Source organism: Amphibalanus amphitrite, unplaced genomic scaffold (assembly GCF_019059575.1).
Source record: "Amphibalanus amphitrite isolate SeventyFive unplaced genomic scaffold, NRLGWU_Aamphi_draft 000654F_arrow, whole genome shotgun sequence".
NCBI lineage: Eukaryota > Metazoa > Arthropoda > Thecostraca > Balanomorpha > Balanidae > Amphibalanus > Amphibalanus amphitrite.
The window spans coordinates 58,124-165,821 of record NW_024882148.1 but is presented as its reverse complement, the minus strand read 5'-3'; the positions used below and the strand labels follow the sequence as shown (position 1 = coordinate 165,821).

Genomic DNA, 107,698 nt, shown 5'->3' with positions numbered 1-107,698 from the left:
GGCAAGCCTTTGAGCCCCAAAAGTATGTGTGGGGTCTTAGAGGCAGGTAGACCCCTGGGGTGTGCACGGGGTCCCAGGAGCTCGCGTGTGAGCCCTAATATTCGGCTGGCGGCTTCTAGAACCAGCATGGGGATTCTTAGAAGCCGCTTAGACCCACATTTCATGGGTCATGAGTCCCAAGAGTCGATATAGGGGTCATAAAAGCCGGTGTAGGGCACATGGCCCCATAAGTTCCGACATTGAGACTCTCAGAGGCCGGCGACGGGGCACCAAGAGCAGATAAAGTGCCTCAACAAGTCGACATGGGGCCTGAGAATCAGTGTGGAACTCCAGGAGCCTGCGTGAGCTCTCGGAGACCTTCGTATTTCGTAAGGTCCACAAAGGTCGTTGGGTCCTCTGAATCTGAACTCTGCGGGGCCCTCAGAGGCAAGCATGTCTCCTGGCACCTGCCTGCGTTGAGTTGAGACCCTCCGAGGCCGTCGTAGGCAAGGCCCTAACGTAGGGTTCTTCAGAGGCCAGCGTTGGCCCTTGAAGCCTTCGTTAGGCCCTAGAAGCCGTCAAGAGGGCCCTCAGAGGTCAGCATGGCCCCTGGAGCCTGCCTGCGTCGAGGCCCTCAGAGCCTCGACGCAGGCAGTCGTGGGGCCATCAGACGTCGTGGGGCCATCAGACGCCAGTGTGGGCCTTTGGAGCTTGCGTTGGGTCTTAGAGACCATCGTGGGGGTCTCGTCAGGGCCTTCAGCCCCTCAGGGACCGTCCTGGGGTCCTCAGAAGTTGTTGTGAGGGCCCTTAGAAGCCCTCGAAAGGATCATCAGAGGTCGTCATGAGGGTCCTTGGCCATATTGAGGATCTTTATGGGCCCTCAGATACCTTTGCAGGGCTCTCAGAGGCATTGGTAAGACCGCTAGAGGCCATCGTTGTTAGGGCCCTCAATAGACCGTTGCAGGGCCCTCAGATGCCAGCATAGCCCCTGCAGCCTGGTTGTGTTGGGGCCCTCAGAGGCCGTCGCTGGACCGTCTGAAGCCAGATGGGCCCTCAGACTTGAGTTGGGTCTAGGGCCGTCACGAGGGCCCTCAGAGACCGCTGTAGAGGCCCTCAGAGGCCAGTGGGGCCCCTGGAGTCCTGTGGGACGCTCAGCGGTCGTCATGAGGGCCCTTAGTGGTCGTTATAGGGCCCCAGGGGACAGAGTTCGTCGTGAGCAGTGTCCCAAAATCATATTTTTGCTTGGGTGTCAGAGGGGAAAATTGCTGACCAAAAAAAGATGAGAGTGAAAAATTGTCTGTCAGGTAAGGCCCAAAAAGAGTGGGAAAATGATCAAAAACATTAATCTATCTACAATTGTGACGGATGCAAAACAACCATTCGCGCAATTGCTCCTCGGTGGAATTGGGAGTAGAAAATTGGGCTTGAAAACTGGAGGTGAGAGTGGAAAATGATTTTCATTTGGATGTCGTTTCCCACCCACATCTACACATTTTTGGACACTGGTCGTGAGAGCCCTCAGAGATCATCGTAAGGGCCCTCAGAGGCCGTCATAGGGGCCCTCAGAGGCCAGCGTGGCCCCTGGAGTCTCCTTGGGGCCCTGGAGTCTCTGTGGGACCCTCAGCGGTCGTCATGAGGGCCCTTAGTGGCCATTGTAGGCAGGGTTGTATACGACTCAATCAATAGCAATCAATTCAATCACGACAATTTTGGGAAACCAATCAAATCAATCAAGTCAGAGCAGTTTTCGGGAATTGATTCAATCGACTCAAACGCGACAATGAAAGGAATCAATCAACTCAATCAAACGACTCAAACCAACACATACATTAGGTTTTTTGCCCCACCAACTTGGAAAAGTGTCCATAGCAGTCTGGTGTACCTACCTACCTACCTTCCTACCTACCCACAGAAGAAACATAAAAATATTGTCATTAAAAATTATAAATTGTCATGCCATTCAAAGTTTCTATGGAATAAGGATGGATACCTAGTGATGGACAGGTGGATCATGATATTGAGGTTCAATGGGTAGAATTGGAGCAGAAGTTTCATTTAATGGGTGCAGAATAACCCAGTAGTTGACTCGCCCCTTAACCCAAATCACCACCTTTCACCTAAAGGTTGTCAATTTAATTTTGGCCATATTCCAACTCCATTTACACTATATATCAGATATTCCGGTTGAAAGTTGGCTGCTCGGATTTTGGCAGTGTTCGTGATTTGGACAATTTACCCTACACCACGTCTATTTTAATGGATAATATACATCAATAACATATTAACCATAGGGAAATAGAAATAAATATCTTACCTGCATGTGACGGTTTCAGTTAGACAGAGACTGACGGGCAGCCTGAAAAATCTTTCCACACAATGTGCATTTGAAGCGTGGGATGTTGTCAGATTGGGAAGGAAGAGATTTGAAGTATTTAGCGGTCCACGACTCTGGACGTGGCATGTCAATGTTAGGTATGTACCTATGTGAAGAATTCAAAACATTTAATTGCAATACAATTTGAAACTGTTAGGACTGGGGGATAAGGATGAGGATTAAAAATATATTTAAAAGAAAATGGAGAGGACAGGGACTCTGGAACCACAGGATAAGATAAGGACAAAGGAAGTAGGAACAAAGAAAATTAAAACGCGAAAACGGCACGGTGCGACTGTGAATAAAAGAAAACGTTTTGCCTGTATTTAGGGCCTTGGTTTTGCCAATAAGTATGCTAAGCTTTTATAAATCCTTATTCTACGTGTTTTGATTTTTTGTAAGATGACGTCATTGATTATCATGTACTATGGTAGATCATCATAAAATAAATCGGTTGTACAACACCAATTTCGTTTTAATTATTATTTCATTTGAAATAAAACCACTTAATAATATTCGGTAAAATATTTTAAGGAAAATGAAATATATTAAATATGTTATGCTTAGGCTCTCAGGAGAAAAGGATCAACAAACGTTCTGCTGCAATTTAAACAATGCAGCAAATTAGCTATTAATTCGTATACGTAAACGTAATTAGCGAGACGAAAACGGCGCTTTTGTTTCAGTTATTTTTGTAGGGGTTTCAGATATTTATAGAGTTCAGTGGGTTGTTTCTGAGGAGATGTGGAGATGTGAATTATTAATTAATCACACTTTATTAGTATATAGGGCCTTGCACTTTATCATCTGCATTAAAAAAAAACGTTTCCTGCTGAGTGCAGAAAGGTAGGTAGGTGCATCGCCAGGTTCTATCACCAGGATTGGAGCAGTTATGAGTTATTGCAGTTGAAAGTCAAAGTTGGCTGTTCATGTTTAGGCCCTGTTCTTTATTTGGCCATCTACCCCATATTGCAGTTGTGATGACAATTGACAAGCAGTTTTCAGTGTAGTTTTGTGATCTTTGATGTCATCAGTTGGTGTCATTATTTTTCATCAACTAAAACTTATTTGAACTTTCCATTCAATCGACTCAATCATACGAGTCACTCTAATTTTCGGGAATCAAATCAGTCAACCAGTCGCTAAAGTCCCCGCAGGGGGCTGACCGTGGTCAGAGCTGCTGCTTAGCCGGGGTCATCTGGCTCCGGCTGTGCGGCGGCTGTGACTTCGGCCAGTAAGGGGAGTAGCGCCCCCTCGGCCCCAGCTTGACGCGCGTTTGACCTGGACTTGCCTTGCTTACTGGATGGATTGTCTGCAGGATTGGCCCCGCAGGGGGTTGGCAGTGGCCCGGGTCGCTGTTGGTCTGGGTTCCTTGGGCCCTCGCCCCGCGGCGGCTCTGGCCTCGGCCAGCAAGGGGAGTAGCGCCCCCTCGGCCCCAGCTTGACCTGTGCTTGCTTACGACTTGCTTTGATCGCTGGATGGACAGATGGTACGGCCCGACTTTTCTTGGTTTTCGTGGTTTTGTTTCTCTTGAGCGGTCTTTGTTTGCTTTTGCTTTGCTTCTCACCGGATGTCCGCGTTTCGTTCGATCACAGCCTTCTGATTCCTTTCCTACCCCTTTTTCGTTGTTTTTGCACCCGCAGGAACACAGCCGAGTTGGGCTAGTGTAAGGGGAGTGGCGTCCCCTCGGGTACCAGCCGGTTTTACTAGGCTAGGCGAGCCGACCCGTACCCCAGGACAACGGGATCCTGGAGGTTGAGCCCCCCACCGTGCGGAGCCAGTCGCGGTGGCTGGGCAACACGCCTCTTTGGCCCTGAGTTCTGTAAGGGCGGGACACTCAGTGGGGCGCCGCACTTGAGGAGCCATTCCCAGTCGTGATGCCGCCGGGGGTGGTGTCGGAGAGGTGTCGCCGGCGGGGTTCGGGCACTTGTGCTCGTCCTCCGTCGGTGGGACTGATCTGTCGCTGCCCCTGGCGGTGACTCGGCGAGGCGTCAAGGGAGGAGGCGGTATCCGACCGTGGGGGGTGGTGAGTCTCTCTCTCCCCCGCGGAAGGTGCCGCCAAGTCCCGTACAGTCAGCTCGGCCGTCCTAGGCCTTGTAGCGGCGCCGTTGCGGAGCGTCGGCGGCCGAGCTGGCGGAGACCAAGAGACTCACATGGATAACCAGACCAACCCCTCCTCCCCCTCTCTCACCAATCCCTCGGCTTCGGCCGATTCTCGCCCGCCGACCTCGGCCGACGGGCGAACGGTGCACGATCCAAGACCGAAAAATCCAAAAATCCTCATCTTCCGGAGCGCCGACAGGGAGCTGAGCTCCTTGACGCCCTTCCAGCGGAAGGATGGCTGCGACCGGTTTGGTTCGATCGTTCGTTGTGACCGGATGCGTGATGGCGCGCTGGAGGTCGAATTCAGGAAAAGCGAGGAGGCGGCGAAAGCGTTGGACGCTACTCGCTTCGTATTCTCGGAGGGACGGGCATCCGGCCGGAGGCTCGTCTCTATCCCGCTTACAGTGGAGCCCCACCGCTCTAAGAACTCCTCGCGAGGGGTCATTAACTGTTTCGACCTGAGGGGAGTGAGCGACGAGGACATTGCGGACGGGCTCGCCGATTTCGGCGTGACAGCGGCTCGCCGCATCATGACGAAGAGAGGCACGGTCTCGACCAACAACATCATTCTGACGTTTGACTCCACTGACTTGCCGAGTGAGATTCGTGTGGGCTACGTGAAGGTTCGTGTGCGGCCTTTCGTCCCAGCGCCCATGCGCTGCTTCCGCTGCCAACGTTTCGGCCACACAAAGGACAACTGCCGAGGAAGACCCACGTGCTCCAAGTGTGCTTCGCAGGACCACACTGACGAAACCTGTGTCTCGGAGACCCCCCGATGCGTCAACTGCGGAGAGGGGCAGACGCCGCACTCCGCGTATGATAGGTCTTGCCCTGCATACGTCAAGGAGAAAGAGATCATGACCATCAAGGCTACCAGAAATCTGTCTTTCAAAGAGGCCCGGGAGGTGTACAACCAGAGTCACCCGAAGACCTCGTATGCCCAGAAGGTGAGAGTCACAAACTCTACCGAAGCCTCCCAGATGAGTGTAGCACAGCTCGTGCAGCTTCTCAAACGATTCGGCCTCACCGTCGTAGCCACTGGTGACTCAGCGGACACCACGGCGCCTCGTGCGCCGCCGAGCAACACAGAGCAGGCTGCTCAGGAGTCAGTGTGGGGTCCACCCAGTCCCGCTCCAGCCGCGAACGGTGATGGAGACGGCTGGGCTGTCGTCCAGCGCCGACAGGGTGGTCGGCGCCCCCCGGCGCAGGGTAAGGCGCCACCCACCCCGCCCCGCCCCCGACCGCCCACGGCGGTGCAGGAGGCGCTGCGGCGGGGGGAGGAGGAGAGGAAGGCACGCGAGGCGAGGAGGGCTCGCCTCGTCCAGAAGGCCCTCGAGGCTAAGGAAGCCTCGTCTGCCGACTCCGCCTCCGGGAGTGCCAATGCGGCTGTTGCCGCTGACACCCCGGAGACACCTGAGGCGGGGACTCGGCCCATCATGGGTCCCCCGCCGCCTCCTCCACCTCCTCAGCGGCGGCCACCACCGCCGCTGCCAGAGACGCCTGTGTCGAGGACACAGGCCGCCGCCTCGACATCCCCGTCGGGGCGGCAACAGCCCTCCGCGGCTCCAGGGCGCCTCGCCAAGCGGCAGACGCCCCCGAGCTGGTCACCTTCGGAGGGCGACGCCCCCCGGTCGAAAAGGCCCCAGCCGGGGCCGGGCCCGAGCCATGCCCGATCTGCCTCTGCCGAAGGGAGGCTTCACCGAGAGGGCTCAGGGCACCCCCGTATCCGCTACGGGGGTAGCGCCTCCTCGGAGTTAGAGGACCTAGTCTAGTCTTTCAGTCTAGTCATTTCCTCTTTTATCCTTTTATCTTTTTCGCGCAATTGCGCTTTTTTACCAGGTGCATTTCTCTCGGTGCTTTTTACCTTTTTTGTGGTCAGTCAGGTATCTGTGTGCGCCTTTGCCTCATGTTATACGCGCCCTTTTTGCGCCTTTTTAACCACGCCTTTTATTCTACAGTGGAACTGTAGAGGCCTCCGGGCCAACTACCAGGACCTACAGTCTCTTATCCGTTGGCGCACACCCCTTGTTTTAGGTCTCCAGGAGACCAAGCTAGCGCCAAACGTTACCTTTGCCATCAAGGGTTACTCTGTTTTTAGAAGAGACTTAGACACTCCGACCATTGCCCATGGAGGTGTACTTTTGGCAGTGCACCACAGTGTGCCCGCACGTCAGGTTCCGCTGCAGACTCCTCTGCAGGCGGTAGCCGCTAGAGTTGATTTCAACCACCGGGAGCTGACAGTTTGTTCTTTATACCTTCCACCAGCTATAGCGCTCCCGGTGGTTGAGCTGCATCGACTTGTCGATGAGCTTCCACCTCCGGTCCTGGTAGTCGGCGATTTTAATGCCCATAGCCTGGCGTGGGGATGCGACACGACTGGCACTCGTGGTCGACTTTTAGAATCTTTTATCCGCGATGAGGCGCTGTGTATTTTAAATACAGGACAGCGCACCCATTTTACAACACCCTCCGGTCAAACATCGGCTCTGGACCTGAGCTTAGTCAGTCCGCGGCTAGCTCAGCTTTTTACCTGGTCCGTCCATGACGACCCACTCGGGAGCGACCACTTCCCAGTGTGGCTGGAGCACCAGGAGTCCCCAGTGTCAGGCAACCGTCCACCCAGGTGGAATGTTCGGAAGGCCGACTGGGGCGAATTCCAGGCCGCCGTAGAGGCCACGGTTTTATCCAGAGCCGACGCCTCTGTGATGTCTACAGAGGATATTACATGTTTACTCATTGACTCCGCAAACGGGTGCATACCCAAGACGTCGAGTCAGCCTCGTCGTCCTCCGGTCCCGTGGTGGACCAAGGAATGCGGAGATGCGATTCGTGCCAGGAAGCGCGCTTTTAGAAAGTTTGACCGGAGCAGTACTACTGAGAACCTCATCGCTTTTAAGAAAGCGCGGGCTTTTGCCCGTCGCGTTTTAAAAGAGGCAAAGGCTGTTTCATGGCGCACGTACGTGAGTTCCTTAAACCGTTTTACTCCTACGACCCAGATATGGGCACGCATGAAGCGCATTGAAGGCCGGTTCAGCTCTGTTCCGCTTCCGGTTTTAAGAGTGAACAACACGGACATATCCCACCCTTTAGACGTCGCAGAGACGATAGGCCGTGCACTCTATCAGCGCTGCCGAGGAGAGCCGTCCTCACGACCTGCACCAGCCGCCGTGGACTTCAGCACAGCTGAAAATTTGGTGTACAACGAGCCTTTCTCTATGGCTGAGCTCACGTCTGCCATCAGCTCGTTGCGCAGCGTCTCAGAAGGTCCGGATGCTGTCCACAACGACATGCTCCGTCATCTCCCGGCGGTTGCCCTCGAGGCGCTGCTAGCAACTTTCAATTCGCTTTGGGAGACTGGCACTTTCCCTGAGACCTGGCGGGAAGCCACTATCATTCCTATCTTGAAGGCTGGCAGGTCGGGACATGACCCTCTCCACTATCGGCCCATCTCTCTCACATCATCGCTTTCAAAGCTGATGGAGAAGATGGTCAATGTGCGTCTTAGCTGGTTTCTGGAACATCACGGTGTTTTTACAAACGCCCAGTGCGGTTTTAGAAAGCACCGCAGCCCTGTTGACCACATTTTAGCCCTCGACACCGACATACGCACCTGTTTTACTGAAAAGAAGCACCTTGGAGCACTGTTCTTTGATATTGAGGCGGCCTATGATACAGTGTTACGACACAGAATACTTTCCAAAGTACACAAGTACGGCATACGCGGCCGGATGGGCCTCTTTATCAAGAACTTTTTATCGGGTCGTCGGTTCGAAGTCCGAGTTGGCAGTAGTCTTTCGAGCAGTTTTACTCAAGAGAACGGAGTTCCCCAAGGCGGAGTTCTCAGTGTGGCGCTGTTCGCTGTGGCGATCAATGATATTGGCGACAAACTTGCACCATCCATCGGCAGATCGCTATTTGTCGATGATTTCGCGATCTGGTTTTCTGCCACGACCGCCCGTCACGTTGCCAGACAGTTGCAGCTCGCTGTAACCCGTCTAGAGAGGTGGAGCGACGACAATGGCCTTCGTTTTTCAACAACGAAGACCGTCGCTATGCACTTTTGCCGCCGCCGCTGCGACGACTTAGCCTTGGGAATCAAGCTCCGTGGACAGGTGATTCCTACTCGGCCGGTGGCAAAGTTTCTTGGAATATTTTTTGACAGTCGTTTGACGTATAGAGAACATTTTAGAATGCTTCGGGAACGATGTTTTAAATCCCTGAACGTTTTAAAATGTGTCGCCCGCACATCTTATGGTGCGGACCGCAGGACGCTCCTTCTTTTATATCGGTCGATCGTCCGATCGAAACTGGATTACGCATGCTTTGTTTACGACTCTGCCAGCGAATCCAGTAAAAAGGCTCTTGACTCCGTGCACCACGCGGCGCTACGTGTTGCCACAGGTGCATTCCGCACGTCGCCCAAGAGCAGCCTCCTCGCCGAGGCACACGAACCGCCACTATCTCTCCGCCGTCAGATGCTGGGGATGAGGTACGCACTGAAACTCCGCCAGTTCCCAGGACATCCGACGTATCCGTACGTCTTTTCTCCTGATTTTAATGGTCTTGACAGAGTGCGACAATCGGTCTCCTTCGGATTGCGCATAAAAGAGCTCTTTTCTACAGTCAACATAGAGTTCCGTGAAGTGCGACGTACGTGGGGTACGCCCTCTCCGCCATGGAAATACGCTCCAGCGCAAGTAGACCTCACGCTCTCTGAGGTCAAGAAGGACGACCTGCCGCCATGTGTGCAACGAGCACGGGCATTGGAACACATTGCGTCATACGACGGTTTTATCTCGGTGTTTACAGACGGCTCGAAAACGGAGGACGGCGTCGGCTGCGCTTTCGTGGCTGGTCGCGACACGCGCACTTTTTCATTGCCTTCCTCTGCCTCCGTTTTCTCATCCGAGCTCGTTGCAATCGAGAAGGCGTTGTGTTTTATCGAGGTGTCTGACAACTTGTCTTACCTCATTTTATCGGATTCTCTCAGCAGCCTGCTGGCTATACGGAGGTTCAACCCAGACAATCCGATAGTCCAAGACATTTTATCTCGGCTCACGTCGGTGGAGCAGTCAGGCAAAACTATTAAGTTTTGCTGGATTCCAAGCCATGTGGGTATAACTGGCAATGAGCTCGCCGACGCGGCCGCGAGACGCGCGGCCGCGGCTCCATGCCTTCGGCGTTTGCCCCTGCCGGCTCGTGATTTTTACCCAGCCATCCAAACCTTCACGATGTCAAGCTGGCAGGCGGAGTGGCATCTCCAAGGATCTGGGAAGCTGCGGAGCGTGAAGCCTACCTTGGAGCCCTGGCAGTCTTGCTTCCAAAGCAACAGGCACCAGGAAGTGGCCCTCTGCAGATTACGTATTGGTCATACGTACGCGACTCATGGCTATCTCATCCGTGGAGAGGAACAACCCACATGCAGTCGGTGTGCCGTGCCTCTCACTGTCTCTCACGTGCTTTTATCTTGTCCTCTCGCTGAACCGAACCGGACACGCTACCTCGGGCGCATCGCTCCGGGTACCACTATCCGCCGCTTACTGGGTGACGAGTCACCCTGGGTTTTATCCGGCAACATCTTTTCTTTTATCCGTTCGATCAACTTCCAAGTGATTTACTCGACCTGACCCCAATCCAACTAGCCCTCTCTAGTCTTTTCATCTAGTCAGTTGTCTAGGACGACACTTTTGCGCTGTCTTATCTTACCTTGCTATTTTATATCGAGTCTTACTTTCTAGTCTTAGTATCTAGAAGGTTCTTTCTTGTGGCACACTTGTTTTATTAGTACGACGTTATGGGCGCAAAATGACCTTAGCAGTCGGCGCGCCCTAAAGCCCCAATCAACAAACAAACCAGTCGCTAAAGTCAAACGAGTCAGTCAACCAGTCATCTCGAAAAGTCAATCGACTCAATCCAATCAACTCAAAATACGCGTTGAAACAAATCAATCAATTCAATCGACTTGATTGGTATACAACCCTGATTGTAGGGCTCCAGGGGACAAAGGTCGTCGTGGGAGCCCTCAGAGATCGTCATAAAAGGGCCGTCTGAGGCCGTCGTGGGGGCCCTCAGATGCCGGGTGGAGCACCAAACGCGACTCGGGACACTTCTAGCCGGTATGGGTGCCCCAAAGACTACTGTGGGGCGCTCCTGACCATAATTGGACATCCCGGATGATTCCACATCAGTGTTCGTTTCCCGACCCGATCACTGGTTTTCAGGAGAAAATGTATTGGATGGTGCGACGGGCCCCTTGTACGAATTTTGGGGGTGCAAAAAGATATGTTTGCACCACCATGTTTTTCGATGGGGGTGCAGCTGCACCCCCTGCACCCCCTATTCCGCCGCCACTGTATTATAAGCGTTACCAGCCATCGCTTACAAATTACAAATTTCTATCAATGGAACGGAACAGCAGCGGGCCGCTTTGAATTGTTGACACATTCTATAAACCGACTTGCAACAGAAAAACAAAATAAAGTACCGATGAACGTGGGAGACAATCTCTCTCTCTCTCTCTCTCTCTCTCTGTCTCTCTCTCTCTCTCTCTCTCTCTCTCTCTCTCTCTCTCTCTCTCTTTCTCTCTCTCTCTCTCTCTCTCTCTCTCTCTCTCTCTCTCTCTCTCTCTCTCTCTCTCTCTCTCTTTATTTAATTGAATAATTAGGTAATCTTAATTCTTATCAAAATAGCAGCAATAATCAGGCGGATCCAGCGGAAGAGGGGCATTTGGGGCAAATGACCCCCCCCCCATTCAGCGCCCGAAATCAACGAAAATTTGCGGTTTTTCGATAAGTTAACGAAAACTAAACAACTTTTATGAGGAAAAGTTTGTTTTAAACTGCAAAATTGCGTAAGGAATCGAAATCCAATAAGTTTTTTGTTTTTTTTTTTATTTGATAAAACTATTTTTGGGGTATGCCTCCCCGCGCAGCGTCCAAGATCACCTTTCTGGATACAGCAATGGCACCAATATAATTATCATGCTAGCCGTTTTCACGACGGGCTATCCGGCGAATGCACCTAATTTGACCAAATCTGCACCTAATCTCTTTTACAGCGAATATCTTCATTTTATGAATTTATTTCAGTGTTTTAATCGATGATACTCTCTGATAATATGACAAAGCAGGCATACACGCAATTAGCGCAACCCTAGCTGACAGCTACCAAGAGATACAGTGAACCTAATTTGACCAAAGCTGCACCTAATCTGCACCAAATGTGCACCAGATGGCCGTCGTGAAAACGGCTACTATCAACTTCTTTAAATGCCTAAATGAGACAAGTGCATAAGGTAGAGTTACTTTCTGTGAATATGCATTCACGAATGATTGTGTAAAAATGAACAGGAAGCACAAAAATGATCAGCAAGGAGTAGCTTCAACTAGCGGGCGCTCGTCCACCATTCCCAAGCTGATAATTTTAAACTGTGTAACACGTTTTGTGTAGTATGTAACTCACTGACTATACTCGTAGAAGCGTATCACACAGCCCAATGCAGTTGCAGTTGGGAAAAAAGCATATTTAACTTTGCATAATACAGCATTTGCACGACCATACCAATAAGCCTCGTCACTCCCGTCTTAGTTTTATGTGGCAGCACCTGTTACTTGATGACTCACGGGTCGTCCATTTAAGTGGCTTTTAAATGTCATTGTTTGTAATGAAGAGTCCGTACAATGTTGTAAGACCACAATAACCTCTGCAATTTAAGCTTAGTATTTCCAGTGAGCTCAGGTTAAAGTAAGTGGTCCTGCTCCCCTCACGTCTCTTTTTGCCTCTTTGCTGAAGCACTCAACGAAAAGGGGGAAGCCGCGCATCCTTTGGTGGGTCGCTCGGCTGTGAAATGGATCCGTTTGCGGCGGCACGCGGCGGGGGGGGGGGGACAGACAGGAACGGGAGCAGACAGGGGAGCGGGACAAGGGGAGGGGGTAAACAGGGGAAGGGGTGCTTTCCCTTTTCAACCATCGGTGGACAAATTGGGAATCTTTTCTGACAATCGGTGGACATGGAAGCATAGGTGGACCTGTCAGGTCCACCTAAAATAAACGGTGCCAGAGGCGTTATCAGGGGACACAACTTCATTTAACGCGTCATTTTGCATACGTGGACCTCAAATTATGTCCACCAAAACAATTTCAGATACCACCTTCACTTTTTTGGCGAAAGTTAGTTCCGAACGTCACCACCACGTGGCGATAGCGTCGCGAAATGGCAGTCAGCTGTTGCGCGCGGGCTGTGGCATTTTCTTGCTGGAGAGGAAATTGAAGGTGTCTGCGTTCTGCTGTGTGGCTTGTGTCGTGGCTTGTGTCCTGTTTGTTTTAATATTCAAGACACAAAAAGCAACCGATATAAAGAAAAGGAGGAGAGAGGCAGCTAAGGAGGTAAGTAAGGATGCATGCATGCTGTACATAATTGCGTGTGACCTTTATAGGCCCCTGCTACGCTACAAAGTGCCTACCTATACATGCATAGTTCTAAACAATAACATTTATAACTACATTATACATGCATAAGTACCTGGGTAGTCACCTGCATTCGCAGATAGCAAACATCATGGCTCCGTGATAATTTGTTCGGTGGCTCCGCTTTAGTTCCCCTTTTCAGACTTGTCTAAGATTATAACAATTGTATAGTGCAAAATGTAATGGCTATATCTTGAAAAGCACAAGCGCCATTGCCCATTTTTGGAAGGACCTCTACGAAGTGGCAATGTGAAAATGCGAATAAAAATGTAGTTCCTGTGGGACTTGAAGTTTCCCCCCTCCCTCTAATGCGGCTACAATTCATCATGTTTGCTTTTCTTTTAATTGTAGATGAAAAGGAATCAAATAGGTTTAAGTTCTGAAATGCTTTATGTTTATGTTTTGAAAATCGATTTAATGGGTAGTAAACTTTCCCTTTTTCATCGGTGGACAAATTGAGCATCTTTTCGGTAATAGGTGGACGTTAAAACATAGGTGGACCAAACGTGGACCTTCCAAGTTTACTTCAAATAAAAGATACCCCTTCCCCTAATGTGCCTGCAATTCATAATGTTTCCTTTTCTTTCAGTTGGTGATAAAATGAAATCAAATAATTTTGAAGTTTTGAAAATCAATTTCATAGATAGTAGCAATTTGTCGCCCTTTTTAAACATCTGCATGGACAAATTGAGCGTCTTTTCCGTTAAACGGTGGACGTTAGAACCAGTGGCGGTCGCAGGGGGGGGGGGCATCAGGGCCATGCCCCCCCCCCCAAAGGCAAATCAGGGGGGCCATCATATCATTTGCCCCCCCCCAAACAACCGATGGGCCCCCATGGCCGTATGGGGCCCTGGCCCGTATTCGATTGTCACGAGGCTCGAGAAACCCACGCCAGCCATTAACAGCTCCCATACCAGTCTTTGAGGGTCCTACACTGACCTCTGAGGGCCCTTCAGTGGCGGTCAAGCGTCCACATTGACCGCTGAGGACCCACATTGACCTCTGAGGGCCCTCCACTGGCCTTTGAGGGCCCTAAACCGGCCTCAGGGGCCCAACCGGCCTCTGGTGGCCTCATTTCTGTCTCTCGAGTCCCAAGAATAACCTTTAAGTGTCTCTGAGGGCCCCGCACTGGATTCTGAAGACCCGATGTCGGCCTCTGAGAGCCCGCATCGGCCTCTGGGGCCATCTTGGCCGTTGAGGGCCCTCCGCTGGTCTCTGGGGTCCAACGCCGGCCCATGCCGGCCTTTTAGGGCCCCACACTGACCTCTAAGTGCCCCATGCTGGTCTCTAAGGACCCACATTAGCCTCTAAGGGCCCCCCGCACTGGATTCTGAAGACCCAATGCCGGCAGCTCAGGGCCCGCATCGGCGTCTGAGGGCCCATCTTGGCCTTTGAGGGCCCTCCGCTGGCATCTGGGGTCCAACGCCGGCCCATACCGGTCTTTTAGGGCCCCACATTGACCTGAGGGCCCCATGCTGGCCTGAAAGGACACACATTAGCCTCTATGGGCCCCGCACTGGATTCTGAAGACCCGATGCCGGCCTCTAAGGGTTCGCATCGGACTCTGAGGGCCCATCTTGGCCTTTGAGGGCCCTCTGCTGGCCTCTGGGGTCCAACGCCGGCCAATGCCAGTCTTTTAGGGTCCCATTCTGACCTTTGAGGGCCCCATGCTGGCCTGTAAAGGCCCACATTAGCCTCTGATGGCCCCCGCACTGGAATCTGAAGACCCGATGCCGGCCTCTAAGGGTCAGCATCGGCTTCTGAGGGCCCATATTGGCCTTTGAGGGCCTTCTGTTAGCCTCTGGAGACCAGCGCCGGCCCATGCCGATCTTTTAGGGCCCCACACTGACTTCTGAGGGCCCGTGCTGTCATGTAAGGACCCACCTTAGCCTCTGAGGGCCCCGCACGGGCTTCTGAAGACCTGATGTCGGCCTCTAAGGGCCCGCATCGGCCTCTGAGGGCCCATCTTTGCCTTTGAGGGTCCTCTACTGGCCTCTGGGGTCCAACGCCGGCCCATGTCGATCTTTTATGGCCCCACGCTAACCTCTGAGGGCTCCATGCTGGCCTGTAAAGACCCACATTAGATTAGCCTTTGAGTGCCTGCCCAATTCGATCTCTGATGGTCTCAAACTGCCCTTTGGAGGCCCTGTACTGGTCTCTGAGGGCCCTAAACTGGCCCCTAAGGACCCAAACCAGCCTCTAAAGGTCCCACACCGGCCTCTGATGGTCCCATTTCTGTCTCTGGGACCCAAACTGACCCTTATGTGCCTCTGAGGGCCCCGTACTGGCTTCTGAAGGATCGATGCCGGTTTCTGAGGACCCATAACGGTCTTTAAGTGCCTCATACCGTCACCTGAGGCCCCACACTAGCCTCTGAGGGGGCCCAAAACTGGCCTATGAGGTCTCTACACCGGCCACTGATGGCCCTATTATGTTCTCTGGGGGCTCAAGCCTTACCTTTGGACGTCACGCACTTGCTTTTGAAGGCCCACATCAGCCTCTGGGGCCCTACCTGGGGCCTTTGAGGCCCTTCGCTGACCCTTGGATCCAACGCCGGCCTCTGGGGGTCTGACACCGTACTATAAGGGCCCCATTGCAGCCTCTAGGCGATAGGTATCGCTGAAGCGCTATCGATGGGCCGAAGTAAGTGTAGGAACCATGGGTGCAGTGGGCGCAGTTGCACCAACAATAATTCTGCATAGGGTGCAGACAATGTATTCTGCATCCACAATAATCTGGAACAAACCCCCTTTTCTCAGCAACACTACTTTCCATGCAGCACGACAAATTTAGGATATTTTGCCCACTATCCATCTTTCGAAGCATTTGCTACTGTAATGGTCTTCAAAACTTACATTTGTGCTCAAGTACATAAAAAACAAAAATGAAACGGAACACGTGTGATTGAACAGTGAACAGATACCGATGACCCACTGTCAAAAGTTTTAGCACGATGATCTCAGAAAATGGCAAAGTTAGCCGTCTTTACTTTTGCGGTAGTCCATTCACATTTGCGTGAGTTATTGGCATTATCAATGCTTTAAAATGCACTTATCGGTACCTTTTCGACATGGAACATCCTCAAAGCTCGCAATGAGCCTCCGCTCGGGTGCCGCTCCCTACCCCCCCCCCCCCCCGCCCCCCCCCCCCGCTTCACCGGCCATGGCCTGGATTTCTGCACCCGTGCACCACGCCCGTGGGCCCCTTCTAGCACCGGGCCCCCCGGGTCAGCGCAGGGGCCCCTTTGCCAAGTTGGCCCCCCCCAAACTCCAAGTCTGCGATCGCCCCTGGTTAGAACATAGGTGGACCTAACGTGGACCTTCCAAGTCCACTTCAAATAAAAGATACCTATGATGCTTTGTGAGGACGTACCGTTTCTTACTCCGGAGCGTTGCATAATAGCCTGGGGGAGGAGGGGAGGAGTACGTTCATGCCCCCATGCTACTAATGGGGCGGTTAGGAGTACGTCATAGATAAAGCTAAAGGCCGATCGGATAATATCAGGGCGTAACCAGAATTTCCTCAAGGGGTGGGGGCAAACTTACAGGGGCTCAAGGTAACCCCTTTAAAATCCAAAAAGTCAGCGTATTTCATCCACTATTTTTGGAAGGGGCCTAAAAAATTGAAAAATGTGTATTTAAAAAAAAAATGTTAGAATTGAGGGGGCAATCAGTCCATGGGCCCCTGCTAGATAGGCCCACAAATAAATAGCTTCACAGAGTCGCTCAGCCGGTTCTGAAGGCGGACTGAGGAGTGAGGGCCCCGTAGGTCGGATGAGTGTCCTTCAGACCGTCAAAGGCCCCCGCAGCCCATGAGAGCCTCGTAAGCCGTCTGAGGGTCATGTAAACCGTCTAAGTGCCACTCAGACTGACAAAAGCCCCCCTTGCAATTGCAGAAGGCACTGTCGGACCGACGGAGGGCCCTCTCAGACAAAGTAAGGGCCCGTTCGGGTCATTTGAGGGTCTCCTCAAACCACTAGGGGCCCCTCGGATCGACCGTGGATCCGATCTGAGATGACCCCAAACCGACACGTGGTCACACCAACAGTCGGAAACCAACGGATCAAAAGAGGGCCCCTCAAGTGAACAGAGGGCTCTCTCAGGTCGATCGAGGGCCCCATAGACCGGCAGGGGCCATCAAAGCAGCGGACGGTCTCTCCCAGGTCAGGAGAGGGCCCCTGAGACTAACAGAGGCCCCTCATATCGATAGAGGACCTCCTCAGGTGGGGAAAGCCCCTCCAGTTGATACAGGCCCCTCGGATGAAGAAAAGGCCCATCAGGCCATCGAGTGTCCCTCAGACCGACAGAGGGCCCTCTCGGTCCAAAAAGGCTCCTAACGCAACTAACGGTTTATTTAACAGAGGGTCCGTCAGATGTTCTACAATAAAATATGCATATTATTTACACCTTGATTTTGTGTACATACCGTTAGACCCATCCCATCAACCTGGGGGCCATCAGAGGCACATAATGGTCAGTCTTGGGTCCCAGACACAGAAAGAAATGGGACCATCAGAGGCCGGTGTGGGACCTTAAGATGCCGGTTTGGGCCCTCAGAGGCCAATTTAGGGCCCTCAGAGCCCAGTACAGGGCCTTCAAAGGGCAATTTGAGACCATCAGAGGCCGACTTGGGCCCTTAACTAGGAGAATTATGTGGGTACCTAGTCCTACAGGCCAGCATGGGGCCCTCAAAGGTCAGTGTGGGGCCCTAAAAGACTGGCATGGGCCAGCGTTGGACCCAGAGTCCAACAGAGGGCCCTCAAAGGCCAAGATAGGTCCTCAGGCCAATGCGGGCCCTTAGAAGCCGGCACCGGGTCTTCAGAAGTCGGGGCCCTCAGAGGCACCTAAGTGGAACCCAAGAAACAGAAATGAGGCCAACATAGGCCAGTTTGAGGCCCTCAGACGCCGGTTGGGGCCCCCTGAGGCTGGTTTAGGGGCCCTCAAAGGCCACTGGAGGGCCCTCAGATCGATGTGGTGAATGTGGGCGCCTTACCGCTACTGAAGGGCCCTCAGAGGTCAGTATAGGACCCCAAAGACCGGGATGGGAGCTGTTAATAGCTGGCGTGGGTTCCTTGAGCCTCGTGACAATCGAAGAAGGGTCACGGCCCCGGGGGCCCATCAGTTTCTTTGGGGGGGGGGGGTGCAGATGATATGATGGCCCGCCCTGATTTGCCTTTGGAGGGGCAATGAACCTGACCCCCTCCCCCGCAGCGACCGCCACTGAGTAGGTAACTAATGACGGTTCAATTTTGCACCATCGCATAGTTTGTTTTCATATTTCATTCTACTTACGCTATTTCATTATGCCCTTTACCGTACTTTTGACAATGCAATGGGGCCCTTTTGGGCTCAAGGGTGACCATTGCCCCTGTGCCCCCCCCCCTTGGCTACGCCCCTGAATACTATTTAGCAGCAAATACTTTACGTTCTCTCTCTCTCTCTTTCTTTCTTTCTTTCTTTCTTTCTTTCTTTCTCTCTCTCTCTCTCTCTCTCTCTCTCTCTCTCTCTCTCTCTCTGTCTCTCTCTCTCTCTCTCTCTCTCTCTCTCTCTCTCTCTCTCTCTCTCTCTCTCTCTCTCTCTCTCTCTCTCTCTCTCTCTCTCTCTCCACACTGGTAACCAACTGTTTTTTTTTCAGAATATGAGGAGGACTATAGTGACGTTCGACCGCCTGCTGTACTTTGGTCCACACTGTGCGGAACTCCGCCGCAAAGTCAGGCCCAGGGTAGTCCAGCTCAGGAAGTTGACAGGACGCTCGTGGGGTCTGGAGGAGCGGCAACTAAGGACGGTAGCAAAGGTTACGTCAGGAGGGGGGGGGGGGCGCTCTGCAGCCGCCTGGCTGCCGTCGATCCCCCCCCCCCCAGCACACGTGGAGCTCATAGCAAGAGAGTTGCGCGCCGCGGCCCGTGCTGTGGGATGGCACCGAGGGATCGAGAGAGGTGGAACTGGCTGCGCTCTCAGCGGCGGGGGCCCGAGACGTCCAGTGGAGGCCCGCCTTCATCACTCCCTGCCGCCGTGGACCGACAGCACTCGGATTCTACCTGGACCTCGGTCCGCGGGCCAGCCGCGTGGCACCTTAGAGACCCGCCGTGCCGTGGCGGAGGAGCGCATTCGAGAGCTCCCACCCGAGGCCGTATGGGTCTGGTCGGACGGCTCGGCGGAGGGTGGCGTGGAGAACTTCAGCATGGCGGCGCGCTGCTGGCGGCTCTGGAGGCGGCCGCCGAGCTGCCGGGCTGCAGAGGAGTGCCTGTAGTCGCCTGTCTTGACTCGAAGGCGGCTCTGCTGCTCCTGGCGCTGCGGCCCAGGCTTCGATACTGGGCGCTAGGCTGTGAACCCAGCTCCAGCGCGTGACGGCCGACGGCAGCACGGTTACGCTGCAATGGGTCCCGGCCCACTCTGGACTCGCCGGTAATGAAAGAGCGGACGCCCTGGCCAAGGAGGCCGCCGCTGTGCTCCAGCAGTCAACCCCGGTTGATGTCCGCACCCTCACGCGGGTTGTCCCGCGGTCCACCAGGAGGAAGTGGCGGGCGGATTGGCCAGCCGACTGGTACCGCACCGTCATGGGGGGCCGCGCCCCCGCCCCGGTCCGGACCGCCACCAGGGAGGAGGCCGTCGACTTACATTACCTCCACCGGATTGGACGAAGATCATCGCCTGAGTGCGCCCAATGCAAAGACAAAGAGTGTCCAGCGGGCCGCTGACTGGTCTGCTCTGAAGCAGCGGACACCCCGGCGCACGTGCTGCTGGTGTGCCCGTGCCTGTACGGCCCCCGGCTCCGTGCGCTGGGCAACATAATCGGCGCGGCCCACGACGTCCGCCGCGACGATGTGGTGGCGGCCTTGGCCGCTGGCTACATGGACCACAAGAGCTGATTACCGACTACGCTACCGCTCCGTCGGTAGCCGGGGGGAAACACAACAACAACAACAGCTGGTTGATGAGTTGAGAGCATTGACAGACCCAGTGTCTCCACTTTGGTTGATGCGGGACCTTTAGAGTTCTGGTAAACTCAAACAAGTCGTAGATCCGCGGCATGTGGGTCTTTTGTTTTGTTCCTGTGTTTCATGCTATTGAAATAAATGGCTGACGTTCACTTCAGGGTTTATATTTGCACACACAAAAAGTCGTTTGTTATTTTAACCCTGGCACTTGACGGGGGGGGGGACTGAACCTTCCGCAGTTTTTCGCGAACAACTCGCGCAAAACGCGGCAGATCACCACGAAACCTTTGACCTGCAGTACCCTACACCATATAAAGTTCACTCAGGGTCAAGGTCACACAAGGTCTGGCTTCATAGGGGCAGGTTACTAGTTTTCTGAGCATATTTGAGGTCAATTTAATAGTTGTTATCAACTTCTTTGCGAGTTTGAGCATCAAGGTGATTATTTAGAGCAAAATGGTTGCCAGAAAACCCGCCATGTGTCAAGGTTATCCGAGGTCATTTGAGATAACTGATCTAGAATGATCTTAGATTGCCGTTTTTCGCTTAAGGTCAAGTTTAGGGCAATTTTTATTGTCCTAACTCAGTTTGACCATGATTTACCCGTTTTTATTGGCTTATAACGTCCGCAAGAGCTCCGTCTCCAGTGACTAAGATTGGCTCGGCTTCGAATGTTTGACCTGACCTCTGAGGTCACCGGTTCACCTAAGACCCTAACATTGGGTACCATTAGTTTTCTGTCCCATTGTGGGCTGCATGCTTGTTTTTTTTTCTGTGAAGCTCTAGGTCCATCAGGGACATAATGGTTGGGGGGGGGTCCAACGCTTCCCCTCTTACACGTCAAGTGCTGTAAAAAGCCGCACACCGGCTAATGTCCACACTACAGTCCATCCTTGACCTGAACACACTCACCACTGCGAAGGACTGTAGCATTACCACCAGTGATCAGTTTTCCGGTAGGCCTAGGACGACACCCTCGCTGAGGCGCACTCAAGACACCGAACGGGGTGAGCCCCAATAGTGGTGCGACTAGAAGGAGAGCTGCGTAGTATAATACACAGCACTCGCAGTTGCGGTATTCAGCATTTATATAGTGGTCAATATACACGCATGATACTTAGGTATCCCTTTAAAGTATAAATTATAAATGCATGTAAGTATTTGTGATACAGTGCAAGGAGCACCAGCTTAAAAACCGTAACACGTGGCACGTGAAGAGCAGGGGGCGTCGAAAATAGGCCTCTTACTATACCAAGGTAACGGCTGGGCCGATCGCCATTAAACTTGACATGCATCTACTGAGAGACCCGAGAGTTAACGGTTTGGCAATAGTCTGGATAGGGATAAATCCGCACGTGCAACGTGCACACAATACACATCCTGGTACCTTCCCTTTTCAAGCATAGGTGGACAAATTGGGAATCTTTTCTGACAATCGGTGGACCTGGAAGCATAGGTGGACCTGTCAGGTCCACCTAAAATAAAATGTACCTCGTTGCTGAGATAAGAAAATAAAAGTTTTCGGATGTGTATTGTGTGCACGTTGCATGTGCGGAGTTATCCCTATCCGGACTATTGCCAAACCGTTAGCTCTTGGGTCACTTCCAGGTGATGCATGTCACGTTTTTTTGACGATCGGCCCATCCGCTGCCTTGATATAGTTAGAGATTTATTTTATGAATATTATCGATACGGGCGTATCCCAGAACGCCTGTGTTGATAATATTCATGGTAAGAGAGATGAAGCTATCCAGCAAAGGAAACTACCATGGCAATCGGTGGCACGGCTGCTGAAATATAAAATCCCGGCCTGCCGCTCATACAACAATTCCCCCCCCCCCCCCATAAGATAACGAGGAACGAACGGTTGCGACAGCACGTATTCATATTAACAAGTCCACTTATATTATGTATAGCTCAACAAAAGGTGTCCATCCAAGAGACAATCGTTTCCTTGAAATTACGTCCACTGAAAATTGTCTGAAGACCACAGATATGTGTCCCCCCAAATGTCTGGTTCAGTCCTTGAAATGTCCACCTATAGCGATTTGGATACCATTTTTTAAACGCTTATATTTTCTGAAGCATTGCACCGATAGAAGAGGTCAAAACAATATTGGTAGATGTGGCTCAAGTCTATCACCAGGCAAGATTTCAAGGCCGTAGCTCAAGCCATTAAGAAGTCCACCAAAACACAACTAGATGAAATGTCCACCGATGCTTGTTTTGGGAACTGGAACATATAAACGGCCGACCGACTAGACTGCCGAGTGGCACAGAACGATTATTGTGTACATGTTACGGCCCGTTTTAAAACCCGGCCTGTATTAATGCTGCCCGGCCCCTATTAATACTGACCGGAGGTCCGGCCCGTATTAATGCGGGCCGGTCAGCATTAATGCGGGCTGCCTTGCCGGTCGGTATTAATGCGGCCGATTTAGGTGGGCAGTATCAATGCTGCCCACCTTTTAGTGAAAAAAAAATCAGTTTGCTTCAAAATCAATTACATTAGCTATGAATGCATGCCCATATTGATGGTGGCTTACTGATAAAAGTTGAACGCCCTATGTGAACATTCGCCAGTCACGCCTCGAATCCACAACCATTCCATACAATTCCGGAACTAGTACCCCGAGACTAGCGAATCAAGATCGAAAGGCTGCGAATAGGACGAGCAGTTGTAACTAATGCTCGCGAATGATATAGAACAAAGCGTGCTCGATAAAATCGATGTTATTATACATGATCAAAACAGTTCAAAATATCATGTAGAGAAAACAAACGAAGACATTTCATGATTCCGTAAAGACAACTAGCGGACCAGCGGTATTCAACTAGATGTTGAATAGGAGAATATGAGCAGATCTAACACCTCACCCAAGGTCACCTCAGGGGGTGACCTTGGGTCACTGCAGGCCTACGGAGCATTTGCCAAGACATAAAATAGGACTAATTACAGGACTGTAGTTAGTCCGTAACAGAAATAGGACTGTAGTTGGCTAGTTTTGATATGGCCCACGTCTTGATATGGCCGCGAGGAAAAAAGTGGCCTGTATTAATACTGCCCGGCCCGTATTAATGCCTACCGCCAGGCAGTCCGCATTAATGCTGACCGGGGGCCGTATTAATACGGGCCAGGCCTCCGGCCGGGCAGTATTAATACGGACCGGGTTTTCAAACGGGCCGTAACATACATACTGCGTAGACTGCAGATGGCCATGACAGCGACAGGAAGGGGAGAGGGGGAGGTAGGGAGAGAGGATGAAGAGGAAGAGTAATGGGAGATTATGAGGAAAAGAAGAGGGACAAGAGACATGAAAAAGGTAAGGAAATAGAAAGAGCGACTGGCGACAATGTGATAGATAGGGGAATGTCTTTATTTACCTCAGAGGAAACGAGGGTAGGAAGTTATTGAGAGGAAGCAGAGAGAAGGGGTAGAGAGAGAAAGAGCGAGAGAGAGAGAGAGAGAGAGAGAGAGAGAGAGAGAGAGAGAGAGAGAGAGAGAGAGAGAGAGAGAGAGAGAGAGAGAGAGAGAGAGAGAGAGGAAAAAGTGGCACCACAGCCCACCGATCTGAAATAAAAACACACATGTTGACTTACCATAAATTAGGTACCTATCTGTGACAAACACCAGAGATATAGGAGCAGCAGTTGTGGGCCACCGACAAGGGGAGAGTGTCCCAATCAGAGGTGGGCGCCAGTTCCACTTACCCAATAGGGCCGCCAACGTTCAATCCCCAGCAACGTTCAACGGAATCACTAGCACAGCAATGACAGTAGCGGCTCCGTACAAAAACAACCATTCACACAGAAGGCGAGAAGTCATCACGTGATCAAAGACAGATCCGATTTTTGTCCCCCTCCCAGTCCCGGTGTTGGCGTGCGTGTACAGCGCTCCTTTCTTCGCCTCCTCCCCGTCCAACTTATCGATGAAGTTGCCGTAGCTTCCAGCCATTAGTGCTCACGCGATGGGTTGCCGCGCGGCTCTGATTGCTCTGCTCGCCGTTTTTGCAGATAACCGCGATGTCCGTGGGGCGGTGAATTCGACGACAATGGCATCTGCAGCAGCGCTAGTTAGCGCCGCCAATGGTATTTCCTGCGTCTTGTTCGTTACGGTGGTATAGCACGGTCTATTGACTGGAGCGACCGCAGATCGGTCATCTGTGATTCCACCTAAATACGTGAGTGGGAATAGAGTAGGGGTGGGGGCCGTATGGCTGTGAGGGTGTTCGGTAGGCGTGATGGGCTGTCAGAAGTGTGGGAAAAAGGGTCGGAGGGTCGCTATGCTGGTGATAGGATGTGAAGGGTGTGAATTCAGCGTGCACGCGCTGACGGTACGTCCTGCGTGCATGTGCGTGCGTGCGAACGCGAGTCCTGCGTGCGTGCACAAATTTAAGCTGTGAAATAGCGAAGTGTGTATGTGGGTGGGGGTGGGGGGTCGTGCTCGGCCCGTGTGTCCCGAGGAATCGCATCCCGGGTGTATGCCGGACCCGGTGTACGGTGTCGGGGTGTGAGGGTGAGACGGAACGAGTGGCCCTCCCGCGCTGATAGCGTCGCTTCGGGTGGTTTATGACTGTTGAAAGGCGATAAACGCACTCGAAACGTGCAATTAGGATTACTGAAAATAAGCGCCGACCGTTTTTCCTCACGGTTTGTTCACGTACAAATCATACCAGGAGTAATTGACGTCGGCTCCTATTGTGTGCTTTCATGACTCAAGGTAGAATTTAATGAGGAGGTCAAGAATTTCGACTAAAAACAGAGGCCCGGAGGTCGTTGCCACCATATCTCTAGGCACCATGCGGTAACGCTCGAGAAACCTTCAATGCTGGCTAACCCATTGGTGGCAGCATGATAGGCGGACGAAAATGCCTTCCAAATTGCCGCAATTTAGTTTTATGATCCCTATCTAAGGTGTAAGTTTAATGCCTGTTGATGAAAGAGCTCTTTAATCATATTGCTTTTCCATACCTACATCTTCTTGCTTCAAGACTTCAAGACTTTGAAAGAGGCTCTTGAAATGCAGTTACATCATGCATAGAGATCATGATCTCTATGTATATCACATCATGCATTTTGTGGTCTGTGCAGTAGAGCCAGCTACGTTATAGCTTCACTGCAGCTGACTTTCTGTCATCTACATATACTGACGGGGCCGGTCAAGTCGCGGGCTACAAACAGCCGAAGGTACCGTGGATCATCGTTCGTAGGTCGACGGTCCCAGCATTTCGAACCTTCCAGCGGCACGGGAGAGGAAGGTGCCCGGTCGAATGAGCGGCGTTTTTGCCGCCAGAGTGGCACCTCATTGTTTCCGATTCGATTCGGGACATATAGCCCACCGTTACGTTTAGCGCTTACTGAAGGGGAAGGGGGGAGTGTTATAAAGGCGAGTGGTCAAAAGATGTCAACGGCCGAAATCGCCTCTGGCGGCAGGCCGACTACCACAAAGAAGAAGAAGAAGAGATGTCAATCAACCGTGGCTCAGCGTTATTTGTCGTTTGGTACGATTTTATGTTTGAAAACAATCGTTTAGCTAATAAACAGGTATAATCAGCTAAGCATGTCCGGTCTAAGTAAGTTAGATAACTGGCAAAACTACACAAACAAAAGAATAAAAACAAAAATGGTATGCGGGCACCGCACACCAATCATCTGCTGCAGGATAGCTGTGTCATTTTGTAATATGAATGCCCCTGTTTGAGTACCTAATGTTATCAGTTAAGTGTCTTCAAAATACCTGTGTTTATGCAGCGTCAGGCGTCAAGAAAATATGATCTATATCCTGTGAGATGAAACAGGATTCATGATGAGCATACAAAAGGGCAATGTCAAATGTAAGTACCTAATGTTTTACATCTTAATTTCATCGGTGCTGATTAGACGCCATTCAAAGTGAGACTTACGGTCACCATTGAGCGTAATGAATTAGCGTCCTTTATCCTTGTAATTGCTAACAATTGAAGCATAACTGCTTATCGCTTGCAACCTATTACAACTCCCATCATGAGCCAGATGTCGAGGAATGCCGTAGATTAATCTATCTAAAGCAAAAAGGTTCAATGTAAGGTCCCATCGCGATCTTTGCTGGTCATCGAACTTGTTTCGTTTTTACTTCCGTGTCGCCGCCACTTTGTGACTCACTTACTACAATCAGTCACTGCAACTGAATGCTTATTAGTAGCCCTACCTTGGTAAATGGCGAAAAATTGTTCATCCGACCACCACATAGGTGAAAAATCTCTGTGATTAAAAAGTAAATATCTTCTAATGGCGGCATCAACCATTTCTTTCGTTTCTCTCGATAACTGTCTTCAAAACCTAAGTGGTGATAAAAATCAATAACAGCCCTTGATTAATAGCCATGGGTAAGTCATATGCCCGACGGTCGGATCATTATCCCAGGCGCTGGAATGGCCAGATTACAGATTTTATTGTTAGCATTCCAGCTGTATGGGCAACTTTATTTTCAGCCTCTCCGTTTCTCAGCCCAGATTTGTCCAGCTGGTCGATCCTACTCAGTGTCGAATAGGTGCAGACTGTCGGTGCCACCGATGGAGTCAGAGGCGGATCCAGCTCAGAGTTTTTTTTTTGGGGGGGGGGGGCAAACCATAACAATTTATCGATTCTTTCCATGCATCGTCCATAGGCGTAATGTTAAAATCATGCCGTTTGGGGGGGGGCAAATGCCCATTTTGCCCCCCCCCCTGGATCCGCCACTGGATGGAGTTTCAATATGAGCTGTGCAGTACATTCCTGCCCGTCCGTATGCTGCAATGCCAATGCCGCGTTCCGCGATACACATCCCGTGCGGCGTCACCGTATATGCAGATCATGGCAAGGCCCTGCCATGCCACAGTCAGAGCCCTGGCTGTCTGGTGTCCAATGCCGCCCTATAACCTACCCGTGCTGTATAGACGGTGCAGTCTCGATGCAGTCACGGCGCAGTGTCACCCCGTCGACCCGGTCGGTCGCAGTATCTGCGTGACTGTCGTCAGTCGGCACGCCGCCGGCCCCGCCCGCGGCAGTCCGACGCGCCACCGGCGGCCGGTGCGCCGTTTTTACAGAACAGTAATGAGTCGAACCGGGGTGCCGCCGGCCGGGCCCGGGTCACCCAGGGGGTCAGAGGGGGCGCCCAGGGGCCAGGGGGTCAGCCGCCGTCAGATGAGGTCGGCGCCCGCTGCAGCGTCAGCTGATGGCGGCGCCCAGTGGAGAGGGTGATGACGCACCACCCTTCCGGGGTTTGTTGACCGCGCGCCCCAGCCATTCGCCGGCGTAAGGCTCGTTCAATCGGCCCGGCTCACTCGCGGCCTAATCCGTGGCCGCAGACGATAAAAACCTGGTTAGTATACAGCAGTGTATGGCTGAATCGAGAGCGGCACTGTGGCTCTGAGACTCAGTACACTCTGTACGCTAGAGGTGGATAATTATGAGCCTTCCTCAGCCTGGTGCCGCCATGAATACAAATTGGCGTCCCGCCGTGCCGGGATGCTAGATCAGAACCTCTGCCAGGACATGGGGGGAAGACGACCTTGCTGTCTGCAAGCGAACTGGGCGCTGGGTGCAGTCTTAAAACATTAAACAATACCAGTCTCTGCACTGTTTGAGCACAGAGTCGGTTCCTTTTGACCACTTAAGGACCCTGTTTTACGGCACGCTACCATGAGCGACTTATAGCGACTACTAGCGCGATTGGCGCTTCCGGTTTCTAAAGAGACACCAACGAATATGCATATTTTAAATGCATACTTCGTTACTTATAAGAGGCAGGGAGGAAAGGCAAAGAACATAGCCTTCCAAACTGAATCATTTTAAAACTTCTTATCCAACCCCGCCGATCGCTTCATAGTTGCCATGGCATCGCGACTCGCGAGGCACGGCGACTGCACCGGAACACAGGACAACAGCTCAAAGATTGCAACGGAGCACCACGCAGTAGCACCAGTGAGAAGTGATAAGGGAAAACAGTCTTTATTTTACGGTCGTCAAATTAGATGTAAGTGAATCATAATCTATAAATCCTGTAATCTATAATAATCTATATATAAATCTATAAATTAATAAATCCTGGCTCGGATTGGCTGCCTAGATTATAGAAAATTAATCATGGCAAAATTAGGGCATACAGTCCAAGACAGCTTGCTCAATCCAAGACAGAGGATTTATCAGACCTGTCACGTCTTTTCACCGTTTCGAACGTTGGCCCGGCAGAGATCATCGTGGGCTCTAAAGTCGAAAGACGTTTGCGACAATTGACGGCTTTCATGCGATGCTTGTTAAGCGCACACGCTCCCTTTTTCTGCGAGGCTCTTACTGCGGGGCTCAATAAGACCATACCATTGGTTCTTGAGATAACAGTGGGGGGGGGGGGTCGGTTTTTCGTGGGTACTGGGAAATAGCCAAGGCGGTGCCGGGATAATTAGGGGAAAAGAAATTGGCGAGTGGTCTCACCAACAGGGCTTCCGAATCTTTTGAAGCATAAGTTCAGGAGGCATGCTTCGGCAGCTGTAAGAAAAGCCACTCAAATGTTAGCGGTGATACGACGCTCCTTCGTGCTTCTCGATCAGCAAACAGTGCCACTGTTATACAAATGTATTTGATGCGCGCGACTAACAGTGGCGCGCAGCAAAGCCTTTCTCTGCCCGCGGGCGCAAACTGTAGCCTGTAGCGACACCTACCGCACGACGTGAGCACCACCGGCCCTCAGGCCTCAGTGAGCGCCCGCAGTGCCACGTGACAATATGTGTTCTGTGTGCTTTCGGAATTCCTTTGCGTCTGGTGTGCACCAACAGTGCGGTGAGCCGCTTTTCAATTACAGGCGAGTCCTTCCCGTGACGGGAATATACCTAGTGCCTATTCTCACGGCCCGGTGCGGCCGTCTCGTTGTACTGCGTCCCCGTCTCCGGCGGCGCGTCAGTGCGGCCGGTTGGTGACCCCTGCACGCCTGACTCCGCTCGCTAACGGCACAGCCGCTGACAGTAGTTTTTTCGCGGTTTTTCTATCTTCCCGTGGCACTGTGCGGCAGTTTCGCTTCGGGCTGCGGCGCTGTCCGCGACTACGCTCGACTCCCGTGGGCGGCCTGAGCTAATCGTTTTGCTTAGACCACTAATCCGCGGCCATCTCTGTCCCTTTGTCCGGCGCGTCCCCCTACCGGGCCGCTTCCCCTCCCTCGCTCCCTCCCCACCCCGGGGGTGGGGATGGTCGTACCGATACGCGCCGCCAGGCGGCGGCACCGACCGGACAGGGTGCCGGCGACGTGGCCGCGAGCGTCGGCGGTCTGCTGCGCTGCGCGGCGCGACTCGGGATGCTGGAGCCGCAGCCGCAGTCTCCGTATCTCGCCGGCGCGCCTGGGCGCACGTAGACTTATAGCACCCTGGCGCCCGGGCGCATACAGTTTCGTCAGCTAGGCTCGTGCCGGTGGCTTTTTCATGTTCAAGGGGCGGGGTTTCACGTGCATATATTGCCAGTCCAGGCTGTCTTCAATTTTTTTCTGACTTTTACAGATTCCTAAACCGTGACCTGGATCGCAGTGATTTCTCGTGGCTTTTTCAGACCGGACAGTATGTTTTTCGCAAATTGGTCTGTTTCGACCAAATATACTCTACGTACTCCTCACTTCTTGTCACCAGTGTGCTTTCATCCAAAGTACCCATGGACCATGTGTCATATGTTGTGCATGTTTTTATACTTCCGGCTATGTTCCTGCCTGGTTGATCTGACCTTGCCCCCACTACAGGGATCTAACATTCATGTCGCATTTCATACGTAATTGTGCGCGGTCGTCACCGAGTTCATGACGCGAGACGCCCCATGCGAGACACTACAGTCCAGGCTACCAACAGCCCAATTTTGGGCATGTTGCCAACACTGCTTCGACGCTGTTTTCCGGAGTCCGAGGTGACCCTGCGTGCCTCGTGTCCTACACCCGTTTTCTTGGACGACGTCACGCTCATTTATTTTCCACAATGAAATGGTGTCGCCAGGGGTAGCCAGTAAGAGTTGGTAGCATTAGGCTAAATGGGCGCTCAAAAACTACCACCCCATATGGCTCCTATGGGGTAAATGTCAGGAATACATAGACCCGTATCCACCAGTCATGTCTTTGCAAGCGCAGCGGGACGGAGAAATGTATTTGATGCGCGCGACTAACAGTGGCGCGCAGCAAAGCCTTTCTCTGCCCGCGGGCGCAAACTGTAGCCTGTAGCGACACCTACCGCACGACGTGAGCACCACCGGCCCTCAGGCCTCAGTGAGCGCCCGCAGTGCCACGTGACAATATGTGTTCTGTCCACCGCCACCCCGCCGCCGCCTGTCTCGTTTATCTTGTAGCACTGTGAACGTGCTCCCGGCTATGTATATTGTTACCCTGATGTGTACCTCACGGGGGCGTTACCCTCACCCAAAGAGCATGACTTGGGGTAAATGTCAGGAATACATAGACCCGTATCCACCAGTCATGTCTTTGCAAGCGCAGCGGGACGGAGAAATGCCTAGTGAGACCTCATTTGGAGTACGGTAACCTTGTATGCAGGGCCCGAACAACAGAGCTGACCAGAAACTCGTTGAAAGAGTTCAACGTAGAGCCACTCGGCTGGTAGCAAGTCTCCGTCAACTGCCCTACGAAGACCGACTTAGAACTCTGAATTGCCGTCTCTATACTACAGGCGAAGAAGAGGCGACATGATAGCGACCTACCAGATCTTCCATGGCGGCATAGATGTGGATCCAAACAGTTTATTCACTCTCGCTACCGACGCTTCTACGCGATGTCACCAGCTCAACCTGTTCAAGATCCGGAAAGCCCCAGCTTCAAGCAGAGTCAGGAGGTCAGCTTTTGCCATTCGTGTGGTGAACGACTGGAATGGAATTGGACTGCCGGCCGAGGTTGTAGGCTCTCCTTCGCTGAACGTAGGCAGCCTATTCAAAAGCCGTCTGAATGCCCACTCGGGGCTCCGCTTCAGTATCATCTGGTGCCTGACACCGACTTAGTCGAGTCAGAACGGAACACATGAGTTCGATGAGAGCGGGACCTCCAGGCTTTACTGCCTTTACCTATACATAACCCGACCACCACAAGGAATCTTGACTTCAAGGTACAGGTCTCGCGGCGGGTTTTGCACCTAGAAAATTTAGTGTACCTACTTCAGGCTATATCCACGTCGTCTTAAGCTTTTAAGTGTTGAAGATGCGATCGACTTGTCTTGTCACAAGCCGGCCATGATCGTGTAAAATGGCTTCATCGTAGATCTATTAGTTTCTGAGATATAACCGGAAATGTTAAAGTGCAACTACCGCTTAATCTCGCGAGAGCCGTACCTAAGGTAAGGTAAGTTAAAATTTCAAATGGACAATGGTTAGGTACTACTTACTGGAGTCTGGAATATCCATATTTTTGTTTCGATCGGTTCGGTTGTTGCTGACTGCTAAGTTCAAGTTTTAAAACCCTCGCCGGTACAGGCCATTTTGCGTCCTTCGACGGCACAAGGGTTGGTACGGGGACCCGCAGTTGCTACTGTACACGAACCCCAACTCTAGCCGTCTGTCCTGCCCAGTAACAACCGATAACATTGATATCGACTGCCGGTCCCTGAACAAGAGCAGCTGAGGTTTTCTGTGAGTGCCCTCTGACAGCTTATCGTTGTTCCCTGTGAGTGTGCTGGGACAATTTACTCAGGGTCGCTGTACGGTAGCAACTGTGGGTCCCCGTACGACCCCCCCCCCCTCGCGTTTGGCCCCCGATTGAGCTAGAGCTTCGCGGAAAAAACGAGCGTGTTGCCCGACACGAGAGGAAGCCGATGATACCCAATTTTAAGGTCCTAGGTCATCGGGTGACCTTCCAGGTCAGGTCAATGACCGGAAAACCGAGAAAATCGGGACCTGTTAGAAAGTCGTAAAGTGTGGCTGCTATGTGGTTTTCCGGGGTGCTGATCATGAATATCGTGTTAGTTTTGATCAGAGTTTTTAAGCATTTAGACCAGGTCGGGTCAGGTCAGGTCAGGTCAACCGGTAGGGGTTGTGACGGGTATTCGTAATACGTGTCAACCGCCTCTGACAGCTTCGTAACATGTTACGAAGGCACCAAAACTACTTCGTAAATGTTCAAATGGTTGCTAAATTCGAATTCAGCTCCAAAAACTAGCCTAGAAACATGTAAAACTCGAAAAAGTAAACCGAGGTCACCCGAGGTCACCAAAGGTCAATGACCTGACCTGACCTTCAGGTGACCTTGACACCCACCCTAATGTATGGGAGCAACATCAAATCACATGTTTGAACGTTTGAAACCACGAAAAGCTTGCAAACGCGCGGCTAATGCGAGCCGACATACACCGAATCGCGATTTCGGCCAAACATGGTCACGGAAAAGAGGTCACAGGTCAAAGGTCACTGGGGTCAGGGTCATGAAATTTTCAGGAAACGTGTAAAATTAATCAATGCGAGGGTACTGAAAGTTCCGTCGCGATCGGCCGCTTTTTACGCGAGTTATTCGCGAAAAACCTTAGGGGGGTTGCATAAACCCCCCCCTCCTGTGCCGGCGAGGGCTAGGATACGGTACGTACTACGTAGATCATAGATGATTCTTCATTCTTTACGATGACTGATAGCTTTACTTGGCTGTGGCTGTAGTAGAGGTAAGAGGCGAAAAGTGAAGGCGGAAAGTGAAGGTATTTTAGAAATATGGTAGCAATAGGAGGGCTTCCAGATGTGACGGTTACGGCGTAGCAATGACAAAGATTCTTTTCAAACTGTTGAGTTTTTTTGTTGTTTTTTCCGTACTGTTTTTGTGTATTTTCTCTGACAGGCTGATATTTCATAAGTCTTTTATATACCGCGTATTTCATAAGTGTTTCATAAGTGGTAAGTCATGTGTCTGGTTTTTATAGTATTGCTGTATTCATTTGATAGCAGTGTCCAAGGCTATATAAACCGCAGTGTCCCAAAATGTGTTCCCCTTGCTTATAGATGGGAAATGAGATCTAATCAAAGTCATTAGGTACATCCCACCGCTAAAGTAATGTAGGGTTTTACCAATCTCAACGGCTGGCTTTGACTGGCGATTTTTTAATGCGGAGTGATCGAAAAGAAGATGTCAATACCTCAAGTTGCAGCTGCAAGGGTGACGATACATATAAGCTACATTCAAAGTTTCACTGTAGTCTGGCTAATCGTTTCTAAGCTTCAGAAGCAGAACATACCCATGACTGAAACCCCACATTACAGCCTAACGGTCTCTGAGTGTATGGAACTTAACGAAATGCCATACAAAGAATCAGTTTGGTGTATAGTGAAGCCAACAAGGGCAGTCAGGATCCTTGTCGGCTTATGTTACAGAAGTCCGGCAAGTACATTTGACAACAATGAGAGACTGATTGACCTTATTGGGCGTGCTAGAAGGTTTCAAGCTTCAAGTATACTACTGATGGGGGATTTTAACTATGGGCAAATAGATTGGGAAGCAGGACTAGTAAGGGGGCCGGATGACTCTGATGCTGCTATGTTTTATGAATCGGTCCAGGATCTATTGCTGTTCCAGCATGTAAGTTTCCCGACAAGATTTAGAGAGGGTTGTACCCCATCACAGCTGGACTTGGTGTTTAGTACTGAAGAACTTATGATAGACAACTTGGAGGCAAGCAGTCCAGTGGGAAAGAGTGATCATGTAGTGTTATCATGGTTATTCAGGTATGGCAATGATAGTGATGGGGAGAGAAGAAGTGAACAGACAAAGTTCAACTACAGGAAAGGGAACTATACCAACATGTCTGCAGCACTCAGACAAGTTAACTGGGACGACATCTTGTTGGACATGGATACAGAAGGAACCTGGAATTGCATCAAGAGGAAACTCAAGAGGATGATTGAGGAACATGTTCCAAAGATGAAGACAGGAAGAACTAAGAAGTGCAAAGCGCCATGGTGGCACAAGGGCCTAGAGAGAGAAGTCAAGAAGAAACATAAAGCTTGGAAGGAATATGTGGAGACGAAGAGCACAGAGTATTGGAGGAGTTTTGTACAGCAGAGAAATAAGACGACAAGTAAGATAAGAAAAGCAAGAAGGGACTATGAGAACAGAATTACAAGCAGTCTTAAACAAGCGCCAAAGAAGCTGTATTCCTACATCAGGACACAGCAGAGGGTGAGAGCAGCTGTCGGACCACTCAAGGACAACAGAGGCCAGTTGACGGAGACAGATGAAGAAGCAGCAGAGGTCCTGCAATCATTCTTTAAGTCAGTGTTTACTGAGGAAAGAGGAGGTGACATCCCAGAGTTCCCGGATCGTCTGGACAGTGACCAAGTAATGACCGACATCGATGTAACAGAAGAGCAAGTGCTCAAGGAACTGCGAAACCTGAACCCAAACAAGGCCCCAGGCCCAGATGAAGTGCCCAGCGCAGTGCTCAGGGCATGTGCGGACCAGTTAGCCAAGCCTCTGTGCCTGCTATTCAGGAAGTCGATGGAGAGTGGACAATTACCCATGGACTGGAAGAAGGCAATCATCTCACCCATCTTTAAGAAAGGAGCAAGGTGTGATGCGAGTAATTACCGACCAGTCAGCCTCACTTCACAGGTGTGCAAAGTCATGGAGAGGATACTGAAGCGACACATTGTTGAGCACTTGGAGCAGCACAATATCATCAGTGAGCATCAGCATGGATTTTTACAGAAGAGGTCGTGTCAAACCAATTTGTTGCAGTCATTCGAGGAGTGGACGGAGATATTGGATGGGGGTAAGGGACTGGATGTCGTATACCTAGATTACAAGAAGGCATTCGACACCGTACCGCATAAGAGACTATCGCAAGCTAAGTGCCTATGGTCTGAAGGGTAGAGTATTGAGGTGGCTGATAGACTTTCTACATGCACGGCAGCAGCAGGTGAAGGTTGGTAGTAGCCACTCAAGTTGGGCCCACGTCTCAAGCGGCGTCCCACAGGGCTCGGTTTTGGGACCGGTCATGTTTCTGCTTTTTGTCAATGAGATTCCCGAACTACTACATAGCAGAGTGAAGATGTTCGCTGACGATATGAAAATGTACGGGGCAGTCACCAGCACCAACGACACACAGGCACTCCAACAAGACATGGACACACTCTCGCACTGGTCACAGACATGGCTGATGAAGTTCAACATATCCAAATGTAAAGTGATGCATTGCGGCACAGGAAATCCTCGAAGAGTGTACCATATGACACAGGACGGAACCTCGGAGTCGCTAGAAGAGACCTGCAAAGAGAGAGACCTGGGAGTGATTGTGGAAAATACATTGAAGCCGACACTACACTGCAAGATGGCAGCCAGCAGAGGCATGTCAGCCCTGAAGCAGCTCAAGGCGACCTTCCGCACAATAAGCAGGAGAAACTTCAAGCCACTCTACAACGCTTTTGTCCGACCCCACATCGAGTACTGTGCCCAAGCGGTTGGACCGTACATGGCGCAAAACTTCAAAGCGTTGGAGAAAGTTCAGAGAAGGGCGACAAAGATGGTGAAGGGGATGAAGAACGTACCATACAAGCAGAGACTCATCAATCTTGGTATGACAAGTGTAGAACAGCGCCTACGGAGAGGAGACCTTATCGAGACCTATAAGATATTGACGGGGAAGACGAAGCTGAAGCCGGAGCACTTCTTCCAGCAGAGCCAGGAGGGGAGAACCAGAGGACACTGCCTCAAGCTGACCAAGAAACGAGTGACCCACCATGCAAGGATGATGTTCTTTTCTCAACGTGTGGTGTCCCCCTGGAATGCTCTGCCAGAGGAAGTTATATCGGCACTGACTACGAACAGTTTCAAAAACCGGTTGGACCAACACTGTGCCACAAGGAATCCTCACTGAGTCATTTCTGACCTTATCCGGATGTGGGCCCTGAATAGACCCGGTCTACCCAAGCCCACTAGTAAAACCTAAACCTAAACCTAAACATTACTTCTGTTGTGGACTGTACCTATGACTCACCTCAATAATCAATTTATGTGTAACTTTTAGCTTTTAGTTCTCTGGTCATAAAATATGCTCTATTTTCCTGTTCTAGGTGGACTGCTAGATCATCATGTTCAGTGGCAATCAGCAGCCATTTCAGCCTGGCACTGCAGCTGGGCCTCAGACGCAGATAGAGCTCTCTGTGGCATGCAGGTGAGGATTCATCAATTGATCTTGGGCCAGACTGCAGTACAAGGTTACAGTCAACTACCCCTACAAGCCAGGGTGGTTAGTTTACAATACCTAGTTCACACTATGACTACCTAAACTGGAAAACATTACAATGCCACATGACAATGGACACACACTAGCACAATTTGTATTTTATATCACAGACTAAAAAAAACTCACTTTTGATGAGAAGACTGTTAGATGCTTAGACTGCAAAACATTCCAGTTATTCTCTGGCTGACCACATTGTGTCCTCCTCAGATGCATCATTGTCATGGGCAGTATTGTACCAGCTAAGCAGACCAGTAGGACACCATATTAGCACCCATGCCATGGGGCATGGCATGGCTCCATTCAAAATCTGCACAGTTTATCACCTGAGTAGTAAAATGCAATAATTGGACCTTAAATAAGTCATGCCTTGCATTCTGGTTGGTGGTGGATGAGATGGTTTTGTTCATATTCTCTGATGTTATTATCTATCTATGAAATGTGTTTGAAATAACCACCTAACTTTTATTAATGTCTAAATGTTAGCCTTTTTCTGACTTGCTAGGTGCTTATTGCAAAATCAATTAGAAATCTTTGAAGTTGCCTAGTTGATAAATGATTTTATATTCATTTTATTGATGGGAATTAAAACAGCTTAAATCAAATTTCCTGGTTAAATCCATGCTTACTTCCAATTGGTGACCTGTATAGCAGTTACGCTGGCCTATTTCCAACAATCTCATCCATTTTCTTTGTGTTAGCAATAAGTTCCCAGTGAGATGGCACATTTCTTTTCAGCTGTTAAAGGGACTATCCCACCTTTACCATGGGGTTTGAGTTGAGATAGCCAAGTTTGCGGCGAGGTTCAGAAACCACTATCTATCTAGGTTGCAACCCCCGCGGCCTCTTGGTGTTGAAGAAATTCGTTCCCTTCATTTGAAAATGGGCCTTGTACAAGGCCCTATCTTCAACATGGAGCGACCGTTAGTGTGACGTCACCTCGTTTAGTCATTCTGATTTAAATGGGTTTGTTCGTTGAAAAATCGCTAAAAACTTGGTCTGAACTTTGTTGTGGTGCCTACAGAGTAAAAAGAATCAGCTTTATGACAGTAATGTGGCCTGGGGAAGGAGGTAATTTTGGGCTGTGACGTCACATATTTGAATGTTTGTGTTTGGAATATGGGAAGACTAAGATGTTAAATGAAAAATAAATGCCAGAACCGTGTTCCTGGTCATCCAATCTATAAAGTCGGGCACAATTTAACTGGTTTTAACAACATTTTTGAAGGTGGGATAGTCCCTTTAACTGTTAAATAATAACTTTATAAATAACTGTTAATAAATAATCATACTGGGGTATACAGACACAGGTTCTGACATGTTCTGACTCCTGATGATCTGTTTTCAGTGGCCTGTCAGACAGAGACCTGTCATCCAAGTCGGACCCATGCTGTGTGCTATACATCTGTGAGGGAGCAGCTGGGGCATTTGTGGAACTGGGGCGCACAGAGGTGGTCAAGAATAGCCTCAATCCTGTGTTTGCCACCAAGTTCCAAATCAACTACAAGTTTGAGGAAAAACAGGTAAGTATTAGCTCTTGTCAGGCTTCCCAAACACATTGGAACTTGAGTAAGCTAACAAATTTGCCTTTTTTGTTTAATTATCCTGTTCATAGCATTGTTTGAGGCTCTCCAGCCCTATCGTGTGCCGTTTTTTGACCTCCTCCGGTGCCCTTGCCTCAGCTGCTGCGGTTCGCCGTGCTCGACTGGGACGTCAGCGTCGCCTCAGTCTCGCGGCAGGACGCACTGGGCGAGCTGCAGTGCTCGGTCGGAGAGGTGGTGGCTTCACTCGGCGGAAAGGTATTGACGACGACCGTCACAGGCTCGATGAGGGTCGTCTTGACGACGATGTGACGCAACGCTGGGCAAAGGGTTTTGTTAATCCAGTTAAATGTCTTTTACTGACAGCACGTTACTTCTGGTAACATTTAATCGCACAGTATGCATGGCGTCTCACAAAGTTATTTGCATTGCTTGCCAGTATTTAAAGCTTCGTTTAAGGAATAAAGGAATCTGACGGTGTGTTGTGCTCTATACGGGCAAGACTTGTCGGCGGTGTCGCACCGTTCCACGTTTCAATTGCAGTGTTTCTTTCAGTTCCAGCGGCGTCTGTCGGGCGGCCGCGGCCTGCTGCTGGTCACCGCCGAGGAGGTCTCCGCCTGTCGCCAAGTGCTCACTCTCTCCCTGAGCGCCCGCAACCTGGACAAGAAGGACACATTCGGCAAGAGTGACCCGTTCCTGGAGCTCAGTCGGGTGAACGCCGACGGCTCGACTACACTGACACACCGCACGGAGGTGGTCAAGAACAGCCTGTCGGCCGACTGGCGGCCGGTGACGGTGCCGCTGGGCTCCCTCTGCGCCGGCGACCTGCGGCGGCTCGTGCTCCTCCGCTGCTTCGACTGGGATAACGACGGTACGCACGACGAGATTGGATCTTGTACCGTGCCCGTGGAGCAGCTCCTCGAGCCCGGCTGTCAGCTGAAGCTGGTCAATGAAAAGAAGAGGGCCAAGAAGAAGAAGTACACCGACTCGGGCACTCTGCTGGTGAATTCTGCTCGCATCGCGCAGCAGGTGCGAACGACGAGCGGAGGGAGGGGCGGGTGGTCGCCTGGTGGGGTCATAGGGAAAGGCACACTCTTCATCAATGGTCTTCATTTTCATCTTCATGCTACCCGCGGGACGAGAGGCACGACGCCCTCCCTCAGTCCTGTGGGGCACGTTCTCGCCGATTTCGTTAACTTTATTATGTAATCAGTCGGTAGCAGCTCCCAGTACACATCCCGCCTGTTCTTAAAGACTTTGATGAGGGTGGCACCCGTTTGCGATTGACGTTGTGCTAACCTCTTTTGTGCGGCACATAGCCTGGGACCTGTTGTCGTTTTCTTATCTCCAAGTCGTATTGCGCTTGTACTTTTTGCCACTTCCCGGTATTGATGATTGCCATCATACCATTTCCCATGCGATTTAACAGATTGTTTAAGATCCTGTTTTTGTTAAAGATTCTGTTTTTAGTCGACTTCCTGAGTTGTCTGTCGAATCACTTTCTTCTCGGCGTATTCCTCGGGGATTTAGTTCTGTTTCTGTTCCCATCAATCCATCCTCTGTTCCGCTCACTCTCAGGTGACGTTTCTGGACTACATCCAGTCGGGCACTCAGCTGCACTTCACGGTGGCCGTAGACTTCACGGCGTCCAACGGGTATCCGACCGACCCGCGCTCCCTGCACTACCGAGACCCACGCGGTGGAGATAACCAGTACATGACGGCTATCAGAGCCGTGGGCAGCATCATACAGGACTACGACACCGGTGAGAGCCGTGGGCAACATCATACAGGACTACGACACCGGTGAGATGGCGGGGCAGTATCATACAGGACTACGACACCGATGAGATGGAGGGGCAGTGTCATACATAACTACGGCAGTGGTGGAATTTCGAGGCAGTTTCATACAGGACTACGACACCGATGAGATACGGGTGCAGCATCATACAGGTTTAGGACATCTGTGAAACATGGGGCAGCATCATACGGGACTACGATAGCCGGAAGATATCGGGGCATTATCACCTAAAGTTCGTGACCAGAATGTCTTACATTCGGCTGAGTGATTGATTATCTGCACTTAGGTGGTTTTTTACGTGTACCGTAACGATTGAAGTTATGTGAAGAACCAGTGTCACTCGTACTAGATTTTGACAAATTACAGTGTTTACCATCTTTAACCAGCTTCCTAGGCTACAGTCTTTTGTAGAACGCGAATATTGTATAAGTCTGTGTACTATATTGAAGCATTACCACAGGCATAGGCCCGAGGGTTTATCTACGGTCCTTCAGCACACTTGGTGCGCATTTATTCCGTCCGAAAGTATGTCGAAACGGTCCGCTTCCTCCCCTATCAGACCCTCAGACGCCGTCCTTCTGACCCGTTTCTCTGTGCGTCTGCAGATAAGCAGTTTCCGTGTCTGGGGTTCGGCGGACGCGTGCCGCCGGACGGTCGCGTGTCACACGAGTTCTTCCTGAACGGCCACCCGAGCAACCCGTACTGCCAGGGCGTGGACGGCATTCTGCAGGCCTACTACCACTCGCTGAACACAGGTATAGGGAGTTACACTGTATTCACAGTACACTGTAATATGTACTACCACTCGCTGAACACAGGTATACAGCTGTTCTACCACTCACTGAACACAGGTATACCATTCTACCATTTTCTGAACTCAGGTATAATCTTCTACCACTCTCTGAACACAGGTATGCTATTCTACCACTCGCTGAACAAAGGTTTATCATTCTACCACTCTCTGAACTCAGGTATAATGTTCTACCACCCGTTGAAAACATGTATACCATTCGCTGCACACATGCATACCACTCGCTGGAATTATAGCCATACTACCACTTTGAACGCAGATTTACCTTTATTGATCGATATGACGACCGAAATAGCGACATCTGCTTCATGTATCACCACGTGACTTTCGTTACTGAGTACAACTGTTACGATCTCACGTGACTTTCGTTACAGTACTACTGTTACGATCCCACGTGCTGTATTACTATGCAGCTGTTACGATCCCACGCGTTTCGTTCCAGTGCAGCTGTACGGTCCCACAAATTTCGCGCCGGTAATCCGGCACGTGTCGCGTATCGCGGCCAGCTCCCCGCCGGACCGCGACTACTACGTGCTGCTCATCATCACTGACGGCATTATCACAGGTGGGTGGCGTCACAGGGCGGTGTCACGCGACTGACGAGAGAAATCAGTGGCGGTGTCACGTGTTCTATAGGCGTGATGTGACTGGGAATGTCTCGTTATAGTCAATGGTGGGAATATTTATGTGAGATTATCGACAGTGAATGCGCCAACAGTGCTGGACCTCAATTACAGTGCTCTTGGCTCTACCTGATTAGCCTTAGCCCTCTAAGTAATCTCCCAGGGACCTCTGATCGGCCCTCTGTCGTCTGCTGACCTCCGTCCGTCACTCCCGCAGATCGGCTGGACACGGTGGCGGCGCTGGTGGACGCGTCAGCGCTGCCCCTCTCCATTATCATAGTCGGCGTCGGCAGCGAGGACTTCTCTGCGATGGAGTACCTGGACTGTGACGGAGGACGACTGAGGGACGCCGCCGGCCGATCCGCCGCCAGAGACGTGGTCCAGTTTGTCGGTGAGACGCCGGGACGAAGTGGAGTGGCATGGGACACCTCGGGGCTCGGGACGAAAACGGGTGGAACTGAGAGGGATGGGACCAGTTGGGAAAGCTTGATGTGCTCAGCAGACACATCGCTCGTACTTTGCTTTCTCTAGCGTACCGATCATAGATTATACTCGTAACCCCGCCACCCCCATCATTGATCATAGTTAGCTTCAAAGCATGTCCGTCAAAAGGCCGTTTCAGTCCTGGCATCTCCAAACCTTTAATACCAGTAGCCAGAGTCCCACCCACTCCCCGGCTGACGGCGGTGCGTGGTTACAGAGCTGCTGCCGCTGCTGGGCCGGTACGGACTGGGCCCGGAGACCCAGGCCGGTCTAGCACGCGCCGTGCTCGCCGAGCTGCCGCGCCAGCTGGTGGAGTTCATGCAGAGCCACGGCGTCACCCCCAACGCTCCCGCTCCGCCCGCCGCCCAGCCGGTGCAATGAGGACTGCTGTCGACATACTGAGACTTCTGCCGGTGATTGAAGACTACCGCCGCTCCGCCCGCCCAGCCGGCGCATTGAGGACCGACACATTGGTACCACTGCCGGTGTATTGAGGACTGCCGGCATTCTGTAGACTAGGCACTGCCGCAGCTCCGCCCAGCCCAGCCAATTCGCTAAGTGGGCGAGGATAGAATATGCCGCTCCTTCTCTCTAATTCATCGGTGAGAATGCACCGGTGTATCAATCTGTCGGTAAGTTGTACTTTTAAGTTGGGCAGGACTTTGAGTTGAGTGTTCTGATGCAATGAATGACGAAAAGAAAATATTTTAATGAAAGCTGGTATAGTCATGATATTCTTATTGTGGGCATGATTATAGTCATACTGTCACCGAGGGCCAGTCAACTTTGCCAGACGAGGTTGATTCATTTTATAAACTGTTCAAGTTTGTTTGTTTAATTTTTTTTTGTGAGATGTTTACATGGAGAATGACATGTGGCCAATTTTCTGACTCCCCAGTGTTTGTGAGAGACTGGCCATCCACTTGTGAGCTCTTTAGTAGATGTCTGTTTAGCACTGATCTGTTCGCCAGATGTTTCGGTGTTACGATGAGCCGTTGTGTCGCTTCACGCTGCTTGTTCTTTCAGTTACCGTTAATGTATTTTACTGAACGAAACATTTAAGAATGCACTATGCGATCGATAGAATAGATTAAGTTGCAAGACCTCAAATGTGGTCTCTGAAGCCAAAGTGATTCAATGATTCAGATTATGTGATGCCAATCAAATGCAATGTGATTCTTGCAGGAGCTGCAAATCGATCGTACAAATTGTTACGAGCGAGCGAGCGCAGCGAGCGAAGTGAGTCTTTTCAATATAACGGAAAAATCTCAGTATGAGCGGCCCGGCCCGGCCCGGCCCGGCCCGGCCCGGCCTGTAACGCTTTTGAGAGGCTTATATCTCAGCAACCGCTGGACCGATTGGCCTGCGGTCTTTTTTGTTGGGTAGCCCCATCCCTTCTACCCCGTAATTGACTACTTTTGATACATCTCAGTGACCGTCGTGGCACGTGCCACGTGAAAAGTCAAGGGTGTTCAAGCTGTTTTGCAAAAGTAGTGATTTTGAGAGGCTCATATCTCGGCAGCCGCTTGGGCGATTGACTTGCGGTAATTTTTATAGGGTAGCAGCATCCCTTCTAGCCAAAATAGGATACTCTCGATGCATGTGGGTCACCCCCAGTGCACGTGCAAAATACAACAATAAGAGGTGCCAAATTTGTTCCCATTTCAGTAACTTGGTAATTACTGGGGCGATTTCGCTGAAACTTGGCATACAGGTAGGCACCCACCAGGCAATGCATTCCCATGTGTTGCGGTTAGGGTGCTACTGCACGTGCGCACGTGCAGGGGGCGTTTCCAGATCTCGAGAACGGCTGGGCCGATTACGCTCAAATTTGGTACACGGTTGGGGACCAGTTAGTAGGGTGCCGTGCAAAAGTCATTTTGGACCCCGTTTGCACGTGCGCACGTGCAGAATGCCGCTTCCAGATCTCAGGAACGGCTGGGCCGATTGCGTTCAAATTTGGCACACCGCTAGCGACCAGTTAGAAGGGTGCTTTGCGCAAGCCCGTTGGAAGCACCCTCTCGCCCTTCCGCACGTGCAGGGCTCACTATCTCGCTCGCTCGTTCTTCGCCCAAAAGGCGTTTTACTGGTATGTAGTTAGATTCCAATTAGATACCCCGATTGATTAGGTCATATAACGCAGTGCTGTTACGCCTCTGTGGTGAAGAAACTTGAAAGGTACTTTAATGTACGACAGCATTAGTCAAACGTGGCGAGTTAGTGCTAGCAAATTACTTAGGTAGTGCCAGTTGATGAGGCCTTTGCTGAAAAATGATACAATCATGGTGCCTTCCACTTTCAAACTGTGACTTGTAATTTAGCTAAGATCATAATATCCATATGTAGATGTACCGTTAGAAGTATTTTAGTCTTCATGGTTTGTTTGTAGTTTGTAACGGACGACTTCGAAGCCAATGAATGTGGTATTTATATGATTTCAGCATTTCCGTACAGGGCATTCCAATAGGATGTCCGTGCCTTCGCGTCGTTTGTTGCCGTTGTCTTGACTGTAACATCGCGTATATTGCCTACTGATCGGGCTCGGGTTCCGACGCTGTCTTGCCTGTTAGTGAAGAATGACTGATAGCTTATTGCATATTGTGATCATTGTACAACGTCTACATATGGTGATGAAAAGTGTGATTATTGCTTGTGCTGTCAGTTGTCAATGTGATTGAGGCTTGTGCCAACCAGTTATCAATGTGATTCAGGCTTGTAGTTGTGCCAATTAGTTATCGATGTGATTCGGGCTTGTGCGAAGCAGTTAGCATTGTGATTTAGGCTTGCCATGCCTTCCGTGTTATAGGAATGTTTATCTTGAAAGGGAATGCACAATACATCTGATGCAACTTTTAACTTACAATGAACAGCATCAGCTATGGTGATTACAGTGATGCGTTACATCATACATTGGATGAAATGAAAAAAGGTCTGGACTGTACATATGCTGCTAAGTTAAGGCCTGGCTACACTATGCGTTTTCTGCGTGCGTTTTTGCGGGTTTGCGTGTTTTGCGTGATATCGTTCTAGAAAAATAACGATATTACGGTTTTGTGATGTTTTTTATATTAAATTTTAGTTAAAATCAGAATTATATTAACTTTTGTATCCAACTAATGGAAAAGTTGTATCATTTATGACTTTTTTCTAGAACGATATTACGCAAAAAACGCAAACCTGCAAAAAACGCACGCAGAAAACGCATAGTGTAGCCAGGCCTTTATACTAACGTGGATGGAAGGGCGAGGGAGACGGGCAGACTTGCAAAATTGTCTGCAGGCCAAAACGTATGTAACCGCCCGTACTGAAGTTCCCTAGCCAGGCGAGAAATGGATGCAAGTGACCTGACCTCGCCTCACTCGACACGTAACGCTCTTCGGACACTGGGCTTTCCACGCAGGAGTCTCCTGTCAAATCTCAACTACCTCTTTCACGGACAGATAAACGAATCGGCCAGTCGTACAATCGTAGTATTACGAAACGGTGCATGTGCTCCATGAGTATGTACACTGTGCAGAATATGAACATGCGATATATGACATGGCTAAATGACAAATTGTTCGTGTCGTTTGTGTTGCTCAGCCTGCCTAAATGAGCACAAGACCCGCAGGTAGAGAATATTCATCAGACGAATGAAACGCGACGGTTCAGACACGTTGCAGCGAACCCAAGCATCGTAAGCGGACCTCTAGTTTGAGCCCTGGGCGGTGCTGCTCGACTCAGCGGCGCGGACTTGTCGCCGTTGTCGAGCGGAGCCTTTCAGACGCCATACCGCGGAGCGACCGGTCAGAGATCCGTGATACTTTGTACACCCTTTCGCTCGAGTCTCGATCCTTGTGTCAGCTGCCCTTATAGTCTCCAATCTGCCCATTTACACCACTTTCACTCACACTTGCATACACATCTCAACACCATATCTCCCAACCAAGCCCACGCAGCATTTCCCACTTGCCCACCATGACTCTCAAGGCTTTCACTCTTTCTTGCTCTTCTTCTCCTTGTAGCCTATGACGTAGCGCTGAGCGACGCGGAGTGGCGGCGCGAACCCGTCCGCGTACGACGAGTCCTCGAACAGAATCTCGTAGTCGTCCACCGCAGTGGCCGGCGAGCTCTTAACCACGCCCTTGTAGAAACACGTCGTCTGCGGGTAGATGGCGTTCACTGCCGAACAGACACGCAGGAGAGTTGGTCAGTTGCGCGTACATAAAATACTGGGCTGCTCTTGGACGACAAACAAAGGGAAACAAAAGTTACTGTTAATGACGTTGTATCGATAATGGATGACGTTACTTTTTCCAACATCTTTGTTGACTTAAAGATACAAAAATACTCCTAATAAATTCGCCTTACAATGGAAATGGAAAGGCTGTCGGGGCATCAGAAAAATTGTATACAAACATTTGCCGGTCGATGTCGCCCCGCTCCATTCTGTCACTGACAGAAACTGCCTCTCAACTAACCCTCTCCTTCCCTCCCTCCCTCCCGCTCTTCCTCCCTCCCTCTCTCTTTCTTTCTTTCTCTCTCTCCTCTCTCTCTCTCTCTCTCTCTCTCTCTCTCTATCCCTCCTCCCCCTCTCTCTATCCCCCCTTCTGCCACCTACCAATATCGCCCTCGTGGAAGAGCGCCTCCGGTTGCGTGTCCGGGTTGGCGCGCATGGTGGGCAGGGGGATGACCCGCCGCCGGCTGAGCACCATCCGCTCCCGCTGCTCCTCGTCAATGTCTTCCACCTCGTACTTGCTGCTGGAGGGGTTGTAAGAGATCACCTCGGCCAGAATCCAGTTCTCCTCGCCGTCACTGCCGCGGTACAGAGCGGCCACCATATCTCCCGCCTGGCGACACAGCGGTTGGTGGTATCAGGCATCAGCATGGGAACCAGAGCAGAGCGGCTTACCAGGTAGGGTTAGCAAGGTACAGCCTTGATGGGGCAACGGACAATTACGTCACTCGTGCCGAGGCTGGCGGCATAGCGGATGAGGTTTATTTTATCGATATGGGACAGCCGACGTCGAAAGCCACGAGGATCAAGCATCGCCGAAAACCGGATATCCAGCCACTTCACCATTTGACATTTACCTCACCTCACTGCAACACAACTGAAGACTGCGGCGTCTCGCTCTCACTAAACACCAAAGATAACCACCCGTCTCTCGTCTTACCTCAGCCGCGCAGCTAGGCATTCTAACGTAGGACTCTTACCTCAGGTAGAGCTAACCACCAATCGCCATACCGTCTTACCTTGGCCGCGTAATTGGACTCGGCCTGGACGGCGCCGCAGAGTGCGGGTGGCTCCTCGCCCGGGCTGCCGATCCACAGCGGCAGAGTCTGCGCCGTATTCTGCAGCATTTTCATCAGCGCGCCGCGACGGATCGTCTCCTTGTTCCCAGAGTGCTTGGCCTGAGGTGGGGTCACGCCAGGTCACACTGTCGCCAATATGGACGCCACCAGAATTGTCGATGGACTTTTCGCTATCTGCTACAATGCAGCAAAGTTAGAGGAGTAATAAGCATTTTTTACCGGAAAGCGCTGCAATCTTATATAAAAGTCACAAAAGCATGATGAGAGGCGTCATCGCTGCCATGCGTCTTATCCACAACTGGATTTATTGTTTCTTGTTTCGTCACAGACTCGCTTTTGTCTACCTGAAGGCGCAGCTCATTGCGTATCGTCCTGATCTCGTAGATGGAGGCGAGGGCGTTTCTGATCAGCTGGGCCTCCTTCTCAGCGTCGCTGCGTGCCGTCACGTACAAACTCTTCAGCTTTACCTTCGGAGAGGAAATGAAAGTCACGTCAGGAAGACGCCCTTGTCTCGACTTGGCAATGTCCGTTGGCTGCCCACGCAGTCACTGCGAACATGTTGTTCTGATCAAAAGATTCACTGAACGCTAATTAGTCCCGTTACCTTGTTGGCGGGCGTGAGTTTGCCTTCTTGCTGTATCTTTTCGTGAAAGCTGTTGATGGCATCCAGGTTAGGGTCGCCTTTGACGCGCTCCTCTTCAATTTCCACGATACTCTTCGAGACACTTTTGAGCTTATTCTGGAAAAAAATGTTCGTGTTGGAGTAAGACTAGTGAAACTTTTTTAACATTCCATTTCCCAACGTCCATTTCATGCTTTATCCTGTGCCTCAGTGGGTAGCGCGTTGGATTCCTAGTGAGATGCGCAGTGGGCATCTCAGCTTGGCGCTGGCTCCGGCTCTGTTTTATCCGTCCATTCAAACTCTCGAGCTAAATTGGTAACGACCACCGTTTATCGGCTTGAAATCATCCCCAATAAACCATTGGCACCATCCATTACCAATTCATATAGCACGCACCAAGACCATTAATATCGTACGATTCAAATATGCCTTGGCACGTTTCTACTCCTTCCTTAACTTTATCATTTCTCCCATCACGCACCTAACCAGTAATATCAATGCACGTCCCATTCAAAACTGCTCACCTGTATTGTACTGGCCTCTGCGTTCATTGCCATAATCATCTCGGTGCTGAGGCTGAGCGGGTATGGCGTCAATGACAGTTCGACCAGCTCGGGCAGCCGCAGGCGTCGGCGCACCGGGCCGCCGCTCTCTGGGCGCGGCGAGCGCGGACTGCCGGCCGACGTGGACGCCTTGTTCTTGGCGCCCGAGGTACGGCCCATGGCTGCCCCCTGGACTGGACAGAGACGTTCAGAGCAGGTCCTCCGCTACAGGGAGCGAGGCTACCTGGCGCTGCGCCACCCGCTGAGCGGCCAGCACCGCGTACACCCAGCCGATGGCTGTCAGCGCCCAGAATACCTGTAGGCAGAGCATGCAGCTAGTCAGGGAGAGAGAAGGAGAGAGAGAGGGAGGGAGGGAGGGGGGAGGGAGAGAGAGGGAGAGAGAGAGAGAGAGAGAGAGAGAGAGAGAGCGAGAGAGAGAGAGAGAGAGAGAGAGAGAGAGAGAGAGAGAGAGAGAGAGAGAGAGAGAGAGAGAGAGAGAGAGAGAGACAGAGAGAACAGAGAACAGATAACAGAGAGCAGAGAGCAGAGAGAAGAGTGAAGAGTGAAGAGAGAAGAGAGAAGAGAGAGAGAGGAGAGGGTGAGGGAGGGGAAGGAAGGAGAGGATGAGGGAGGAGATTCAGAGGGACAGCATGGAGGGAAGTCAGAGGAAGAGATTAAAATTAGAGAAGACAAAGGAGGGTATTAGAGGAGAGGAAAAAGAGTCAGGAGAAGGTGAAGAGGAGTGGGTGATGACAGTGAAAGTAGGTTGGTACAGTAAAACTCAGAATATTTCAGAAAAAGTTAATTGTTTTAGATTCATATTCTGAAGCACTAGAGCAATAGCTTATTGCTGTCATGAGCTTATGCTTTATCACTGGTCATGGTTAGTTGAACTTGTTGAAGACTTATGGTGATAAAAATTCCCACAGTCAGCCAGGGCGGTGTTTCATGGCAGAGCGCTGCAGTGCGCTGCACGCTCGGCTCCCATGGCAATATCAACAAATTTCACTCTGACACTAAGCTATTGCATCACTGCAAAACGCTAGCGAGCCGCGGCGCCAGCGCCAGCAGCATGCTAGTAGGATTCGCACTCAACCATCTGTTCTCTTTGTACTTGGTTCTTTAGGACCTCTGTTCCAAGTGTGACTTATCATATTCAATCATAAGCTAACGGATCGCAAGCAAAATCATTCGAGTGACGTTACGGTTTGGCGATGGTGTGCCGTAGCTCCCAGCGCGGCGGCGTCAGGGCGGTGATACAGGGCCCCATTTGTGCTGAAAAGTTAAGTATTTTGAGCCAACTTGGTGTAAATGTTAAGAGTAAGTGTTTTGTAAGATGGCATGACACTAATCAGATTGAATTAACTACAATGAAAACGCTTGGTTATGATGGCCTCTCCGACCGCCGTCAGGAGCAGTAGTTTTCGATTCAGAACTGAAAAAAACATAAATTTCAAGGTAGGTACCTACCTACCTAGTTAATTTCTAAGGCAAGGTGCCGTATTGAAACCCCTAGTTAGGTACCAACCAATTCGACCGGCGAAACCTTGATGATTGAGAAAATCATGCCACCATGCATAAAACGGGGTAAATTACAGTAAATTTTATCAACCCCCCACAATACCCAACTCAACGCCTTAAACTGAACAACATATAAACAAAAGCTGAGACGAATTCGGTATATTTGTGCGTCGTTTACATGAAAATGTAAAAGCTGCGCTATACTTGTCGCACTTTTACGCTTTTGTGCTGCCCTCTTTTTATTGCTATAATTATTTAATTTTGAAATTTCCAAGCCGTCTTTTTTTGCAATGATTTACAATCAATTATTATTTTAAAATTTGTTATTTTTGTATTATTGTTAAAAAAAAATATCTAAAATAAGGTTATACATCTGCCTATTTTTATAAAACCACACCTAATCCACTAGTCTCGCTACAAAAGCATCATCAAAAGCTTTTGTTGTTACTTTAGTAGCCATAACCGGATGGTTTTCTGTCAATTTCGTTATTGTAATCAGGGGGGCGACACGGCTATTCGCGCAATGTATTCATTTATGGGCCGCGCGGGGCCTCGCGATGACGCGGCTGGAGGCAACTGCTCAGCGCGCTAGGGTACTTCTGGCGGGGCCGGGCGCTGAACGGTGTGCAATGAATGGGTTATGGTCGGGCAGACAGAGATGATGCATTGAATTTGAATTGACATCAGCAATCGGGTGGGGAAGGAGAACGTTTCTAATCGAGCTTGGGATGGGGAAAGCCGAAAATATCACGATCGGCTCATAGCTCCGACAGGGCCGGGTGCTGTACCATGTGTAGTATATTTAGGCGGGCAGACAGAGATGAGTTATTGGATTGAAATTCACCTTACCATCGGTTTCTGGTGAGGTTTGAAGACGTCTTTAGTCAAGCTCGGAGTGGGGCAACGGCCACTGGCGGATCCAGGGGAAGGCATTTGGGGCAAATGTCTTCCCCAACAACCAGGGCAGCGCCCGAAATCGATTTTCGAGAATAAATGACAACTTCACAACTTTTCTGAGGAAATGTTGGTTAATCACACCGCATAGCAGTGCGCAAGGAATCGAAATCAGAGTTTTTAAATTAATTCCGAGAAATCTTTTTGGGGTAAGCCCCCGCAGTATCCAATACCGCTTCCTGGATCCGCCAGTTGTGAATAAGTCACGGTCGATACCGAGCTTCGGCGGGACCGCCCTGATCGGCGGCCGGCTAGTACTCTTGCCCGCGCTCACATACGTGCACGTTACCCCGGCAACGGGCTATTGACCAATGAGAAGCGAGAAAAGTGTTACGTCACTGCGATTTTTCATATACCTGTGCCCCCCGGACGTGACGTAGTGTGCTCGCGCGCGTGCAGGGTCTCTGCGATCGAAAATCAGCGCTAGCAGCGCGCCACTCGACGCCGCAATTGTCAAAAGCGGCGTCAGGGAGACACCGGTTGGTCACGTGACTCGGAAACAAAAATCAGCTGATAGAGTGGCGGAATCGCCGTAATCAAACACGAATAATTCCGGACGATAGAGCAGCAGTATAGGAGTTTTCTTCACAACAGGCAAACATTGCAATGTTTTATCATTCTATGATCAAGAAACGTTCATAAATCATATATTTCTTCGATGATTACTGCCGCAACCGACACGCACATATCGTAGCCAGCGCATAAAGCTGTGCTTTGCGATATTAAATGTAAAGAAAAGCATTCTATATCTTGCTTCAGCCTTTTACTTACGCTTTTATAATTACGACAGCGACACCATACGGCCTATCGACGCTATGCAACTCCATGGAGTGTCCGGCCGCACTCTGCCGAGTGTGCCGAGATCAGAGTGAGAGGCGGACCATCCGGGGCACGTCCAGCTGCACTGCCCGGTCGCTGGGAGGGCGACACCTAGCGCCGCTCTGGCCGCTCGCTTCCACGCACAACTTAGCTACCTGGCTACGCTTGTGGGAGGGGAGGGAGAAAACCAACAACAGTCTGATGAGCCAATGGAGTCTACGAGCCGCGTCAATCAGAGCCCTTCCGCGCGCAGACGGGAGCTAGAGCTATTCATCTCCTTTCCTGTTTTCGCTGGTCCGCCAGTCACCAGCATCGTTCCGTGCTCTCCATCGTCGCGATTCGGCCGGGGCCGTGTTGTCCCAGTCCTGTGTGCGTCAGCAACAACAGAGAGCGAGAGCGAGAGCGAGAGCGAGAGAGAGAGAGAGAGAGAGAGAGAGAGAGAGAGAGAGAGAGAGAGAGAGAGAGAGAGAGAGAGTCTCGGATCACGCCAGGCAGCCACATGGGTATTTATTATTTACTTTCCAGTGATCGCAAGCGTTTAGTCGTTTGGAACCGGGTGTGATCAGTACCTATTTGACGCATTTCTGTGATCTGTATGATAAAACTGAAAAATAGTGAAATATATCCACCTTAATTCACATATCGCTTTTAATTCATGGTACGGCTGCTTGATTTTGCCACAACGTACATACACAACCGATCTCGGCATGTTTCTGTTCCAAAACAGCAGCTGCAGTGGACACCAAAAATGCATTCATGTTCTGACAACTTATTCCAACGATACACTTATTTTACGACGAACGTTCCAGAGAAAGTATTTTCTCGCTCACAGATGCTCAGCAAGAAGCGCGCGATTGATTGCAACTAGCACGCTCACGATTTCTAACATAGCGCTGGCCAAAACCTGCCCCTTACACCCAAATATAATAATCTTAATTCCAGTCTCTGTCCTATTCATTATTTATTAGCGCATCGAGAGTGAATGATACCACGGCATAGCCGTCATATTACAGAGCACAAATTGCGAGACGACGTCGAGATCCGTATCGGCGTATCCTTCACAGATCCGGGTGTCTCGCCTCCACTCTCAATCAACCCTGGCACACCATCAACCGAGCCACGTCGGCTCCGACCATCTTGAGTTCCGTACTGAAATCTGATGGCCGGCCCGTCAGTTGATCATATCTGTCTGCGCGCACTACACCCGAGCTCAGCCTTAAGTGCACTGTGCGGCCTTCTCCAGATGACGCCTCTGAGCATGGCGCTTATCCTGCACCTGGATGTTTAGAGCCTCTTGTTCGTGTACGGCCATTAGCATTTCAGGAGTCTGATGTTCTCGGCGGAGGCGGCGCTGGTCACCGCGGAGCCGTCAGACGACACCGTCAGCTCGAGCGCCCGCGACTAATGACCTGCAAAACAGCGAGTCGCGGCACGTCACGACGAGTGACGACCGTCACGTTTCAGTCACGAAGGCCGTTATAGAACAGTCACGGCGACTGTCATATAGCAGTCACGGCCGCCGTCACAGGTCACCACGGTCGCATAAAATGCCACTACCAGCCACGGCGACCACGAATCATACCTCATAACGCTTCCTGTCGCACACTCATCCATAATAACAGTACATTCGCCTGTATACACATTACACATTTCTCACTCACTCGAAGCTCGAGCCTGATACCATCAAGCATCACGACACTTGCAACGGCACCTGCTTTAGCAGACATCCCATCCCGGCAACACAAAGTTCCCCCAAGCAACCCACCTAGGGTCACTGACCTAGTAACGAAGCAGGACACAGCTGACCTGTGGATGCGTTGATTGACACAATTACTGACCTGGACATAATGTGATCGTTTCTGATCAATGTCGATACGCGCGCCGGCGTATCGACGCCGTCGGCGAGCGGGACGCGGTCGGCTGGCAGAGCGCCGTCGGCGGGCGGGCCGGCGTCGGCCGGCGAGCTTCGTTCGGCTACCGGATCACCTTCGGCCGGCGAGCGACCGTCGGTCGTCGGGCCACCATCGGCGGGCAGAACGCCGTTGGCTGGCGGAAGCCCGTTGGCTGGCGGAAGCTCGTTGGCTGGCGGAACGCCGCCGGCTGGCGGGGAGCTGTCGGTGAGCAGGCCATCGTTGGCAGTCCCATCGTGGTCGCGTGGCGCTCTGAAACACAGTAAAGAGTTAATGACTCATTAGGGACCATATTATTTTCAAGTCCTATGCTGAATATCCCTAAGGTAATCTATTTAACTCACCAAGAAATATTCAGAGCATTCACTGGAATCATAGTCATGCAAGAAGGCCTTTAACTGCAATGCTATATTTTTTCCTTATGACACAATATGCCATGCCATTCAAACAGCCCATTATGGTCAAACAGCAGACTGAATGGAGCATAAAGCAATTAATCCGGTTGTAACTTGTAACACCGAAGGATTGAATTTGTACAGTGAAGGATAGGTGGTGCCTGTCGACTTTCAATGACAGGTTCAGGCTCCGGAGCTGGTCTTGGATCTGACTCAGCTGACTGCCTGAGGGTGGAGGGCAGAGGAGGACGCAGGTCGGGTTATATTGGCAGATGTTGAACAGTGATTGGTCACAACCATTTACCTATAAATTGATAAATTCACATATTGATGGGAAATGCATGTATGGGACCACGGCTCCATCAGGCGGCCAAGAAGGTCGCCCTGGGCCCGTCTCGGCTCTCGGACCACAGCGACAACCGGCCCCGGTCGACCTGTGGTCGACCGGTGACCGGTCACAGTCGACTGTGACCGGTGGTCGCGTGGCGCTCATGTGTCCTCGGTGAGTGGCGTGATGACTAGTCATCACGCCACTCACCGAGGACGGGGGGACGCCATTATCACCTATTGATGGATCGACGACAGGTGGCGCTACTTTGTATGCTGGACTTGTCTAAGGCCTTTGACATGATACCCCACGACCGATTGCTCGTCAAACTTGAGCAGTACGGCGTCGACGTCCGCTGGTTCTCCAGTTATCTTACCGATCACCAACAACAAGTCCAGATTCGTACACCGGACGGTCGTGGTACTCTGTCACTGCCTTTGGACAACCCCATCGGCACCTATCAGGGATCCGCGCTCGGGCCGTTGTTGTTCAACGTGTACACCACCGATATGTCACTGTTTTTGCCGGAAGGTGCCTTGTACGATCGTTGTCTTGTACAATACTGTGATGACACGCAGCTAGCTGTACTGGGGAGTCCAAGCGATGTCGGAGCTATGGTAACCCAGTTGGAGCGGGACCTTGCAGCTCTGTCACTCTGGTTCCGAAAAAAATGGGCTAAAGATTAACGCAGATAAAACTCAGATCATTGTTTTGGGCACAAGGCAGCAAATTCGTCAACTAGCCCCGATAGAAATCAGGTTCATGGGTACCACTACTGTGGGAACGTCCTCAGCTAAAAACCTCGGCGTCACTTTTGACGAGAGCATGACCTTCTCAAATCATGTGACTGATGTAGCCCGCCGATGCACCGGTATTCTGAGCGGCCTGAGTCACAGTAGGCACTACCTACCGAAAAGTACGCTGGCCACTCTGGTTCAGGCTCTAGTAGTCTCATCGATCCGGTACGCCATTGTTGTCTATGGTGGATGTGGTGTCACCCAGATGTCTCGGCTCCAGCGGCTTATCAATTTCGGTGCTCGTGTTGTGTCGGGCAAGCGGAAGTATGACCATGTAAGCGAAGTGCTGAAAGAGTTGCGGTGGCTCTCGGCCGAGAATATGTGGCGTCTACAGTCTGTCACGCTATTAAAGAAAATCCTCGAGACAGGAGAGCCCGAAGCCCTATCCAACGCGATTGTGTCGCGAGGTAGCGTGCATGGGCGTGATACGCGTCAGGCCGACCTGCTCGATTTACCCGTGATTAGAACGGAATCCGGGCGCCGCCGGTTCCTATACGCCACTGTATCGCAGTATAACGCTCTGCCTCAGGCGCTGCGCAATCTCGGTCACAGGCTCTTTCGGAGGGAGTATCGGAAGCTCCTACTGCGTGAGCAACACGGCGACCCGGCCAGTGTGTAGCGGCGCGGTGGCGCAAATGTGAATATGTGTGCAAATGTGATGCGTGTGTGTTGTATGTAATGTTGTGCCCACCTCATTCGTTTCACCTGACTCGGCAGCCAATAATAGCCATTTTCGGATGGATCGGCTTGCCACGATAAGTACAATACAATACAATACAATATCAGGGGGCAGGTAACACAATTGGCATTATATCACTGCCCTACTGAGAGTCGGTGGGATGCACAACTGACCTGGAGATGACGTGATTTTTTCTGGACAATGTCCGTACGCGCGCCTCGTAGCTGGTGATAACACGCTGCCATTTCAGCTGGGTGACGTCCGGCCCACAGCTGGATCGAACCGCGCTGTCTCCAGAACCACCGCCAGATACAACCTGGTGGATAGGATGATAACTCAAGAACCACACAACACACAATGAAGACAACAAAGGCGACAGCAGCGCATAATGACAATCTTATATCATTTGGCTTATTCAATGTCACCACAGGTTGCAAACACTATATTTTACTAGTCAGACTCCCATGATGGTGGGCTGATGTGCCTAGCTGTAGGTACTCCGAATGTAAGACTTTCCAAATGTAACTTATGTAAATGTAAAAAATCAGCAAATAACTTGTCTAGAAATAATGTTGCTAGTCTAAAACCAGCTTGAGCTCCCCTCCCCCAAAAAAGGCACCCAGGGGCCAGGAGCACATGAACACCAATGCACATTGCACAATCACCTGCACAACACAGCACATACTCAAGGATGCTTGGTGCATGGTGGGGTTTGTAGGTCTACGCAGCAATTTATGCTTAGCATGGGCTCTGGCTCAATTCTTCCACATTCATGCAGGGCATACTGGTACACTGGTGGGTACATATTTCCAGGTTGGTTGATATAGAATGATGCAGATTAGTCAAACTATACCTAATGATGCATTTTGCTTGCCTTTTTGCCAAGCATTGAAGTCTGTTTCATACTCACGTCATCGTCTCCGCGTCAGCATAACACTGCTTTGGTTCGCATACTCCATGCAACATCGGCAAATGAACCTCGATTGCTTTGAAGAATATAAAAAATGTGCGGCATCCTGATCCGTTTGGGCACAGACTTGCTTTCTTGAATGCAAATCAAGGCTACGAACGAGCCAGGACTTGAGGCAAACTTTGCCCTGCCGTGTTGCCCATAATTGTGGCATGAAAACAAACAAAAAACACTTTCCTGGTGGCATTGTGATTGCAAATTTCTAACCCCTGCAAAGATCTCAAAAGAGCACCAGAAAAAGGAAACTACAAAAACGCCAACACTCCATACAATCTCTACACAACTCTTTTATGTTATGCGCTTCACAACTTCAACCATCAACAAGCAGCATAATTTTAAATTGAATTCCAATGTGCATAATCGGCCTAATCAAAATTCAAAACAAACAAATTCGAAAATCAGGGATGTTCTCCGTCAGCAACGAACACGCCGTTGAACCAATCAAATGAGAGCGCTGGCCTTCGCTAGCGATAGCAGTACAGTAAACTGTGCGCAGCTGCATGTGATAATCATGGTCTGCAGTTTTCAACATCGAATTTCGTACTGAGCCCCAATTTATTTTGTATAAAACCTTACACCAGCAGATAGAAAATTCAATTTTGTATGTTATTGTACTATAAATAGATGCCGACTCGGTTTCATTTCTTAGTAATATTCCATTGATTGTTACAGTGTGACTTTTGGCAGCAAGGAAGCTCTCACATTCTAGACCAAAAAATATATCTTATGACACCGAAACTGCAATAAAACATGCTTATCTGGAAAGAAAATTTAATTTTCATTATGATAAACACCTTTTATGAGCCCATCTGCGGTAGGTTTACCAACTATGAATGCTTTTGTTCAAGACTGTTTGGTACCCAAAATTTTAAATTTCAACTTTGGAAGGAAAATTGACAATGAGCCCCAATTAGATGAGCTTTGATACTTTTATATGTTATACTCTGTACATTTTTGCATATTTTGGTGGTTTATTTAGATGCCGACTCGGTCTTGTCTTTAAACAATATTAAATTTAGTGGAACATGGTGACAAAGAACACCAATGGTGGTGATGTATTCAACATGGATTAATTCTAGTTTTGAGTATTAGTAAATGCAAAACACACATAAAATATGAAAGACAATTCAATTTTGATATTGATTGCTACTGATTTGAAACCCACACCACTGGTATTATTCGAGAATTCGTGGTACAACTTTGGCAGGTCCGGCGGGATGACAACTTTGGGAGCATGGTGGTTTCGAAATTCAAAGAAGCAATATTAGGCTATGATAATAGTTTTTCACTATTAGTTTTTATTTTTAAGGATGAAAACATATTTTCGTTACTAAAGAATCCCTGCAACCTAAGATTTATTATTTTCGAAATGGCGTGGCCGGCTTCAAAATTATCTTCGCAAATACTTTACAGAAATGCACCAGTCCTGTCCTAAATACATTGATGGATAATATATATGTAAATAATAAATAATATAAAAATATGAGGCCTAGTTCCCTATTTTGGAATGAAAAGGCCAGCTGAAAATAGTGGTCAAAATACCTTAGTGCTGTGGCGGCGAACCGGTTTTACCTCGTTCTCTATATACCGTGAGCGGCGTGTTGGTATGCTTTATTATGGATGATGTGTGTAAAAGTTTGTTTTTATGTTGTTAATTAGGAGGAAATGGTTGGAATAAATTAAGTTATTTTTATTTCTATTGGTTGGAGTTTTTATTCAAAAGATTTCGGTCTATAGCATCGATATTTACTGAAAATACCTTTGTTTGAATAAATTGCAGATATTTGGCAACTGAAGTGTTAGGTAAGCCTAAATAATACGTAAAAAGGTAAGAGACACCCTGATTATCATTTGAGAAACAAAAATATATGAATTTCCCTTATAAGACTCGCTCAATATGCTACTCCACGGTTTATGCCCCGAGGGTGTCCGCGGGTTCCCGTTAGTTTGTCGTTGGCGCTCGGCTCACGCGCGAGCCGACGTCATCGCCCGTGACGTCGGCTCGCGGAATGCGTCATACCCTGCACACAAAATAGCCGGCTGCCGAACAGCGCTAGGCGCTGTACACGTTGTTCTTTGCAGAGTATATAGAACACCGGGTACAGTCAGAGTTTGGGATATGGTAGCAGTCAAATGTCGACAGAAATGGCGAACAAGTTACAAATAGAGGTTGGTTTATTCCACTGTTATACGTACTCTTGAAAACTGTTGGCACACATGACGTCATAAAGTAAAAAGTCCCCATCTAAGGTCGTTAAGACGAATTTTTGACATTATTAAATAACAAAATTATATTGTGTTACCTGTTTTTTCTTGTATTGCTCCAGCAATCATTTTTTATTATCTCTATTGGCCAATTATTTGTTGATTACGTCATCTGGGGCCGCGAGTCGGCGAATGCAGTCGGTCGAAAAAAAAACACGTGTTTTCGGCGGCCGAGGTAAACAAATTACAGTATAGGTAGCTTTGGGTGATATGCTATTTCTATTATTGAAATCGCGTCTGTTGCCGTCAGTACTTTTTCGTCGCAGTCATTTTTACTTTTAGAATTTTCTTCAATAATTGTGGTATTCAGTTCTGCCTCTGATTTCAATTTGCAATGGCAATTATTATTTGAAGTGAAGAAGGCCTTGTTATGGCCCTGCACAACTTCGCTGAAAAGTGAAACTGAAGCGGCTGGAATAACGGTATTGCAACTGGTTTCAAATTATTCTTCAAATTTCCTCGAAGTCAGGCTTAGACCTATGAATAACATCAGATTTGCAAGCATGTTCAAACTGGCAAACTGCTCCGTTAATCTCCAGAACATCAGGCTCTCTTCTGATGCTTACAATGCCTGCGGCTGCAACATTATATTGCTAAGAATGCCAGTTCAGCAAGATGTATGTGCAGGCAGAGGCACTTAGCCAATGCACAATGCAGTGCAGATTAATTGTGGTGTGAATTTTGTGTGAATCAGTGCACAATGCGTGCCATGATGTGGTAAATGCCATGCCGAATGGCTGTGCTGAGATATGAGCTGACACTGTTGAGTGTTGATGCAATGCTATCTAAGAAATTTTCAGAAGGCAAATGAGACATCATTGAATATTAGTGTAGTTTCCATATAAGTGCAGAGTTCCCAAACTTGCAGCCTTTTTTCATGTGATTGTGCACATTTCCAGCCTATGTGCGTGCTAGTGAGGAATACTTAGTTGCTAGATTGGCTGGCACAGCTTGTCAAGTGTCAACTCTGTGGTAAATGTGAAGATGAAGTCCAGTGAAGATTTTGAACATCTAACCTGACCTAACCTTACCTTCTAACTCAAAGCTTTCAACCAACCAATATACTACCTATGAACCCACCAGCCTAAAACCTACAACCTAACTCCTACAACCTACCAAACTCAAGTCTACAATCTGGACTTCATCTACACATATATCAACTCTATTGCCTGATAATCTTTTCTTGTTTCACACAATCTTATGGTCTGATGTCTTTCTGAAGCAATAGTCAAAGAATGTGATAAGTTAAGTAATTTTGCACAAATGGAGATAAATAAATTTATGTATATGAGTGTTTTTGAGCTAAGTTGTGTTTCAGTGGTGATAAATGGAATGCTGTCATCATCACATTGCATTGCCACCATGATCAAAGGCATTAGGATCATTAGGAGACAGAAGTATTGACTATTGAGATGAGCCATCCATTTGTGTTTTTACCAATGCATTACCTTAGGCCTTTAGGGAAAAGTGATCAAAAGTTGTTGAGTGAAGGGGAATATGGAGAAGAGCATTTATTTTTTGTTTTTGGGAAGAAGAAAATCATGAATTATGAACAAGAACATTATTATAGAACATATTAGAACATATTATGAACATTATGAACAAGAAGTGATCATGCATTGTATTATGAGCCCAAATCAAACAGGATTCTCTCATGACCATACTAAATGCACAACCCTTAGCTGTTTGTGCACAGTGGAACCCGCTTAACCCTCGCCGGACTTATTGGTTTTCTACATACGCGCCGGCCGGGGGCCGGGGTGTGGGGGGGGGGGGGCGGGAGGTACGACCCCATCTCGCCGTTTCGCCCCTAATGGAGCTAGAACGTCGCAGAAAAGACGAGCGTGTGTGTCGTTACGAGATGCAGCGTTTTGTACCCGATTTTAAGGTCTCAGGTCAACCGGTGACCTCTGAGGTCAGGTCAAGTGGCCCAAGGTACGGGTTCGGTTTTGGCGAATAACTTCACAAAAAAATGATTGCAGGGCCGCGATTTTGACTGCATCGTATTCGCCCTGCTCAGGCGCGTCGAATGGTATTCTTTTTCATTTGGGTGAGGCCAACTTTGGGTGTTGACCTCGGGTCACGGTGAGGTCAGAGATCCCAAGGGCACGAACTTGGTCGAAGGTCATGTCACATATCATTCGATTTGGCAGGTCTTCCCGAGTCTATTGGTGGCTTTCCCGACTCGCTAGCTCAATTTGATCAGAAGTTATTGTCGAAAAACTTATGACACTAGTGACGTCATCAATGACGTCATGCAAGCTCTTGGTGCAAAAATGAAGCATCGAACCTTGTAAAGAGTGCATGGAATAATCACGGTTGCGTGTGTTACAGCTAGTCTGAGATCGTTCTGGGCTCCAAAATAGCTGTTTATAAGTTTCCCCCATTGGCTTATAATGGTGACTTCATATGACTGGCCTGACCTCATGTGACCTTGAATAAAAAAGCGAGATATACACGTTGTGAGACTTCTGGAGGATACTAGGTCCTGCAAGTTTCATCTCCTTGTGAAATCTGCTCTGACACTGAGGGCGTTGCGAACTTGCGGTATCTGAGGACCGTGCAGAGGTTCACTTATGACGTCAAAGGTCAGTGACCTGACCTGACCTGAAAAAGCTGCTGGTATTGCAAGATCCGGCTTGAATCAAAGGTCAGGTTCATCACTACTCGGTATGTTCCGAGCATTCGAAAAAGCAACCATCAAGATGTAATTGAATGATACCGTTTAGGATTGCACCTTCCCGCCTATCGCCAAATTTCAGCGTTTTATGTATGTACCATCGCCAAAGTGGATGCGGGTATCGATAGAAGAAAGATCAGGCTGTCGTATGGTACACTCGGTTTATACGTATCTCGACTAATAAGTTAATAAATCGACTTTTAGTTTTGCCTTCGAAATCGGTATCTCCCATAGGTAAAGCACTAGTGAAGGGAAAATAAAAAAACCTTCACGCTCTGCTTACGTCACCAGAGCGTGAAGCTACCAATGCCATTGACTGGGGGCCGGTTCTTTGAATGAAGAGGTGGACAGACACCTAGCCCCACATCCTACTGCTATGCCCGTGCTTCTGTGGGTGAAGCACTAAAGCATCACGGTGAATCCCAGAAGACCTGCGAGTCGACGAGGTGGCCGCTTTGGCCGCCGGGTGACTGCAGCTCCCTGGAGTTGCCTGGGACCGATGGCAAAATAACAGCTCCGGCGGTGCCCCTATGGGCCGTAGGAATTAGTGAATTCCCGTAATGTAGAGATAGATAGATAGAGATTTGTTAAACGTCCTCAATGATCTCCATTACCATTTTACATTCCTAAACAATATGACAGACCAATTATGCTTGCCTACGTTCAGGCATTACCTCTGATGGTCATACGCCCAGTACAACATGTGTTGTCTGTCAAACAACAATCGACGACGGGATCCCTTCTCATCATCGGTCAGATTCGGCCTGGGTCCTTACGACCCCTCTAAATTCGCCAGAGACGGAATCGGATCGCCGTTATTGCACCCGTCTTAGTGTCTTAAATACTATGACAGCTTCGACCACGGACGTCGGACGGGGTGATCGTTCCACGAATGTACGCACCATCCAGGCCTAGAATGCATCGAGGTCTAAAAGGATGCAGTCTGTAGATCAATCAACAAACAATGGTGGTATGCAACCACTTTAAAATATCTCCCTGGCTCCCGCAACGTTCCAACGCCCCTCCGTTATGCATTCGCCCTGTGCAGGCCCATGTCGTCCCCTATCTCCCTGTGTGTCCAAGTGCACAGATGACGTCACACGAAGGGGCGGAGTCGGGGGCGGAGCCTAGCGCAACGGCCGCCATATTTGAATTTGTTTTATAAGAATGTGATCTATATTTTGGCTTTCAGTCAATTGTTATGGATAGTTTTATGAACGGTTAGCTGTAATACAAGTGATTTTGAAAGAAAAAACACATATTCTGCTTGCAATTTCAAATTGAGTCCGACCCGCGCCTAGATTCGAGCGCACGACCTTTGGATCACGGTGCAAGCATTCTAACCATTACACTACCGCGGCGGCGCAGCGGCCGGCGGAAGGGAGGCTGCGGAGGCATGGGGGCTTTTTACGCATTTTCGGAAAAACTAATGGGATTAGTGAAAAACTGCTCTTAGATAATTCAAAGAAAAATGTCTCGTCTTTCCGATGATGCACTTAGTTTTGTGCTAGCTCCAACAGAGTGTGTTCTACAGCGCTTCAAAAATCGCACATTTACATGGGACTCAAACGGGGCTTCAAGACTTGCCCCCGGATGACGTCACAAGCTGACGTCAAGATCAGGTAGAATCGCCGGACGACCCTACCTGGTATATAGGGCCTTGGCCCTGTGTGTCCGCCGAGCCGGCTTGCCTCCAATGACGTCATCGGCCGGCCGGCGGCGTTCAAGGTCAAACGGCTGGTGTCCTTACCTGGAGTTCTATAGCCTTGATTGTAATTTTGATTTCTCCCCGTTTTCCCATTTATTTCATTTTCTATTTCAATTTAAATAATAATTTTGATAATCTCTTGGTCGCTCCTGTATACGGCATTGGTCGTTTCTAGTAAGGCTTTGTTCGACAAGGTATATCACTATCAAATAGATATTCGTAGGCTGCAGAGTCGAGAGTTGGTCAGAGTCGACAGTTCTGCCCGGAGTTATGCAGGCTAAACATCGTGCACTGCATGGTGCACCTGTTTGATTGACAAATACTGCGCTCAAAATAAGATTTTTTCAAAACAAGGCCATTTTGCTGTTTTGGACAAATGTTTTCAGCCAAAAAGCAGAAGATGTTAAATTCCCCAGAACCTGCTTTTTAATCCTGCATACTATTTTTAATGCATATTTGCAGCGTAAAGCCTTGGAACACTCAAGGGATCGTTTTAGGCAAAATAAAAACATTTCCATTATGAACTTCAATATCAGTTTAAACTTAAACTCAAGAAAAGGAGAACATTGCATCATTTTAGAAACAAGTTTTTTGCCAACAGAGTCGTAACATCGTGGAATAGCTTGCCTGAACATGTTGTGGCAGCAGCGTCAGTCAACAGCTTCAAAGAAACTAGACCAACATTGGGCCACCAAAGTCTGACCAGTTAACCTGCTAACCCATCCGTTCATGCAAAATCCAGTCCCAAATCTTTGATATGAGCACCAAATAGACCCCTGGTCTACTCCAAGCTCATCAACCTAACCTTAACCTTAATCATGATACAGATTACATATTTTTATATAACCATCAGGAGTTGGAGCCTGAATCAATTTGAAGTCAGATTCAGAGTTGGCATGACCCTGAAATCCATTAATTCCGCAGCAATGGTTGAAAGTATTTGGATATTAAAACTTTGAAGTTGAGCTCAGTAGCATGCCAGTTTATTTATTGCATGTCTGCCAATACACAAATCATGATTGGGTATTGGCAAGGCAACCTTGACCCTATGATTTTGATTGGCGAAGTAACCCAGGACTGTAGTTGAAGGCAAGCTTATGCCTTTGACATCAGTAGGCGGAACTATGGTCAAGCGTACCCATTTTCGGGAACGCATTTTCGTTCCCATGTTTGGGAACGATAAACCCAAATATGGGAACGCCATGTAGGCATTATTTAAAACAAGAAAAAGAACTGTTAAATGACGTCCAAAAAATATAAAACGATCGTGAACCGCCTGATAGTTGTCTCAATATTGTTGGAAAGAGTTTGATATTGTAAGGCCCATCGTAGTTTCAAATCGTTCCCCTATTTCTAAAGCAGTCCATCACCCGGGCCGCGAGCCCAAATTTGGGAACGCTCTCGTACACTGGCGCTGCAAGCGTTCCTTATTATGGGAACGGCGTACCCAAAATTGGGAACGATTTCACCGACGCCTTTCAGGGGCTCTTTTCATTAACAAGCATCACGTCCAACGCCGCAAATTATTGTTAACGCAACAATCATCAGATGACCTTTCCGGCAAGACCGTCGCATGTTTCGCCCGGTCTTCTGCGCTTTTATTCCCGTCGATCTCGCAGCGGGCACGCCCCCTCTGCAGGATTACGTAATCCACAACGCTCAGCGATGTTCAACAAGGTCTTCCATACCTATATCCACCGTCCGCGCCGAGGGTGGAGACATGTCAAGCACCTGTCTGCTAATCACCGAGAGTTGACGAGCACAAGAAGTATCCAAAAATGGGAACGCTGAATATGTTACACCCTCAAAACACCTAGTCCCAATGAAAATCTAGTTTTTTCCTTTCTTAATGAGTGTAAGTGGCAAAAGGCCTGGTAGGATGGGCACGAGGTATGATCGAAATCAGCATAAAAATTATAAATAAGCCACACAGAGCGACCTATATCAGAGAAATTCCCCCAAACGATCATGCTTAGAAACGCCGAAGACAAAAACCACGCTCATGACGCTGCTTATAAAACAACGCTAAACAGCTAGCATCCAAATAAAATATGTCTTTCAGGGCTGATAAAATACAGCTGAATGATTTTAAACCACTGAAACTGAGTTAACAACAGTAGTTCGGTAAAATCACTGACGTTCCACGCGGTCGATCGCCCCCGACACCAAAAGTCAACAATATTACCTCGGGACTGTCCGCGTGTTCGCTTGCATATGTCAGCATCTGGTGTCGCTAGAATGAAATTTCATAACCAGGCGAAAATTATTATACTTGACCTCAAAATGTAAAAAATGCTTCATTTTCCTTAAAATTGCATGTTAAATGTCGTATAACCCATATTTCCACCATTCTGTCATTTTTAAAAAATCATTAAAAATATCATTCCACGGACAATTTCCTTGTTCCACGGTCAGATTAAAGATAACTTTATGGAGATTTAGTAGATACTTAAATCAGCGTGCACTTTTTTGAGACGTGATGCACTTTTGAGTTTTAGTGGGCGAACGGCCGAAAAATTGCCTTCCGTTCTCATAAATGGGAACGCCCGTTCCCATATTTGGGAACTCCGTTCCCAAAAATGGGAACGTTCCTATATTTGGGTACTCATGACCATAGTTCCGCCTACTGACATTGGCTGTATCTGTCATTGTTTTCATTTTCCTCAGGACAAGCCCACCCACGTACATCCCCCATCGCACTTCCCCTTCTGGGTTGATGGTCACCTGCACCAGACAATATGAACTAGATAGTCTGAACTTGTGGTTTGAGCCCAGGATTGGTTGAGCCTAGTAGTAAAGTAATTTTTGATCCAGATCATCAAAGATAACTATACTTCTATTCCAAATCCTGGTTTGTCTCTGTTGCTTTGGGCACTGCCAGTGCCACAGAGCCCATAGAGATCAGCAACTCTGCACAGTTCAAACAGCAAACTCCAATGACCCTGTCATTTCATTTCATGGCTCTGCAATGACCCTTTCAGCTGGAAAGGGCTTACTCCAAATAAATTAAGTTGACGTCATGGGAGGGCTGGCCATAGTGTTTTGGTATATTGACTGGCCAGTTGCCTTTGATCTTGAATAAATTTCCCAATATTGATGCCATTGGTTATTTGTACAGTGAATCTACTGTTAATGGTTTCAGTTCAGTCTGAGTTAATGATGTAAGCCACTTCAGTCAGCAATGATGTTATTATTCCATGAACTGTATTGATATCATTAATCTCTTTTTTTTCCAGGGTCAATCATTCAGTGATGGCTTTGAGGGTAAGCATCTAGGTACACTGTGGTTGTTAAGTTGTATCCATTAGTCATCACAGATCAGCAGATGGTTTCTGATCCTGTTCTGTGTGCTAGCTTTAAAGGGACCCTCCCACCTTCTTGTTTATTGGGGCTTAAGGGCGCGCCGACTACAAGGTCATTTTGCACCTAACCCTCCCACCTTCAAAAAAGTTAATGAATTGTCACGAAAGTGATGTCGCTCGGTTCAGAAAGAGCAAAAACGAATATCTACCAAATTTCATCGAAAAATATTCACCGGTTTTCAAGATATTAGACTTTTACTTTTGTTTACTTTTTGGGATCTCCGCTGTTCCTAGCGACTTTATTTGAAAGTGCGGCATTTGTTGCGCGCAAAGCAGCATATACCACCGCGTGCTACCAAACGTTTTAGTAAAGATTTAAAAATCATTAGATCTCCGCTGACGTCACAAATTCTAAGGGGGCATACCAATGCACTAGCCCCTTAGAATCCGAAAACTGCAAGTTTGAAATTCCATATCTCCGAATTAAAGCATTTGTCAATGTTGTGAGTGCCCAAACCGGTATTTGCAGGCCATGGCCACCAATTTGGCTATCTCAACTCAAAACTAATGTTAAGGTGGGAGTGTCCCTTTAATGGAATGATCCTACTTTTAAATTAGAGGTGGCAAAATGTGGACCCGAGGACCCGGTCCAAAGAACCAGTCTGGACCCATATGGGTCCAAACCGGTTCCTGGAAATTTTCTAACGGGTCCAACCGGGTCCTACCATAAACTATACATCTTGCACACTACACATTATTGCAAAATGTGAAGTGAATGAAGTGAATGTTTCTTTGCACACAGTGCCTAGCTCATGAGTACCTATTCCCAGTGGGAAATAGGCTGTTTTACATGATGCAACTAATGATACCTACAAGTGGTTTGTATTAATTGACTTTCGGGGAACGGGTCCAACTGGTTCCGGTTCCACTTAAGACCGGGTCCGACTGGTTCCAGAAATGTCCAGCCGGGTCTGGTTCGAGTCTGGTTCCCAAAATTTTCATCTTTTGCCACCTCTATTTTAAATTCATTATATTATGTGTTACTGCTCATTAGATAATATTTTTGGATTGGTTATTGCTGAAACTGAGGTCCAAATGGTTGTTTAAGGATGATTCCAGTTTCTTTTCTGTACTGTAGAGTGTAGGTGTAGGTTAAAATGATGTTATGCTGATGATGTAATGGTTAAAAGAGTTAGGTCAGATTAGGTTGGGTCGGACTCAGATGACTACATCTCTATGGTTTGTTGTGGTATTTGCTGTACTAATTAGAATCATTTCTTAGATTCAGGACATGGAATGACATAGTAGGAGGAAAATTTATCTTCGAAAAGCCATTTTGACCTCAGGTTCAGTTTTACTAAAGCATGTATATTGAAATGTGAATGGAAATTGTGTCATAAGCAGCACCATATCTATGGCAGCACATAGTAAAAAGCAGATCTTCCTAGTGCCATGTCAGTCTGGTTGTTTGTACCTCTCAGACCTGCCCTGTTATCAAGTGACACCATTTGCTGCTGTGTCACAGCTGCTGGGGCCTGGGCGGCGAGGTGCAGTGCTCTACAGAACACTGCGGCAGATAAGTGCTGCTCTCCGACCGCTCTCCACTAAAGATGATGTGACTCATGATGCTGAGACAGTAGTTGAAGGTATGTAAAAGCTATGGATGCATCATCTTGACATTGCTATTTTATTAAGACTTCCTTCTGTTTTGTTCATGCATTTACTTATGGCTTCCAAGCATTGTCTGCACCGCATTCAGTATTACATGCCCTCTGTGACCTATTGCTATTGAAAAGGTTGTCCAAAGTCAAACATCGGCCTTCCTCCACTGCCACCATTGCTCTCTGTCCTTGTCAGCCTCTCAGTACGCTCTCTGTGACTGATTGCTCACAAGGCTGCCATCCGGTCACCCCTCTGATGTCACCCACGCCTCCTGTCTGTGGCTGCCGCAGTGCGCCCCCTGCGGCCGACGGTGGCGGCTGAGCTGCTGGGTGACACGGACCGCCGGCTGCCGCTGCCCGGCGGACGGGGGCTCGCTGAGGAGCTGTCTCCGCCGCTGCCGCCGCCCACGCCGCAGAGACCGGCCGAGCGGCGCGGGCGCGTCCGAAACGACACGGCTGCCGAACTGCTGCACGACAGACACATGGCGGTCAGTGACGGCTAACGGGGAGGAGGGAGGGTAAGTAGTAGGTACCGGGAGGGGGCGAGCTCAGAGCTGGGGCCTGGGGTGCATGGGGGTATCCCAGGGATAGCACAAATTCTGTGGGCATAACGTAGGGTGGGGTGGTGACTTCTGAACAGTCAGGTGCAAGTATTGACCAATTATAGTTAAGTGCTGAATTGAATAATGAATTGTATTACTTACATTATGCTAGTCATAATATGTCAAGTTGTAAATGTGACGTGATTGTCAAAAATGACCCATAAATACGTCTTGTGTTTGCTCGACGACGATGCATGTAGTTCAGGGCCAGGCAAAGGTGTTCAGCGTACTGTCGCCATCAAACAAAACAGCTATTTTTTGTGGTGTCTTCCATTTGATTATTGACTGGTCCTCTTTCTTCTCCCCAGACTCTGTTCACCTATCTGAGCCCGATGCCGGGCGAACCCGCTCCGTCTGAGGTCACTCCCGTCCAGCCGGTGCTGCTTGAGATCCAGGCACACGACTGCCCCCAGCTGCTGAAGGAAGGTCAGTGGGCCGTCCCCAGCTATCCGTCCCCAGCTGGTGAAGCAGGGTCAGTGGGCCGTCCCCAGCCGTTGTTGGAAGGTCAGCAGTCCTTCCTCAGCTGCTAAAGGAAGTTAAGAAGTGTGTATCTCCGACTTAGGCTAGTAAACTCATACCTGAGACCTGAGTTCCGAATGAAGGTGAATTTTACCAGCTCGACTGGCGTGGAACTCTACCGGTGTCGCACTTGTATTAGCGCTGTACCAGTGATGTCTCTTTGGTGTCAACCGTTCAGCATAACCTATGGCATCACCCGTGTGACTGATAACCCCGCTCCTCCGTCAGAGTTCCGGCCGCTGTTCCGGGAGCGGGACATCGCCGCCGGCCGCCTGACCGTGCTGGTGGTGAGCCAGCGAACCGACCAGGACATGGCCACCTGGTCCGAACAGGTGGAGCAGGAGCGGCTCGAGCTCGCCTCGCAGGTGAGGGATGCGCGGCGGGGCGAGTCGGTGCCACAGTTGGCGGAGAGGGGGGGGGGGCTGAAGGAGTCTCTGGTCATAGACTATAACAGCTTCTGCCGCTATGAGGGAGCGGCTTCAGCTCACCTATGAAACCAAGATTGTACATATGATCATCTGCAGAGGATAACTTACTCAGCGAGACCGCGTTTTTAGCAAGCAGAACGCTGAAATATTCCTGATTTCACGCAGCGTCTGTGATATTTAGTGCATGACGTTTTTTCCTCCTGTTTTGAGATGCATTTTAGTTGGCTGCTGTCATAGAAGGTTTTTGTACCGTATGTTATTACATTGAGATGTTGCGCCCAATGAGCGCATTATTCCATATTCACTCAAATGTGTCTGTGAGCACTGTTCGAATATGTAATGTCACGTTCGTCCTCGTGTCACCCAGTTCGTCTCTGTCGGTCGCGACATCGTGCTGGGCCTGCGGCGGCGCGGTTTCTGGGCAGACCTGGTGGACCCGACGACGGGCCGGCCGCACCTGGGCGAGCTGGCGCCCGCCGCCGACGCCGACGATAGGCTCATCGAGACCGATGACCGGCTCGGCCGGCTCGGCTTCGAGATCGACGACCTGGGCTGCTGCAAGGTCATCCGCCACGCCGTCTGGGGCAGCCACGTGTTCATCGGTCAGTGTGCGGGGAAACTAGCGGCGTGGTCAGGGTAGGATGGTTATTTGAAAAGTCGGTGGCGGGTGGTTATTTTTACTTGAAATTAATAGGAGTTTCTTCTACGTAGTGGCAGGTTGTGGAGAAGATGGTGGACTCAATAACGGCATAGAAAATAACGGAAATGGTGAGCGCTGAATGGAAGTACAAGTGTTTATATTTTATTTCGTCTTTACTGTTCAGTGCTCAATGACGCTTTATAACTTCATAACATCACTCGGCCTCAATGATTATTTTGATGCAAGATTTTTTTTTCGTAACAAGGGAATCGGCAATCAACTTTATCCGTCCAAATTCGCCACTCGTACCCAAGTCTCCCGGGCTGACCCGCTCTCCCCCGCCGGCAGGTTGTCTGTTCACGGACGCGCCGCTGGACGATCCCCGACTCAGTGATGTACTAGCTCAATATCAAGAGCCGACGCCGGCCTCTCAGTCCTAGTGGCCAAGGCTGTGGGCTCTCCAGGTGACTGCCAGCTGCTGCTGCAACCCTCGCTCCCAGTCGCCCGACGTCTCAGAGATGGGTGAAACGTGATGGTGAAACGTGATTAATGATAGCTGTTTATTATGGTAACGTAATTCCTGACGGAAAAAGACCTGACGGAAAAAGACAACGGAAGTTAGCGTGCATTCTTTTTTATCGGAACTGGTGCCCGTTTGATTTTGCAGGTTTCTGCCAGGTAAATTTATCTGTAATGTTGGGTGTGGGGTGAGGACTAGACGCGATGCAGTAGGTACGTTTCATCACTAGAAGTTCCACTGGTTGCGGCTGGGCACTCGATGGGGTCTGGCTGGCGTGACTTGGATACGCTGAGACGGCTGGACGTGACCGGGCGGCGCCGACGGCAGCGTCCGTGTCCGGCGTCAGAGGGCAGTCGGTGGGTCATTTGTCCTTCAGACCCCGGCTGTAATGGGTAGCGTGAGGGGTGGCAGCTGGTAGGAGTGGTTGGTAGCGGTAGGCAGCGGGTCCATCCCTGGGCTGATCCGCCGACGCCTGATGCCCTCCGCAGCGAGACAAAAGTCCCGGTGGAAGTAGTTCGCTTCGGACGCCTGCTATCGGGCGCGATTCACATGTGATCCCAATGTAGACTAGTCGTTAGTCAAAGGGGGATGGAGCGTGTAACAGTGCATCAAAAAGAGGATGCGTTTTAGTCAGCTACCGGCCTTGCGCATTGACGCCTGCAAAGGTGTTTGTTTGAGTGATGTTTGCTAGCGTCGGTCGCAACGGGCCGAGTACGGATGAATGTAGTGATCATGACTAATGGGGAGCCGGTAGAAGTGACCTGCAGGGTTGGTGTGGGATATTTGCTGCGAATGTTGCCAATGAATCTTCAGCATCTGTGTGATAGGGACTATGTTTATGTTGTTCAAGTGTTGTCTGCGATGCGACTGTTGATGTTGGCAGGTGCACTCGTACAGTTTAGTTCACGTGTGTGTCCCATAGGTGAAATGGGCCTCAGGTCGTTCCGAAACTTCTACGGCATCGTTACTTGGATGTTTTCAGAATAAATGGTTTCTGAGGTCTTCTAGCGTGTTTTATCAGCCAGAAAATAAACGAACCAAGCAAAGTGTACCGGACTTGATGTCATCTGTCAACCAGATGCCACGGTATGAGGGTCATTTCGAGGAGATGAAATGTAGGGTCGTGATACTAATAAGCCTGTTAGAAGTACGACGGCAGACGATGAGATACTTACGGCAATCGAGATCCAAAGGGTTTGGTCCGAGCAGGTGATTCTAAAGTGTGGAGAAAAAGACTGACCAGCGGAGATTTTGTTTTGTTTTGTTTTGTTGGGTTAGGCCCTTTCGGTCCAATGAGACCATTTCAGAGCCGGGAGGATGATAGGATATAGGGGGAGACATTGGTCTGGGCAGGCACCCTAGTGAGTCGCCGGGGCTGAGCCCGTCCAGAGGACAGGCCACCCAGCCCCAGGGCACTCACTGCACCCGGGTACGGGTGCGCTCCCTCGGGAGCAACGGTGCCGCTCCAAGGGAGCGGCCCGCATGAGATAAAGTTGCCTGTCCAGCCCGGAGCGGTGTTGCGGCGTGGAGGAGAAGGATTTCAGTATCCTGAGGATAGAAGCACGGAACGGTGACCACCAGCGGAGATCAGTCACTGGGATTTTGACGTTGCGGTATAATGCGTGTGACGTCAGAAGCTGATATGTCTTACGATGATTGGCTGAGTAGTCGCTGTGAGCAGTATTGCGCTCACGACTCTCTCCTGAACAGATTTGCCGCAACTGCATGTTGTTGGATGGCCTTGGTATGTTGTATTTTTTGGTTGTTGCCGTATAGGTTGTTGTAGTTGTGGTGGGCATTGTTTATGGTTTTTACATTTTTTGAGGCGTAGGTACATTATTTTCGTGTCCTTTTTAGTTTTTTTTTCTGTACCTGTAACCATGGCCTGAATTGGAATTGAACTCGAACTGGGATTGGGACGTGGGTTTGTTGCAAGGTTTGTTTGTTATTTATCCAATGATTCAACTGAACTGAGAAGGTACCTACATACCTAGGTATTATATATTTATACAACTGTCGGCCAAATGTCACGTGACATTTGACCTTGACTCGGCACCAAAATTTGATGACAAATACTGCGCGGTTGATACATTTGATGGCGTCAACAAACTGCCTGCTCCAAATCTTATACAATTTTAAGCTTGTATCAGATTTGCAATCTTTTCTCTTGTATTTTGCTGTGACCTGCCATAATATTTTATTGCAGATTGCAGAGCTCTTACTCTGATTCAGTTTTGTGTTAGCAAGCAGCATGCCAGGGTGTTTTGCATCTGGGTGCAGCCACCACAACAGCGCTACAAGATGTACATTTAGGTTTCCAAGAGAGGAGATGAGGGTCGCTTAGGTGAGGGCTGTCAGGTAAGATCCAGGTGTGTCCTTGTTAGCTGTAATGATAAATGCAATACATTATGTAGTAATGATAAATGTAGTAAATGTTATGTAATGACGAGCACAAACCAGGAGCTTTTACAGCCCAATGATCACCATAGGCAAAGATTCCATTTCTCGTCCTGAAAAGTGCCTTCTTGAGGAATATGTGCTTTGCTGAGGAATGCAGCCATGTCACCGTCAGCTAATCAGCATGCTGCTACAGCCAATGGGTTTGAATTTTACAACATAATTAATCAATGCAAGGTTCCGCGTCAAACAATATTTTCTATAGAATATTGGTTAGTTGTAAAGCAGGCGTCACACTACTTTTTGCAATGAAGGAGAGGTGCTATACCCAGAGATGCTTTCTAATTGAACCAAGCCAAAACAAACCTAACTAAACCTGACCTAGCCATACCTACAACCTAAACTCTACAACCTAGGTACAACTTTTTGTTGCTTTTGTTGCTTTTTGTTGCTACAACTTTTTGTACAACTTAGAACCTACAACCTAACCTACAGCACCTCTCCTTGGTTGCAAAAAGAAGTGTGATGCCTGCTTTACTACTACCAAATATAGTTCTTCTTTTATTAAAATACAGAAAATATTGTTTATATAAATAAAGGTTTTATTTTTGTGCTGATCATAATGAGCATAACAAATCAAATCCATTGCATAAAACTAATTACAGGAAAGAGAACATGAAATCCATTAAAAGCTTATCATATTTATCACAAGTTACCTAATGAAGGTAATGCTTTGACCTGGTATTCCGTTGAGTGTAATGCGGCAGGCAGCTCTAAGGGATGTGTTGGGATGGGTAAGGAAAATATTTTTGGTTGAAGAGGTGTGTTATAGGCTACAGGCCAAATGCATACCTCTTTAACAAAAAAAAGATGTAGGTACTCTTGCCTAGCATATATTCCAGTTACTATGTACAAAAAAGACGTGCTACGAATGTTGCTAGCGAACCACTGTAGGTTGGGTTAGTTAAGGTTTGACCATGTTCTGAAGCATTGTAAATAATCATAATTGTTCACTCTTAGCACCTCACATTGATATAAAGCCAATTAGCTACATTTTGATTGCTAGGTGAGGATGTCAACCTTCTGATTCTGGATTCTGGAGCCAAAATAACATGATACAGTGTCAGTGATACCATCCTGTTTAGAAGCTGTGGCTGTGCTGTCTGAGTCAATATCTTACCTCTAAACACAAGGCATTTTGTATGTAAAAGTCCACGTGCAAGAACAGTATGCCAGTTGTTACATTTGTTGCATCTGTCATTTACAGACGTGCAGATGCAGTTACCAGGAGCACTTCCCAGCTCTGTTCCTGTCATTTTGAGGAGGGCAGCTGCATCCCAACACTCTTCCAGTACAACGGGTACCAGATTGCTCATTTCCGGTAAGCACTAGCCACTTAACTTCATTGTTTGAGTCCAACTCATATGCCAGGTTGCTTACCATACCAGTATATGCATAGTAATGATGCAAGTCTTGAGCCTACGGGCCCGGGCGGTGTTTCACGGGACGCTGCTACCACGCTGTTATCAAATTGCGCGAGCTGACGACTGACGTCACACTTGTGGTAGTGTTGGAGCAATGGGCCTGTTCATGTCTCCATGGAAACCCAATTTGACACGTGTAAAAGCATCGTGCTGCTATCACCGGTGAAACAGGGCCCCGGTGTCGGGCTTAAATTCGGACCCGCCGGACTTTTGCCGGGCCTAAGCTCGAGGAGGCCGGGCATATGCCGGGCTCGGCAAGGGCTTGCCTGTGTTAAAGGGACAATCCCACCTTCCAAAAAGTTAATAAATTGGCATAAAAGTGATGTACCATAAATCAGAAAGAGCAAAATTTTTAGGTTTACATTTTGCACGAAGCCACCAAAGCGATGCAGCAGGCTAGTCATATGTATTTCTTGTTGCACACTCATATGTTGGGCAAAATGTATTGATGACAAGTGGAAGAAGTGGAAAAACGGTTTTAGCCTTTATTTGTGTATTATGTGTATACCTGTCAGCGCAGTGTGGAAGTTGAAATTGTTGGTTTGGTAAATCTTCATAAAAAAACATAATAGTTGTGGTTCAGTTCAAAGTTGATTCAAATTCACAAACTCAGTTTTTGTGATGTGGTTGCAGGTCGCCTGTGCTACACCAAGCTCAGAAAGGGAAAGCGGATCACACAGCCACCATCAGCGCGCTAGAACTCCAAGGAGGATCTGCGAGCGGCGCGCCAGGCGCCGTCGGAGCAGCCCCTGGTAGCGACAGCCGCCGCGCCGTCGGAGCAGTCCCTGGGAGCCACGGCCAGCCGCTGTCGGAGCAGCCTCTGGGAGCCGGCCGGCCGCCGTCGGAGAGGCCTCTGGGAGCTTACCTGTAACTGACTGCGGCTGACGTGTGTGTCCGTGTGCGCGCGTGTGTGTGTGCGTTTCCACTGGCAGTGATAGTGACAGGTGAACGGTGTGCATGACCGATGGCCGGCGGTCTTTGTTGTTATTCTGATAATACGTATGAGACATTGTTTTAATATGTTTTGTTCTGAAACGTTTCCAAAAACTGAATCACTTCATTATCATTCTACTTTCAAGCATGTTTACCAGATAAAAGGATTTGCAAATCAAAGGAAGTAAAATTGTGTGAAAATTTACTCAGTTGCGCAGCTAGCCAACACACATTTGCTACTGTCAGGCCGCTATGGGACATGTTCAAAGTAGCTCAACGTATTGAATGACTCACTGCTCCCCCCCCCCCCCGCCAACGTTGGCGCGCATTGGGCGCAGGCACAAGAGTGGTATCAACGACCGCCGTCTTGAGCTGCACCAGGGTCTGCTGGCTCTTCGTCATGCATGGTGCATTGTTCAGATATCCCCGCTGCACGCTGTACGCTGTACGCCGCTGTTTCGTTATAATATTTTCTGCTCGATTTGTTTGAAATATGGAAATATGTACAGACACTGGATGTGCAAAGCGTCCGTGTAGGACATCTACTTGTTTCAAACTGTCCCGGAGCATCCATGTTTCGGAAGTGCACGGCGTCGATGATGGCGAAAACGAGAGGTGCAATAATGTTGTAGCGGAACACCGGGACTGCACACAACTCACTGCAGTTGTCGACGTTTACACCGAATTATCTTGCTCAGCTCAGGTTGGCTTTGAAAACGGCAGGGTCATCGGGCGGGCTTAAAGGCGGTTAATACAGAGGACGGGACGGGATGGAGTGAAGGTTCCCGTTCAGGCGGTAAAGGGGGGGGGGGCGTCAAAATACCGGACTGTGACCCCTCAACGTGCGGCCGCCTCCCCCCTCCCCCAACTTTATGACAACCATGTTAAGGACGGGCGTACAACTATAAGCACATGTTGCATTTCGGATGTTGTGCCTGTAACAATTGTAAAGTTTTGCATTTTTTGACAATCAAAGCTCATTGCCTCCCAGCGAAGTAGATATTGAAACAATTTTTGAAGAGTTGATCTACCATTTGCCGATTCCGGCGACCGCCATAAAAGCCTCAAAAGCGTGTGAAATTCAATGGGCCTGAGCTGTGCTGGGTTCGGCGCCCATGGGCCCCGCTTGGGCTGGGCTGTGCTCTGTGGGTTGGCTGGCCCGTGACGAACACTGCACCCTCGAGCCCGGCATAAACGTAACATGGCCGGTTCATAGTATAAAAGTCCGGCTGAGCCTTCTTTCAGCTTAGCAGCAGCATTCTAGTATTTGCAGATACCGTGCATGTTTCATACAAGACACAATTATACCTATAGATTCGCCCATGACAACCCCGATTCGTTGTTTGCCCGCATCAATAGAACGGAACACCTATCAACTACTAGCTCCAGCATAAACGTATCAACATGGATGCTCGTATAGTCCTATTTACCTTCGTATCCATATTTGACCTAACTGCTCTTTCTGGCACAGTTCAACACAAAACCTTAGTTTGTTGTCTGGAATAGATCAGAACAATACCTATGGGTGTTGTTGGTAGGTAGTTAAAAAGTAATACCTAACGGTAACGGGTGACCTAATACACCGATCACTTCCACTCATCGGTTGCAGTGACTGAAAATGGCTTTAATGTAATTCAAAACTGCATTTATACTCCGGTTTCCAACACTTGTTCGTTGTATTTATAATTAGTGGTGGCTTCTCTTCCGTCATAAGCGCGAATCGAACCTAAAATGGGCCTGTACTTATTCAATTTTGCCGATAAAAATATATTTTTGGTACCGTTAGAAAGCTTACACACAACTGCATGTGGTGCTAGTTGTATCTTTGAAAAATCCGTCCTAGTTTAGTCAGGAGAGCTAATCAAAAAGTAGGTCCCATTGTATCCCTATGGGGGCCGAGAGCGAGTCGGCACCACAGTTACCGGGAGGTGCCCCCGCCACAACCGCACGTGCGAATCCCTCGAAAAACAGCGAGTCCGCCGGTCACGTGACCAGGCTCATTTGCCGACACTGTATTTATATACACTGTGGTATTATATTATGCGATATTCACATTTCACATCATGATATTATGGCTGACTCCCACTATCATGCACCTCACGTCACGCTGATGGCTTAAAGGGAAAAGGTATTTATTTACCTACTTTAGAACCGACAGCCTTTAGTTTCGTTGCAAATCCGAGGATACCACGGCCCTGTTTCACCGGTGATAGCAGCAAGCTACTATCAAATTGCGCGAGCTGACGTAATGTGATGACGTCATACTGCTGACGTAAGGGGCAATTCTGGCGCACGATTGCCGCAATATTGTTTTACGTCATCAGCTAAATGTTCGAAGTAAATGTCCAAATTTTTCCTAAACCCAACTTCTTTTAAATACATCATATTGAAAAAAATATATATCAAAAATATATATACTATCATGACTGCGTAAACTCTTACTTTTAGGCTCATACGTCACTTAATGCCGCCGCCAAGGTCGCGGCAATCGTGCGCCGGAACTACCCATTACGACAACAGTATGGCGTCACGACATGACGTCAGCTCGCGAAACGTGATAGCAGCTTGCTGCAATCACCGGTGAAACAGAGCGCTGTTCGGCAGCCGGCTATTTTGTGTGCAGGGTATGACGCATTCCGCGAGCCGACGTCACGGGCGATGACGTCGGCTCGCGCGCGAGCCGACGCCAACGACAAACTAACGGGAACCCTCGGACACCCTCGGGGCATAAACCGCGGAGTAGCATATTGAGCGAGTCTTATAAGGGAAATTCATATATTTCCGTCTCTAAAATGATAATCAGGGTGTCTCTTACCCTTTTACGTATGATTTAGGCTTACCTAACACTTCAGTTGCCAAATATCTGCAATTCATTCAAACGAAGGTATTTTCAGTAAATATCAATGCTATAGACCGAAATCTTTTGAATAAAAACTCCAACCAACAGAAATAAAAATAACTCATTTTATTCCAACCATTTCCTCCAAATAAACAACATAATAACTCCCTTTTACACACACCACTCATAATAAAGCATACTAACACGCCGCTTTTGACAATTGCGGCGTCGAGTGGCGCGCTCAGGGAGACACCGGTTGGTCACGTGACTCGGAAACAAAAATCAGCTGATAGAGTGGCGGAATCACCGTAATCAAACACGAATAATTCCGGACGATAGAGCGGCAGTATAGGAGTTTTCTTTACAACAGGTAATCATTGCAATGTATTATCATTCTATGACCAAGAAACGTTCATAAATCATATATTTCTTCGATGATTACTGCCGCAACCGACGCGCATATATTGTAGCCAGCGCATAAAGCTGTGCTTTCCGATATTATATGTAGTGAAACGGCCAATACTAATAATTTGTAACAAAGCTCGAAAAAAGATGGCATTCTATCTTGCTAGTTGCTTCAACCTTCTACTTACGCTTTTATAATAACGACAGCGACACCATACGGCCTATCCACGCTATGCAACTCCATGGCGTGTCCGGCCGCACTCTGCCGAGTGTGCCGAGATCAGAGGGGGACCATCCGCGGCAAGTCCAGCTGCACTGCCCGGTACCTGGGAGGGCGACGCCTAGCCCCGCTCTGGCCGCTCGCTTCCGCGCACAGCTAAGCTACCTGGCTAGGCCTGTGGGAGGGGAGGGAGAAAACCAACAACAGTCTGATGAGCCAATGGAGTCTGTGAGCCGCGCCAATCAGCGCCCTTCCGCGCGCAGACGGGAGCTAGAGCTTTTCATCTCCTTTCCTGTTTTCGCTGGTCCGCCAGTCACCAGCATCGTTCCGTGCTCTCCATCTTGGCCGATTCGGCCGTGTGCGTCAGCAACAACAGTGAAAGAGAGAGAGAGAGGGGGAGAGGGAGAGAGAGAGGAGAGAGAGAGAGAGAGAGAGAGAGAGAGTCTCGGATCACGCCAGGCAGCCACATGGGTATCTATTGTTCATTTATTTTCCAGTGATCGCAAGCGTTTTTGTTTGGAACCGGGTGTGATCAGTATTTGACGCATTTCTGTGATCTGTATGATAAAACTGAAAAATAGTGAAATATATTCACTTTAATTCACATATCGCTTTTGATTCATGGTACGGCTGCTTGATTTTGCCACAACATACAAACACAGCCGATCTCGGCATGTTTCTGTTCCAGAACAGCAGCTGCAGTGGACACCAAAAATGCATTCATGTTCTGACAACTGACTCCAAAGATACAAATATTTCACGACGAACTGCTAAGTTCCAAAGAAAGTATTTTCTCGCTCCAGATGCTCAACAAGAAGCGCACGATTGATTGCAACTAGCACGCTCACGATTTCTAAAATAGCGCTGGCCCAAACCTGCCCCTTACATCCAAATATAATATCTTAATTCCAGCCTCTGTCCTATTAATTATTTATTAGCGCACCGAGAGTGAATGATACCACGGCATAGCCGTCATATTACAGAGCACAAATTGCGGGACGACGTTCGAGACCCGTATCGGCGTATTCTTTACAGATCCGGGTGTCTCGCTTTCACTCTCAATCAACCCTGGTCCCTGCCACACCATCAACCGAGCCACATCGGCTCCGACCACCTTGATCCCCGCACTGAAATCTGATGGCCGGCCCGTCATTTCATCCTATCCGTCGGCGCGCACTACACCCGAGCTCACCCTAAAGTGCACTGTGCGGCCTTCTTCGGATGACACCTCTGAGCATGGCGCTTGCCTTGCACCTGGATGCTTAGAGCCTCTTGTTCGTGCACGGCCGTTAGCATTTCAGGAGTCGGATGGTCTCGGCGGTGGCGGCGCTGGTCACCGTGGAGCCGTCGGAAGACACCGTCAGCTCGAGCGCCCTCGACCAGTGACCTGTAAAGCAGCGAGTCGCGGCATGTCAAGACGACCGTCACGTTTCAGTCACGAAGGCCGTTATAGAAGTCACGGCGGCCGTCATATGCCAGCCGCGGCGACCATCACATAGCAGTCACGGTGACCGTCACAGGTCACGACGGTCGTCAAATACCACTACGAGCCACGGCGACCACGACTCATAGCTCATAACGTTTCCTGACGCACACTCAGCTATAATAACAGTACATAAGCCTGTACACACATTTCTCACTCGAGAAATCCAAACCCGAACCTGAGACCCATCATACGTCACGACACTAAGTTGCAGCGGCACCTGCATTAGCAGACATCCCATCCCGGCAACACAAAAAGTTCTCCCGAGCCACCCACCCACGACGCGGTGACGGGTCACAGAATTGCCATCACGTCGCTGATCTAGTGACGAAAAGGGACACAGCTGACCTGTGGACGCGTTGGTTCACACAATTAGGTACTGACCTGGAGATGATGTGATAGTTTCTGGTCAATGTCGATACGCGCGCCGCGTGGCTGGCCAGCACACTCTGCCACCTCCGGATGACGTTCTACAGCTGGATCGACACGCTGTCTCCAGAACCACTGCCAGAAACAAGCCTGATGGAGGATGATATAATCAAAACTAAAAAACCACAAAGCACACAATGAAGACGACAAAAGCGGCGGCAGGCACATAATGACGATTGACGACCTATAACTAAATCAGCAAATTCAACGTCAAAAAAGGCTGCAAATGTCTATATTTTACTAGTCAAACGCCCGTGATAGGCTGATGTGCCTAGCTAGATGTAGCTTGACTTTCCGAATGTGGCCTAACCCTCGCCCGTATGGGGGGGGGCCCCCTCCTCGGATTTTCGCGGATAACTCATAACTCGCATAAAAAGACGCCGATTGCGACGAAACTTTCAGTACCCTCCAGTTGATCAATTTTACACATGTCCTTGACATTTTATGAACCTGACCCAAATGAACTTTGACCTGTGACCTATTAAGCCCAGCTGCCGAGAGCCATGGCAGCTAGTTGGGGAAGCTTCAGTCCAGATAGCATATGCAAGTAGTAGCCATTCAGCAAGTCTGGTGGGAGGCACTTTCAGCAACTGTTCAGGCATTAATTGGATGGAGAGTCTGGGGTGTGTGCGCACCAAAAAGTAGCAACTGAACACTCAGAACATTGGCAAAACCTGGGTAAATCGAATGAGAGAGGGAGTCAGGAATCAAGCGTGCAGGGGTAGACAGCTGAAACAGGCGAGGAGAGCAGTGGAGACCGGTAAAAGTATACATTAGGTCCGAGTGCCTGTTAAAACCGTGTCGACCTGGAGACATTATGAGGAAACATTGGTCTGGGCAGACACCCAGGTTGAGGTGAGTTGTCAAGACTCAGTCACCCAGACTCAGCACTGACAGCACTGACATCACCATAAATGTTACCAAATGCCGTGAATAAAATAGTAAGACATTTTATAAGATTGGACCCTGGGGGAACCTCCAGGCTTCCCCCATCAGATAGTTGTCTGTCCAACCCTTAGCAGGGTGGATGTTTGGGAGAGGTGGACAAAGCCCGCAGAGGGCATGTATTTCATGATCGCTACACACATTGCAAGACTTTTTTAATGATATAATAACTCAAACTTATCCATGTAACTTGTCAATTACAGGACTTTGTGGGCTTTTGTTTATTAATTCTCAGAGCATCATCTTTTCTGGTGAGTTACTTGCAACACGCATTGCTGCAAGCTCCAAAAGCACAACTCGAAATGGCCAACCACAGCAGGGTCTCAACCTGAAGCAGGAGATTGAGACGAAGAAGAGAAGGAGAGGATCAGGATCATGGAAACAAGAGAGCAGAGGACCAAAACGAATCTGGGTGAGGGGTTTATATAGACTTGACTTCAGGTAGACTACATACTTCGTAGGATAGGTAACTACCTAATAATCCCGATGGCAAATCAATATAAAAACTATTTTGACTTGTATCTCAACTAACCACAGAAAAGAAACTTGACACAAATCCACCCCACCCGGCACAGATAAACTCACAATAAAAATACATTTCAAAATCCGTTTCCTGTTCCGTGGCCTATCAAAAACAAATCCAACAAGAAAATTCATTAAATTTGAAAATGTTTATAGCCTTGAGCGCCTTGAGTTGAATCCAAAGCCATGCTGAATAGCTTGAAACTTAAAAGTGTTCTCAATCAGTAAAAGAAACGCCGTTAAACCAATCAAATACAAAATCTGGCGTTTGCTAGCGATAGCAGTACAGAAAACTGCGCGCAACTGCGGGTGATAATTATGGTCGGCAGTTTTCAATACCACGTTTCGTAAAGTTCCCGCGTTTATGTTGTTTAAAAACCTATACCAATAGATACAAAATTCAATTTTGTTTACTATCATGCTTTAAATAGACCCCACATCGGTCTTGTTTTCTAATAATATGCCATTAACTCTCACCGTGTGACCTTAGGCGGCAAGGAAGCCAACGCATACCAGACCAAAATAATGCATCTTTTGATTCTTAAACTGCAATAAATCATACATATTTTGGGAGAAAATTGAATTTTTATTTCAATAAAGGGTCTTTGTGAGCCCAACAATGACTAGTTCACCATCTAGCTATGTTTTCGTCCAGAACTGTTTTGTATTCAAAATTCAAAGTTTTAGAATTAGACGTAAATCTTTTAAAGTTCCCGCGTTTCTTACGTTTTGACATTTTAATATATTATAATGTAAGCGATTCTGTTAATTTTAGTGAAATATTTAGACCCCACATCGATCTAGTTTTTGAGAATCATTACATATAGTGGAACAGGGTGACCATGGACAGCAATGGTGGTTATGTATTGAACATCAACTAAACACAGTTTCCAACCTTTAAAAGGCAACAAAAGGCACAGAATCTGATAGATAATTCAATTTTGATATTTTTTGACCATAATGTAAGCCCCACATCACTGAAGTTACTCGACAATTCATGGTAGAGCATTGGCAGGTCCGGTAGGCTGAACAGCTCAGAACCATGGTAATTTCGAAATTCAACAAAAGGGAGTTGGCCTTTTATAGTGTCCTGGGTGTGTAGTTCCGTCGAACGGTCCGGGCCACGACACGCCACGATTTGTCCAAGATGGAGACTGTTTATTTTCGATAGTGGCGGACAAGAAACGACACAATAGAGAAACGAGTACGAGAAACGATCTCATCCTCGTCGCCACAATATAGTGTCCTGGGTGTGTAGTTCCGTCGAACGGTCCGGGCCACGACACGCCACGATTTGTCCAAGATGGAGACTGTTTATTTTCGATAGTGGCGGACAAGAAACGACACAATAGAGAAACGAGTACTCGGTACTCAGTACGACGGTACTCATAGGCTACGGTCACTACACCTTTGATATTACTTTTTGTCCTTCAATTTTTAATTTTGATTGTGAAAAATTAATTTTGTCCATGAACAATCCTTGCAACTTAAGATATATAATTTTTGAAATGGCGGAGATAGCCAACAATTTATTTTCGTTAATGCTTCACAGATTCATACATGGCGTGGTCTCTGATCATAAATCAAAAATATATATACAAATAATAAAACTCATTAAAATTTGTTGCTCAGTTCTCTTTTTTAGACTTAAAGGGTCAGCTGAAAATAGTGGTCAAAATACCTTAGTGTTGTAATTTCGAACCGGTTTTACCTAGTACTCTATATACCGTGGGCGCGCTGCTAGCGCTCTTTTTCGATCGCAGAGACCCTGCACGCGCGCGAGCACACTACGTCACGTCCGAGGGGCACAGGTATATGAAAAATCGCAGTGACGTAACACTTTTCTCGCTTCCGGTGATAGCAGCTTGCTGCTATCACCGGTGAAACAGGGCCCACATGACATAGTTTGACCTAAAGTTAAAAACTAAATATTTACTGGGAAAAGTTCTGTGTAGTGTGTGGGATAATGTGGAACCCAAAAATATCTTTCTTTAACTTGACAATTGATCTTGACAAGACCTTAGTGCTTCTCTATGTGCTGCTGCTGGATTTAAAGAAAGAACTTTTCATAGAAGATTTAAGTTGCCCCCCAATGCAAGTTAAAAAAAGTATGATGTTTGACAGAATTGACACTGCAGGACCTGAGCCGTAGTGGCAAATCAAAATTGAAATGACCCAATGTTATGTTTCCCTGCAAGACAACAGAATACAGATTGGTCTGGATCTGCCATTGGGATAGTTGATTTGACAAATCTATTTGCATAAGGCTAGCATTTTATCGTCCACAAAAGGAGCAATATTTTGATATATGATTCATGAATGTTGAATTATCTCAAGGTTTGCACTAATTTGTTACTATGTACCTGCATTGTATCTTCAGGTTAAAGGTGTGAACTGCTCTTCATGTCATCAGATACTAGATAGTCCATATTTTTGTAACCTTTTCACGTGCAGTGATGAATCTGATGATAGCATATTGGTGCAAGTAGTGTAATAGATGTGATTTGTTGTATCCATTTTGCAGCACTTCCTACTTTGTTGTCTTATACCAACTCTCTCCCCTCTGCGGCAGGCCTGCTGAGCAGATCACGTCACCACAGTGACAGGATGGGGTTCCGCGGCATGGTGCTGGCGCCGCTACTCTCGCTGCTGCTCGGGTACGCGCTCAACCGCTTCCCTCCGGAGATCATAACCGAGAGCCGGTTCTACCGCGAAGATCGGTTCGGACTCCGCTCGGCGCTCCAGCACGCGCACGAGCACATAGTCAGCTCCATAGAGGCGGTGGTGAGCCGCGCGGCCCCTCTGCGAGACGCGGTACTGCAAAAGTTCACCGGGAAGGTGTCTCAGCCGGCCCCACCCGGTCCCAAACTTGACAGCGGTGGCAGCTATAAGAAGAAGCCGAAGAAGGGGAAGGACGGAGGGGTTGGGCGAGGGACCGTGACGCGTCTCTTCACGGCGGAGGAGCTAGCGGAGCACAGCGGCGCCGATCCGTCCAAGCCGGTCTACATCGCGCTGCTGGGTCATGTGTTCGATGTCAGCAAGGGTCGCCAGCATTACGGGCCGGGCGGCGGGTACGCCTTCTTCGCCGGTCGTGACGCATCACGCGCCTTCGTCTCGGGCGATTTCTCCGAGGCGGGGCTGCGGGATGACGTGGACGGTCTGAGCGGCCAGGACTATATCGGTCTCGAGGAGTGGCTCGAGTTCTACCGGCGCGACTACCGCGAGGTGGGTCTGCTGGTGGGCCGGTATTTCGGCGAGGACGGCCGCGGCACCGAGCACCAGCGCCGCCTGCTGCAGCGGATCGGCGAGGCGCACCAGCAGCGGCGCCGCGCGGACACCGACAAACAGCTGTTCCCGCCGTGTAACTCGGAGTGGAGCGAGGCGCGCGGCGGCCGCGTGTCGTGCTCGCGCCGTAGCGGTGGTGTGTCGCGTGATTGGGTCGGCGTGCCGCGGCAGTACTTCACCGGCGGCGGCGGCAAGAAACGGTGCGCGTGTGTGCGGGACCGCGGCCCGCCCAGCCACGGGCCGGACGAGGGCGCCGACCGCGGGGATCTGGACCACCCGCAGCTGGAGGAGTACCCGGGCTGTCCGCCGCGTGCCGACTCATGCGCCATCCGCGGCTGAGCGGCGGTGGGAGGGCGGTCGGACTGCACTCTGACGAAAAACGAGGCTTGTTTGTGATACGGGCTATATTGAAGTGTCCATTGGTGATGGAAACTGACGTTGGTAATATGTGCTAATTCGGATATCGTGCGGACTGAATGACCTCATAGATAGTTAGGATTAATGTGTGTTGGCTGTGGTGACAGACGCACAAACGGTAACAATACGAGGTTTGACAATGGAAAATGAACTTACCAAAGCTGCCAGAGATCCTGGCACCATGGATAACTTGTTATAGCTAGCGGTCCACTAAGGTAGCAGAGTTTCCGCGTATCGTTTTACACCTAGTGATATAATATGTGGATAAGACATGACCTTTTATTGCATTGTAGGTAGTATTTGACCCGGTTCACACTGACTTATTGGAGCCCGTTACCTATCATAAATCATGGCGATGATCAGGTACTGTAGCAAGGTTGTGACGCGTGCCTATATTGCTCCTTGATACTGTTGCCACGGATTGTGAATGCTGCTTGTCGATAGTCATCACTGAAAACTTGTTTGGTTCGTTCGCCAATCCGTATGTTAACATGCCTTTCCAGTCTGGTTTATTTTTATTTTATTGCAGGTTTTCGCTTGGTTTAGGCACGTTATCTTCGAAGATATTTTCGATATTTTCTATGTGACTCTTGTGAGTCGTGCGAGACGAGACAAGTCGCGCTAATCGTGATAGGGACAGTTTTGATTTAAACTCCGTCCTTTTTGTTTATTTATGTTGTTCCTGGCATTCAGCGACGTGTAGGCTCGAGGCATCGCTCGATTGACCCATATTACGAAGTTCATATTTGGTTGTTTATCGCTGTATTCTCAGAGTGAGTTGACTCCTGCTGAATATTGCCTACCGTTTTGACCCATATACTTGAATGAAGGTTGTGTTTCTTGTGTAATAATTCGAGGAATACAACACCCAGTGATAACTATCATCAGTTTTTGTCAGTTCTTCCTTGACGCGCGAAACAGACATAAACAAACGAACAGTGTCGGCAAGGATAGCAAAACAACGCCACCTTGACGTCACCTCTTGTTCGACGTGGCATTGACATTGGGTAAGTAATGACGTGTACCGTTTTCCAGTTAGTACTGCTCCGGCTCATTGGCAGTCCCATCATCCTATGCCTCTTTCGGGGCCTATTTGTCGTGCAGTGATCCCCGATGAGAACCCACGTGCCGTGCTCTCCAAGTACCTACCTGTATCATGTGTCGCTCGCATCAACTTGTAACAATATGTCAGCCCTTTTCTTTGTTAACAGGAGCTGTGAAACTTTATCCGCCTGTCCAGCTCGTCGGCGCTAGCCAACATCATGAGGCCGAAGACGGCGCCGTTCCGACTACCGCACCCGCTGCTGCTACTGCTGCTGCTGCTGCAGTCGGGCCGGATCAGCGCCAGGGAGGACGTCAACCTGGACGAACTGGACCCGGACATGGACAGGGACATATTCCGGTACGTATTCAGACGGCTGTGAACCGAGACCCGGGTATTCAGTACGATACCTAGTACCTACACAGCAAGAGCGTGAAGAGATCTAAACAGGCTGGAAATAGTCAAACCCTACTATCCAGAGCATAACCGTCCCGCTGCGAGCGAATCGCATGTGCTCGAACAACATAGCCAGGTTGAGGTATTTGTCGCATACGCTCACCCTAGTGACCGTGCCCGCGCACTTTCTGCTTGCAGTCTCGCCAGCGTGTATTTGGCGGCAAGCAGACACTCTTCATTCACTCTTACAGTTTGCTACTCCCGTGCTCAAATCAGACCATTCTCGTGTGCCTATTACGTCGATTTACCACTAGCTCACCGTGTGATCCACGACTACAGATTCTGCGTAGCCTGCCCTCTGCCGCCGAAAACGTCGGCCGAATACTGTCGGCGAGTCTGTGCCAGGAAAAATGTGCCGCCGCCCGAGAACTTTGTGAGTACCTACTCTGATAAAGTACCTATCATTCATGAACTTAATGATGCATCACAACAGCCATGGATTCAGACTGTACGGCCTCGATTCCGTCATTATCCACGGCGCCTCAGTTCTTCGGCGTGTGCCTGGTCGGCAGGTCCGTTTGACGTTCAAAGTTCACGACGCCATCTAAATGTGTCTCCGGCCTGACCGTGCCCGCCGCTTGCAGGGTTCATATGTGGACTGGGCAGAGATGTGCGCCCACCTGTGCAAGTACAAACTGGGCGGGCCCAACTGCACCTGCGAGCTGCACCGGGTGTTCAGTTTCAGCGTGCATGACTTGTTCAATAACTGAACTACCACGGATATGGGCCCGCAATGTAGCAGCCGAGCACCTGATACTAGCACGGTGGTAAACGGTGGTAATGTGTTGTATTTTGACAGTGTATTTTCTGGTCTTGGTGTCATGCACTTTGTATCGTTCTGGAAGTGATCTCGATCAATAGGAACTTCAGTCGTGAAGTCAGCTGCCGAATTGTATTTGTGTATAAGGAATGTAAATATACAGCTGGTTGCTACGTCACTGTGTGAGTTGCATCTCCACCGTTGTTGTGTAATTTATATCTAATATCTTAATCTCTGTGAAAGCGTCTATCAAGCAATGACCCTCGACTACGTGCAGGACACTTGCTTTGCGCTACGTGATCTTGTATTTGACACTGAAGCCCACGCTGCTGTCCGTGCAGTCCCTCCCTTTTCACTATCCGAAACATCCCTCCGAGCGGCAAGTGAATGAGAGAGACAAGACCATGACCTCGACAATGTCTGACCACCTCCAGCCACCTTCCTGTGAAGTTCACAGTCCGACATACCTACACACTTGGTGACTCAACGGTCACACTTGGTGACTAAACGGTCACACTTGGTGACTCAACGGTCTTCCGGAAATCATCCATCCGGTAACTGGCGGGGATCTGTGGCCTTGTCGTTCCTGTTTTCACCAAGGCTCCGCTGAGCCAGCTCCGTGCTGTTTCCCAACACAGCAGCGCTACCCTCCTGGGTTCCCCTTTGCACCGCCACGGTATCGGCCGCTCGGGCTGCAGACGTACTCTCCGAGCGGCTCACCGCCTGCACGTTATTGTGCACGTGCACGTTAGGCGCCGCGTTGTGCACATGCACGGCTATCTTGTCAGGCGGCGGCACTGCGCCCTGGTGAATGTGACGATGTACCACGTGTGGCGTCTCGGTCAGCAGGTTCAGCTTGTCTCCCAGCCGGCGGAGGAGGGTCTCTAGCAGCTCCTCCACGTGTCTCAGACGGTCAGCCAGCGACATGGGACCGTCAGAGGAGGCACCAGCTCCGCCCTGCCGTCGCTGTTGGCTACGCGGTGCAACGTTCACGGTGACCTCGTAAGGAAATCGCAGGACACAGCCGGACCGGCACGGGCTGTCAGCGGTTGTATCAGATGCAGTAGCGCCTGAGGCAGCTCCTTCCCGGCAGAGGGCGGCACAGCGAGCCCGCGTCATGAACAAGTACCTCCGGAGAGCGCGGCGTCGGCACCTACAGCGCCGTCGGCGGCCAGCACAGCGCTGCGAGCAGCGACGGTCCACGGCAGTCCCGGCGGCGCGGGCGGCGTCCCGGAGACAGTTCTGATGGCACTCCGGTCCGGGGGTGACGGGAGGGAGCTCTGACAGCGCTTGTCGGAGGTGACGGTCCCCGGTAGACGGCGTCGGCCACAGCACGAACACGATGGTGGCTGTGCAGAGTAACGTCCGGCCCGGCACGGCCATCACATCCGCGAGGCGACACGGCGGCGATAAGCCGATCTTCTCACCAACCGTGAGTAGCAGGGAATGTGAGAGCCGAGTGAGTTCGGGCACCGCTGAGAGACCGATACGAAGTAGACTCGACGTCCGTTCCCGACTCCAAATGGTGAGAGCTTGCAATCCGCACTAGTACACACTGACCCGACAAACACCCAGGCGCGGCGGACGGGCGCTGTTACCACAAATCAGCTGAAATTGCCCGTCCTTCAGAAGTTGACATGCAAAGTGACTGCTCACGAGCGTTTGTGTCGTGTTTACTGCGAAATATGTCAGAAAGACAATATGCGTTTTCGAAACAAATGCTCGTAACATGGCGTTTTGCATGACTCACGCCGGAATTGATTGTCAACAGTTATCAACGCTTTGGGGCATCCGCGGGAGTAACCACTAACCATCCCTTCTATTTTGTGGTGATTCGTGAATGGCGGATGCGATGTAACCCAGGACGCTATGAACCCAATGAAGCAAACGATTTCAATACGCCCGCGAGGACTGGAACAGGCACTAGAACTGAATGATGCCTCTGAACGGTGATGACGCTGAAAGAAATTCTTGAATTGCAGTAGCGGATAAATTGAAGAAAAATTGCTTGCTACGAATGTCAAGCGAACGAAATGAGAAAAGATGAAACGCCACAGGGCGCATAGGTAGGCGACGAATATTGTATTGCTTGTTCTTAGTACTGTGTATATGTTGGAAGCAATAAACGTGATACTGAGTGCTGAAAAACGCAATAACTGCGTGTGCTTCATGCGTATATTGCATCAATGTGACATCTGTACACAATCAAATCAAATACCCGAAAGAACAGGATGCGTCTGGGAAAAAAATTGCTCATAAGGTTCTATAAAAATCTAGAATATGTATAAACACAAACAAGTCTGGCCGTTGGTAAGGTATCAAAAGGATAATAACAACAAAAATGACCCACGAATCCGCAGATCCACTTTAATGGCCCCGTTATAAAATTTCACAAAATACCCCTACGTCTCCTAATCGCGTACTTTGAGTGGAATGCATGTCGACGATGTTCCCACGGAAGATCTTGGCATGCTACTCGGTCACAGCCTTCAGTTATTGCCGAGCTCCTTGCTCCGCATCACAGCCGCTTCTATGGCTGACATCACACCCGACCTGCGACAGGTGGGTGCGTTCAGACACCGTCGCTACTGTAGCTCACAAACGACTCTACCACCTAATTAATGCGCTCTAATTAGCCACCCAACTAATGACAAATAACTCAGGATTATTGATCGCTCATCTATCTTACTACCGCTCAACTAATCCACCACACCATCAATATGGGGTCATGCGACACCGCAGTATCTATTTATAGTCACCGTGGCAGTATCATTGCTGAAATGTCGTTAAGCTTATCGGCTTACATCAGCAATCAGCATCAATCAGACTTCATGACAAAACGAAGCGATACCTTTCGTGGATCATGTTAGTCGGACAAAATACCGTCAGCACTGATCCGTTCCCTCCCGTCCGTCCCTGCTGTTGCGCTCACCTGTGACCGCTATCCTCCAGTTTGTGGAGGCCGGCGATCGTGGCTCCGCCCGGTGAGGACACCTCGTCCCTCAGCTGGCACGGGTGGCGGCCTGTCTCCAGCACCATCTTACCGGCGCCTAGCACCTGGAAAGGACAGATATCGCGTTAGTTACTGTGTAGTTCCCCGGCCCGGCCAGCGCCCAGCACCTGGATAAGGCAGATATCGCGTGAGTAACTGTACAGTTTCCCACTCCTGCTAGCGACCTGCAACTGGAAAACGCAGTTATCGCGGTAGTTAGTGTACAGTTTTCTGGTACTTACAGCACCCAGCACCTGGAAATGCAAACATCGCGTTAGAATATTGAGGCGTCACCATTCTATACCGATGCCTAACACCCAGGGAGCCCATGAGACATATAAAAATGTACATTTAGCCGAGAATTTGCTGGCGACGCATAAGCCAAGCCCAGTATAACACTGACGGCGCCAGGCCGACCCGCAGGCGCCCGCCAACCCGGCTCCAGATTTCCATTACAGCGACCCGGCCAGACTCGCATTCATCGCGGCTGTAAAGCTGTCCGTGCCAGGCGAGATAACAAGACGGCGTCATATTACCACGCCGGCTGGGCACGACGGGCACACAGTGATGTACGGACGCTGGGCCGCACATAACCCACCGCGGCGGCTAAATGCCGCGGACACGCCGTCTATAAGCGGCACTGAGCCCCGCACAGCGCCGCACCCGGCACCCCGGCGCGACTGCGGAGTTTACTCACCGTTTGTGCGGCCAGTTCCCGGGCAGTGGCCCAGGGAAGTCCCATCTTCACCGCTCCACTGGCCATCGCGTCAATGAACGTGAACACCTGAGAACAAAACAGAAGAGCAGGGGTTAACAAACGAAAACCCACTAATGAAGCAGAAACCACATGTTGAACAACTTTCTGCTCCAGTCTCACCACAGAACTTCGTTTAGCATTTTCTCCATCAAAAGTAGTGCGTTACATTTGGCTCACAAGCCAAACTACATACACTTTACGCAATAAGTAAGAGCTTAAATCGTCGCCAAACGACAGGGATCAGGAAGAGGATAACACTAACCCTATCAAAATTAATGACGTAGATGGTTCGAATGTCGCTACTGTGAGCTGAGTGAGCCAAGACAATGACCCCGAGGGCTTAAGTTTAAGGTTTAAAATTCAGAGGGACAATCGGCCCATAGTTGCCAGCACACTAAATTACCTACAATAAGCATCACACGGTGTTCCCGCTATAAGAGCCAACGATTCCTACGCTTCTGCTGGTGCGTATCAAATATCAATCAGCTCTCACTGATTCAAAGCGGACGGGGAATCCATTCAGTGTTATTGTCTGCTTTAAACGAAGAAGGGAAAGGACCTCATTGCCGTGGACGAATCGATTACATTTAGTCTCTGGTCTCTGGAAATATGCCAGTTAATATTCTGAGCAGGAACAGTACCGAACATATGAAATGAGTATTTGACAACTCAATTGATCAGCTTCATGAGAAAACACGGCAGAAGCGCTCGAGCTCTCGAGCCAAGCTCTTTTCGATCATGATATCATCATAAGTAACGTCGCATCGATTACCTAGAGACTAGGTAACCAAGAAAACATATGTGAATTGTGAATGCTATTTCAAAGGTATAGTCCTAGATTCAAAGCCATATGCTGTGCGATGTCGCGGACGTGTCCCGAACGCCATCCCAACCCAGACCAGTGAGAACAGGGTCCTGTTTCTCGACCCGCTGCCAGCCGCTACTATCGCGTTTCGCGAGCTGACGTTGTAGGCTTGTCCAGGTTTGTCATGCTACATATGATGTCATGCGACTTGGGCCGCATCCGGCATCACCGCTCTTCAGTAGCTCTACAAGTATGTCACATTCAGGCTTCAATGCGTTTAAACATATAAATGACGATTCCGCGATCGGCTGCCACGTGAGGTTGAGTATTTGTGGACATTTCCAACTGCACACATAGCGTCATTTATGAAACTACATATGCCAACCTGCTTCTGTTGCAGGCATGCAGCGGCAAAGTTGATTAACTGATAAAATCACGGTGACTATAAATAAATTAGCAAATATTGAAGCCTCCTACATAGGCGCGGGAGCCGGGGGGGGGGGGGGGCAGTGGGGGCAGCTTGCCCCCCCCCCCAACTCCGGGGCCGTGGGGGCGGTGACCCCACAGCTTTGAGACGGAATACCACACTTTGTTTTGCAAATGTTTTCTTTTTTTGTTGAAAAAGCCGAGGGATGAAAAATAAGTGGCCTAAAACCGGTGAGAAAACTATATTTGGGGGTACCCTAGGTTTATCTCTATTATGGTGTGCCCCCCCCCCCCCCCCACCCCCAGTCGGAAAGTAGTTCCCGCGCCCCTGGGCCCTCCTAATTCATTGACAATATTGATGTGAAAACAAAAGGCTAGCGGCCGCATATCAGCGTGCCATAAAGCAGGACTCCGATTAGCCCACCCGCAGTGAAGCTCCAGTCTTGCGGTACAGCATACCAGCGCAGGCGTTGACAGCTAACGCCATCTGTTGGTGGGATAAAGAAACCGCCCCATGCGAATCGCATCAAATCGCAACGTGTCAGATGAGGAAAACTAGGAAGACTCCAGGTCAAATGTTTATTAGATGAGAGCCCTGCATTCATACCTATTGCTCCTTGAATATGAACCCACACTGCAGGGAATGGTCAATAAATCACGTCTTCCATCACCTCCATCGGGTGAAATGGGATAGGTATTGGATCGCGAGTTGAAACTAGGAGCTGACAACAGCTGGTGAAACTGAAACGGTCAAATATGTGAGCCTGAAGGCCACGTTGGGCAGCGTCTGGGCAGTGCCACTAGGATACCATGAGACAGAGATTGCTGTTCAATGTGTCCCTCACATTAGAATATCATTAGTTCAGTACAGCACCTACAGCGATCAAGACAGGATATAATATAGCTCAATGGATGCCAATTTAGCTGTCATTTTTCACGAAAACTTAGGGTAATGGTGATTCACATTGACCCAACTATCTGAGGTAATTAGGATGATAGAATACATGTGAGATTTGTTCAATTTCTGGTTTTTTTCCTTGGCAACAAACTCCCCACTTCCCAGCGAGATGTTAGTCTTCTTCTGGTTTATTTACTGAGCTGAATCTGCCTTGAAAGAGCGCTTCCATTGGTATTCATGCGTGTACTAAAACAGCCTCACTGAGCAGAAACTATTTCACGCTTTAGCTATTGCTTTGATGCTGCGGCTTCGTGTTGTTACAAGGAATGTTACGGGTGTGTTACGAGGAATTAAGGAATGTTACGGGTGTGTGAAATGTTGTACGAGCCTGGTCTCATTACGGAATGTTGCAGGCATCCATTGATGTGTGGAATACCGGAGGCTTTTAACGAAAAGAGAAGGCTTCAGGTGCAAGTTACGACGAAGAAGGTCATGACTAGTAGCTGTTTCTGGCAATGTCACAGGTGTATATTACCTACGAAAGTGCATACGGTGTCCCTGTACTACCGGAAAACTCGCGTCTGCGGTCTGCCAATACGGGTGAGTAGTTTCACCAGTGCTTGCCGTGAGTAGTTTGAGTAGCTTAGCATTAGCAGAAGACCCCATAGTTTCGTACTCAGTGAAAAGTGACAGTGGTCCGTTTCGCTACTATGCGGATAACTGTGTATGTCCGTTGGTGTGCGCAATCTCCCGTTAGCGCGAGCGGAGTAAGGCCACATTGTTGCGTTACCGCGCGGAAGCGCGAGTTTCCGTCACAGCGAGGGCCGGCCACAGGTGCTTCCCTGGACCTGTTGCCGTCCGGACGTGGCGGAGGGAGCCCCCTGGGCGGGCGCGGTGCACGAGCGCCCGTGGCTGCCGCAGCGCCGGCCGTGACCTTGCCGGGCCGGGTCGATACAACGGCGGCGCCGCGGGCTGGACGGGTCCGGCCGGGTCGGCGGCCATCGACCGCGCCCAGCTGCCACCCCCGAGGAGCCGCGCCGACACGGGGACACGGCTCCCGGCCGGCGCGGACGGACACAGTGGCCGGAGCAGTGGCGACCGACGGAGCGCCGCGGCACGGTGCACGGACGGCCGCGTGACGGCGGACTGCAAACAATCCACAGGTGAGCCGCCAACAGAGTCCACTCGCCGACCGGAACCGTATGGATCGGAAGCACGGTCTGTCGACCCGGAAGTGAACACCGACGAAGCGGACCGCCGGCGGGCCAAAACAGCAACTAGTGGCGAAGTGGCGGAACAGCTGCAGTGATCAATTCGATCTTCTCTGCTGAAAGACAACGATATTTCTGGGTAAGTCCGAACTCATTGACGAAAGCGAGATCGGTCTGAGAGCGTGACCTGCCTGCGGGAAGCCGCCATGGAGGGCGGGGTGGCCCACCAGGGCTACCAGCCTCCGCCCAGTCCGCGGCACCGCTGGCTGCCCGGCTGGTTCAGCTCGGACCCGGACCCGGCGCTGCTCAAACCGCCGTCGACCCCCGCGACGGCCGGCGGTCGGAGGAACAAGCGGCGCGCCCGCAGCGCCTCCGCTGATCAGGAGGAGCGCGGCGAGCAGCGCCGCAGCGCGTACGCCGAGACCCTCGACTGTTTGCGGCTTAGTCTGCGTGCGGCCAGCTCCGAGCTACAGCTGCACGAGGGCGACGGATGGCCGCGCGCGGCGTCGGGCGCGGCACCGCGACGCGTCGTCCTCAGTCGAATAAGCGACGAGCCCGGCGGTCCGACCAGCATCACGATCTCCGAGAACGACCAGCGGCGCGTCTTCGACAAGTTCTTCGACTTCCATCGCTGCTACGACGTGATGCCGCACTCGAGTAAGCTGGTGGTGTGCGACGTTCAGCTGCCGGCGTTCCAGGCGTACGAGGTGCTCTGCGCGAACGGGGTGCGTGCAGCGCCCCTCTGGAACGGTGAGCTCCACCAGATGGTCGGAATGCTCACTATGACCGATCTGCTCACCATGCTGGTGGAGCACGCGCAGGCGGGCACCGCGGCGCCGCGGCTGAGCGAGTGGCGGGTGGGTCGGCCACACCGGCCGCTACTCACTGTCCGGCCGGGAGACAGTCTGCGCACGGCGGCGGCCGCCCTACTGCGTCACCGCGTACACCGCGTACCCGTGGAGGACCCCGTCACCGGCGACCTCCTGCACCTGGTCACCCGACAGCGGCTGCTGCGCTTCCTCCGTCTGCACCAGCACGAGCTGCCGCGGCCGGCGCTGCTGCAGCAGACGCTGCGGACGCTGCAGTGCGGCAAGTTCGAGGGCCTGGAGCTGGCGCGGCCCGACACCACCCTACTGGCAGCGGCCGGAGCGCTGCTGCGGCGCCGGATCTCCGCCCTCCCGGTGGTGGACGCCGCCGGCCGGCTGGTGCGCGTCTGTACCAAGGCCGACCTGCTGTCCCAGGCGGCCGCCGGAGAGTTCGGCCGGCTGCGGGAGCCGCTGTCGGCGGCCGGTCCGCCCGGCGCCGTGGTCACCTGCCGCCTGGAGGACACGCTGGGCACGCTGCTGGAGCGCGCCGGCCGCGCCCAGGTGCACCGGCTCATCGTGGTGGACCACGCCGGCCGGGTGGGCGGCGTGGTGTCGCTGTCTGACCTGCTGCGGGTGCTGCTCTGTGGCCCGGACGGTGCGCCGGCCGCGGAGCCCGCTGCGGACGCCGAGCGGCGGTTGGCGCCGCCCAGCGCCGACCCGAGGCCGGCCCGCAGTCCGGGGGGCAGCCCCAGCCCGCGGCACAGCCCCGTACACGCCGGCCACCTGGTCTGGGAGACCTGCCACCTCCTGCAGAGCACCATCAGCCGCCGACGCCTCCTCGGCAGGCAGTCGGCCGTGACCCGACAGAGCCACGACGGAACCTAATCGGCACCGGCGGGCCGCACCCGCACCACTCCCGGCAACACGGGATGGCGGCCACAGCTGGGTGAGCCGCGTATGTGACCACGGACACGTCAGGGCCATGTTCAGCACCCATGCCAAGCAGCATATGTGTTCCCAGAGCAATACGTAGCAGTAGTGGACTTCGAGAGATCAAAGTACAAAGCTGACACGGTGGGATTACTGATCACAGCCTGGGGTCGGTAGACATTAAATGAATAAAAATGAGTTGCTATATATTGCCTAACACACGGTAGCCACCTGGCACCTTTAGGACGTTCATCGTAATTTAAATTCCAAAGAGATCTTCCGTAAACATTTAAGACCAAAAGCAAGCGGAAAGTTGAGCATTCATTGACCATGTAATGCTGGTAGCCAAGGCTATTTTGACGGTCGAGAGTTGACTGACTTGCATAAATTATCCTCCATTTCACATAAACCATATGTTGGAAAAGCAACAATTTCACTCCATTACATATTGGTGGATCATTAAAGTTCGCAACACGTTAGATAGCTTTTACGAAAAGCCTAGGAAAGCCAACGTCAGACGGCTACCAAGTTACAACACAGTCAATGTTTGTTCGCTTCCGCATTACAGCACGCAACCTCGCAAATGGGATCATAAGGATAAGAGTGATCGCATTTTGTCAAAGAAATGCGCTCAGAATCTGCAACGATCTTCTCAAACAACGTTACTATAATACCAGGGAATATAGAATCATCGACCGATTTCAACTGCAACTCCTGCCAACACAGTTCACAGTACCGTGGGTCCAATGAACGCCACTGTAAATCCATCCCTTCCCGACTACCAATGCCTCAGCAGACCAGCACGCACGGTTCACTATGAACGATCGATGCACTACGTTTTGATACAGCTTAACCCGCGCCTCTGTGATGGACCAGTATTTATCCCGATCTTATGGGCTCTGACGTCTGTTTGTCGTTTGTACCGTAACTGCTTCGCTTTAGCTAATAAGTCTTGAAACCAGGCGCGTCTTATGTGAATGTTACCAACGCTGACTTATACCGCCCGAAAATGCACAATAATGTTAAATGTTGTTCGCTTCAGCCAATACGTCGAGTGGCCTCTTCCTTGATGATTAATACTCATATGACATTTCGTCAGCAGCACAATATGCACATTGCACACGTTCACGGCACAATTGTCATTCGCACATTACCTCCAGGGTAGATACACGACTTCATAATTATCCCACATACTGCACGTTCCACATTACAATTCACATGTATCTCATCACTGACCCCAGCCACAATATCCATAAGGAGAACCATCACTACCAGAAAGCCATCCTATTGTACGAGATCTCAGAGTGGGGCCCAAGGAGAATCGGCAGCTTCCCCGTTACTGTTTCGGCAGCTCAGCCGTGAGCGTCTCATCGCCGTTAGGTGATAAGACATGCTCTGACGGTCGGACACCGGCAGTGCTTTGCTCGAGCGGCCCACTAGCTACTCGACATTTAGTGTCGTCACTTTCGCCGGAGCCAACGACGCTCAATGATCGTTTGTACTCCCTCGCTGCTCCTATTGGTCCCCTTTGCACGCTGTTTCTATGTCATTTTCAATAAACAGATGCAAGTCTTTTGCCACTAGCGTGTTTTACGGATTTTGAAATTGAAGAAGGTGCAGTGTGTGGGCTGCAGTTGCTGAGTGCAATGTGACACTATTAAGATAATACAAGTCTGATGGTAGTTGACAGACACACAAGAGTACGCCGCACCTGATTGCTTCATAACAATACATGTATATCACCTCATGCAGCGGGACTGACGGGGTATAGCGGTACTCACAAAAGCCGTGCCGCTGCCGAACGCGCCGCCGACGGCGTCAATGTGCATCTCGTCCATCTTTTTGCACCGTCCCACCGCCGAGTAGATGCGCTCCACCACCTCCGAGTACTCGGGAAGCTCGCGCTTGTTGGATGGAACGCAGTAGGCTGCCCGGAGAGGATTACGAGTCAGACAAAGCAGGCAGACGAGACCGATGGAAACCTAAGGGTACAGACGGGGCCACGCCATGGGGATGGTCTAGCGATGCCAAGGCGGGTGAATACGCTTCGTACCATAGATTCATAGATCGAGTAGCTCATAGCGGTTCAACAGATTTACAAGGTCTCTTATCACAAATGATTGTATTATTCAGAAGCAGGAAGCAGGTGATAAAGCAGCGAATGTGCGGATTATGCAGATCCGTCAAAGCGACGAGAGGTCACCAGAAGCAAAGGAGGCATGAGCTCAGCAGTGAGTACACTAGCTCATTGACAAAGGTACGGGGACGACTTGGTGATGAGGACGTCAGTAGATGTACGAGTATGAAAGACCGATCGCGCACAGCACGATTCTGCAACTGAATACATATTTCCACGGTAGAATCTGAGCTCAGACAAACCACAGACATATACTCTACGTTCCAGAGCAGTAGCCACCTTGGACTCATCAGACTCCACTCCAGTTATTATTACTCCAGAGCTGGAGGAACCACGACAGCTGGCGTGTGGGGTCGAACTCACCGCAGATCCCCTCTCCGACCATACAGGGAGTGCTGGGCATGGTGCGGATGACGTAGGCCGGGCTGACGTCCAGCTGCTTCTCCAGCACCTACAACATATTCAAGACTGACGTCAGTACATTGTGACTCGAGTCAGAGTATCAGGAGGGGTGGACAAACATCAGTAAGGACATAAAAAACAGACTGACGGGATGATGATCAGCAAAGCTACCAGCAAAGCTACGATGGATAAGATTCCCCGAAACGCTCCAGTAGGGAACGCGTTTATACACAAAAATGCTAGTATCTTTTGTTTAAACAATTAAGTGCCGCTATCATACCAAAGACGTCCAGTCGTATCACTGACCTCAGTCACCCTGTCCAGCTTCAGGCCGGCGATCACCGACACAAAGAACTTCTTGGCCGTGCGGATGTTGTCCTTTTGCTCGGCCGACATCCTGCCGCTCAGCTGCTCCAGCGAGCGCTCCAGCAAGTGCGGCTTCACGGCCAAGAAGACGACGTCGCACTGCTCCAGGATCTCGCCTGCGACAAAGCAGATCCACGTCAGCACCAAGTCAAGCATTCAGTGGGTTCAGTGCAGTGAATTTAACATATCAATGGAATCATCGCGGTGCACATAGACAGCAAATACAAACAACGAGAGATCTAGAGAGACATGCACCCCAAAACAATGACAAACAACGTCCAACGAAGACGTAAGGCTTATGAAAATACATTCGCAAAATTGGTCGTGACTCGTGACTCGTGAGAACAAATCGTCCAGCATATGACGAAACATCCTTCATAAACAACAAACTGCAAAAGTCAAAGCTGTCAAAACATCACCAGTCTCCTTAAAAAAAAGAAGAACGGTACCAGCATCTCATTTACAAGTCACCACAACACCCCCTCCACCCGATGTCAGCCCAATGCCTCACAGTTGTCCGTAGTGGTGACGGCGCCCCAAGAGGCCCAGTCCTTCAGGTTCGTCTGGCTGGGAGCACTGGCATGCACATGAGAGGCATCCAATAAACCTGCAAACGGGACCGTTTCAGTGGCATGTCAATACTAGGAGTAGGCACACTCTTTAAGATCTTCTAGCAGGTCCCGATTTTCCGAGCCTTTGGGATATTGACCTGACCTGAAAGGTCAACCAATGATGTACGACCTCAAAGTTAGGTATTGTCGGCTTTCTCTCGTTACGTGCAACACGCTCGTTTTTTTCCGTGAACTTCTAACTCAATTAGGGGCCGATCATCGGGGGGGGGGGGGAGGGGTCCAACAGACCACCTTCCCCGTACGTCAGCGTCCGGCAATACACGAATATGGGCGAGGGTTAAGCCCTGAAAATTAAACATTAGAGAAGAGTTACAGTGTACTCCAATGACAAATACTGAAACAAAACAATGAAAAGAATGCAGGGACAATATTCAACTATGTGATTATCACTTCACTGTTCATGTTTTCCAGGTTTGTGTACAATTATAATAAGATATTAGAATCACACATACCTGCTTGGATGATTCCCTTCCCAATGGCTTTGGCCATGTTTCCAGCACCAATGAATCCAACATGTCTAGAACTGATATCTGGAATAGGGAAAAAACATCAAGATAATTTAATATTAACATCAAGGTACATTTTCCAGCAACTAGCATTGACAATGGACATTGGACATGGAAAACAGATGGTAAATATTATTATCTACACATGAAAAAAAGAAAAGAGAAGGTAGAGGAGAAAAAGGGAGAGAGGAAATGGAAGAGGAAGAGGAATAGGGAGAGGGAAAGGAAAGGGGAGGGAAAGGGAAAGAGAGAGGGGGAGGGAGAGGGAAAGAGAGAGTACAGAGAGAGAGGGAAAGAGAGAGGAGAGAGAGGAGAGAGAGAGAGAGAGAGAGAGAGAGAGAGAGAGAGAGAGAGAGAGAGAGAGAGAGAGAGAGAGAGAGAGAGGCAAAGAGGGAGAGAGACATGGAAAGGAGGACAGAATAAGGCTAGAGATAGGAAACAGGAGAAATAAGTAAATCAGAGAACAGGGCATGAGACAGGAGACAGAAGACAAGAGGAAATAACAGATACAGATGCATGCATAGTGCATACTGCACATAGCCCAGATTTAAAATGACAAGACATTACTGTGCATTACATATATTTACCCAAACACACAAATATACACATGATCAAAGATATAGCAATAGCAACAAAATTAAAAACATAACTAGGTACAGTCAGTAGGCATTCCCATTCTTACCCATTGCAAGCAGGAGAATAAAGGGTGGTGCTTAAGTTTGTGCTCTTAGCTAATCAGACCTGAAAGAGAAATAGTGTTTGATTATCACAGTAGACACATCAACATAGGTACCGTACCATTTGCTCCAAGATCATGGCAATCTATATCACGGATAAGTGGTTTCTCATTCTTCATACCATTTCTTGAAGTTATTGTACTTTTTGGAGATAAGTTACTGTTTTGACAATTTGTCTACATTAGTTTGTTCTTCCTGAATATGTGGTTTAGTATCTGATACAATTATGAGACCTGTGAGGTACTGGCAATTTTCACTTGTGAAGAAATAGACAAGTGGGTAAAAATATGAAAAGCTCGAAATAATACCCAATGAGACATACTCGCGATGAAGTGCATCAATGATGCCCATTGAGCTCTAATATCACTAGACTGCCAATTCAAAGTTTTTTGCCATTCCTATAAATGGCAGCACAGCAAGTGGTCAATGGTCTGTTATCGTCGGGATCTTTGATCGCGTGCAGACGGACCGACCCAACTCAAGACAAAAATCATCTATAGTGCGGCCCTAAAAACCCAAGGCCCTACCTACCCAATATTGATATAAACTTAAAACCTATATATTTACTTTTTTAGTGGTCAAAGCCCTTTTTTAGTGGCCCTAACTTACGTTACCGGCCTCGCGAGGAGGGCGGCAACCTAACTACGCCGCACAAAAAGACCGGCCGTCCTAACTAAGACCGGTGGCCACTTTTACAGCAAGACAAGATGGGAAAACCCATATCCATGTACTATGCCATAAATTTACGTTAAGACACATAGGTAAATGAGTTTGTTTGTTTGTTTTCTTGGTTATTTAACGACGCATCAGTCAGACTTAACTATTAGCGTCGATTCTTCTTATTCGTCTTGCTGTTCTAAAAATAAATAAAATAAATGACTATAAATGAATAAATGAAAGAAATGAGATGAATAAATAATATAAAAATAAATGACAGTGAAACTTACACTGGCCAGCTTGCTTTTTTTTTTTTTTTTTTTTTTTTTTAGTGGCCTCAACTTTCGTTTTTCGCCTCGCGAGGAGGTGACCCCTATACCCGGCTCATGAAGTGAGACCGGTGGCCACTTTATTAATAGCAAAATAGGGAAACCCACGCATATGTAACTTTTCAAAAGGTAAAGAGGGGCCAATTGCAAAATAACTCTGCTGATTGGGGGGGGGGGATGCTTCGGATTACATGTGCGTGGGGAAAACCCTATTATTTACGTTAGGGTTTACCTGCTGGTTGTCCTCATCCCGAAGTTAGAGATGCTAAAGCAGCTGAGGAGGCCAGGAACGTTGCAGCGCCGCTTCGCAGCTCGAAGGCGTGTGTGTGGGGCGAGGTGGACTCCGGTCGCCTTTTCAGGCAACTGTGACGTGTCTGTTTGCGATCCCCGACCCGGCCACATCGCTCCCGATCGTTGAGCTCAGGGCCTGGGGTCAAGGATCTTTTGGAGTTTTCGGGCACAGTATCAACGACATACTCTCGTCTCTGAGTCCGGCCGCTGTTCCAGGCTCAGGGGGAGGTGCGGGTCTGCAAAAGCCTTTAAGTCGTCATCGCGCTAGAGTTCTTCTACTAGTTTAGAGTTTATTATGAAGTCGAGTACCAAGTCTGTTAGTGTGGGGTTATCACCAAGAATGGTCGGCATGTCAAAATTTAGACGATGTAAAGCGAGGTACCTTGTGATGTGCCGGCGTTCGTTTCGGAATGATTGGCATCCGATTAGTAGATGTTCGACGGTCAGCCGTATGTTACAATTTTGACATACAGGCGGGCCTGCTCTGTCAAAAAGGTGACTGTGGGTGAGGCGGGTGTGACCGCATCTCAGCCTAGTTAGGATAACTTCTCTTATCCTGTTCGGCTGATTGCAAGTGTGCCAAATTCCGAGCCTTGGTTTGATCGCGTAGATATGTGGCGCGTGAGTTTGATTCCATTTTCGTTGCAAATACTCCGCAAACTTAATTTTGACTATGTGCAGTACGTCTCCATGCGCCATAGGTTCTACTACCGACTCAGGGAGCAGTGTAGCTTCCTTCGCAAGGGCGTCCGCTCGTTCATTACCAGCAATGCCGTGATGGCTGGGTATCCATAGGAAAGTAACATGCTGTGCTGCCGTCAGTTCCAGAAGTATTTCGTGGATATTATGGATGCCGTGATGGGTAACGTTTTCTTTCCGTTTGAGGGCCTGAAGTGTCGATTTAGAGTCAGTGCATATCGTAGCACGTTCGATATTTTCCGCTTTGATGTATGCGAGGACTTTTCTTATCGCATATACCTCTGCAGTAAAGATGGTGCTGTAATCAGGGAGGCGAGCTTTGAATTCGAATCCTTGTCCCACGGCTGCAGAACCAGCCTTATTCTCTGTGCACGAGCCATCGGTGTAGAAAAAGGCTGAATCGTCGTTTTGTTCCATGTAGCTTCGAAGAAGCATAACACTCTCTAATGGTGATATATACTCTTTGCAGTCGTCGAAAAGAAATTCTATTGTTGGGTTTCTACGGGTCCAGAAGGGCGTAGGAGGGGGTTTGCGAGCAACGTCAAACCGGCACATGTTGAAAGATGTGTGCGCTTCCTCAAGAGAATCAGGGAGAAAGCAGGATCCTCGTAGCGGTCGCCGCGTTCGAGGCTTTCTTCGCTCTATTGCGGGTATAGATAAGTGGTTTTGAACGCTTTTCGCACGATAGTAGTAACGCATTAGTAAGTAGAGGCGTCGGTCTTTAAGTGCAGGTAGGGCGGATTCTGCTCGTAGGGCGAGGACGGGGGTGGTACGAAAAGCCCCGGTTATCAGCCTCAGGCACGTAGACTGAACGGCTTCCAGCCTTTTGCACAATGTGGGCGAGATTGTGTTAAATAGATAGCAGTTGTATTCAATAGTTGATCTAATGAGGCCAATATACAACATCGATAGAGTTTTTCTGTCAGCACCCCAGGAAAAGCCACTGATACATCTTAGAACGTTAAGTCTTTTGATGCAACGTGTTCTTATGTGATCAACGTGAAGCCTGAAGGTCAGTTTTGAGTCTAGTATGATTCCTAGAAATTTATGAGACTCATGAAACGGAATAGCTGTTCCCTCAATTCGAGGCGAGTCATTCAGGGACGGGGGTGGTCCACGTTTGAAAACGATCATGGCAGATTTGGGAGCAGATAGGAAGAACCCCCATTCCATGCACCAGTTGACGCAGTGGTCGATAGCTGCTTGGAGGATGAAGTACGCCCTCTTGTAATTTTTGTGTGTGACCCATAGAGCAATATCATCAGCAAACAAAGAATATCGTACTGAAAAAGTCAGTACGCGCGGGAGCGTCAGGAGGATATCGTTTAGAGCGATCAGAAAAAGCGTTGGCGACAACACACTACCTTGGGGTACGCCGTGTTCCATCGGGAAGCTGTCCGAATATGTCGTTTGACATCGAACTCGAAAAGTTCTGGGCATGAGAAAGTTGCGTAGAAAAGCTGCCAGGTGGCCTTTAATTCCGAGGGAGTGTAGTTTGTAAATAATGGTGGAAGTATGTACCTTGTCGAAAGCCGCCACGAGGTCCAGGAACACCGCGACGGTCGGCAGACGACGCTCCCAATTTGTTTGGACGTCAGTAATAAGACGCAGCACGTTATCCGCCGTGCTTCGGTCTCTGCGAAAACCACTTTGACAGCTGTCGATGATGCACTTGCTCTCAAGGAAGAATCGGAGACGTGTATTCACCATTCTCTCAAACACTTTGCAAATACAATTGGTAAGGGCGATGGGACGATAGGAACCTGCTAGGCTACTATCCTTACCGGGTTTGAGGATGGGAATAATTGTACTGCTAAGCCAGCCATCCGGAAAGGAGTCGCTTAGCCACATATCATTGAAAGTAGTCAAGAGTGTAGAGAGGTTTAATTCGTTAAGATTGGTAAAAAAGGAATAGGGAACACCATCTGGGCCAACTGATGTTTTAGTTCTCGTCTTTGCTAGGGATAGTTTAAGTTCATAGAGGGTGAAAGGAGCGTTATAGGATTCGGAGTTTGTAGAGGAAAAGTCAAGTCGCGCTGTTTTTGCTGTTAGAGACCGGTGAACATTAGGAGAGTAGATATTCGAGGAAGATACGTCGGCGAAATGTTTTGCGAATAGGTTGGTAACAGCGAGTGGATCAGTTACGAAGACACCGTTGGAGAGCAGCTGTGGAAAGACTCTGAGATGGGTTTTTCGAGAAGCGAAAGAGCGCACATTTCCCCAAAGTTCGGCCAGTGGTGTGAATCTGTTACACTTGGATGCATACTCTTCCCACGCTGCCTTTTTTTCTGCGTAGATTACTTTAGAACATTCCTTTCGTGCAGCTGTGTATAGTTCCGCATGTCTATCGCAAATACATTTTTGAAAGTTTCGGAATGCTCTTTTTCTAATAGCTTTCGCTCGCTGGCATTTCCAATTCCACCATATTACATTTTTTGGCCTATTTGAAGAACCGGTTGTTACATTCTTTTCTCGCAAAGTCTCTTTGGCTGAAAGTACTACTGCGTTCATAAAGCTATCTACAGTTTGATGAATGCTATTAGACGTATTGTGGCTTATACTCGTGTTAAATGCGTCCCAATTAGCGTTATTTGTTTGCCACATTTTCAAAGTCGGCGCGCGAGGTAAAGTATTGCTAATCGTAAGACTTATGTGGATAGGAAAATGATCGGAAAAGAGAGGATCTGAAGTTACATTCCAATTGAAGAGTGGTGCTACGCGGGGAGAAGCGATAGAAAGATCAATCATTGATGTTGTGTGGTAACTATGGCTAAGGTATGTGGGCCTGCCACTGTTCAGGCACACCAGTGATCGCCGGTTAAGCTCAGCCTCCACTATCCTTCCGCGCGCCGACAAAAGCCGGCTGCCCCACAAAGGGTTGTGGGCGTTAAAGTCACCAAGAAGTAGACAATTATCAGGCATTTGAGCTAGCAATTGGTCCATAGCATGTCGTGTGATTAGAGGAGAGTTAGGTGGTAGGTAGAGAGAAGCAATTAGGATGTCGCGATTGAAAAGTGACACAGTAGCCGCAACGATGTTGAGTGGTGTAGTCAAGTTTGTTTGCCGTTGTGGAACTGCGTTAGCTATGTATAGGGCCACACCTCCTTGTCGATTAGTATGATTTATGTCGTGTCTATAAAGGGTGTAGCCAGAAACATTATAATTGTAGTTATCAGAATCCCGAAAGTGCGTTTCTTGAATGGCTGCTACGAGAGGGGATTCTTTCCGCAAATATTGTTTAAATTCAGATAGGTGCGTTAGCAGCCCTCCTACGTTCCACTGGAGTAGCATGTCCCTAGCCATAGCTAACTTTCTTCCTCTTTAGCCTTCTACGCGCTTTCTTCTGGAACGAAAGCCCGCTTGGTCACGGGTTGAGATCGGATGCCCATGTTTTTCCGCTCCCTTGATGACCGAGCTCGGAGGCGGGTGTTCGGTCGCGGATCGGGAAGGGTGGAAGTGTCAGATTCACTGTCAGAGGTGGCTGACGGTAGTCGTGACATTGGGGTCATGGCGAGTAGCTTCGGGGTTTCCTCGTTGTCACTACTAGTGTTGGCGGAGTCGAAAGTGTCGTCATCGGAGCCAAAAAGTGGGCCTTGTGACGCTTTCGGGGCCTGGGTGTGGTGAGAGGCGGGGAACGGGGTCGCTTGTACGGGCACAGTGGGGGCCTCCGCTTTGTTTCTTTCAGGGCTGAACTGCGTCAGCGACTCGTCCCCAGTGTCGTTCTCGCTATACGTCTCCGTTCGGGCGTTTTCAGTGTTCGATGGCTGTTGTTTGGCGGGGGACGCGGCTGCGTTCGGAAGCATCGCTGTGCGCTGCTCTCTGATGATCGAGGTGGAGAAGTGTCCTTCCTCGCGCGGTGTTGGCGGACTCTGTCCCTCGGTGGTTGACGGAGGAGAGCTTGGCTCCTCGGTGGGTAATGGGAGTGAGTGATTCTCTTCGATGGCCCTACCGGGTGGGCGCAGCTGCACGGTGGGCGGTGCGTGCGAGTGCTGGACTCCGGCGGACACTGCGGGAGGACGAGTCTCCTCTGG

At 49.6% G+C, this 107,698-nt stretch overlaps 7 protein-coding genes and 2 long non-coding RNA genes across 28 annotated transcripts; 5 read left to right on the top strand and 4 right to left on the bottom strand.

The window, feature by feature from the left end:
* Window positions 1–28,449: 28,449 nt before the first annotated feature.
* On the top strand, window positions 28,450–44,164 carry LOC122364070 (copine-8-like). Of its 5 annotated transcripts, none has more exons than XM_043334124.1 (10): window positions 28,450–28,651; window positions 35,885–35,985; window positions 37,403–37,577; window positions 37,737–37,853; window positions 38,151–38,624; window positions 39,174–39,360; window positions 40,001–40,150; window positions 40,649–40,771; window positions 41,047–41,220; window positions 41,530–44,164. In XM_043334124.1, exons 2-10 carry the CDS (start codon window positions 35,903–35,905, stop codon window positions 41,691–41,693), a joined length of 1,647 nt encoding a protein of 548 aa, XP_043190059.1. In that variant the 5' UTR covers window positions 28,450–28,651; window positions 35,885–35,902; the 3' UTR covers window positions 41,694–44,164. The 5 variants fall into 5 exon arrangements, with proteins under 5 accessions (XP_043190059.1, XP_043190060.1, XP_043190062.1 ...); XM_043334125.1 differs by having other exon boundaries at window positions 28,450–28,673; XM_043334127.1 differs by lacking the exon at window positions 28,450–28,651 and adding an exon at window positions 32,582–32,713.
* Window positions 44,165–44,766: 602 nt separating this feature from the next.
* Window positions 44,767–49,477, bottom strand: LOC122364068 (SAGA-associated factor 29-like). 3 transcript variants are annotated; one of them, XM_043334121.1, is made up of 7 exons: window positions 49,300–49,477; window positions 47,754–48,087; window positions 47,212–47,346; window positions 46,952–47,074; window positions 46,548–46,706; window positions 45,913–46,141; window positions 44,767–45,473 (listed from the first exon to the last, which is right to left on the bottom strand). In XM_043334121.1, the coding sequence occupies exons 2-7, from the start codon at window positions 47,949–47,951 to the stop codon at window positions 45,286–45,288; spliced, it is 1,032 nt and encodes a 343-aa protein (XP_043190056.1). In that variant the 5' UTR covers window positions 47,952–48,087; window positions 49,300–49,477; the 3' UTR covers window positions 44,767–45,285. The 3 variants fall into 3 exon arrangements, with proteins under 3 accessions (XP_043190056.1, XP_043190058.1, XP_043190057.1); XM_043334123.1 differs by having other exon boundaries at window positions 49,423–49,457; XM_043334122.1 differs by having other exon boundaries at window positions 49,368–49,402.
* A 267-nt stretch (window positions 49,478–49,744) lies between these two features.
* LOC122364066 (cobalamin trafficking protein CblD-like) lies at window positions 49,745–71,474 on the top strand. 4 transcript variants are annotated; one of them, XM_043334116.1, is made up of 8 exons: window positions 49,745–49,783; window positions 66,034–66,061; window positions 67,625–67,745; window positions 68,052–68,248; window positions 68,671–68,788; window positions 69,110–69,246; window positions 69,677–69,911; window positions 70,298–71,474. In XM_043334116.1, exons 2-8 carry the CDS (start codon window positions 66,050–66,052, stop codon window positions 70,387–70,389), a joined length of 912 nt encoding a protein of 303 aa, XP_043190051.1. In that variant the 5' UTR covers window positions 49,745–49,783; window positions 66,034–66,049; the 3' UTR covers window positions 70,390–71,474. The 4 variants fall into 4 exon arrangements, with proteins under 4 accessions (XP_043190051.1, XP_043190054.1, XP_043190052.1 ...); XM_043334119.1 differs by lacking the exon at window positions 49,745–49,783 and adding an exon at window positions 62,833–62,861; XM_043334117.1 differs by lacking the exon at window positions 49,745–49,783 and adding an exon at window positions 62,843–62,991.
* Window positions 52,008–57,685, bottom strand: LOC122364067. 3 transcript variants are annotated; one of them, XM_043334120.1, is made up of 5 exons: window positions 57,295–57,648; window positions 56,049–56,363; window positions 55,348–55,490; window positions 52,904–53,227; window positions 52,008–52,474 (listed from the first exon to the last, which is right to left on the bottom strand). In XM_043334120.1, the coding sequence occupies exons 2-5, from the start codon at window positions 56,076–56,078 to the stop codon at window positions 52,435–52,437; spliced, it is 537 nt and encodes a 178-aa protein (XP_043190055.1). In that variant the 5' UTR covers window positions 56,079–56,363; window positions 57,295–57,648; the 3' UTR covers window positions 52,008–52,434. The 3 variants fall into 3 exon arrangements, 1 of the variants encoding a protein (XP_043190055.1); XR_006253483.1 differs by having other exon boundaries at window positions 52,904–53,595; window positions 56,085–57,685; XR_006253482.1 differs by having other exon boundaries at window positions 56,085–57,629.
* Window positions 71,475–72,545: 1,071 nt separating the features above from the next.
* Window positions 72,546–75,824, top strand: LOC122364065. The gene is made up of 3 exons (XR_006253481.1): window positions 72,546–72,827; window positions 74,134–74,247; window positions 74,984–75,824. It is a non-coding gene; the product is annotated as an uncharacterized LOC122364065 (long non-coding RNA).
* A 3,455-nt stretch (window positions 75,825–79,279) lies between these two features.
* On the bottom strand, window positions 79,280–83,666 carry LOC122364064. 4 transcript variants are annotated; one of them, XR_006253480.1, is made up of 4 exons: window positions 83,535–83,666; window positions 82,079–83,203; window positions 80,615–80,749; window positions 79,280–80,134 (listed from the first exon to the last, which is right to left on the bottom strand). It is a non-coding gene; the product is annotated as an uncharacterized LOC122364064 (long non-coding RNA). The 4 variants fall into 4 exon arrangements; XR_006253478.1 differs by having other exon boundaries at window positions 82,190–83,203; XR_006253479.1 differs by having other exon boundaries at window positions 82,604–83,203; window positions 83,535–83,664.
* Window positions 83,667–83,890: 224 nt separating this feature from the next.
* LOC122364060 (neuferricin-like) lies at window positions 83,891–86,707 on the top strand. Its single transcript, XM_043334107.1, has 2 exons — window positions 83,891–83,937; window positions 84,699–86,707. The coding sequence occupies exon 2, from the start codon at window positions 84,734–84,736 to the stop codon at window positions 85,748–85,750; it is 1,017 nt and encodes a 338-aa protein (XP_043190042.1). The 5' UTR covers window positions 83,891–83,937; window positions 84,699–84,733; the 3' UTR covers window positions 85,751–86,707.
* On the top strand, window positions 86,442–88,252 carry LOC122364063. Of its 2 annotated transcripts, none has more exons than XM_043334114.1 (4): window positions 86,442–86,835; window positions 87,040–87,230; window positions 87,606–87,699; window positions 87,911–88,043. In XM_043334114.1, the coding sequence occupies exons 2-4, from the start codon at window positions 87,091–87,093 to the stop codon at window positions 88,034–88,036; spliced, it is 360 nt and encodes a 119-aa protein (XP_043190049.1). In that variant the 5' UTR covers window positions 86,442–86,835; window positions 87,040–87,090; the 3' UTR covers window positions 88,037–88,043. The 2 variants fall into 2 exon arrangements, with proteins under 2 accessions (XP_043190049.1, XP_043190048.1); XM_043334113.1 differs by having other exon boundaries at window positions 86,586–86,601; window positions 87,911–88,252.
* A 1,995-nt stretch (window positions 88,253–90,247) lies between these two features.
* LOC122364061 (pyrroline-5-carboxylate reductase 3-like) lies at window positions 90,248–102,661 on the bottom strand. Of its 5 annotated transcripts, none has more exons than XM_043334112.1 (10): window positions 102,639–102,661; window positions 101,637–101,695; window positions 100,901–100,978; window positions 100,328–100,423; window positions 99,757–99,932; window positions 99,412–99,499; window positions 98,693–98,838; window positions 91,776–91,862; window positions 91,019–91,143; window positions 90,248–90,639 (listed from the first exon to the last, which is right to left on the bottom strand). In XM_043334112.1, the coding sequence occupies exons 2-10, from the start codon at window positions 101,638–101,640 to the stop codon at window positions 90,576–90,578; spliced, it is 864 nt and encodes a 287-aa protein (XP_043190047.1). In that variant the 5' UTR covers window positions 101,641–101,695; window positions 102,639–102,661; the 3' UTR covers window positions 90,248–90,575. The 5 variants fall into 5 exon arrangements, with proteins under 5 accessions (XP_043190047.1, XP_043190044.1, XP_043190043.1 ...); XM_043334109.1 differs by lacking the exon at window positions 102,639–102,661 and adding an exon at window positions 102,513–102,599; XM_043334108.1 differs by lacking the exon at window positions 102,639–102,661 and adding an exon at window positions 102,259–102,423.
* Between the last annotated feature and the right edge of the window lie 5,037 nt (window positions 102,662–107,698).

What these genes read in the sequence shown, in the direction of transcription:
- LOC122364060 (XM_043334107.1), top strand. Translation starts at nt 84,734, where the DNA reads ATGGGGTTCCGCGGCATGGTGCTGGCGCCGCTACTCTCGCTGCTGCTC.
- LOC122364063 (XM_043334113.1), top strand. Translation starts at nt 87,091, where the DNA reads ATGAGGCCGAAGACGGCGCCGTTCCGACTACCGCACCCGCTGCTGCTA. An exon ending in ATGGACAGGGACATATTCCG is followed by an intron (nt 87,231 to 87,605) that starts GTACGTATTCAG and finishes CCACGACTACAG; the next exon opens with ATTCTGCGTAGCCTGCCCTC. An exon ending in TGCCGCCGCCCGAGAACTTT is followed by an intron (nt 87,700 to 87,910) that starts GTGAGTACCTAC and finishes CGCCGCTTGCAG; the next exon opens with GGTTCATATGTGGACTGGGC.
- LOC122364061 (XM_043334112.1), bottom strand. An exon ending in GGTCGGAGAGGGGATCTGCG is followed by an intron (nt 98,839 to 99,411) that starts GTGAGTTCGACC and finishes CTCTCCGGGCAG; the next exon opens with CCTACTGCGTTCCATCCAAC. An exon ending in GGGAACTGGCCGCACAAACG is followed by an intron (nt 91,144 to 91,775) that starts GTGAGTAAACTC and finishes TGTCCTTTCCAG; the next exon opens with GTGCTAGGCGCCGGTAAGAT.
- LOC122364068 (XM_043334121.1), bottom strand. Translation starts at nt 47,951, where the DNA reads ATGGGCCGTACCTCGGGCGCCAAGAACAAGGCGTCCACGTCGGCCGGC. An exon ending in AGTCCAATTACGCGGCCAAG is followed by an intron (nt 46,142 to 46,547) that starts GTAAGACGGTAT and finishes CTGTGTCGCCAG; the next exon opens with GCGGGAGATATGGTGGCCGC. An exon ending in CTTCCACGAGGGCGATATTG is followed by an intron (nt 45,474 to 45,912) that starts GTAGGTGGCAGA and finishes TCTGTTCGGCAG; the next exon opens with TGAACGCCATCTACCCGCAG.
- LOC122364070 (XM_043334124.1), top strand. Translation starts at nt 35,903, where the DNA reads ATGTTCAGTGGCAATCAGCAGCCATTTCAGCCTGGCACTGCAGCTGGG. An exon ending in GAGCTCTCTGTGGCATGCAG is followed by an intron (nt 35,986 to 37,402) that starts GTGAGGATTCAT and finishes ATCTGTTTTCAG; the next exon opens with TGGCCTGTCAGACAGAGACC. An exon ending in CTACCACTCGCTGAACACAG is followed by an intron (nt 40,151 to 40,648) that starts GTATAGGGAGTT and finishes GTTTCGTTCCAG; the next exon opens with TGCAGCTGTACGGTCCCACA.
- LOC122364067 (XM_043334120.1), bottom strand. Translation starts at nt 56,078, where the DNA reads ATGAAACAGACTTCAATGCTTGGCAAAAAG. An exon ending in CTTCAATGCTTGGCAAAAAG is followed by an intron (nt 55,491 to 56,048) that starts GCAAGCAAAATG and finishes CCTATCCACCAG; the next exon opens with GTTGTATCTGGCGGTGGTTC. An exon ending in AACGATCACATTATGTCCAG is followed by an intron (nt 52,475 to 52,903) that starts GTCAGTAATTGT and finishes GCTGTTTTGCAG; the next exon opens with GTCATTAGTCGCGGGCGCTC.
- LOC122364066 (XM_043334116.1), top strand. An exon ending in TGCTGAGACAGTAGTTGAAG is followed by an intron (nt 67,746 to 68,051) that starts GTATGTAAAAGC and finishes TGGCTGCCGCAG; the next exon opens with TGCGCCCCCTGCGGCCGACG. An exon ending in GGGCAGCCACGTGTTCATCG is followed by an intron (nt 69,912 to 70,297) that starts GTCAGTGTGCGG and finishes CCCCGCCGGCAG; the next exon opens with GTTGTCTGTTCACGGACGCG.